This window comes from Hevea brasiliensis, chromosome 4 (genome assembly GCF_030052815.1).
Source record: "Hevea brasiliensis isolate MT/VB/25A 57/8 chromosome 4, ASM3005281v1, whole genome shotgun sequence".
NCBI classification, from domain to species: Eukaryota; Viridiplantae; Streptophyta; class Magnoliopsida; order Malpighiales; family Euphorbiaceae; genus Hevea; species Hevea brasiliensis.
Window position 1 is genome coordinate 83,815,827 of NC_079496.1, and position 144,179 is coordinate 83,960,005.

The window sequence follows — 144,179 nt, forward strand, 5'->3', positions numbered from 1 at the left end:
AGCTACCTCTTTTCCTTTATTGCTCGGCATATTCTTTTGGGCAATAACCAGCATGTTAAGTAAACCAGCTAAGGTGCATTTCTGTTTAGTCATATGGAAATTTGTCACAAAATTCCCAAAAGACTCAGGAAGGGACTGAAGGATCAAATCCATCTGTAGTTGGAAATCCACGTTGAAGTCAAGATGTTCCAACTGCTCAATCAGCCGAATCATCTTATGGACATGATCCCCAACATTCTGTCCCTCAAACATCCTCATGCGGAACAGCTGCCTAGATATCTCATACCTAGCATTCCTACTGTGTTCACCATACAACTCTTGTAGGTGAAGGAGGATCTCACTCGCACTCTGCATGTTCTCATGCTGCTTCTGTAACTCATTACTCATGGAAGCAAGCATGTAACACTTAGCTCTCATATCATGCTCCTTCCACTTGTCCAAAGTTTCATGTTCCTCTTGAGTGGCCTCTGGATGTAAGGGACCAGGAATATTTGAATCTAGAACATATCCTATATGTTCAAGGTTCAAGACAAGTTTCAAATTTCTTAGCCAATCAGAGAGATTAGGTCTTGTCAACCTATTGCGATCAAGTATGCTTGCAAGGATATTGGATGGCAGTGGTTTTTCTGTGCTCATTATTATCAGAAAATTAACTGCAGAAAATAACCAGATTAATTAGTAAATGTATCAAGTAATTAACCAAAATAATTATGGTCTTTTAATCAAATTGGTCCTCCCACTAACTTAGTGAATCCTACACTCCCAAAGTAGAAAACGGAAATCCTAGTTGGATGGATTTTTAGCCCATCACATCTCATGTGAGGTTCAATCCTTTACCTAGCCCCTAATGCTCAAAATCTCAAGTACATCCATTATTGACTTATCTTGCATTAGTTAAGTTGATCCCATTGAGCCAGTAATTATGCAAATAATTTTAATGTCCTCAGGTACATCCAATATTAGCCACCAAACGATTTACATATTTACAACATCTCATGCTTAACAATTATTCTTAAGAAAATCCCTTAAATTAATTGCATCTTATGCAACTATTTAAAATTTCTTAAAATAATTGCCCCAATGGAGGGCCCATGTTATAATTACGTTAATTATAGCATTTCCAACTTAATCATTTGTTTGGAAGATTTTATAGCCATCCTAATTACTATTAAGGTCTCACTTTGCACATTATCCATTTAGCATGCATATATCATATAATTGCATACATTCCCATACATCTCATGCATTCATGGATAAGTAGTAAATATGGTATGATCATAGACTTTCTAAGGGATTCAATTCTGAGCCACCAAGAATTGAATCAGCGCATTCCTAGGTGCATTTCATTCATTCATTTTACAAGAGTTGCTGAAGTAGTACATAATCAACACTTGATCCTGAATTCCTCCCACTGGTGCCACCAATGCTCTTGACCTCCTTGAACTTCTTGCAATCCAATTACATAGTAATCCTTGGCATACTAAGGCGAATTTACAAGAACATAAATAAATGAAATTACAACAAAAAATTATTACAAACTTAATAATACATGCCCAAAATAAATTAAAATTAATTAATTAATTTACAATCCCAAAGAAACATAAAAGAAATAAATCTAATCACATTGGTCTTTTATAGTCCATGATCATCCATCATGCATATCACTATTTAACAATTAAATAAAACAAACATTGAATATCTCATATTCAACATAAAAAATCCAGATTTGAATATGATTTAAATAAATTTAAAAATTCAGATTTGAATCTCATTCAAACATATTTAAAAATTCAGATTTGAATCACATTCAAACAACCTTAAAAATTCATATTTGAATCACATTCAAACAATTTTTTTAAAAATCAGATTTAAATCACATTCAAACAAATTTTAAAAATTCATATCTAAATATTATTCAAACAACTTTAAAAAAGCAGATTTAAATATGATTCAAACAACTTTAAAAATTGAGATTTGAATCACATTCAAACAACTTTTAAAATTCAAATTTGAATCACATTCAAACAATTTTTAAAATTCTGATTTGAATCATAATTTAATTGTGTAATTAAAATTCTAATTAAACAATTTAATTAGACATAGGATGAGCTTTTAAATCATACAACAATTATAAATTAAAAAGCAAACCTTGCGGAACCTTGAAGAACCTTTGTTGTCGCCACCTATAGTGGCTTCACCATGTGTGTCGCCACACATCCATTGCAACCAGCAATGGATCAATCATCTCATGATCAAATCACACAATTAAATCATATAATCAACAATCTAAATGGCAAATATAGTGGCTCTGATACCAATTGAAGGAACGAAAGCATGAAAAACAGAAGTTTATGAAGTAACGGAAGCGTGAAAAACACAAGTTTATACCATTGAATTCAAAAATTTTCACCTAGGGTCACATGCATCATGCAAGATTTATTTTTATCTATTTGATTTCAATGATAAACAACATATTAAAACTCTTTTAATATGTTTTTGGATCTGTATTTGCCATTTAAGATTTTAAAATTAATCAGATTAATTTTAGAACCCTAGATTAAATAAAAAACGATTACACTAACCTCTTGATGCACTGCAGCATGTCTGCGCCTTTGAGATTCATCTTCAGGATACCAGATGTTGTCCCTCAAGCTTGTCCACACCAAGAACACCTATGGCAGCCCTTGAATAGCTTCTAAAGCTTTTTCTATTAATTAGAAAATCAAGTTCTGCCTTTTAAGAGATTAAAGATGTAAACAGGACACTAGAAACAATTTCTAGTGTTCTTAATTCAAGAGATTGATGGCTAATCTCTTTAAATTGATAAGAGATGAAGAAGAAGAGATGAAAACCCTCAAAGTGGCGTGACAAAGGAGTGTGGCTGCTGGTTGTATTTTATTTTCTCATAACAACACTTAAATAGCTAGGTTAACACATTAAACCCTTGCCACATGTCACCCTTTGATTAGCTCTAGGTTTAAGTGACCCAATCACATTGTGCCAAGCGTCAAACCTATATTTAATCTTGATTTTAATCATCTTACATGATTAAAAAACATTTGGCAAGCTTATGTGTTATGCCATGTGTCACCATCTCATGGTGCCACGTGTTACACTGCAAAATGACCAAAATGCCCCTGTGTCTTAATTTTGAGTTCTCAACCCAAAATAATTATTTTTCTTCTTCTAATTAATTTATATCAAATATAAATTAATTAATTAATCTCTATTAATTAATTTCCCATTAATTAAATTCATATTTAAACACTTTAAATATAAATTTAACTTATATTATACATCTAATAATCTAGATTTGGTTTCAAGTCATGCTAGGGACTTTGCAAAGTAATTGCAAACCAAACCTATTTAATTAATCAATTAAACTCTTTAATTAATTAATTAAATCATATTTAATTAGGCGATAACTTGTGTATGTGTGTGACTTACTAGGCTCATCACTAATTGGCAATGAGACATGATATCAACTCTTAATATCATCAGAACTCTTTCTTACCATAAATGATTTCTCTAAATCATTTTATGAATCTCATAGACCATGGTTAACACCTAGCATAGCATGCCATGGCCACCCAATTAGTAATAAGGTTTACCTTAAATGAACCTATAATCATATGTTACCATGCACTAAAATCTCTCTGTTACAAAATCCCAACTCAAGCTGGAGTCATGGTTTATGTCAAACTCCATTTGCTATGAATATTATGTTTTCTTTTAATTCCAGTTCTTGATTAAAAAGATTTTCTCATCAGAAACTCTTTTCTGAATAAATCTATCTGTCCTGGCCAGGAACTTGAAACATCAAGAACAATTAAATGAACATGGGATTTTATCTCTATTTACTTAGAGGAACAGATTCCATCTTGATCAACACCTACCTCCATATATAACTAGTAGGAGCCAACAGATGCCCATATACCCATACACAGTACAAGTATGAAAGCAGTATCAAACTCAAACTACCTATATACAAGATAACTGTGTTATCTCGTGTCTAAAGATTATATGCATCGATATGATTTATGACAAAACATTGACAAGAGTAAACTCCATGTGCTTGTCATAAGTGTCACTGGTTCGGCCTACTTATCATTTATAAGTGCCTATCATGTTTGTTATATGGCATGAGACTCACCATTCCATCTTATTTATATCTCATATAAATAACTTGGGAACAAACATGAATGCAATCTTTCTGGATAAGTCATGTCCTTATTATGAAGTATCCTTGATTGTGAACCTATTTATGATACTTTGTGCTAGAAATATTGTCACTCATATTCTTAACAACTTAAGAATAATATTTCTAACAAAATATCAATGGACCTTTTCTATTACACATAAATATATTATGTAAACGGAAAAGTGGTAATGCCTTTTATTAATAAAATATGTACAAGATACATACTAAATGATATGCTCTAGGGCGTACTACTAACAATCTCCCACTAGCACTAGAGCCATTCATTACAATATCTTAGACCTATCTTCTCAAAATGTCGGTCTAACTGAGCTTGTGACAAAGGCTTAGTGCATGGATCAGCTGAATTTTTTCAGCTGATGTTATTTTTCTGCATGGCTATATCGCCTTTGCCCAACTATATGTCTGATAATGTGGTAGTGCCTTTCTATGTGTTTGGATTTTGGGTGAGACCTTAGTTCCTTAGCCTGTATGACTGCTCCATTGTTGTCACAATGTAGTGGAACTGCTGACTCAATGGAAGGAACTACTGTAAGTTCTGTCACGAACTTCTTTATCCAAACAGCTTCCTTTGCAGCATCTGATGCAGCAATATACTCAGCCTCTGTAGTGGAATCTGCAGTCGTGCTCTGTTTGGAACTCTTCCCACTGACTGCACCTCCATTACCAATGAACACATATCTAGAGGTAGACTTTCTATCATCAATATCTAATTGGAAATCAGAATCAGTATAACCATCCAATTGCAAGTCTCCACCTCCATAAATCAAGAATAAATCCTTAGTTCTTCTCAAGTACTTAAGGATATTCTTGACAGCTATCCAGTGTTCCAAACCTGGATTGGATTGATACCTGATAGTCAAACTAACAACATATGCGATATCCGGCCTAGTACACAACATTGCATACATTAAGCTTCCAATAGCCGAAGCATATGGAATCCTGGCCATCTTATCTCTTTCTTCAGGTGTCTTTGGAGACATCTCTTTAGAAAGATGGATACCATGTCTCACTGGTAACAATCCTCTCTTGGAATCAAGCATGTTAAACCTCTTTAACACCTTTTCCAAGTATAGACTTTGGGATAAACCAATTATTCTTTTCGCTTTATCTCTATAGATGTGAATCCCAAGAATATAGGTTGCCTCCCCTAAGTCTTTCATGGAGAATGTATTTGACAACCATACCTTTATAGTTGTCAACATACCTGTGTCATTACCCATCAATAGTATGTCATTCACATATAAGACAAGGAAAGTGATAGCACTGTCACTAACCTTCTTATATACACATGGCTCATCCTCATTTTTTATAAAACCAAAGGATTTAATGGCTTCATCAAAACGGATGTTCCAACTCCTTGAAGCTTGTTTCAACCCATAAATGGATCGCTTTTGCTTGCATACCTTGGAACCATCTTGGGATTCAAATCCCTTAGGTTGTTCCATGAAAATGTTTTCTTCAATGTATCCATTGAAAAAAAACTGTTTTGACATCCATCTGCCAAATCTCATAATCATAGTATGTAGCTATTGCTAGTAAAATCCTAATTGATTTAAGCATGGCAACAGGCGAGAAAATCTCCTCATAGTCGATTCCTTGCCTTTGGCAAAACCCTTTCGCTACTAGCCTTGCCTTATAGGTCTCTACCTTTTCATCAGAACCAATTTTCTTCTTGAAAACCCATTTGTTCCTTATAGGTATAATACCTTCAGGTGGGTCAACAAGATCCCAAACTTGATTCTTATACATGGAATCAATCTCGGATTTCATAACATCAATCCATTTTGAAGAGTCTATATCTGATATAGCTTCTTCATAGGTAAGTGGATCATCTCCATGATCTACTTCTTCATGAGTAGACAACTCTTGTTCTTCTTCATGAAGAAAACCATATCTCACTGGTGGGTGAGATACCCTGGTTGTTCTACGAGGTACAGCTGTAGATGTTTCATCAACGGGTATTGGTTGACTAGATGGATCTATATCCATCTGATCTGTTGGTTGGTCAGAATTCTCCAATTCTAACTCTATTTTCCTTCCTTTGCCTCCTTCTTGAACAAACTGTTGTTCAAGAAATGTGGCATCTCTACTTATCACAACCTTTTGTGAAGTAGGCAAATAAAAATAATATCCAAAACTATCTTTTGGATATTCAACAAATCGACCTTTTTTTGATCTGGTCTCCAATTTATCAGTGTTCAGCTTTTTGATATAAGCTGGACAACCCCAAATCTTAACATGCTTAAGACTTGGTTTTCTTCCATGCCATATCTCATAAGGTGTGGAAGAAACTGATTTTGATGGAATCCTATTCAGAATATACAAAGCTGATTTTAATGCAAATCCCCAAAAGAAGATTGGCATATCAGTATAGCTCATCATACTACGTACCATATCCAATAGGGTACGATTTCTCCTTTCAGATACACCATTCACCGTATGCGTTCCTGGAGGAGTCAGCTGAGAAACAATGCAATGCTCTCTCAAGTATTCATCAAATTCAATACTCAAATATTCACCTCCACGATCTGATCGAAGAGCTTTAATATTCTTTCCTGTTTGATTTTCTACTTCAGATTTAAATTCTTTGAACTTTTCAAAAGATTCATGTTTGTATTTCATCAAATACAAATACCCAAACCTTGATTTATCATCAGTAAAGGTAATAAAATAATGAAAACCCCCTTTAGCCATTTCTTTAAATGGACCACATACATCACTATGTATTAGCTCCAAAATATTTTCAGCTCTTAGCCCTTGTCCAACAAAGGGTGATCTAGTCATTTTACCCTGAAGGCAAGATTCACAAGTTGGAGTAGGCTCAGAGTCCAATAAGGATAGAATCCCCATTTTCTCCAATTTTGTAATCCTATCTTCTGCAACATGACATAACCTTAAGTGCCAAATATATTTTGAACTTGAGTTGGTTTTCACCACGACATTGCTTTCATTTAGATTGCTATACTCTGGCCAGTGGAAACACTTTCTTATTGGCAATGGAAACACTTTCCTGTTGGCAGTGGAAACACTTTCCTTTGCTTTCATCAGCTTTAGTCTTCCTTTTCTGTTTAGCTATTTTCTTAGAAGGACTAGGAATCTGAGGTTTCTTTTTCTTATTGCCCTTCTTCTTGTTGGACTTTCCAGCAGAAGAAGATGCAACCAAAGCTACCTCTTTTCCTTTATTGCCTGGCATATTCTTTTGGGCAATAACCAGCATGTTGAGTAAACCAGCTAAGGTGCATTCCTGTTGAGTCATATGGAAATTTGTCACAAAATTTCCCAAAAGACCCAGGAAGGGACTGAAGGATCAAATCCGTCTGTAGTTGGAAATCCATGTTGAAGTCAAGATATTCCAACTGCTCAATCAGCCGAATCATCTTGTGGACATGATCCCCAACATTCTGTCCCTCAGACATCCTCATGTGAAACAGCTGCCTAGATATCTCATACCTAGCATTCCTGCTGTGCTCACCATACAACTCTTGTAGGTGAAGGAGGATCTCACTCGCACTCTGCATGTTCTCATGTTGCTTCTGTAACTCATTACTCATGGAAGCAAGCATGTAACACTTAGCTCTCATATCATGCTCCTTCCACTTGTCCAAAGTTTCATGTTCCTCTTAAGTGGCCTCTGGAGGTAAGGGACCAGGAACATTTGAATCTAGAACATATCCCATATGTTCAAGGTTCAAGACAAGTTTCAAATTTCTTAGCCAATCAGACAGATTAGGTCCTGTCAACCTATTGCGATCAAGTATGCTTGCAAGGATATTGGATGGTGGTGGTTGTTCTGTGCTCATTATTATCAGAAAATTAATTGCAGAAATAACCAGATTAATTAGTAAATGTATCATGTAATTAACCAAATATGATTATGGTCTTTTAATCAAATTGGTCCTCCCACTAACTTAGCGAATCCTAAACTTCCAAAGTAGAAAACGGAAATCCTAGTTGGATGGATTTCTAGTGGGTGATTGAATTCTTATAATTCTATTGATCATCCTCAGGTACATCCATTATTGGAATTACAATAAACTATAAGTGAGCAACTCCTTGCCCATCACATCTCATGTGAGGTTCAATCCTTTACCTAGCCCCTAATGCTCAAAATCTCAGGTACATCCATTATTGACTTATCTTACATTAGTTAAGTTGATCCCATTGAGCCAGTAATTATGCAAATAATTTTAATGTCCTCAGGTACATCCAATATTGGCCACTAAACCATTTACATATTTACAACATCTCATGCTTTAACAATTATTCTTAAGAAAATCTCTTAAATTAATTGCATCTCATGTAACTATTTAAAATTTCTTAAAATAATTGCCCCAATGGAGGGCCTATGTTATAATTACTTTAATTATAGCATTTCCAACTTAATCATTTGTTTGGAAGATTTTATGGTCATTCTATTTACTATTAAGGTCTCACTTTGCACATTATCCATTTAGCATGCATATATCATATAATTGCATACATTCCCATACATCTCATGCATTCATGGATAAGCAGTAAATATGGTATGATCATGGACTTTCTAAGGGATTCAATTCTGAGCCACTAAGAATTAAATCAGGGCATTCCTAGGTGCATTTCATTCATTCATTCATTTTACAAGAGTTGCTGAAGGAGTACATAATCAACACTTGATCTTGAATTCCTCCCACTGGTCCCACCAATGCTCTTGACCTCCTTGAACTTCTTGCAATCCAATATTACATAGTAATCCTTGGCATACCAAGGCGAATTTACAAGAACTTAAATAAATGAAATTACAACCCAAAAATTATTACAAACTTAATAATACATGCCCAAAATAAATTAAAATAAATTAATTAATTTACAATCCCAAAGAAACATAAAAGAAATAAATCCAATCACATTGGTCTTTTATAGTCCATGATCATCCATCATGCATATCACTATTTAAAAATTAAATAAAACATACATACTTAAATTAAATTGAATATCTCATATTCAACTTAAAAATTCAGATTTGAATATGATTCAAATAAATTTAAAAATTCAGATTTGAATCTCATTCGAACAGATTTAAAAATTCAGATTTGAATCACATTCAAACAACTTTAAAAATTCAGATTTGAATCACATTCAAACATTTTTTAAAAAATCAGATTTGAATCACATTCAAATATTTTTTAAAAAATCAGATCTGAATTTTATTCAATCAATTTTAAAAAATCAGATTTAAATATGATTCAAACAACTTTAAAAATTCAGATTTGAATCACATTCAAACAACTTTTAAAATTCAGATTTGAATCACATTCAAACAATTTTTAAAATTCTGATTTGAATCATAATTTAATTGTGTGATAAAAATTCTAATTAAACAATTTAATTAGACATAAAATGGATCTTAAATCATACAACAATTGCACATTCACCATCCATTTACCTTTGCACACCATTGTGATGCATCAACCATGCACACCATGGTGTTCATCATTTGTGCCGCCACTTTGACTTTGCAACCAGCAATAAACTCTTGATCTCATGATCAAAAACACAATTAAATCATATAAACATCAATCTAAATGGCAAATATAGTGGCTCTGATATCAATTGAAGGAATGGAAGCGTGAAAAACACAAGTTTATACCATTGAATTCAAAAATTTTCACCTAGGGTCACATGCATCATACAAGATTTATTTTTATCTATTTGATTTCAATGATAAACAACATATTAAAACTCTTTTAATATGTTTTTGGATCTGTATTTTCCATTTAAGATTTTAAAATTAATCAGATTAATTTTAGAACCCTAGATTAAATCAAAAACGATTACACTAACCTCTTGATGCACTGCAGCGTGTCTGCGCCTTTGAGATTCATCTTCAGGACACCAGATGTTGTCCCTCTAGCTTGTCCACACCAAGAACACCTATGGCAGCCCTTGAATAGCTTCTAAAGCTTTTTCTATTAATTAGAAAATCAAGTTCTGCCTTTTAAGAGATTAAAGATGTAAACAGGACACTAGAAACAATTTCTAGTGTTCTTAATTCAAGAGATTGATGGCTAATCTCTTTAAATTGATAAGAGATGAAGAAGAAGAGATGAAAACCCTCAAAGTGGCGTGACAAAGGAGTGTGGCTGCTGGTTGTATTCTATTTTCTCATAACAACACTTAAATAGCTAGGTTAACACATTAAACCCTTGCCACATGTCACCCTTTGATTAGCTCTAGGTTTAAGTGACCCAATCACATTGTGCCAAGTGTCAAACCTATATTTAATCTTGATTTTAATCATCTTACATGATTAAAAAACATTTGGCAAGCTTATGTGTTATGCCATGTGTCACCATCTCATGGTGCCACGTGTTACACTGCAAAATGACCAAAATGCCCCTGTGTCTTAATTTTGAGTTCTCAACCCAAAACAATTATTTTTCTTCTTCTAATTAATTTATATCAAATATAAATTAATTAATTAATCTCTATTAATTAATTTCTCATTAATTAAATTCATATTTAAACACTTTAAATATAAATTTAACTTATATTATACATCCAATAATCTAGATTTGGTTTCAAGTCATGCTAGGGACTTTGCAATCTAATTGCAAACCAAACCTATTTAACTAATCAATTAAACTCTTTAATTGATTAATTAAATCATATTTAATTAGGTGATAACTTGTGTATGTGTGTGACTTACTAGGCTCATCACTAATTGGCAATGAGACATGATATCAACTCTTAATATCATCAGAACTCTTTCTTACCATAAATGATTTCTCTAAATCATTTTATGAATCTCATAGACCATGGTTAACACCTAGCATAGCATGCCATGGCCACCCAATTAGTAATAAGGTTTACCTTAAATGAACCTATAATCATATGTTATCATGTACTAAAATCTCTCTGTTACAAAATCCCAACTCAAGCTGGAGTCATGGTTTATGTCAAACTCCATTTGCTATGAATATTATTTTTTCTTTTAATTCCAGTTCTTGATTAAAAAGATTTTCTCATCAGAAACTCTTTTCTGAATAAATCTATCTGTCCTAGCCAGGAACTTGAAACATCAAGAACAATTAAATGAACATAGGATTTTATCTCTATTTACTTAGAGGAACAAATTCCATCTTAATCAACACCTACCTCCATATATAACTAGTAGGAGCCAACAGATGCCCATATACCCATACACAGTACAAGTATGAAAGCAGTATCAAACTCAAACTACCTATATATAAGATAACTGTGTTATCTCAGGTCTAAAGATTATATGCACTGATATGATTTGTGACAAAACATTGACAAGAGTGTCACTGGTTCGGCCTACTTATCATTTATAAGTGCCTATCATGTTTGTTATATGGCATGAGACTCACCATTCCATCTTATTTATATCTCATATAAATAACTTGGGAACAAACATGAATGCAATCTTTCTGGATAAGTCATGTCCTTATTATGAAGTATCCTTGATTGTGAACCTATTTATGATACTTTGTGCTAGAAATATTGTCACTCATATTCTTAACAACTTAAGAATAATATTTCTAACAAAATATCAATGGACCTTTTCTATTACACATAAATATATTATGTAAACGGAAAAGTGGTAATGCCTTTTATTAATAAAATATGTACAAGATACATACTAAATGATATGCTCTAGGGCGTACTACTAACAGTTTATACCATTGAATTTAAAAATTTTCACCTAGGGTCACATGCTTCATGCAAGATTTATTTTTATCTATTTGATTTCAATGATAAACAACATATTAAAACTCTTTTAATATGTTTTTGGATCTGTATTTGCCATTTAAGATTTTAAAATTAATCAGTTTAATTTTAGAACCCTAGATTAAATCAAGAACGATCACACTAACCTCTTGATGCGCTGCAGCGTATTTGCGCCTTTGAGATTCGTCTTCAGGACACCAAATGTTGTCCCTCTAGCTTGTCCACACTAAGAACATCTATGGCAGCCCTTGAACAGTTTCTAAAGCTTTTTCTATTAATTAGAAAAACAAGTTCTGCCTTTTAAGAGATTAAAGATATAAACAGGACACTAGAAACGATTTCTAGTATTTTTAATTCAAGAGATTGATGGCTAATCTCTTTGAATTAATGAGAGATGAAGAAGAAGAGATGGAAAGCCTCAAAATGGCGTGAAAAAGGAGGAGTGGCTGCTGGTTGTGTTTTATTTTTCTCATAACAACACTTATATAGCTAGGTTAACACATTAAACCCTTGCCACATGTCACCCTTTGATTAGCTCTAGGTTTAAGTGACCCAATCACATTGTGCCAAGTGTCAAACCTATACTTAATCTTAATTTTAATCATCTTACATGATTAAAAGACATTTGGCAAGCTTATGTGTAATGCAATATGTCACCATCTCATGGTGTCACGTGTTACACTGCGAAATGACCAAAATGCCCCTATGCCTTAATTTTGAGTTCTTAACCCAAAATAATTATTTCTCTTCTTATATTTAGTTTATATCAAATATAAATAAATTAATTAATCTCTATTAATTAATTTCTCATTAATTAAATTCATATTTAAACACTTTAAATATAAATTTAACTTATACTATACATCCAATAATCTAGATTTGGTTTCAAGTCATGCTAGGAACTTTGCAATCTAATTGCAAACCAAGCCTATTTAATTAATTAATTAAACTCTTTAATTAATTAATTAAATTATATTTAATTTGGTGATAACTTGTGTATCTGTGTGACTTACTAGGCTCATCACTAATTGGCAATGAGATATGATATCAACTCTTATTACCATCAGAACTCTTTCTTACCATAAATGATTTCTCTAAATCATTTTATGCACCTCATAGACCATGATTAACACCTAGCATAGCATGCCATGGACACCCAATTAGTAATAAGGTTTACTATAAATGAACCTATAATCATATGTTACCATGCACTGGAATCTCTCTGTTACAAAATCCCAACTCAAGCTGGAGTTATGGTTTATGTCAAACTCCATTTACTATGAATATTATGTTCTCTTTTAATTCCAGTTCTTGATTAAAAAGATTTTCTCATCAGAAACTCTTTTCTGATTAAATCTATCTGTCCTGGCTAGGAACTTGAAACATCAAGAACAATTAAATGAACATAGGATTTTATCTCTATTTACTTAGAGGAACATATTCCATCTTGATCAACACCTACCTCCATATATAACTAGTAGAAGCCAACACATGCTCATATACCCATACATAGTACAAGTATGAAAGTAGTATCAAACTCAAACTACCTATATACAAGATAACTGTGCTATCTCAGGTCTAAAGATTATATGCGCTGATATGATTTATGACAAAACATTGACAAGAGTAAACTCCATGTGCTTGTCATAAGTGTCATTGGTTCGGCGTACTTATCATTTATAAGTGCCTATCATGTTTGTCATATGGCATGAGACTCACCATTCCATCTTATTTATATCTCATATAAATAACTTGCGAACAAACATGAATACAATCTTTCTGGATAAGTCATGTTCTTATTATAAAGTATCCTCGATTGTGAACCTATTTATGATACTTTGTACTAGAAATACTATCACTCATATTCTTAACAACTTAAGAATAGAATTTCTAACAAAATATCAATGGACCTTTTCTATTACACATAAATATATTATATAAATGGAAAAGTGGAAATGCCTTTTATTAATAAAAATATGTATAAGATACATATTAAATGATATGCTCTAGAGCATACTACTAACAGCTATATCTCTGCTGTAAGACGATGCTTACCAATGGTGGGATACAGTGTCAGTGAAGTGCAGCCACAACAAATAACTTGGGATTTCTTCCTCTCAAAATTCAAAAAGAAGTATGTGGGTAATGTATACCTAGAATAGAGATGAAGAGAGTTCATTAACTTGAGGTAGAGACAGCTGACAATGGCAAAGTATGAAAAAGAATCTGTCAGACTGAGCCGTTATGGAAGGGAGATAGTCCCTAATGAGGCTGAAAGGTGTAAAAGATTTGAAGAGGGACTAAATGACAACATAAAGATAATGATCACTGCCTTGGGAATCGCAGACTTCACCAAGTTAGTGGAAGCTGCAGTAAAAGTTAAGAAAGTTAGAATAAGTGAGCAGACTAGAAGAGAGAGACAGCAGAAGAGGGGTATGGGTCAGTCTAGCTCATCTCCTGCTCCAGGAAAGAAGTTCAAAGGTCCACCTGCACAGAGTTTAGGTTAACCTCAAGGTCAAGGCCACAATTCACCCCTAGGAGAGGTCAGTCCACACCATCAGTGGGCAGCTCTCCAGGGACGGGGTTTAGGGGACCAACCCCAGCATCTTCTGCATGTCCGCATTGCCTGAAGTTGCATAAGGGGGCGTGTTGGAGAGTGACAGGTGCCTGCTTAAGGTATGGGTCAACAGAGCATCAGTTAAGGAATTGTCCACGCAGAACTGCTATAGCTGCTCCAACATAAGCAGATAGACCTGCTTCTGCACCTCAAAGGGGTAGGAAATTTGGCAAATCTGAGGCAGTGGGACCATCACAGAGACCTACATCTGAGCCAACAGAGAGGCCTGAGGTCAGAGCACCTGCCAAAACTTATGCCATAAGAGCTCAGGAGGAACAAGATGCCCCGGACGTCCTCAGGGGTACGTTCTCCCTCTACAATACATCTGTGCATGCATTGGTGGATCCAGGATCCACTCATTCATACATCTGCATCAACTTGCCCATAGAAAGGGGAATACTAGTAGGGGAGAGTGAACAAGACATTCTGGTCACTAATCCATTGGGCCACAGTATAGTAGTGAACAAAGTGTACAAGGGTTGCTCGTTAAGGATTCAAGGGTATGAATCCTTGGCAAACCTAATTAAATTGCCTTTCCATGAGTTTGACGTGATTTTGGGAATGGACTGGTTGTCACGTCATCAAGCAATGGTTGATTGTAAACTGAAGAGGATTTCCTTGAAAACACCTGAGGGTAATGAGATCACAATTGTAGGGGAAAGGATAGATTTCTTATCCAATGTCATCTCAGCCACAGTCGCAAGAAAACTGATGAGAAAAGGCTGTGAAGCCTACCTAGCACATGTGGTGGATACTAGGCAGGCTAAGCTATATCTGTGTGACATACCAATAGTAAGAGACTTCCCAGATGTGTTCCCTGAAGAATTACCAAGCTTGCCACCAGAAAGAGAAGTCGAATTTGTTATTGAAGTACTACCAGGTACAGCACCAATCTCTATTGTTCCTTATAGGATGGCAACCATAGAATTGAAGGAACTAGAAATCCAGCTACAAGAGTTGCTGGATAAGGGGTTCATATGCCCCAGTGTGTCACCATGGGGAGCTCCTGTGCTGTTTATGAAAAAGAAGGATGAGACTTTGAGGTTATGCATCGATTACTGACAGTTGAATAAAGTGACTATGAAGAACAAATATCCGTTGCCTAGAATTGATGATCTGTTTGATCAGCTGAAGGGAGCAGGAGTATTTTCTAAAATTAATCTCAGATCTGGGTATCATCAGTTGAGAGTGAAGGATGCAGATGTGCCAAACACTGCATTCAGGACCCGGTATGGGCATTATGAGTTCCTGTTGATGCCCTTTGGCCTAACAAATGCACCAGCAGCATTCATGGACCTTATGAACCATATCTTCCATCCATACCTAGATCAGTTCGTAGTGGTCTTTATTGATGATATTTTGGTGTATTCGAAGACCAGGGAAAAACATGATGAGTATTTAAGGATTGTTCTGCAAACCTTGAGAGAAAAGAAGCTGTATGCTAAGTTGTCCAAGTGTGACTTTTGGTTGAATGAGATTGCATTCCTTGGACACATGTGTCAGCTGATGGGATTAGAGTGGATCCCAAGAAAATAGAAGCAGTGATGGAATGTGTAACACCCCTAAGTTTGGTGGTGCGTTCTGCTGCTCCGGTGACCAGTGTTGTCCGGACAGCTAGGATGCCTAGAATTACACTTCGATATGAGTGAGAAGACATAAAATAATGAAATACAACAAAAGAAAATACAAGAAAAACAAAGGAAAAATAATAGCAAAGAAATGTGATCAAGTTAAGCGAGCCGGGAACCCTAACGATGGGTGACCGCACCGGGAAGTCACGGCGTGGACCGTTGACTAGCCCTGGACTGCGGGGAACCCTGGAAAACATTTTTAGGACTTAAATAGACCCTTATTGAAGAATAAATATCATTAGAAAGATCAAAGAAAAATTAAATAATTAGTACAAAGAAAAGTGAGAAATCGAAAAACAGACAAAACCCGGTGTTATCGAAAAATCGGGAATGCAACCCGAACAGGGGCATTATGGTCATTTGACACCCCGAATTGTCTTTTGACCTAAATGTACATAAAAATAAATGATATTACACTTAGAAAATAAAATGAAAAATTAATTTGGTGGTACCTAAAGTAAATAGTGAGAATTAAGGGTTTAATGTGGAATAAGTGAAAATTAAGCTTATTATATGATTTAGATTTTGTGAGTGGACCACTAGGGATTTAATTAAACACTAAATGGCAGCTGTAATTCCATTATCCAAGCTGAAACTCCATCTTCTCCAAGTGCTCTCAACCTAGCCGAATTGAAGAAGGATAAACCTCTATTGCCGTTTTCTTTAAGCTTCACCTAACCTCTCCATTTCACCTCCAATCACTTTCAATTCTTCATTAAAGATTGTCTACTCATCATAAGAAAGAGCTTGAAACCAAAATCAAGAAGTTTAATCAAGGTTTGGCAAGTCCCAACCATAGGTAAGTTTACATTTTTGAATATTGCTTTGTTAAACTTTGTGTACATGTTATGGGTGTTGGATTTGTGAAGAAAATTTTCAAGTTCGAGAAGTTATTGATATGTTCATTTTGGGACAGCCATGGAGTTATGTATTTAAGGAAATATTTATACATATATTTGATGAGAAATGATGTTGATTAGGGTGATTTAATATCCTAGTAAATTATTCCACATGTATATGGTGATTGTGCACTTGGAATGGAAATTGATGAATTGTAGGACACTTTGGCATGGTGAAGATTTTCGGCAGCCTTGGGACTTTTGGATAAATGTATGTGTTTATGAAGGTATTGGCAGAATATTGACATTGAGGATTGATGGATATGTATATAGAGTGATTGTGTAAAGTGTATGTAAGAATTAGTAATGTTTAGGTTTATATGTGATTGTACTTAGACTTTGTAAATTTGAGTTTTAATTGGTGTATTGAGGATAATTGTAATCTGCCCAAAGTGACTTTAAAGTGAAGTGGTATATGGTTTTGGTAATGTACCAAAACAGAATTGGTAAGGGAAGTGGACATATAGTAAGATAAATGTGTCATTGATGTATGTTTAAGCAAGGTAATTAAGGGCAGTATGCATTTTAGCCTATAACTTTAAATGTGTAACCTCAATTGGTATGAGACCAATTGGAGGTGAAACTAGGCACAAAATGTGTCAACTTTCATTGAGAAAGCATACCAAAATTCTGCTTGCAAGGTGACATGAAAAATGACCAATTCGGATTAAGTGCAAGTGAGGCCTGAAAACTGACCATTTGGGCAGCAGTTAGTGTTTAGGCCATAACTCACTCAAAACAGGTCCAATTGACCTACAATTTTAACCATGAATAGTTAAGACCCATACCTACAAGTCTTATGAAGACACCAAAACCCATAAATGAACATAAGCAAGTCAAACAGCTTGCACAATTTCGGGTCCAAAAACTGGCCGAACCAAAGTTGACCAAATTGACCTAAAATTGACCTAATTTGATGCCATTTGACCAGCAATAGTATAATGACCATAACTTGGTCTACTTAACTCAGAATGACCTAAAATTTTGCCCCGCGTTCCATAAGACATAGATCTACAAGTTTGTAGTTTTAACCGAAACCCGAAAACAGAGGGAACTAGGTCGTCCGGCTAGGTCAAATTAGTATCCTGGAATCCAGCAAGTTGCATTAAAAGGCACTAAACAAGGAAATAAGTTTGGTAAAACGTACCAACCTTAAAACCCTATCAAATGTGACATATTAATGACACTAAAACCTAATTTACCTAAAACGCATCGAGGGTCGGTATATTAGGTGATTGAGCAAATAATAGCCTTCAGTGAATTAATTAACGAACATTATCGTTAGAGACAATTTAATATAGTACTGAAACACTTCAAATTGTGTTTCTCAGTTACCAAAAACTCAGGAAAAGGGAAGGAAACACTGAGTCCAGACCAGGAGACAATTATCAGAGGTTTGTGCACAACTAGTTTTCAACTGATTTTGCTCTGAATAATATTTCATATGATTAATTGTATGTTATTGTTTTAAATTGTGTTTGTGCACAACAGTTATTTCTTTTGAATTTTTCAATTGAAATAAATTATGACTATTTGAATATTATTATTTTCAACTATGGAAATGTGTTTGAATGGATACTTATTTCTTGAAAAGCATTGTAAATAGTTTGAAATTGTGAAAAATTGTTTGAATGACATTGATGGATACTTATTGCTTGAAAAGCATTGTAAATGATTTGAAACTGTGGAAAAACTGATTTAGTGTGATTTGTGAAAATTTAAGTTAATTATGAATTGTGTTGCCATTTTGTGAATGAAATTATGACTTTGGAAATTTATTGGATTCTCACGAATCATTTGAATAAAATGTTTGGAATTGATTTTGTGTTCACACTTAGCATGACAGTATCATACCATTCCTTCTCCATTTATGGGGTTGTGATCGTTTATTTTCCTTCTCCATTTATGGAGTCGTGATCGTTTATTTTTCTCCCACCCAGGTTTAACCCGTGAGGTGATCGGATGAGTACTCATTATATAGCTAGCTCCCTTCCTCATTGATTTCGATTAGTGGGGTTGTGATTGCTTTGTCGTGGTGTACAACGCGGCATTGATCGGAAATTTGTGTCATGGCTTAAGTTGTGAATGAATTGGCAACACTGTATTCTTAACTTATTCGACTAAATTGTGTTGTTATGCGATTTGATAATTTGTGAAATGAAGTTTAAATTCTTATTAACATTTACTGTCTTTCGAATTTAATTATGTTTTGATTATTAAGATTTATTGTGATATTGTGTTAAATTCCTTATGACAGTATTGTCTTGAATTTAACTATGGTTTTTAAGTATCCACTATTTATTTGAATTATGAATTGTGATTTAAATTTGTATTTAGTTAATGTTGTGCACCACTGAGATATTGTCTCAGCGATAGCTTTTTATTGTCATGCAGTAGACAGACATGCAAAGCAGACTAGGCTGCTAGTACCTCTAGCGAGAGACTACCGGGTATAATGAGTATACCAATATTTTGTATTTTGTAATGTAATGTATGTTCACTGTAGGTACATATGGTTGTTGGTTTTGAGCAGTTGTAAATAAAAATTGTACATTGAAGTTACAAAATAATTATGAGTTATTTTGGCTTGTAAAAATTGTATTATATTTCTTTTACCTCAGTCTTTGAAAAATCACTGTGAATTTGAGTTGAGAAATGTGTTGTGTTGAGAAATATGTTGGAGTTGAGATTTGGAAATCTATTGAAGTGCTTTTTACAGGTTTTCTGAAGAACTGTTTTATCCAAAATACAGATGGCACTCTGCCAAAATTTTTACAGAAACTCCAAATAATTCAAATGTGTTAGTTCTATCACTTCAGTTCAAAAAGGTTTTTAACACCTGTAAATAGTGCTCACCACTGTAAAAGAAGTAAGAAAAGTTTATAAAATCCCTTGTAGTGTATTTAATGGATTATCAGTAGACGGAGTTGGTAATTCATTAGGTATACTACGGGATCTTGTTATGCCTTACAGAGGGGTAGGGTGTGACATGTTTTAGTGGTATCAGAGCCAGGTTTTTAAATTCTGTTTTCACCTGTTATTTGAATATTTTTTCTTCATAGTACAACTGCTCAATATCATTGTTTGATACATACAGTACATTACATTATAAATACGCACTAACGGGAGGAAATCTCCTTGTGTTATTTGTTCAGGAGATCTAAAATCTTCGCATTGACTATGGAAGAGGGTGATCATTCAGTCGATCAATCTATTGAGGCTGAGGTGCAAGGGAATGCCCCAGGCCTACATAATGTAAGTGGTTCAGTAGCACCACCGCAGCATCAGCTTCGCTCAGTTCGCTCAGCAGATGGCTGCAATGTTCCAACAAATGGCTGGTAATGTGCCTACTTAAGTCTCAATACAGACACCAGTGGTACAACCACAGTCTCCTACTAGGCAGTATGGCAAATTGATGAAGTATGGGGCTACAGAGTTTAAGGGGACAGTAGATCCTTTAGAAGCTGAACAATGGTTAGAGAGGATGGACAGGGTATTCAAGAAATTGCATTGCACGGAAGAGCTCAGATTTGAATACTTAGTGTCTTTGCTACAGGGGGATGCTTATGACTGGTGGAAAACCATTCCCCACAGTCTGGTAGAACCTGCATTGTTAACATGGAATGACTTCCTCAGGGAATTCAGACAGAAATATGTCCCTGATGCTTATGTAGACCAGAAGCTGCAAGAGTTCCTAAGTCTGAAACAGGGGGGCAGATCAGTGGCTGAGTATGAAAGGGAATTTTCCCGCCTTAGTCATTATGCAGTGAGTTTACTTTCTACCAGCAGGGAGAGATGCAAGAGGTTTGAAACTGGCTTGAAGCCCAGTATCAGATTACAAGTAGTCGGCTTCAAACACACTAACTTCTCTGAACTTGTTTCTCAAGCCCTAGAGTTGGAAAGAATTGAGTTTGAAGCCGCTCCTGAGAAAAAGAGATCAGAGAAGACAGAGAAAGAGGGAAAATCTGTAGAACAGAGTTCCAGTGGTCCCACTAGAAAGAGGAAGAACTATGAGGGACATAGCAGAGGTGGCAAGAAGTCTGGTAGGGGAAGACATTCAGGACAGAAACCTCCTCTATCTGGTCAGCAGAGTACCGGAGGTTCCTACCATTCCCGCCAATGTGAAAATTGTGGAAGATATCATGGTGGGATATGCTATAAGGCTATTGGAGCCTGTTATAACTGTGGAGGCACAGGACATTTTGCCAAGGACTGCACCAGTAGTCGCAGAGTTGGACCACCTCCTACTACTGCAGAAGGGTCAGTTCAGAGCCCTGTCACCAGAAGCTCACAACCACCTAACAGAGGTAGAGGCAGGGGTAGAGGTAGCCCAGCAGGCAGCCAAGGCACGGTAAAACATTCAGAGCAAGCAATGACACAGAGGGAAGAGGCCGAGACATCTGACATTGTGGCTGGTACCTTCTCAACTTTTAACCAAGATGTGTTTGTGTTATTTGATCCGGGTTCTACCCATTCTTATGTGAGTGCTAGCATCATTGATTGCATTGCTGTTCCATGTACAAAAATGGACTTTGAGGTGCTAGTAACAAGTCCGCTAGGATAGGAGGTCAGGGAAATAAATTTTGATACATTAGTGATTAGTCCTTTAGGATAGGGATTGTGATAATAAGTGAAATTAGTTTTGGAAGAGTTTATCGGCGAAAAGTATTTCCTGACACACCATAAATTATAAAGCTAATTGGCGAGCCTATTTAATGTAAAGCAAGAGGACGTAAAAGTAAGTTACAGTAATAGAATTGCTCTAGATGAAGGCAGAGATGTTACTGTTAGTAATTGTTAATGGATATTGTAATAAGAATAAGTTCGGATATCAGTGAATTCGAAAAGGACAAAGGATAGGAAAGTTTGATCTATTGGGATGTATTGTAGTAACTATGCAATGTTCTTGATTGTTTATACTGTAAACTGCGAATTACAGTACTAACTTGAGATTATTGTGTAGAGCTACATACTATCTGATAGTACACCTAGATGAGGATAGTTGCCAACGGCATCTGTTTTTGTATAGTTATGCCAGGACATAATTTAATTGTTAGAAATAAGTTTGAAAATCCTACTTAGGGATCTAAAACTCAAAAGTTAGAATATCGAAAGGTTATAGTTCGGTACAAAAGAAAGTAAGTTATAAAATATTGACAGATAAAAAGAGTTATGGAAGTAGAGATTTGAACAGTTGATTCATATATAACAAAGAAATATTACTAATGTGAGGAAGACTATGGACCAGAATGGTCAGAGGACCAATGACTGATGAATGATTCTAACATGACCTTAAGGGTCATTCAAGAAGCAACGTGAACCGAAATATTAGACAGCATAATAGTAAGAGGAGATTGGTGTTATCCAAACAAATTAAACATTGTATTAGATTGTTAAAAGTCTTATACAAATTTGAAAAAAAAAAAAAAAAAGAGATTATACGATCATATAGAAAGGAGAAAATAAACGTATGACTATTGTAAGATGGCTATTGGGTAAAATTTCGTGGACGAAATTTATTTAAGGGGGGGAGAATTGTAACACCCCTAAGTTCTAGAGTGCTCACGCCTCCGGTGACCAGTGTTGTCCGGACAGCTAGGATGCCTAGAATTACACTTCGATATGAGTGAGAAGACATAAAATAATGAAATACATGAAAAGAAAATACAAGAAAAACAAAGGAAAAATAATAGCAAAGAAATATGATCAAGTTAAGCGAGCCGGGAACCCTAACGATGGGTGACCGCACTGGGAAGTCACGGCGTGGATCGTTTACTAGCCCTGGACTGCGGGGAACCCTGGAAAACATTTTTAGGACTTAAATAGACCCTTATTGAAGAATAAATATCATTAGAAAGATCAAAGAAAAATTAAATAATTAGTACAAAGAAAAGTGAGAAATCGAAAAACAGATAAAACCCGGTGTTACCGAAAAATCGGGAATGCAACCCGAACAGGGGCATTATGGTCATTTGACACCCCGAATTGTCTTTTGACCTAAATGTCCATTAAAAATAAATGATATTACACTTAGAAAATAAAATGAAAAATTAATTTGGTGGTACCTAAAGTAAATAGTGAGAATTAAGGGTTTAATGTGAATAAGTGAAAATTAAGCTTATTATATGATTTAAATTTTGTGAGTGGACCACTAGGGACTTAATTAAACACTAAATGGCAGCTATAATTCCATTATCCAAGCTGAAACTCCATCTTCTCCAAGTGCTCTCAACCTAGCCGAATTGAAGAAGGATAAACCTTCATTGCCGTTTTCTTTAAACTTCACCTAACCTCTCCATTTCACCTCCAATCACTTTGAATTCTTCATTAAAGATTGTCTACACATCATAAGGAAGAGCTTGATACCAAAATCAAGAAGTTTAATCAAGGTTTGGCAAGTCCCAACCATAGGTAAGTTTACATTTTTGAATATTGCTCATGTTATGGGTGTTGGATTTGTGAAGAAAATTTTCAAGTTCGAGAAGTTACTGATATGTTCATTTTGGGACAGCCATGGAGTTATGTATTTAAGGAAATATTTATACATATATTTGATGAGAAATGATGTTGATTAGGGTGATTTAATATCCTAGTAAATTATTCCACATGTATATGGTGATTGTGCACTTGGAATGGAAATTGATGAATTGTAGGACACTTTGGCATGGTGAAGATTTTCGGCAGCCTTGGGACTTTTGGATAAATGTATGTGTTTATGAAGGTATTGGCAGAATATTGACATTGAGGATTGATGGATATGTATATAGAGTGATTGTGTAAAGTGTATGTAAGAATTAGTAATGTTTAGGTTTATATGTGATTGTACTTAGACTTTGTAAATTTGAGTTTTAATTGGTGTATTGAGGATAATTGTAATCTGCCCAAAGTGACTTTAAAGTGAAGTGGTATATGGTTTTGGTAATGTACCAAAACAGAATTGGTAAGGGAAGTGGACATATAGTAAGATAAATGTGTCATTGATGTATGTTTAAGCAAGGTAATTAAGGGCAGTATGCATTTTAGCCTATAACTTTAAATGTGTAACCTCAATTGGTATGAGACCAATTGGAGGTGAAACTAGGCACAAAATGTGTCAACTTTTATTGAGAAAGCATACCAAAATTCTGCTTGCAAGGTGACATGAAAAATGACCAATTCGGATTAAGTGCAAGTGAGGCCTGAAAACTGACCATTTGGGCAGCAGTTAGTGTTTAGGCCATAACTCACTCAAAACAGGTCCAATTGACCTGAAATTTTAACCATGAATATTTAAGACCCATACCTACAAGTCTTATGAAGACACCAAAACCCAGAAATGACCATAAGCAAGTCAAACAGCTTGCACAAGTTCGGGTCCAAAAACTGGCCGAACCAAAGTTGACCAAATTGACCTAAAATTGACCTAATTTGATGCCATTTGACCAGCAATAGTATAATGACCATAACTTGGTCTACTTAACTCAGAATGACCTAAAATTTTGCCCTGCGTTCCATAAGACATAGGTCTACAAGTTTGTAGTTTTAACCGAAACCCGAAAACAGAGGGAACTAGGTCGTCCGGCTAGGTCAAACTAGTATCCCGGAATTCAGCAAGTTGCATTAAAATGCACTAAACACGGAAATAAGTTTGGTAAAATGTACCAACCCTAAAACCCTTTCGAATGTGACATATTAATGACACTAAAACCTAATTTACCTAAAACGCATCGAGGGTCGGTATATTAGGTGATTGAGCAAATAATAGCCTTCAGTGAATTAATTATCAAACATTATCGTTAGAGACAATTTAATTTAGTACTAAAACACTTCAAATTGTGTTTCTCAGTTACCAAAGACTCAGGAAAAGGGAAGGAAACACTGAGTCCAAACCAGGGGACAATTATCAGAGGTTTGTGCACAACTAGTTTTCAACTGATTTTGCTCTGAATAATATTTCATATGATTAATTGTATGTGATTGTTTTAAATTGTGTTTGTGCACAACAGTTATTTCTTTTGAATTTTTCAATTGAAATAAATTATGACTATTTGAATATTATTATTTTCAATTATGGAAATGTGTTTGAATGGATACTTATTTCTTGAAAAGTATTGTAAATAGTTTGAAATTGTGAAAAATTGTTTGAATGACTTTGATGGATACTTATTGCTTGAAAAGCATTGTAAATGATTTGAAACTGTGGAAAAACTGATTTAGTATGATTTATGAAAATTGAAGTTAATTATGAATTGTGTTGCCATTTTGTGAATGAAATTATGACTTTGGAAATTTATTGGATTCTCACGAATCATTTGAATAAAATGTTTGGAATTGATTTTGTGTTCACACTTAGCATGACAGTATCATATCATTCCTTCTCCATTTATGGGGTTGTGATCGTTTATTTTCCTTCTCCATTTATGGAGCCGTGATCGTTTATTTTTCTCCCTCTCCGTTTACCGATTGAGGTGATCGGATGAGTACTCATTATATAGCTAGCTCCTTCCTCATTGATTTCGATTAGTGGGGTTGTGATTGCTTTGTCGTGGTGTACAACGCGGCATTGATCGGAAATTTGTGTCATGGCTTAAGTTGTGAATGAATTGGCAACACTGTATTCTTAACTTATTCGACTAAATTGTGTTGTTATGCGATTTGATAATTTGTGAAATGAAGTTTAAATTCTTATTGACATTTATTGTCTTTCGAATTTAACTATATTTTGATTATTGAGATTTATTGTGATATTGTGTTAAATTCCTTATGACAGTATTGTCTTGAATTTAACTATGGTTTTTAAGTATCCACTATTTATTTGAATTATGAATTGTGATTTAAATTTGTATTTAGTTAATGTTGTGCACCATCGAGACATTGTCTCAATGATAGCTTTATTTATTGTCGCAGGTGACAGACAAACAAGGTCTGAGACTAGGTCGCTAGTACCTCCAAATGAGAGACTACGGGTATAATGAGTATATCAATATTTTGTATTTTGTAATGTAATGTATGTTCCTTTGTATGTACATATGGTTGTTGGTTTTGAGCAGTTGTAAATAAAAATTGTACATTGAAGTTGCAAAATAATTATGAGTTATTTTGGCTTGTAAAAATTGTATTATATTTCTTTTACCTCAGTCTTTGAAAAATCACTGTGGTTTTGAGTTGAGAAATGTGTTGTGTTGAGAAATATGTTGGAGTTGAGATTTGGAAATCTATTGAAGTGCTTTTTATAGGTTTTCTGAAGAACTGTTTTATCCAAAATACAGATGGCACTCTGCCAAAATTTTTACAGAAACTCCAAATAATTCAAATGTGTTAGTTCTATCACTTCAGTTCAAAAAGGTTTTTAACACCTGTAAATAGTGCTCACCACTGTAAAAGAAGTAAGAAAAGTTTATAAAATCCCTTGTAGTGTATTTAATGGATTATCAGTAGATGGAGTTGGTAATTCATTAGGTATACTACGGGATCATGTTATGCCTTACAGAGGGGTAGGGTGTGACAGAATGGAAGACTCCCAGGAATACAACTGAGGTCAAAAGTTTCTTGGGGCTAGCTGGGTATTACAGAAGATTTATGAAGGGATTTTCTTTAATAGCTGCTCCAATGACCAAGATGTTACACAAGAATATCAGATTTAACTGGAATGACAAGTGTCAGGCTAGTTTTGAGAAGTTGAAGGCTATGTTGATAGAGGCACCAGTGTTAACACAGCCAGTATCGGGAAAGGACTTTGTGGTCTACAGTGATGCCTCTCATAATGGGTTAGGGTGTGTATTGATACAAGAGGGGAAGGTGGTCGCCTATGTTTCTAGGCAGCTAAGGCTACATGAATAGAATTACCCTACCCATGATCTAGAACTTGCAGCAATTATCTTCACACTGAGGATATGGAGGTACTACTTGTATGGTGAAAAGTGCTACATTTACACAGATCACAAAAGTCTGAAATACTTGCCAACCTAGAAGGACTCAACCTAAGACAGAGGCGATGGATTGAGTTCTTGAAGGACTATGATTGTGTAATTGATTACCATCCTGGGAAGCAAATGTAGTTGCAGATGCTTTGAGCAGAAAATCTATCACAGCTTTGAGACATTGAATGCTCATCTATCCTTAGCTCGAGATGGAGCTATTTTGGCTGAGTTGCAAGTGAGGCCAAACCTACTACAATAGATTTTAGATGGGCAGAAGGCAGATGAAAAGTTAATGACTACTATGAGTAAAATCTCAGAAGGGAAGGCAACTAACTATGAGGTGAAAGTAGATGGGTGTCTGTATTACAAAGGAAGAGTATGTGTACCAGATGATAGGGAATTGAAGGCTAGTATTCTGAAAGAGGCACACACCAGTGTTTATGCTATGCACCTAGGAAGTACAAAAATATATCATGACTTGAAGCTTCATTATTGGTGGTCTGGTGTCACACCCTACCCCTCTGTAAGGTATAACATGATCCCGTAGTATACCTAATGAATTACCAACTTCGTCTACTGATAACCCATTAAATATACTACAAGGGATTTTAAAACTTTTCTTACTTCTTTTTACAGTGGTGAGCACTATTTACAGGTGTTAAAAACTTTTTTTTGAACTGAAGTGAAACAGCTAACACATTTGAAATATTAGCAATTTCTGTAAAAATTTTGGCAGAGTGCCATCTGTATTTTGAATAAAACAGTTCTTCAAAAACCTGTAAAAAGCACTTCAAATATATTTCTCAATCTCAAACTCCAACATTTAATTAACACAACATGGTTCTCAATATTTGTCAACTCAAATCCACAATAATTTTTCAGTGTTTTCAAAGGCTGAGATAAAAGAAATACATCACAATATTTACAAACCAAATAATTCACAATTTATTTTATAACTTCAATGTACAATTTTAATTTACAACTGCTCAAAACTAAGAACACTATATACATACAGTGAACATACATCACAATACAAACTGCAGAATATGGTATACTCAATATACCCGATGATCTCTTACTGAAGCACTAGCAGCCTAGTCTGCTGGCCTGTCGGTCTGTCTACCTGCCACAGTAATGAAAAGCTATCGTTGAGACAATGTCTTAGTGGTGCACAACATTAACCAAATACAACTTTAAATCACAAATCATAAGTCATATAAAGAGTGGATACTTAAAACCATAAATAAATTCAAAGACAATGAATGTCAAAAAGAATTTAAACTCCATTTCATAATATCACAATGAATCTGAATAAATCAAAACATAATTAAATTCAAAAGACAGTGAATGTCAATAAGAATTTAAACTCCATTTCACAATCTCACAATACATATCAATAAATCACACACAGCTTAATCATGTTCCAAAGTTCAATTCGTCCCAAAAGCCGATGGCTAATGAAGAATTCAATTCGTCCCAAAAGCAGATGGCTAATGAGGAATAACATAGCTAGCTAGCAAAATATGAATACTCATTCAATTCGTCCTCAACAGGCACACAACTCAACGCTTTAGCCAGAGAGGGAATTTAATTCGTCCCACTAGACAAGCTAGCGAGGAATTCAATCAATATACATGATAGCTATGGTTTCAAACCATTTACAATGCTTTTTAATCAATAAGTATCCATCAAATATCAATCAAACAATTTTTCACAATTTCAAACCATTTACAATGCTTTTCAAGCAATAAGTATCTATTCAAACACATTTCCACAATTTAAAACAATAATATACAAATAGTCATAATTTATTTCAATTTAAAAATTCAAAAGAATAATTGTTGTGCACAAACCTCTGATAACTGTCTCTTGGCTCTGACTCAGTGTTTCCTTCCCTTTCCCTGAGTCTTTGCTAACTGAGAAACACAATTTGAAGTATTTCAGTGCTCATTTAAACTGTCTCTAAGGATCAAGCTTAATAATTAATTTATTGAATTCTATTATTTCTTTAGTCAACCTAAGATGTCGACCCTCGATGCATTCTAGGTGAATTAGGTTTTAATGTTGCCAATATGTCACATTTGTAGCCTTTTAGTATTGGTCCATGTTACCAAATTCATTTCCATGTATATTGCATTTTATTGCAATTTACCGGATTTCGGTATACTAATTTTACCTAGCCAGATGACCTAGTTCCTTCAATTTTTGGGTTTCGGTAAAAACTACAAACTTGTAGATCTATGTCTTATTACATGCGGGGCAAAATTTCAGGTCATTCTGAGTTTATGTAGACCAAGTTATGGTCATTTTACTATTGCTGGTCAGGATGTACTAAAATGGTCATTTTAGGTCATTTTTAGGTCACTTTTGGTTCGGCCAGTTTTTGGACCCAAACTTGTGTAAGCTATTTGACTTGCTTATTATCATTTATGGGCTTTTGTGTCTTCATAAGACTTGTAGATATATGTCTAAACTATTCATGGTAAAAATTTCAGGTCAATTGGACCTGTTTTGAGTGAGTTATGGCCAAAACGTTAACTACTGCCCAAATGGTCAATTTTCAGGCCTTAAATGCACTAATCCGGATTTGGTCATTTTTCAAGTTACCTTCCAAGCAGAATTTTGGTAAGCTTCCTGCATGAAAGTTGGCACTTTTTGTGCTTAGTTTCATCTCAAATTGGTCTCATACCAATTGGAGCCACGCACTTAAGGTTCTAAGCCAAAATACACACTGCCTTATTGCACATTGTTCATCACTCATCATAGGACACATTTAACATTACCAAGTTACACATTCATGCCAATTCTGGTTTGTACCATAACCTAAACACATTTTACTTCACATTGTTGGTCATTTTGGTAGCTTATAATCACACTCAATATGCACCTTATAGTACAGAATTTACTAAGTTCAAATTACAAACAATTTAATCACATAACCTAGCTTATTTACATGTCCAAACTCAAACTCTTATGCACATATACATGCTGCCATAACAAGTACCGTAATTCAATAATAATATTCCATAAACCAAACCATAAAGTAACATATTTTGGTCCACACTTCACATTGCCGAATTGTAATCTTCTTCAATTAGCTTTCCAAGCTTCCAAAGTCAAGTGTACATTCACATATACATTTAGTACACATCACCCAATTTATTCCTACACACATAAACACTTCATCAACACTTTAATCTACCATTTACATGCAAAGATAAACTATTCTTATGGAGTTTCCATGGCTGCCAAAAATATACATCTCCCTTAAAACATCAAACTCCAAAAATCTTTCCACAATTCAACTACCCATAACATCCACACAAACTTTAATGAAGCAAGAATCAAAAATACCTACTTACCACTTTGGAAACTCTTCAAAACCTTGACTAAACTTTATCTTCTTGCTGCCTATCTACTACCCAAGTTGTGTAGAACAATTTTAGTGAAGGAAAAGGTAAGAAAATTGGCTTCGAGATGGGAGAATGGAGCTTGCATGGAGCTTGGAAAGGTTTTGGCTATGGAGGTTTCTCTCACTTTAATTTCGGCTAGTTTTTGCAATGTTGAAGAAGATGAGTTTCTGCTGTCCACATGGTGATTAAGTGTCCACTTTATGGAGTTAGTGGACCACTAAGTGAAGATGTAATATTTGTTTATTCTTAAATTTCTAAATTCTCACATTAAGCTCCTATCTTTTGCTATTTAAACTATGTACCACCAATTTAATTTTTCATGATATTTTCCAAGTGTAATATCATTTATTTTTAATGGAAATTTAGGTCAAAAGACAAGTCGGGGTGTCAAATGACCACAATGCCCCTGTTTTAGTTGCATTCCTGATTTTTTGGTAACACCGAGTATTGTCCATTTTTCGATTTCTCACTTTTTCTTTGTACTAATTAACTAGTTTTTCTTTGATATTTCTAATGGTATTTCTACTTTAATAGACATTTATTTAAGTCCTAAAAATATGTTCTAGGGTTCCCCGAAGTCCAGGGCTAGTAAACGGTTCATGCCGCAACTTCCCGGTGCGGTCACCCATCGCTAGGGTTTTTGGCTTGTTTAACTTGGTTTTATTTCATTGCTATTATTTTTCCTTTGTTTTTCTTGTATTTTCTATTCTTGTATTTCATTATTTTATGTCTCCTCATTCATATCTAAGTGTAGTTCTAGGCATCCTAGCTATCCGGACAACACTGGTCACCAGAACAGTAGAACGCACTACCGAACATAGGGGTGTTACAATTCTCCCCCCCTTAAAATAAATTTCGTCTTGAAATTTTACCTGGCATCAGTCTCTGAACAGCTGTGGGTGTTGTCTCCTCATATCCTCTTCACGTTCCCAAGTAGCTTCCTGGCCTGAATGATGGTTCCACAGCACTTTAACCAGGTGTATCTATTTACTCCTCAGTTGCTTCACCTCATATGCTAGAATTTCTATGGGTTCTTCCTCATATGAGAGGTCTGGATTTACCTCAATTTCTTCCACTGATAGTACATGAGATGAGTCAGATCTGTACCTCCTTAACATGGACACATGGAAGACACTGTGTATCCTTTCTAGCTCTTGAGGTAATGCCAATCGATATGCCAAAGGACCCACTCTTTCCAGAACCTCATATAGTCCGATAAAGTGAGGACTCAGTTTCCCCTTTCTGCAAAATCTCATAATCCTCTTCCAAGGAGAAACTTTAAGGAATACTTTATCACCCACTGCATATTCAATGTCTCTTCTCTTCAGATCAACATAGGACTTCTGACGGTCTGATGCAGCCTTGAGTCAATCTCTGATCAATCTGATCTTTTCCTCTGTCTGCTGAATAATTTCTGGCCCAATCATTTTCCTTTCACCAACTTCATCCCAACATAGGGGAGTTCTACACTTCTTGCCATACAAAGCTTCATATGGAGGCATCCCAATGCTTGATTGGTAGCTGTTTTTATAAGCAAACTCAATCAAAGGCAAGTGTGTATCCCAACTACCTTCAAACTCAATCACACAAGCTTGTAGCATATCCTCCAATATCTGAATTACCTTTCAGATTGGCCATCTGTTTGTGGGTGGAATGCCGTGCTGAAGTTCAATCTAATTCCTAGGGCTCTCTGAAGACTACCCTAGAATCTATAAGTGAACCTAGGATCTCTGTCAGATACAATCAATACTGGCACTCCATGTAGTTTTACAATTTCATATATGTACAATCTGGCCAATCTTTCCAGGCTATAATCCATCCGAACTGGCAAAAAGTAAGCAGACTTAATTAGTCTATCAACTATAACCCATACTGCATCATGACTATTCTGTGTCCTCGGAAGTCCCGTAACAAAATCCATAGTTATCTGTTCCCATTTCCACTTTGGTATTGGCAATGGATGTAACAAACCAGCTGGAACTTGATGTTATGCCTTCACTTGCTGACAAGTTAGTCATTTGGAAACAAAGTCTGCTATATCCCTCTTTATACCCATCCACCAGTAATGCTCTTTCAGTCCTCTGTACATTTTAGTTCCACCAGGGTGCATAGCAAAAGGAGACTCATGTGCTTCCTTCATAATGATCCGTCTCAAGTCAGCATCATTAGGAACTCACATTCTGCCCTAATGTAGCAATAAACCATCATCTCTCATAGAGAATTTAGGTTTCCTACCTTGCTGGACTTCTTTCAGTAGCTTCTGATATTTATCATCCTTCTGAGCAGCCATTCTAATCTGATTAATCAACACTGGCTGTACATGCCATGTAACTACTATCTGTCCCTCATCATCAATCTCTAAACTGGCATGCTGTGCCTTCAATTCATATACCATGGACAAAGGAGAAACTCTGCGACTTGTCATAGTCTTGCGACTTAAGGTGTCAGCCACCACATTTGCTTTCCCTGGCTGATAGTCTATTAAACAATCATAGTCTTTAATCAGTTCTAACCATCTCCTCTGCCTCAAATTCAATTCTTTCTGGGTGCCCAAGTACTTCAAGCTCTTGTGATCTGTGTAAATGTAACATTTCTCCCCATACAAATAGTGTCTCCAGATCTTTAGAGTAAAAACAATAGCTGATAGCTCCAAATTATGTGTTGGGTAGTTCCTCTCATGCGGTTTTTACTGGCGTGATGCATAAGCAATGACATTCTGATCTTGCATCAGTACACAGCCTAACCCATTGTGAGAAGCATCACTATAAACTGTGTATTCTTTACCCGGAGTAGGTAAAGTAAGGACTGGAGCTTCAGTCAAACACCTCTTCAACTCATCAAAACTCTGCTGGCATTTATCAGTCCACTGAAATTTTACATCTTTCCGAAGCAGCTTGCTCAGTGGAGAAGATAACGTAGAAAACCCTTTCACAAATCGATGGTAATATCTAGCTATCCCAGAAAACTGTGAATTTCTGTGATATTCCTGGGCAGCTTCCAATTAAGGATAGCTTCTACCTTGCTGGAATCTACCTTGATCCCTTCAGCTGACAAAACATATCCTAAGAAGGAGATTTCTTTCAGCCAAAATTCACATTTTGACAATTTGGCGTATAGCTGTTTCTCCCTTAAGGTCTGCAGTACAATTCGCAGATGTCTGTCATGCTCCTCTGCGTTCCTCGAGTATATCAAAATATCATCAATAAACACCACCACAAATTGGTCGAAATATGTCTGAAGATAGTGTTCATCAGATCCATAAAAGCAGCTAGAGCATTTCTTAACCCGAATGGCATTACTAAAAACTCATAGTGGCCATACCAAGTTCTAAAAGCAGTTTTTGGAATACTCTGCTCTTGCACCTTCAACTGATAATAACCAAATCGCAAATCAATTTTGGAGAATACAGCTACACCCTTCAACTGATCAAAGAGATCATCAATATGAGGCAATGGATATATGTTCTTTATTGTCACCTTATTCAATTGCCGGTAGTCGATACATAAGCGAAGAGTGCCATCCTTCTTCTTAACAAATAATACTGGCGCTCCCCAAGGTGACACACTAGGGCGAATGAAGCCCTTTTTAAGTAGTTCTTGCAATTGTACCTTCAACTCCTTCAACTCTGCTGGTGCCATTTTATATGATGTAATGGAGATTGGATCCACACCAGGCAGAATATTAATTTCAAACTGCACCTCTCTTTCTGGAGGTAATCTTGGCAATTCATCAGGAAACACATCTGGAAAGTCATATACTGTAGGGATGTCCCTCAATGCTGGACTCCCCACTTGGGTGTCTACTACATGTGCCAAGTATGCTTCACACCCCTTTCTGATCATTTTTTTGGCTAGTACAGCCGAAATGATGTTTGATGGCAATAGCTGCCTCTTCCCATGTATTACCACATCACTGTACTGAGGAAGACCAAAAGTGACTGTCTTCAATCTACAGTCAATCATGGCGTGATGCCTGGCTAACCAATCCATGCCCAAGATGATATCATAATCTCTGAAGGGCATTTCATTGAGATCAAACAGAAAAGTATGTCATTGGATCACCAAAGGACAATCCCTATACATTCTATTAACCCTAACCTCTTGTCCTAGCGGACTTGTTACTAGCACCTCAAAGTCCATTTTTGTGTATGGAACAACAATGCAATCAATGATGCTAGCACTCACATAAGAATGGGTAGAACCCAGATCAAATAACACAAACACATCTTGATTAAAAGTTGAGAAGGTACCAGCCACAATATCAGATGTCTCGGCCTCTTCTCTCTGTCTCATTGCATAGACTCTGACTGGAGCACTGCCTTGCTTTGATTGATTCACTGTGCCTTGGCTGCCTGCTGGGTTACCTCTACCCTACCTCTACCTCTACTGGGTGGTTGTGAACCTCTGGTGACAGGGCTCTTAACTGACCCTTCTGCAGTATTAGGAGGTGGTCCAACTCTACGAGTACTGGTGCAGTCCTTGGCAAAGTTGTAACACCCCTAAGTTCGGTAGTGCGTTCTGCTGCTCCGGTGACCAGTGTTGTCCGGACAGCTAGGATGCCTAGATCTACACTTTGACATGAGGGAGGAAACATAAAATAATGAAATACAAGAAAAGAAAATACAAGAAAAACAAAGGAAAAATAATAGCAAAGAAATGTGATCAAGTTAAGCGAGCCGGGAAACCTAACGATGGGTGACCGCACCGGGAAGTCACGGCGTGGACCGTTGACTAGCCCTGGACTGCGGGGAACCCTAGAAAACATTTTTAGGACTTAAATAGACCCTTATTGAAGAATAAATATCATTAGAAAGATCAAAGAAAAATTAAATAATTAGTACAAAGAAAAGTGAGAAATCGAAAAACAGACAAAACCCGGTATTACCGAAAAATTGGGAATGCAACCCGAACAGGGGCATTATGGTCATTTGACATCCCGAATTGTCTTTTGACCTAAATTTCCATTAAAAATAAATAATATTACACTTAGAAAATAAAATAAAAAAATTAGTTTAGTGGTACCTAAAGTAAAAAGCAAAAATGAAGGGTTTAATGTGGAATAAGTGGAAATTCAACATATTATATGATTTAAAGTAAGTAAGTGGACCACTAAGAATCATAAAATGAATTAAAAATAAGCATAAGTGGGCAGATTGCTCCACTAAAAGATCATCTTCAACATTGAAACCTCCATTTGCCGTGAATGAAAAACTCCCCAAAATCCTCCATGGCCATTTTTCAATCAAGCTCCATGCACTCCTCCATTTCAACTCCAATCACCTAGGGTTCTTCATTAAAGTTTGTCTACACATCACAAGGAAGAGTTTGATACCAAATTTAAGAAGTTTAAGCAAGGTTTAACAAGCTCCAACCATAAGGTAAGTTAGCATTTTTGAAGATTTCTTTGATAAACTTTGTATACATGTTATGGGTGTTGGTTTTGTGAAGGAAATTTTTAAGTTTGAAGAGTATTGAGATATCCATTTCTGGGCAGCCATGTAATCATGTATTGATGAAGTAATTGTATATATATTTGATGAGAATTATGTTAGTTATGATGATTTAATAAACCTAGTGAATTACTTCATATTTATATGGTGATTTTTGGCACTTGGATGGGAATTGATGAATTGTAGGACAATTTGGTGTTGAAGAAGATTTTTGGCAGCTTGGGGACACTTGAATAAATGTATGTATTCATGGAAGTGTTGGCAGAATATTGACATAGAAGGATTGATGGATATGTATATGAACTTGTTGTGTAAAGAGTATGTAAAAACTAGTAATGTTATGTGTATGTGTAATTGTGTTTGGACTTTGGGAATTAGAGTTATATTTGGTGTATTGAAGATAATTGTAATCTTCCAAAGTGATGATAATGTAAAGTGGGATGTGGTTTTGGTAATGTTCCAAAACAGATTTGGTAGGGAAGTAAACATATTGCAAGGTAAATGTGTGTAATTGATGTGTGTTAAGCAAAGTAACCAAGGGCAGTGTACATTTTAGCCAATAAGTTTAAATGTGTAACCTCAATTGGTATGAGACCAATTGGAGGTGAAACTAGGCACAAAATGTGCCAACTTTCATTGAGAAAACATACCAAAATTCTGCTTGCAAGGTGACCTAAGAAAATGACCAATTCGGATTAGGTGCAATTAGGACCTGAAAAATGACCAATTGGGCAGCAATGAGTGTTTAGGCCATAACTCACTCAAAACAGGTCCAATTGACCTGAAATTTTAACCATGAATAGTTAAGACCCATACCTACAAGTCTTATGAAGACACCAAAGCCCAGAAATGACCATAAACAAGTCAAACAGCTTGCACAAGTTCGGGTCCAAAAACTGGCCGAACCAAAGTTGACCAAATTGACCTAAAAATGACCTAATTTGATACCATTTGACCAGCAATAGTATAATGACCATAACTTGGTGTACTTAACTCGGAATGACGTAAAATTTTACACCGCGGTCCATAAGACATAGATCTACAAGTTTGTAGTTTTGACCGAAACCCGAAAACCGAGGGAACTAGGTCGTCCGGCTAGGTCAAACTAGTATTCCGGAATCCAGCAAGTTGCATTAAAATGCACTAAACAAGGAAACGAGTTTGGCAAAACGTACCAAACCTAAAACCCTATCGAGTGTGACATATTAATGACACTAAAACCTAATTTACCTAGAAAACATCGAGGGTCGGTATATTAGGTGATTTAGCAAATAAAGGTATTCAGTGAATTGTTTAGCGAACATTATCGTTAGAGGCAAATTAATTTAGCACTGAAACACTTTAAATTGTGTTTCTCAGTTAACAAGGACTCAGCAAAAGGGAAAGAAATACTGAGTCAGGACCAGGAGATAAATATCAGAGGTTTGTGCACAACTAGTTTTCAACTGATTTTACTCTGAATAAGATTTCATATGATTAATTGTATGTTATTGATTTAAATTGTGTTTGTGCACAACAACTATTTCTCTTGAATTATTTTCAATTGAAATAAATATTGACTATTTGTATATTATTGTTTTAAATTGTGGAAATGTATTTGAATGGATATTTATTGCTTGAAAAGCATTGTAAATGATTTGAAACTGTGAGAAATTGTTTGAATGATATTGATGGATACTTATCGCTTAAAAAGCATTGTTAATGGTTTGAAATTGTGGAAAAATTGGTTTAGTAGGATTTGTAAAATTCGAAGTTAATTATGAATTGTGTTGCCATTTTGTGAATGAAATTATGACTTTGAAAATTTATTGGATTCTCACAAATCATTTGAATAAAATATTTGGAATTGATTTTGTGTTCACACTTAGCATGACAGTATCGTATCATTCCTTCTCCATTTATGGGGTTGTGATCGTTTATTTTCCTTCTCCATTTATGGAGTCGTGATCGTTTATTTTTCTCCCTCTCTGGTTTACCAGTTGAGGTGATCGAATGAGTACTCATTATATAGCTAGCTCCCTTCCTCATTGATTTCGATTAGTGGGGTTGTGATTGCTTTGTCGTGGTGTACAACGCGACATTGATCGGAAAATTGTGTCATGGCTTAAGTTGTGAATGAATTGGCAACACTGTATTCTTAACTTATTCGACTAAATTGTGTTGTTATGCGATTTAATAATTTGTGAAATGAAGTTAAATTCTTATTGACATTTACTGTCTTTCGAATTTAACTGTGTTCTGATTATTGAGATTTATTGTGAGATTATGAAATGAATTTAAACTCTTATGGACATATACTGTCTTCTGAATTCAACCATGATCTGACTTACTAAAATTTATTGTGATATTGAGAAATGGAGTTTAAATTCTGGTTGACAATTATTGTCTTGAAATTAACTATGGTTTTAAATATCCACTATTTATATGATTTATGAATTGTGATTTAAATTGTATTTGGTTAATGTTGTGCACCATTGAGACATTGTCTCAGCGATAGCTTTTTATTCTTTATCGCAGTAGAGAGACAGAGCAGGCGTGAGACTAGGTCGCTAGTACCTCCAAGAGAGACTACCGGGTATAATGAGTATACCAATATTTTGTATTTTGTAATGTAATGTATGTTCACTGTATGTACATATGGTTGTTGGTTTTGAGCAGTTGTAAATAAAAATTGTATATTGAAGCTGTAAAATAATTATGAGTTATTTTAACTTGTAAAAAAATTGTATTATATTTCCTTTATCTCAGTCTTTGAAAAATTACTATGGATTTGAGTTGAGAAAATGTTGGAGTTGAGATTTAGAAATATATTGAAGTGCTTTTTACAGGTTTTCTGAAGAACTTTTTTATCCAAAATATAGATGGCACTCTGCCAAAATTTTTACAGAAACTCCAAATAACTCAAATGTGTTAGTTCTATCACTTCAGTTCATAAAAGTTTTTAACACCTGTAAATAGTGCTCACCACTGTAAAAGAAGTAAGAAAAGTTTTTAAAATCCCTTGTAGTATATTTAATGGGTTATCAGTAGACGGAGTTGGTAATTCATTAGGTATACTACGGGATCATGTTGTGCCTTACATAAGGGTAGGGTGTGACAAAAGTGCCCTATGCCTCCACAATTATAACAGGCTCCTATGGCCTTGTAGCACACCCCACTATGATTTCTTCCACAAGTTTCACATTGGCGGGGAGGGTAGGAACCTCTGGTACTTTGCTGACTAGATAGAGGAGGTTTCTGTCCTGAATATCTTCCCCTACTAAACTTCTTACCACCTCTGCTGTGTCCCCCATGGTTCTTCCTCTTTCCAGTAGGACCACTGGAACTTTGTTCTACTGACTTTCCCTCTTTTTCTGACTTCTCTGATTTCTTTTTCTCAGGGGCTACTTCAGATTCAATTCTTTCTAACTCTAGTGCTTGAGAAATAAGTTTAGAGAAGTTAGTATGTTTGAATCTGACCACTTGTAATCTGATACTCGTTCAAGCCAGTTTCAAACCTCTTACATCTCTCTCTGCTGGTAGAAAGTAGACTTACTGCATAATCGCTTAGGCGGGAAAATTCCCTTTCATATTCAGCCACTGATCTACTCCCCCGTTTCAGACTTAGGAACTCTTGCAGCTTCTGGTCCACATAAGCATCAGGGACATATTTTTGTTTGAACTCCTATAGAAAATCATTCCATGTTAGCACTGAAGGTTCTACCAAACTGTGGGGAATAGTTTTCCACCAGTCATATGCATCCCCCTGTAGCAGAGATACTGAATATTCAAACCTGAGCTCCTCTGTACAATGTAGCTTCTTGAACACCCTATCCATTCTTTCTAACCACTGTTCTGCCTCTAGAGGATCTACTGTCCCCTTGAACTCAGTAGCCCCATATTTCATTAATTTGTCATACTACCTAGCAGAAGACTGTAGTTGTACCACTGGTATCTGTTGTAGGACTTGAGTAGGCATATTACCAGCCATCTGTTGAAACATTACAGTCATCTGCTGAGCAAACTGAGTAGGAAACTGCGGTACTAAGGGGGTTGGTGCTGCTGACCTACTGACATTGTATAGGGCTGGGGCATCCCTTTACACCTCAGCCTCTATAGATTGATCTACTAAATGATCACCCTCTTCCATAGTCAATTCGAAGATCTTAAACCTCCTTAACAAATAACATAAGGAGATTTCCTCCTGTTAGTGCATATTTATAATGTAATGTATTGTACAGGTGAAAACAGAATTTAAAAACTTGCTCTGATACCACTTAAAAATGTCACACCCTACCCCTCTGTAAGGCATAACATCATCCCATAGTATACCTAATTAATTACCAAGTTCGTCTACTGATAACCCATTAAATACACTACAAGGGATTTTAAAACTTTTCTTACTTCTTTTTACAGTGGTGAGCACTATTTTTTTTTTTAACTGAAGTGAAACAGCTAACACATTTGAATTATTAGCAATTTCTGTAAAAATTTTGGCGGAGTGCCATTTGTATTTTGAATAAAACAGTTCTTCAAAAACATGTAAAAAGCACTTCAAATATATTTCTCAATCTCAAAATCCAACATTTAATCAACACAATATGGTTCTCAATATTTGTCAACTCAAATCCACAATAATTTTTCAGTGTTTTCAAAGACTGAGATAAAAGAAATACATCACAATATTTACAAACCAAATAATTGACAATTTATTTTACAACTTCAATGTACAATTTTAATTTACAACTGCTCAAAACCAAGAACACTATATACATACAGTGAACAAACATTAAAATACAAAATGTAGAATATGGTATACTCAATATACCCGATGATCTCTCACTGAAGCACTAGCAGCCTAGTCTGCTGCCCTGTCGGTTTGTCTACCTGCGACAGCAATGAAAAGCTATCGCTGAGACAATGTCTTAGTGGTGCATAACATTAACCAAATACAACTTCAAATCACAAATCATAAGTCATATAAAGAGTGGATACTTAAAACCATACTTAAATTCAAAGACAATGAATGTCATAAAGAATTTAAACTCCATTTCATAATATCACAATAAATCTCAATAAATCAAAACATAGTTAAATTCAAAAGACAGTGAATGTCAATAAGAATTTAAACTCCATTTCACAATCTCACAATACATATCAATAAATCACACAGCTTAATCATGTTCCAAAGTTCAATTCGTCCCAAAAGCCGATGGCTAATGAGGAATAACATAGCTAGCTAGCAAAAGTATGAGTACTCATTCAATTCATCCTCAACAGGCACACACCTCAATACTTCAGCTAGAGAGGGAATTCAAATCGTCCCACTAGACAAGCTGACGAGGAATTCAATCAATATACATGATAGCTGTGGTTTTAAACCATTTACAATGCTTTTCAATCAATAAGTATCCATCAAATATCAATCAAACAATTTTTCACAGTTTCAAACCATTTACAATGCTTTTCAAGCAATAAGTATCCATCAAACACATTTCCACAATTTAAAACAATAATATATAAATAGTCATAATTTATTTCAATTGAAAAATTCAAAAGAATAACTGTTGTGCACAAATCTCTGATAACTGTCTCTTGGCTCTAACTCATTGTTTCCTTCCCTTTCCCTGAGTCTTTGCTAACTGAGAAACACAATTTGAAGTGTTTCAGTGCTCATTTAAACTGTCTCTAAGGATAAAACTTAATAATTAATTTATTGAATTCTATTATTTCCTTAGTCAACCTAAGATGTCGACCCTCGATGCATTCTAGGTAAATTAGGTTTTAATGTTGTCAATATGTCACATTTGTAGCCTTTTAGTATTGGTACATGTTACCAAATTCATTTCTATGTATATTGCATTTTATTGCAATTTGCCGGATTTCGGTATACTAATTTGACCTAGCCGGATGACCTAGTTCCCTCGGTTTTCGGGTTTCGATCAAAACTACAACTTTGTAGATCTATGTCTTATTGCACGCGGGGCAAAATTTCAGGTCATTCTAAGTTTATGTAGACCAAGTTATGGTCATTTTGCTATTGCTAGTCATAATGTACCAAAATGGTCATTTTAGGTCATTTTTAGGCCACTTTTGGTTCGGCCAGTTTTTGGACCCAAGCTTGTGCAAGATATTTGACTTGCTTATTGTCATTTCTGGGCTTTGGTGTCTTCATAAGACTTGTAGATATATGTCTCAAATATTCATGGTAAAAATTTCAGGCCAATTGGACCTATTTTGAGTGAGTTATTGCCAAAAATTAACTGCTGCCCAAATGATCAATTTTCAGGCCTTAAATGCACTAATCTGGATTTGGTCATTTTTCAAGTTACCTTCCAAGCAGAATTTTGGTAAGCTTCCTTCATGAAAGTTGGCACTTTTTGTGCCTAGTTTCACCTCCAATTGGTCTCATGCCAATTGGAGCCACACACTTAAGCTTCTAAGCCAAAATACACACTGCCCTATTGCACATTGTTCATCACTCATCAAAGGACACATTTAACATTACCAAGTTACATATTCATGTCAATTCTGATTTGTACCATAACCTAAACACATTTTACTTCACATTGTTGGTCATTTTTACAACTTATGATCACACTCAATATGCACCTTATAGTACAGAATTTACTAAGTTCAAATTACAAATAATTTAATTACATAACCTAGCTTATTTACATATCCAAACTCAAACTCTTATACACATATACATGCTGCCATAACAAGCACCATAATTCAACAACAATATTCCATAAACCAAACCATAAAGGAACATATTTTGGTCCACACTTCACATTGCCGAATTGTAATCTTCTTCAATTAGCTTTCCAAGATTCCAAAGTCAAGTGTACATTCACATATACATTTAGTATACATCACCCAATTTATTCCTACACACATAAACACTTCATCAACACTTTAATCTACCATTTACATAAAAAGATAAATTGTTCTTATGGAGTTTCCATGGCTGCCAAAAATATATATCTCCCTTAAAACATTAAACTCCAAAAATCTTTCCACAATTCAACTACCCATAACATCCACACAAACTTTAATGAAGCAAGCATCAAAAATATCTACTTACCACTTTGGAAACTCTTCAAAACCTTGACTAAACTTGTTCTTCTTGCTACCTATCTACTGCCCAAGTTGTGTAGAACCATTTTAGTGAAGGAAAAGGTAAGAAAATTGGCTTCGAGATGGGAGAATGGAGCTTGCATGGAGCTTGGAAAGGTTTTGGCTATGGAGGTTTCTCTCACTTTAATTTCGGCTGGTTTTTGCAATGTTAAAGAAGATGAGTTTCTGCTGTCCACATGGTGATTAAGTGTCCACTTTATGGAGTTAGTGGACCACTAAGTGAAGATGTAATATTTGTTTATTCTTAAATTTCCAAATTCTCACATTAAGCTCCTATCTTTTGCTATTTAAACTATGTACCACCAATTTAATTTTTCATGACATTTTCCAAGTATAATATCATTTATTTTTAATAGACATTTAGGTTAAAAGACAACTCGGGGTGTCAAATGACAACAATGCCCCTGTTCGGGTTACATTCTCGATTTTTCGGTAACACCGAGTTTTGTCCGTTTTTCGATTTCTCACTTTTTCTTTGTACTAATTAACTAATTTTTCTTTGATATTTCTAATGGTATTTATACTTCAATAGATATTTATTTAAGTCCTAAAAATATTTTCCAAGGTTCCCCGCGGTCCAAGGCTAGTCAACGGTTCACGCCGCAACTTCTCGGTGCGGTCACCCATTGCTAGGGTTCTCGGCTAGTTTAACTTGGTGCCATTTCATTGCTATTATTTTTCCTTTGTTTTTCTTGTATTTTCTATTCTTTTATTTCATTATTTTATGTCTCCTCATTCATATCTAAGTGTAGTTCTAGGCATCCTAGCTGTCTGGACAACACTGATCACTAGAATAGTAGAACACACTACCAAACATAGGGTTATTACACCTGGTATGAAGAAGGACATAGCTGAGTATGTGACTAAATGCTTAACATGTCAGCAAGTCAAGGCAAAACATCAAGTTCTATCGGGTTTGCTATAGCCTATACGCATACCTGAATGGAAATGGGATCAGGTCACCATGGATTTTGTAAGTGGTTTACCTCTCACCCAGAAGAAGCATGATGCAGTATGGGTGATAGTAGATAGATTGACGAAGTCAGCATACTTTCTACTAGTTAGGACTGACTACTCACTAGAGAAGTTAGTAGAATTGTATATTAGTGAGATAGTTAAACTGTATGGAATTCCACTTTCCTTCATATATGATCGAGACCCAAGGTTTACATCGAGATTTTGGAAGAAGTTGCCTGAATCCTTGGGTACACAACTCTACTTCAGCACAACTTTCCATCCTTAGACGGATGGGCAATCAGAAATAGTAATCCAAGTAAACAATTGAAACCAATTGAATTAATACAAATATTGAACTGAAATGATAATAATAACATGAAATATATGTCAGGTCCTTGAGGATATGCTGAGGAGTTGTGTGATTGAGTTTGAGGGAAGTTGGGATAGATAATTCCCACTGGTAGAATTTGCATACAATAATAGCTACCAAGCTAGCATCCAAATGGCCCCGTATGAAGCACTGTATGGGAGGAAATGTCAAACTCCAGTGTGCTGGACTGAATTAGGCGAAGAGAAATTGGTAGGGCCAGACCTAGTGAAACAGACTGAGGAAAAAGTAAAACTAATCAAAGCCAATCTGAAGGTTGCCTCAAACAAACAAAAATCCTATGCCGACCTGAAGAGAAAAGAAATAGAATATGCAGTGAGCGACAAAGTGTTTCTCAAAGTGTCACCATGGAAGAAGGTACTGAGGTTTGGAAGAAAAGGTAAGTTAAGCCCTAGGTTCATTGGCCCATATGAAGTCATTGAAAGTGTGGGTCCAGTGGCCTACAGGCTAGCTTTACCACTAAAGCTGGACAAGATCCACAATGTGTTTCGCATATCTATGCAAGGAAGATACCGCTCAGATCCTTCGCATGTCATCTCCATGAAAGAAATTGAAGTACAATCGGATTTGACATATGAAGAAGAACCCATACGGATCCTGGCTCGGAAAATAAAAGAGTTGAGGAATAAGCAGATTCTACTAGTGAAAGTGCAACTTGGGAAAGTGAAGAGATAATGAGGCAACAGTTCCCTCAATTGTTTGCATCAGGTAAATTTTGAGGATGAAATTTAAATTAGAGGGGAAGAGTTGTAACACCCTCACTGTAGCAATTCCGTGCATTCTACTGTTTCGGTGACCGGTGTCAGTCCGGACAGCTAGAACGTCTGAAAAAATATTTAAACTAAAGTGAGGAACCATAATTAACTCAAATATTAACAAGAAAAATTTAGGAAAAAAATTTTATAAATAAAATACAACCAAGTTAAATGAGCCGATGCCCTAGCGATGGGTAACCTAGTGGGAAGTTGCGGTTCTCGTAACTAGGAGCCCTAGACCTAGGAGAAAATTCATAAAATAATTTTTGGGACTCCAGAGAAGGGTCATTGAGGTTTCTAAGGCATTAGAATGCCAAGAAAATGCTTAGAAAAAATTTTTCAATCGGTACAGACAATTTTAGTCTATTAAGCCAAACGGAGGGCATTTTTATCATTTCGCCTTCAGAGGTGATTTTTGGCCAACTTGTCCAGTTAAGTAAATAATTATTATGATATAAAATGTGAATAAATATTGCTAAAAATTAAATTGAAAATGAGTAGAGAAGAAAGGAAAAGAAAATAAAAAAAAAATGCTAATTATGACATCATATGATGTCATTAAACACTTACCCACCAATCCCATTAAATCACCACTTAAGTAATAAAAGAAGATAAATGATACAAAAAAATTAAAAAGGCAATTTGCTTCTCCCTCATCAAACCAGCCGAAACCTCTCCCATAACCAAACCTCCATTAAAAAGCTTTCCAAGCTTCACACCACACTAAATCTCACCATAAAACCACTCAAGCTCTTCACTAAACTTGATCCTCACACCTTAAATCACCACTAGGCAGCAAAAAGAGGAAGGAAAAAGGAAGTTTTGTTAGCTTGAAATTCTGTTCCAAGTGGTTAGTGTAACACCCCTATTTGCATAGCCTGATATATTTCACTATTCCGGTGACCAGTGTCGGTCCAGATAATTAAGGGGATTAGAACCATGTCTAAGACAACTAGATAAGCCCTAAACACAAATAACTAGTAATTGTCAATTAGTTAAGTATAAATAAGAAAAACAGAACATAAGAGGTTAAATGAGCCGAGAGTCACAGCGATGGGTGACCTCCTCAGGAAGGACTGCGAGGTCGATTTAAACTTGAATTTCAAACTGTAAAATGTGACACCACAGTCCTTAGGACTATTGCGAACACAATGGAAAAGAGAAAATTAGAAAAAGAATTGTTAAGCCGGTAAAATAATTAGGTCAGGGATTCAAAAGAAATATTGAATTATTTGCAAACCGGGTTGAACCGGCGAGGGGCAATTTGGTCAATTGACTCCTAGAGCTAACTCCTGAGCTAACTGTCAAATAAAATTAGAGAAAAGAAAATTTTGAGATCAAGAATTAAATTAAAGAACTAAAGAAAAATAAATAAAAAAGGAAAAAGAAAAAAAAGTTGAAAAAGTGAAAAAGTTTATTACATCATGATGAAATCATGCATGATGCAATAAACCTAATAATTAAAAATTTAATTGTTAGGATATTTTTGTCTTACTAAAGATTTAAAAAGTCATAAAAGAAAAGAAAAAAAAAATAAACTTCACCCTTCTTCTTCCTTTTGTTGTAACCCATTCTCACATCTCTCTTTCTCTCACATAACTCTATTAAAGCTCATATTGAGCTTGATCAAAACCTAAATCCCACCATAGAAACTTTAGGTTCCATCATTAAACCTTGTTAACTTCACTTGAAAAGAAGTTTGATCAAGAAAAAAAGAAGAAAAGAAGAGGAAAATTAAAGATTGAACATCAAAGTGAGGTTAGTTCTTTTAATTGAAATTTTAGTTCAATACATGTGTTCTTAGTTTAAATAACCTAGAAATTAACTTACAATCAAAACAAAACAATTGTTGGGGGACCAAAGGGAAATTCGGCCAGCCTATTTGGGGGTATGATTTGCATGAGTTTGATTGAATTAAAGGTGAACATGAGCTTGAATGAGTTGAGTGAATATGTTTATATGCTTTGATTTAGTAAAATGTAACAATTTGTGAGTTAGGGTTTTGGACCTAGGGTTTAGGAGATAAAATTTTGAGAACTGGTCAAATGGTGTGTTTGACCTTGTTTGAGCTAAAAAATGGTCATGTATGACCAATTGTGGTGTGTTGGAAGTGTTGGAACCAAATGGAAATTTAGATTGGTTATGGACATTCTGCAGGTAGCATGACCAAGGTCCCTTTCAGGGACCAAAACTGAAAATTTACCAACCCAATTGGTGTGAGGCTAATTGGGAATGAAACTAGACAAAAAATGGCACATTTTTCATTTAGGAATCATGCCCAGAAAGTGACCATTTTATAGTGAACAAATTGGCCAAATCTGGATTAGGCAATCTGACCTGTACAAAAATGACCAAATGAACAATGTTCATTCATTTGGCCATAACTTGGTCTAGGCAGGTCCAAATGACCTGAAATTTACCAGTAAAAAGTTGAGACATAGCCCTACAACTTTTATGAAGAACACAAGTGCAAATTATGCCCTTAACCAAGTCATTTATCCACCCAAATTTAGTGACCTAAAACTGCCAGAACCAAGTTGGTGCCCAAAAAATCTGTGTTAGGCCAATCCAGCAAGTCATGTTCAAATGACTATAACTTGAGCTACAAAACTCCAAACGGAGTGATTCAAAAATAAAAATAAAGTTAAGACAATAGGGAACAATTTCTATGAAGAAAACTTAGCCAAATTCTAACAACAACATGACTAATGCAATAGTGCAATACAGGACACCAAAACTGAAATTTTACAATTTTGCCTAAAAGACTTAAAATTTGAGAAAACAACCAAAACCAACAAATTAGGTAACCAAAATGTGCTATGTGAGTGAAATTGGAATTTTCATACCTATTAAGCATTAGAAAGTCAACAAATTGACTTGAATAGTATCGTGAATAGTAACCCCAAAATACAAATTTTAAAGAATGTCAAGTTTAGTATATTAAAGCTAGGTATAAGTAGATTTGAATTTATTTTTAGAGTTATGATAAATTGTGATACTGAAACACTGTGAAACTGTGTGTTTCAGTGGAAAGGAATACCGAGAAAGAACCCGAGGCATCGAGTTAAGGCTAAGAGGCGACTCATATAAGGTTTGTGCACTACATAGAATTTCTATAAATTTTCTTCTGCAAATTATTTTTGAATGAATTGAGATATTAAATTGTAACGCAATTGGATTGAAATGTTTATTATGCTTTTGATTTAAATCGTTGAAAGATTAATTGTTTGTGTTTGAAATGGCAAAAAATGTTTAGTAAATTGTTAAGATAGTTTTGAAACCACAGTGTCATGACTATATATTTGAATACCTCACTAGCATGACTAGTGGGGGAAATCAGTTTCAAATTTTGATTCCTTCTGTGGCTAAAGTATTGAGGTGTGTGGCAGTAAAAGAAGAAAAAGAATTGGTTCTCATATATTTGAGTTAGCTAGCCTTGTGATGTGACTTCTCATAAGCCTCTAGCTATTGAGATTATTATTGTTTCGAATGACACGATATAACTGTGTTTTTATGAAATTTGTTTTGAGACTTTCGAAATGAAATTGTTTGGATTAAAATTTTATAAGTCATGTTTTGAATTTATATCTCATATTCAGTTTAATTTTTGTGCATAAATATTATTTTAGTATGTTGTGCACCACTGAGTCATAGTACTCAGCGATGGCTGTTATTGCTGTCGCAGATATAGAGACTAGAGGAGCAGCAGAGTGAGCTGCTAAGGATTGTGGAGCCACCTTCCTTGAAGTTTTATCGGGTATATTTTATACCCTGATTGTAAAAATTATGTTGATGTATGTAAATGTATGTAAATGTAGAAAATGGTCATGAGCAGTTGTATAAAGTTTGTAATAATATTAGTTTGGATTTTTCTAATGTAAATTTTGGATGAATGTAATTTGTTTTAATTTTAATGAGGTATGAATGAAAGTATTTTGTTTTAATTTGAATGAAATTACTTAGTATTATTTTGGATGTTATTTGAATTGGGAATTACTGATTTGAATTTTTAGAATTTGAGAAATGATATTGAAATTGGTTGTGATGGAGGTTGATTTGATGAAGTTGATGAGATAAATCATTATAAGTGCTTTTCACAGGTATTTGAAGAACTGTTTTATCAAAATATAGATGGTGCTCTGCTAAAATTTTTCTAAAATTTGTGAAAAAATAAAAAGGGATAAAAATTTTAACTAGTTTGCAAGCTTTAATTAAATGTTTTAATACCTATTAAAAAATGCTCACCACTTCAAAAAGTAAGAAAATTATTTTAAAATCCCTGGTAGGGTACTTAATGAGTTATGGGTAGGTGAAGTTCGGTAGTTTATTAGGTATTCTACGGGATCATGTTATGCCTTACAAAGGGGTAAGGTGTGACATGTTTTAGTGGTATCAGAGCAAACTTTTGAAGTATGTTTTAACTTGTGAATTTGTGTCTTTTCTTTGCTAAGTACAACTGCTCAATGTCCTTATTTGTTATATACAGTGCATTACATTATAAATATGAACTAATGGAGGGAAATCTCCTTGCGTTATTTGTTCAGGAGATATCCTACTCCAGACTGTTATGGAAGAAGGGGATCGCTCAGTTGAGCAATCTGTTGAAGCTGAGGCACAAGGGGATGCCCCAGCTCTACAGAATGTCAGTGGGTCAGTAGTACCAGCCCTACAAATGCTGTAGTTTCCTGCACAGTTTGCACAGCAGATGGCGGCAATGTTTCAATAAATGGCTGGGGGTATGCCTACTCAAGCTCAACCCCAGACTACTGTGGTGCAACCTCAAGCTCTAGATAGACAGTATGACAAGCTATTGAAGTATGGAGCTACAGATTTTAAGGGTATAGTAGACCCACTAGAGGCAGAGCAATGGCTGGAAATAATGGACAGAGTGTTCAAGAAGATGCACTGCCAAGATGAACTAAAATTCGAGTACTCAGTATCACTACTACAAGGGGATGGATATGATTGGTGGAAGACCATCCCCCACAGCTTGGCTGAACCACCAGTACTGACTTGGGATGACTTCATCAGAGAGTTTAGACAGAAATACGTCTCAGATGCATATGTGGATCAGAAACTGCAAGAATTTTTGGGTTTGAAGCAAGGTAACAGAACAATGGCAGAATATGAGAGGGAGTTCTCCCGCTTAAGCTACTATGCTGGGAGTCTCCTTTCTACCAGTAAGGAAAGGTGCAAGAGATTTCAGACGGGTTTGAAGCCCAGCCTACGAATGCAAGTAGTGGGATTCAGACACAGTAATTTCTCAGAGCTCATCTCTCAGGCACTTGAGTTGGAAAGAATTAAATTAGAAGCGACCCTATCAAAAGAAAAATCAGAAAAGACTGAGAAATTAGAGAAATATAAAGGGGAAAAATCAGTTGAATGAAGTCCTAGTGGTACCTCTAGAAAGAAGATGAAATTTGGGGAACCTAACAGAGGTCGAGGTGGAAGGTTTGAAAGGGGTAGATTCTTCGGACAGAGACCCCTTAGATCTGGTTAGCAGTCGATAAGGGGTTCATATCCTACCCGCCCCTGTGAGACTTGTGGCAAGATTCATGGGGGAGAATGCTATTGGGCAATAGGAGCCTGCTTTAACTATGGAGTCAAGGGCCATCTTGCTAAGGACTGCACCAGTGCCCCTAGATTTGGGCCAGCTCCTACAACTGCAGAAGGGTTTGTTCAGAGTCCTGCTATCAGAGGTTCACAACCAGTTAGCAGAGGAAGAGGCAGAGGCCGAGGCAATGCTTCGGGCAGTTAGGGTACTATTAGTTAGTCAGCACAAGGAAGTGCTTCAGCCAGGGTTTATACGATGAGACATTGAGAAGAGGCTGGGAATTCTGACATTATGGCCAGTACATTCTCTATTTCTGATCAAGAAGTATTTGTGTTGTTTGATTCGAGTTCAACCCACTCATATGTTAGTGCTAGCATAGTCAGTTCACTTGTTATTCCGTGTGTTAAAATGGATTTTGAAATGCTAGTAATTAGTCCATTAGGATAAGAGGTTCGGGTCAACAGAATCTATAGAGACTGTCCTTTGGTAATCCAAGGACATGTTTTTCTATCAAATTTGATTGAAATGCTCTTCAGAGATTATGATATTATTTTGGGCATGGATTGGTTAGCCAGGCATCACGCCATGATTGACTGTAGATTGAAGATAGTCACTTTTGGTCTCCCTCTATATGGTGGTGTGGTAATACATGGGGAGAGGCATTTACTGCCATCAAACATCATTTTCGCTGCACTAGCCAGAAGGATGATCAGAAAGGGGTGTGAAGCATGCTTGGCACATGTGATAGACACCCAAGTGGGGAGTCCGACACTAAGCGACATCCCTACTGTATGTGACTTTCCGGATGTGTTTCCTGATGAATTGCTAGGATTACCTCCATAAAGAGAGGTGCAATTTGAGATTGATGTTATGCCTGGTGTGGACCCAATCTCCATAACACCATATAGAATGGCACCTGCAGAATTGAAAGAGTTGAAGGTGCAGTTGCAAGAGCTGCTTGACAAGGGCTTTATCTGCCCTAGTGTGTCACCTTGGGGAGCGCCAGTGTTAATTGTTAAGAAGAAAGATGGCACTCTCCGTTTATGTATTGACTATAGGCAGTTGAATAAGGTGACAATAAAGAATAGATATCCATTACCTCGCATTGATGACTTATTTGATCAGTTGAGGGGTGCAACTGTGTTCTCCAAAATTGACCTGAGATCAGTTATTATCAGCTGAAAGTACAAGAGCAGAGTATTCCTAAAACTACCTTTAGAACCCGCTATGGCCATTATGAGTTCTTGGTCATGCCATTCGGGTTGACTAATGCTCTGGCTGCTTTTATGGATTTGATGAACACTATCTTCAGACCATACCACGACCAGTTTGTTTTGGTATTCATAGATGATATATTGGTCTATTCGAGGAGTGCAGAAGAGCATGATAGACATCTGCGGATTGTACTGCAGACTTTGAGGGAGAAACAACTATACGCTAAATTGTCAAAGTGTGAATTTTGCCTGAAGCAAATATCTTTCTTGGGGCATGTAGTATCGGTAGAGGGCATCATGGTAGATCCAAGTAAGATAGAAGCTGTCCTTAATTGGAGGCCACCCAGAAATATCACGAAGATTTGCAGTTTTCTGGGTTTAGCTGGGTACTACCGTCGATTTGTGAAGGGATTTTCTATGTTGGCATCTCCATTGACTAAATTACTTCGAAAAGATGTGAAATTTTAGTGGATGGATAAATGTCATTGGAGTTTTGATGAATTAAAGAGATGTTTGACTGAGGCTTCAGTCCTGACTTTACCTACTGCGGGTAAAGAATGCACAGTTTACAGTGATGCTTCTCACAATGGGTTAGGCTGTGTATTGATGCAAGATCAAAATGTCATTGCCTATGCATTACGCCAGCTGAAACTGTATGAGAGGAATTATCCAACACATGACTTGGAGCTTGCAGCTATTGTGTTCGCTCTTAAGATTTGGAGACACTATTTGTATGGGGACAAGTGCTGCATCTATATAGATCATAAGAGTTTGAAGTATATGGGCACTCAGAAGGAGTTGAATTTGAGACAAAGGAGATGGTTAGAGTTTATAAAAGACTATGATTGTATAATAGACTATTAGCCAGGGAAAGCTAATGTGGTGGCTGACGCCTTAAGTCGCAAGACTATGGTAAGTCTATGGGTTACTCTTTTGTCTATGGTAGATGAATTGAGATCACTACATGCTAGCTTAGAGATTAATGATGAGGGGCAAATAGCAGTTGCATGGTATGTACAGTCAGTGTTGATTGATCAGATCAGAATGGCTGCTCAGAATGATCAGAAGTATTAGAAGCTGTTGGAAGAAGTCCAACAGGGCAAGAAGCCAGAATTCTCAATTAGAGATGATGGTCTACTTGTAACACCCCTATGTTTGGTAGTAAATTGTTAAGATAGTTTTGAAACCACAGTGTCATGACCATATATTTGAATACCTCACTAGCATGATTAGTGGGAGAAATCAGTTTCGAATTTTGATTCCTTCTCTGGCTGAAGTGTTGAGGTGTGTGCCAGTAAAAGAAGAAAAAGAATGGCTTCCCATATGTTTGAGCTAGCTAGCCTTGTGATGTGACTTCTCATAAGCCTCTGGCTATTGAGATGATTATTGTTTCGAATGGCACGATATAACTGTGTGTTTTTATAAAATTTGTTTTGAGACTTTCGAAATGAAATTGTTTGGATTAAAATTTTATAAGTCATGTTTTTAATTTATATCTCATGTTCAGTTTAATTTTTAAATAAATATGATTTAAATTATGCATAAATATTATTTTAGTATGTTGTGCACCACTGAGTCATAGTACTCAGTGATGACTGTTATTGCTGTCGCAGATATAGAGACTAGAGGAGCAGTAGAGTGAGCTGCTAAGGATTGTGGAGCCACCTTCCCTGAAGTTTTATCGAGTATATTTTATACCCTGATTGTAAAAATTATGTTAATGTATGTAAATGTAGAAAATGGTCATGAGCAGTTGTATAAAGTTTTTAATAATATTAGTTTGGATTTTTCTAATGTAAATTTTGGATGAATGTAATTTGTTTTAATTTTAATGAAGTATGAGTGAAAGTATTTTCTTTTAATTTGAATGAAATTACTTAGTATTATTTTGGATGTTATTTGAATTGGGAATTGCTGATTTGAATTTTTGGAATTTGAGAAATGATGTTGAAATTTTGGTTGTGATGCAGGTTGATTTGATGAAGTTGATGAGATAAATCATTGGAAGTGGTTTTCATAGGTATTTAAAGAACTGTTTTATCAAAATACAGACGACACTCTGCCAAAATTTTTCTAAAATTTATGAAAAAATAAAAGGAACAAAAATTTTAACTAGTTTACAAACTTTAATTAAATGTTTTAATACCCATTAGAAAATGCTTACCACTTCAAAAAGTAAGAAAATTGTTTTAAAATCCCTGGTAGGGTACTTAATGAGTTATCGATAAGTGAAGTTCGGTGGTTCATTAGGTATTCTACGGGATCATGTTATGCCTTGCAGAGGGGTAAGGTGTGACAGTTAGTGTCCAAACTCTTACTACTTTTGATTTAATTCAAGTTTAATGGCATGAAATAAGTAGAAAATATAAGAAAATAAAATAAAAATGTGTGTGTTCACCCCTATAATTTCGGCAGCTTAGGGTTGGTTAGGGTTTGATGATTTTTCTTGATAGCAAAGTGGTTATGAGCTGCCCTTCGTATGAGATGAGTGATTGAATATGTTTGTGTAAGTGAAATGCAAGTGGAATGCATGAAAGAACTTGAAAAAAAATGTGGACACTTGAACAACATTAGGGTTTGCTCATGTAATGGTATGTTAACCTTGTAATAGTCAATTATTGACCATTTGAATGTGTGTGAGGAGGAATTGAAGTGAGTAAGGACATTGGAGTTGAGCATAGGCATGCTGCCTTTGGTAGCCTGCAGGACTGGGTGGGAGTCTAGCAGGTTTGGGCAGCCATAAATGGAGTTTTATAGGTTCCATTGGTGCAAGGCCAGTTGTACATGAAACTAGACACATAATGGCACAATTTTGGTGAAGAAACTCTGCTCAGAAAACCAAACCAAGTTAACTTAAAAATTGCCCTAATCTGAGTGACTTGCATTATATCTGGGCAAAATGATCAAATGAACAGTGTTTATTCATTTGGTCATAACTCAGTGTAGAATGTTCCAATTGACCTGAAATTTTACCAGCAGATTGAGACATAGACCTACAACTTTCATGAAGAAACCAAGCCCAAATTTTGATCATAACATGTTCAAAAACTGACTTGCAGTCAGCATACAAAACACTGTAGATTTAGTTCTGTCTAGAAAATCTGAAAAATTTGCAATCTAGCCAGTTATGGTATTTGGGCCATAACTTGAGCTACAAAACTCCAAATAGAATGATTCAAAAAAGGAAATGTAACTAGACACAATAAGGAACAACTTTCATGAAGACAAATTTGCCAAATTCCTATTGTACAAATGACCAATGGAACAGTAAACTTAGTGCTTGAAATCTAAAAATTGTGAATAACTAACACTAAGTTTTAAAATGGTATTGGCAACCAATACTAACAACTTTAGAATGCAAAATGTGGTATGTTGGGAATATTAGAACTAATGTACCTATTGTCTATGCAAAAGTCAACATTTTAGTTGACTAATTAAATGAACAGTAACACTTAAGCTTCAAATTCAAGAATTCTAAAACTTAAAAGTGTAACATGCCCTAGTGCACCTAGTAAGATTGGTTAGTATAGGTTGGCATGCCAATAGGGTTCAGTTAGCAGTACTTGTCACACCCTACTTCTCGTAAGATGTAACATGCTCTGTAATACACCTAATGAATTATCGTACTTCGCCTATCGGTAACCCATTAAATATACTACAAGGGATTTTGAAACAATTTTTGTTCATTTTTAAATTGGTGGGTAAATTTTTTTTTTTCAGATATTAAAAACCTTTATTTAAAGTTCAACATAAATCTAATTTTTAGATAAATAAAATCTGTGTAATTTTTATAAAAATTTCGGCAGAGTGCCGTCTATATTTTGAGAAAACAGTTCTTCAAAACCTGAAAATAAAGACACTACCAATACTTTTCTCAATAACTTCTTCAAAATCCATGACATACAAAAATCATTATTTTCATTTATGCAATTTATTCATTTGAATAACATTTTGATTAATTAATAACTATTTATTTACATTTCGTTTAAATTTCGAAACAATACAAAAATATTTTGAATCACTGATAAATCATTTATTTCAACCACAATTTATCAAATTATGCATAATTTAAAAGACGTTACCAACAATTCACATAGTTGATCTCATGACCCAAAATTCAAATGGATGCCATGTTGTACACTACGACATTTCGCATTCTCCCAATAACCGAATCTAAAAGGGAGAGACAAAGACTAGCTAGTATATATGAGTACTCATTCAAATTCTGCCCCAACTGGCAAGCTAGAGAGAAAGATACTCGCCCCATCTAATGGAGGAGATATCTCACTAGACAAGCTAATGAGAATTCATAACAAATTTTGCCATGTCAACTGTGGTTTCAAATCATATTCAAAACAATTTCTATTTACAAAGTGTTTACAAATCATCAACATATTTAATCATCATAAATTCATGCTCAAGGTTGGCAACACATCAAACTTAAAATTTACAATCCTCAAAACAATGCAATAAATCCTTAAATTCATAAGAAAATTTACATTCAAATTGTACAATTTCATTCCATAAGTTAAAATTCTCAACACAACAAAAATCATAAATCATACCATAAATTTATTTCAAATCAATTTGGAATTGAAAAATAACAAAAGGGTTAGTTGTGCACAAACCTTAAGCGAGTCGCCTCTTGGCCTTGACTTAATTCCTTGGGTTCTTTCCCGATATTCTTTTCCACTAAAACACATAATTTCACAGTGTTTTAGTACTGTAACTTAGCATAAATCTAAAAAAAAATTTAACTTCACTTTTACCAAGCTCTAATGTGCTAAACTTGGCGTTCTTTAATTTTTGTGTTTCGTGTTACTATTCAGTATACCATTCAAGTCAATTTATTGACTTTCTAATGCTTAATAGGTGTGGGAATTCCAAGTTCACCCACATACCATATTTTGATCACTAAATTTGTTGGTTTTGGTTGTTTTCTCAAATTCTAAGTCTTTTAGGCAAATTTGCAAATTTTCAATTTTGGTGTCCTAAGTTGCACTATTCCATTGGTCACTTTACTATTAGAATTTGGCACAACTTTCTTCATAGAAAATGTTCCCTATTGTTTTAACTTTATTCTCCTTTTTGAATCACTCCAATTGGAGTTTTTTAGCTCAAGTTATAGCCATTTGAACCATGGCTGCCAGATTGGAACTAACTTAGATTCTCTGGGCAATTTTTGTTCTGGTAGTTTTAGGTCACCAAATTTGGGTGGCCAAGTGACTTGGTTAATGGCATAATTTGGATTTGTCTTCCTCATGAAAGTTTTAGGTCTATATCTCAACTGTCCACTGGTAAAATTTCAGGTCATTTAGACTTGCCTAGCTAAAGTTATGGCCAAATGAACAAATGTTCATTTGGTCAGTTTGTACAGGGCAGACTGTGATTTTCCAAGTTTGGTCAATTTGTTCACTAGGTTTTGGTCACTTTTTAGGCATTCTTCCTAAATGAAAATTGTGTCATTTAGTGTCTATTTTGATTCTCAATTGGTCTCATACCAATTGGACTTGTAAAATTTCATTTTTGGTCCCTCAAAGTTAACTTGCAGCATGACCACACTCAATCCGAATTGGCTATTGATTCAAACACTCCTAACACACCTCATTAGGTCACAATTGACCATTTCTTTCCTTAAACTAGGTCCAAGATATCATTTACCAATTTTTCACTTTTTTGGTCTCTGAACCCTAAGTGTCCTACCTAGTTCATAATTTCTTTGTATTTAGCTAATTCAATGCTTTTAATTATAATCATTCAACTAATTAAGGTTCATATACCCATTCAAACCAATCAAACCATGCAATAAAACTCCCACACACATGCTGGCTGAATTTCAGTCATGGTCCCTCAACAAATTTTTCTTTTCATTTTAAGTTTATTTCTTAGTTAATTAGGCTATAAACACAACTAATAAATCTCAAATTTTCAAATTAGGGTGCTTACCTCCACTAGGACTTGAATTCTCTAATTTCCTTCTTCTTTTCTTCCTTATTTGGTGATCAATCCTCTTCTCAAGTGACTAAAACAAGCTCTAATGAGGTTTTTATGGAAGCTATTAAGGTTTAGTGAAGAATTTCAAGCTTGAGTACAAGCTTTAATGGAGGCTTAACAATAGAGATGTGAGGGAAAGAGTGAGGGCGGCAAGGGATAAGGAAGAAGGCCAAATAATTTTTTTTTTCTTTCCTTTTCTTTTAAGTATTTTGTCTGATGGAAGACCAAAAAAAATCACTTTACTTAATTTATTAATTATAGGATTTATGGCATCATGCCTGATGTCATGCATGATGTCACCCCTTTTCACTTTTTCATTTTCTTTCTTTTTTTTTTAAATTTTTCTACTAGTTCTTTAATTTAATTCTCGATTCCGAAATTTTCTTTTCTCTGACATTATTTGACAGTTGGGTCAGGAGTCAGCTCTCGGGGTCAATTGACCAAATTGCCACTCGCCGGTTCAACCCGGTTTGTAATTAATTCAATATTTCTTCCAGCTTCCTAACCTAATTATTTGACTGACTTAACAATTCTTTTTCATGATTTTCTCCTTTCCACTTTGTTCATTATGGTCCTAAAGAGAGCGACATCATATTTTACGGTTCGAAATTTGAGTTTAAATCGACTTCGTAGTCATTCTCGAGAAGATCACCCATCGCTGTGACTCTCGGTTCATTTAACTTCTTATGTTCTGTTTTTCTTATTTATACTTAACTAATTGATAATTACTAATTATTTGTGTTTATGGCTTATCTAGTTGTCTTAGATGTGGTTCTAATCTCCTTAATTATCCGGACCGACACCGGTCACCGTAATAATGAAATATACCAGGCTATACAAATAGGGGTGTTACAATTCTCCCCCCCTTAAAATAATTTCATCCTTGAAATTTTACCAGGTATCAGTCTCTGAACAGTTGTGGGTGTTGTCTCCTCATGTCCTATTCACGCTCCTAAGTAGCTTCCTAGCCTGAATGATAGTTCCTTAGCACTTTAACCTATACTATTTACTCATCGATTGCTTACCTCGTGTGCCAAGATTCTTATGAGCTTCTGTCATAAGTTAGATTTAAATTCATTTCAAGTTTAGAGGTAAGCAAATCTGTGTGCTAGTGGATCCACTCTTTCTAGGACCTCGTATGGTCCTTTGGGCGAAAACTTAGTTTTACTCTTTTCTTATCAAATCTCTTGATCATTTGATGCAACCTTCAGTTTAGTTTAGAATATTTTAGTCTTTTCTTATTGTTGTTTTAGCAATTATTTTCCTTTGTAGTCTCTTTTTTTTTTTAAATGACCTTGTTGGTCATATATGAACTGCTTATCTCTTTTTTGGCCATAGGTCCATAACCATTATCTTACCATCTCCATTTATGACCAAGGCCTATGTGCCATATCTTGTTTGCTTTTGTTTAACTTATTTTGTTCTTGATAAAATAGTTTGGGATATCATTACGCGTCTTAAGTAGGTTGTTTGCCTTGGTGACAATTCCTCATTTAGTGTTTTTCTCATTTCTTACTGTTTTATTTGTTTCCTTCTTTCATTCCACAACTTAACTTTAATTATTTTATTCCTCAATCTTATCTCCTTCCTTAACTTGACTGTCGAGTCATGATTTAGCACCTCTTATCATCCCTAATAAATCCACTATACTTCAATATTACTTTGATTTGGTCCTCTGAACATTCTAGTCAACACTTTAACTAATATTCACAACGTTTCTTTATTACATTCTCACCAACTATTCTAACTTTTACTTCCACAACTCTTTTATCTATCAATATTCTATAGCTTATTTTCCGCTGGTTTGCGATCATTACCCTCTTTTTTTTTATACCATAAACAATTTTGTAATCTTAAGAAGGGTGTCTACCGGACTTTCCTGTTTCCTATGCTATTCAAAACTTTCGCTTTAATTCTAATCTAATCCTTATGATCTGCACAATAAAATTGTGCTCTTCCTAAAGAATACCTGAGCAACTAGTTCCTATCGAATTACTGTTATCAGTAGAATATCATTTCTTAATTGTTTTATAAGTTATAATTGTCTTATAAGTTATAATTGTCATCCATAGCATCCTGTCTCTTCTTGGGGAACAAAATTATATTTTGTGTCTTACTGCTACACAAATAGAAAACTGTTCCTTACTAAACTTTGAGCAAAAGATCCATTGCAATACCATAACAACTATAAACCCCATATCGGAGACTGGATGACTTAGCCCTATAGGTATTATTTTTAAATTTTTACCATGCTAAAATCTCTAGTCCCATAACAATTATTGATGTATTGTAATTCATGCTAGGGTAACGGAATCTTTAACTCTCACTACCTTGCAACCATGATCTTTTGATATTCTAATTATAGAGTTTTAAATCCCGAATTAGGATTTTCAAACTCAGTTCTAGTAATAAAACTCTATTCTGGTATATTTGTACCAGAGTAAAAGCCATTTGTAACTATTCTTATCCTTATGTCCTATTGGGTAGTATGTAGCTCTACACAACAAATCTCAAGTTAGTACTGTAATCTGCAGCTTACAGCACAAACATTAAGAATATTGCATAGTTACTACGATACAACCCAATAGATCAAACTTCCTTATGTTTTATTTCTTTCAAATCCACTAATATCTTAAACTTAATTTGATTATGGTACTTACTGACATCTATCAACAGTAATACCTTTATTTCCATCTAGGGCAGATATATTGCTATAACTTACTTTTTGATCCTCTTGCCTTACCTAATTAGGCTTAATAATTAACTTTATAATTTATCGTAGTTTAGGAGATGTCTCTCACTAGAAACTTTTTCAAGATTAATTCCAATCACGCTTATTATCGCAATTCTTATCCTAAAAGACTAATTACTAACACACTAAAATTTATCTCAATGCAAGGGAATAACAATAGAACATATAATTTTACATTAGCATATAAATAAGTAGAGCCGGAATCAAATAGTATATAATTATTCCTTTCACAAGTTAAGAACATACCGGCGACTACATCTGAAGTCTTTGCTTTTTCCCCTCGATGCATGGCATTCCCTCTTTCTAATATATGCCCCTACTCGAGTTGGTCCATTGTGCGAGGATTACCCGAAGTATTGTCTCTACTTCTACCTCTGCCCCTACTAACTATTAATGAGCCTCTAAAATCAAAACCTTGGACTGATTCCTTCGGTGTAGTATGTGACAGAAATCAAAATGCGCTAGTACAGTCTCGGGCAAAATGTCCAATTCCACCACAATTGAAGCAGGCTTCAGTGACCCTATGGCATATACCCCCGTGTAATTTTCCGCAAACGTCACAGATACGGATAGAGTAGGAACTTCTGGATCTTTGATGAGTGCTTCTTGATTGCTTCTGCCCTGAAGATCTGCTTCTGTCATACTTAGGAGCTCGGGGTCCCTCAAAATCTTATCTCTTTCCCAAATTACTAATCAAACTTTGACCGATGGGTTTCCCGCTTTTCTCTTTTTCATGCTGCTCTTGAGGGGGTTGGACTTGTACTTGGGCCTGGGCTGATAGATTATCAGCCATTTGCTAAAAGAATATGGCCATCTGCTGGGCCATTTGCGCAGTAATTTGTATAGGAGGGACTAGTGCAGTTGGACCTCCAACGCTCATGGCCCAGGGCCTCTCCTTGTCGTTAGCCGTATGTCATCGCTCTACCGTTTTATCCCCCTTGTCCATATCTATTCACAGGATTTTTTTTTTCTGTACAACCAACACAAGGAGATTTCTCCCTGTTAGTTCATATTTATGAGGTAAATGTACTATATGTATGAAACATTTGAGCAATTGTACTTATCGAAAAATATTTCAAATTCACAGTTCAAAATTTACTTAAAAACCATTGCTCTGATACCACTAAAACATGTGACACCCTACTCCTCATAAGATGTAACATGCTCCCGTAGTACACCTAATGAATTAGCGTACTTCGCCTACCGGTAACCCATTAAATATACTACATATTTTGAAACAATTTTCGTTCATTTTTTAAATTGGTGGGTAAATTTTTTTTTCTTCAGATATTAAAAACCTTTATTTAAAGTCCAACATAAATCTAATTTTTAGATAAATAAAATCTTCGCAATTTTTACAAAAATTTCGACAGAGTGCCATCTATAGTTTGAGAAAACAGTTCTTCAAAACCTGAAAATAAAGACACTCCCAATACTTTTCTCAACAACTTCTTCAAAATCCATGACATACAAAAATCATTATTTTCATTCATGCAATTTATTCATTTGAATAACATTTTGATCAATTAATAACTATTTATTTACATTTCTTTTAAATTCGAAACAATACATAAATATTTTGAATCGCTGACAAATCATTTATTTCAACCACAATTTATCAAATTATGCATAATTTAAAGGGCGTTGCCAACAATTCACATAGTTGATCCCATGACCCAAAATTCAAATGGATGCTATGTTGTACACCACGACATTTCACATTCGCCCAATAACCAAGGCTAAAAGGGAGAAACAAAGACTAACTAGTATATATGAGTACTCATTCAAATTCTTCCCCAACTAGCAAGCAAGAGAGGAAGATACTCACCCCACCTAGTGGAGGAGATATCTCACTCGACAAGCTAATGAGAATTCATAACAAATTTTGCCATGTCAACTGTGGTTTCAAATCATATTCAAAACAATTTCTATTTACAAAGTGTTTACAAATCATCAACATATTTAATCATCATAAATTCATGCTCAAGGTTGGCAACACATCAAACTTAAAATTTACAATCCTCAAAACAATGCAATAAATCCTTAAATTCATAAGAAAATTTACATTCAAATTGTACAATTTCATTCTATAAGTTAAAATTCTCAACATAACAAAAATCATAAAATATACCATAAATTTATTTCAAATCAATTTGGAATTGAAAAATAACAAAATGGTTAGTTGTGCACAAACCTTAAGCGAGTCGCCTCTTGGCCTTGACTCGTTTCCTCGGGTTCTTTCCCGGTATTCTTTTCCACTGAAATACACAATTTCGCAGTGTTTCAGTACCATAACTTAACATAAATCCAAAAATAAATTTAACTTCACTTTTACCTAACTCTAATATGCTAAACTTGACGTTCTTTAATGTTTATGTTTCGGGTTACTATTCACTACATTATTCAAGTCAATTTGTTGACTTTCTAATGCTTAATAGGTGTGGGAATTCTAACTTCACCCACATACCCCATTTTGGTCACTAAATTTGTTGGTTTTGGTTGTTTTCTCAAATTCTAAGTCTTTTAGGCAAATTTGCAAATTTTCAATTTTGGTGTCATAAGTTACACTATTCCATTAGTCACTTCATTGTTATAATTTGGCACAACTTTCTTCATAGAAAATGTTCCCTATTGTCTTAACTTTATTCTCCTTTTTGAATCACTCCAATTGGAGTTTTGTAGCTCAAGTTATAGCCATTTGAACCATGGCTGCCGGATTAGACCTAACCCAGATTTTCTGGGCAATTTTGGTTCTGGCAGTTTTAGGTCACCAAATTTAGGTGGCCAAATGACTTGGTTAGTGGCATAATTTGGGTTTGTGTTCTTCATAAAAGTTTTAGGTCTATATCTCAACTATCCACTAGTAAACGTTCAGGTCATTTAGACCTACCTAGCTAAAGTTATGGCCAAATGAACAAACAGTGTTCATTTGGTCAATATGTACAGGGCAGACTGTGATTTTCCAAGTTTGGTCAATTTGTTCACTAGGTTTTGGTCACTTTTTGAGCATGCTTCCTAAATGAAAATTGTGTCATTTAGTATCTATTTTCATTCCCAATTGGTCTCATACCAATTGGACTTGTAAAATTTCATTTTTGGTCTCTTAAAGTTAACTCGCAGCATGACCACACTCAATCCGAATTGGCTTTTGATTCAAACACTCCTAACACACCTCATCAGGTCAAAATTGACCATTTCTTTCCTTAAACTAGGTCTAAGACATCATTTACCAATTTTTCACTTTTTTGGTCCTTAAACCCTAAGTGTCCAACCTAGTTCATAATTTCCTTGTATTTAGCTAATTCAATGCTTTTAATTATAATCATTCAACTAATTAAGGTTCATATACCCATTCAAACCAATCAAACCATGCAGTAAAACTCCCATACACATGCTGGCCGAATTTCAGTCATGGTCCCTCAACAAATTTTTCTTTTCATTTTAAGTTTATTTCTTATTTAATTAGGCTATAAACACAACTAATAAATCTCAAATTTTCAAATTAGGGTGCTTACTTCCACTAGGACTTGAATTCTCTAATTTCCTTCTTCTTTTCTTCCTTATTTGGTGATCAATCCTCTTCTCAAGTGACAAAAACAAGCTCTAATGAGGTTTTTATGGAAGCTATTAAGGTTTAATGAAGAATTTCAAGCTTGAGTGCAAGCTTTAATAGAGTCTTAGCACTGGAGATGTGAGGGAGAGAGTGGGGGCGGCAAGGGAAAAGGAAGAAGGCCAAATAAATTTTTTTTTCTTTCCTTTTCTTTTAAGTATTTTTTCTTATGGAAGACCAAAAAAAATCACTTTAGTTAATTTATTAATTATAGGATTTATGGCATCATGCATGATGTCATGCATGATGTCACCTCGTTTCACTTTTTCATTTTTTTTTTATTTTTCTACTAGTTCTTTAATTTAATTCTCGGTTCCAAAATTTTCTTTTCTCTGACTTAATTTGACAGTTGGGTCAGGAGTCAACTCTCAGGGTCAATTGACCAAATTGCCCCTTGCCGGTTTAACCAGGTTTGCAATTAATTCAATATTTCTTCCGGCTCCCTGACCTAATTATTTGACTGACTTAACAATTCTATTTCGTGATTTTCTCTTTTCCACTGTGTTCGTAATGGCCCTAAGGATCGCGGCATCACATTTTACAGTTCGAAATTTGAGTCTAAATCGACTTCGCAGTCATTCCCGAGAAGGTCACCCATCGCTATGACTCTCGACTCATTTAACTTCTTATGTTCTGTTTTTCTTATTTATACTTAACCAATTGACAATTACTAATTATTTGTGTTTATGGCTTATCTAGTTGTCTTAGATGTGGTTCTAATCTCCTTAATTATCCGGACCGACACCGGTCACCGGAATAGTGAAATATACCAGGCTATACAAATAGGGGTGTTACAATTCTCCCCCCCTTAAAATAATTTTGTCCTCGAAATTTTACCTAGTATCAGTCTCTGAATAGTTGTGGGTGCTGTCTCCTCATGTCCTATTCATGCTCCTAAGTAGCTTCCTAGCCTGAATGATGGTTCCTTAGCACTTTAACCTATACTATTTACTCTTCGATTGCTCACCTCATGTGCCAAGTTTCTTATGAGCTTCTGTCATAAGTTAGATTCAAATTCATTTCAAGTTTAGAGGTAAGCAAATCTGTGTGCGAGTGGATCTACTCTTTCTACAACCTTGTATGATCCTATGGGTGAAAACTTAGTTTTACTCTTTTCTTATCAAATCTCTTGATCATTTGATGCTACCTTCAGTTTAGTTTAGAATATTTTAGTCTTTTCTTGTTGTTTTAGCAATTATTTTCCTTTTGTAGTCTTTTTTTCTTTTTTAAATGACCTTGTTGGTCATATATGAACTGCTTATCTCTTTCTTAGCCATAGGTCCATTACCATTATCTTACCATCTCCATTTATGACCAAGGCCTATGTGCCATATCTTGTTTGCTTTTGTTTAACTTATTTCCTTCTTGATAAAATAGTTCGGGATATCGTTACGCATCTTAAGTAGGTTGTTTACCCTAGTGACAATTCCTCATTTAGTATTTTTCTCATTTCTTACTGTTTTATTTGTTTCCTTCTTTCATTCCATAACTTAACTTTAATTATTTTATTCCTCAATCTTATCTTCTCCCTTAACTTGACTGTCGAGTCATGATTTAACACCTCTTATCATCCCTAATAAATCCACTATACTTCAATATTACTTTGATTTGGTCTTCTGACCATTCTAGTCAACACTTTAACTAATATTCATAACGTTTCTTTATTACATTCGCACTAACTATTCTAATTTTTACTTCCATAACTCTTTTATCTATCAATATTCTATAGCTTATTTTTCGCTGGTTTGTGATCATTACCCTTTTTTTTTAACCATAAACAATTTTATAATTGTAAGAAGGGAGTCTACCGGACTCTCTTGTTTCCTATGCTATTCAAAAGTTTCGCTTTAATTCTAATCTAATCCTTATGATCCGCGCAATAAAATTGTGCTCTTCCTAAAGAATACCTGAGCAACTAGTTCCTATCGAATTACTATTATCAGTAGAACATCATTTCTTAATTGTTTTATAAGTTATAATTATCATCCATAGCATCCTGTCTCTTCCAGGGAAACAAAATTATATTTTGTGTCTTGCTGCTACACAAATAGAATACTGTTCGTTACTAAACTTTGAGCAAAAGATCCATTGCAATACCAGAACAACTATAAACCCCCATATCGGAGACTGGATGACTTAGCCCTATAGGTGTTATTTTAAATTTTTACCATGCTAAAATCTCTAGTCCCATAACAATTCTTGATGTATTGTAATTCATGCTAGGGTAACGGAGTCTTTAACTCTCACTACCTTGCAACCATGATCTTTTGATATTCTAATTATAGAGTTTTAAATCCCGAATTAGGATTTTCAAACTCAGTTCTAGTAATAAAACTCTATTCTGTTATATTTGTACCAGAGTGAAAGCCATTTGTAACTATTCTTATCCTTATGAACTATTGGGTAGTACGTAGCTCTGCACAATAAATCTCAAGTCAGTACTGTAATCTGCAGCTTACAGCACAAATATCAAGAATATTGCATAGTTACTACGATACATCCCAATAGATCAAACTTCCCTATGTTTTATTTCTTTCAAATCCACTAATATCTTAAACTTAATTAGATTATGGTACGTACTGACATCTATCAACAGTAATACCTTTATTTCCATCTAGGGCAGATATATTGCTATAACTTACTTTTTGGTCCTCTTGCCTTACCTAATTGGGCTTACTAATTAACTTTATAATTTATCGTAGTCTAAGAGATGTCTCTCACTAGAAACTTTTTCAAAATTAATTCCAATCATGCTTATTATCGCAATTCTTATCCTAAAAGACTAATTAATAACACACTAAAATTTATCTCCATGCAAGGGAATAGAAATAGAACATATAATTTTATATTAGCATATAAATAAGTAGAGTCGGAATCAAATAGTACATAATTATTCCTTTCACAAGTTAAAAACATACCGGCAACTACATCTGAAGTCTCTGCTTCTTCCCCTCAATGCATGGCGTTCCTTTTTTCAAATGTATGCCCCTGCTCGAGTTGGTCCATTGTGCGAGGATTACCCGAAGTATTGTCTCTACATCTACCTCTGCCTCTACTAACTATTAATGAGCCTCTAAAATCAGAACCTTGGACTGATTCCTTTGGTGTAGTATGTGACATAAATCGATGAGCGCTAGTACAGTCTCGGGTGAAATGTCCAATTCCACCACAATTGAAGCAGGCTCCAACGATCCTATGGCATATACCCCCGTGTAATTTTCCACAAACGTCACAGATATGGATAGAGTAGGAACTTCTGGTTCTTTGACGAATGGTTCTTGATTACTTCCACCTTGAAGATACACCTCTGTCATACTTAGGAGCTCGGGGTCCCTCAAAATCTTTTCTCTTTCCCAAATTACTACTCTAATTTTGACCAATGGGTTTCCCACTTTTCTCTTTTTCATGCTACTTTTGAGGGGGTTGGGTTTGTACTTGGGCCTGGGCCGACAGATTATCAACCATTTGCTAAATGAACATAGCCATTTGCTGGGTCATTTGTGTAGTAATTTGTATAGGAGGCACTGGTGCAGTTGGACCTCCAACGCTCTGCAAAACTGGGGCCTCTCCTTATACATTAGCTATATCAGACTGCGCTGCCATTTTATCCCCCTTGTCCATATCTATTCACAGGATTTTGTTTTTCTGTACAACCAACACAAGGAGATTTCTCCCCGTTAGTTCATATTTATGATGTAAAAGTGCTATATGTATGAAACATTTGAGCAGTTGTACTTATTGAAAAAAATTTCAAATTCTCAGTTCAAAATTTACTTTAAAACCTTTGCTCTTATACCACTAAAACATGTCACACCCTACTCCTCGTAAGATGTAACATGCTCCCGTAGTACACCAAATGAATTACCGTACTTCGCCTAACGGTAACCCATTAAATATACTACAAGGGATTTTGAAACAATTTTCGTTCATTTTAAATTTGGTGGGTAAAATTTTTTTTTCAGATATTAAAAACCTTTATTTAAAGTCCAACATAAATCTAATTTTTAGATAAATAAAATCTACGCAATTTTTACAAAAATTTCGGCAGAGTGCCGTCTATATTTTGAGAAAATAGTTCTTTAAAACCTGAAAATAAAGACACTCCCAATAGTTTTCTCAACAACTTCTTCAAATCTATGACATACAAAAATCATTATTTTCATTCATACAATTTATTCATTTGAATAACATTTTGATCAATTAAAAACTACTTATTTACATTTCTTTTAAATTCTGAAACAATACAAAAATATTTTGAATCACTGACAAATCATTTATTTCAACCACAATTTATCAAATTATGCATAATTTAAAGGGCGTTGCCAACAATTCACACAGTTGATCTCATGACCCAAAATTCAAATGGATGTCGTGTTGTACACCATGACATTTCACATTCTCCCAATAACCGAGGCTAAAAAGGAGAAACAAAGACTAGCTAGTATATATGAGTACTCATTCAAATTCTTCCCCAACTGGCAAGCCAAAGAGGAAGATACTCGCCCCATCTAATGGAGGAGATATCTCACTAGACAAGCTAATGAGAATTCATAACAAATTTTGCCATGTCAACTGTGGTTTCAAATCATATTCAAAACAATTTCTATTTACAAAGTATTTACAAATCATCAACATATTTAATCATCATAAATTCATGCTCAAGGTTGGCAAAACATCAAACTTAAAATTTACAATCCTCAAAACAATGCAATAAATCCTTAAATGCATAAGAAAATTTATATTCAAATTGTATAATTTCATTCCATAAGTTAAAATTCTCAACACAACAAAAATCATAAATCATACCATAAATTTATTTCAAATCAATTTGGAATTGATAAATAACAAAAGGGTTAGTTGTGCACAAACCTTAAGCGAATCGCCTCTTGGCCTTGACTTGATTCCTCAGGTTCTTTCTCGGTATTCTTTTCCACTGAAACACACAATTTCACAGAGTTTCAGTACCATAACTTAGCATAAATCCAAAAATCAATTTAACTTCACTTTTACCTAGCTCTAATGTGCTAAAATTATTGTTCTTTAATTTTTGTGTTTCGGGTTACTATTCACTACACTATTCAAGTCAATTTGTTGACTTTCTAATTAAATAGGTGTGGGAATTCCAACTTCACCCACAAACCACATTTTGGTTGTTTTCTCAAATTCTAAGTCTTTTAGGCAAATTTGCAAATTTTCAGTTTTTGTGTCCTAAGTTGCACTGCTCCATTGGTCACTTTACTGTTAGAATTTGGCACAACTTTCTTCATAGAACTTATTGTCTTAACTTTATTCTCGTTTTTGAATCACTCCAACTGGAGTTTTGCAGCTCAAGTTATAGCAATTTGAACCATGGCTGCCGGATTGGACCTAGCCCAGATTTTCTGGGCAATTTTGGTTCTGGCAGTTTTAGGTCACCAAATTTGTGTGGCCAAATGACTTAGTTAATGGAATAATTTTGGTTTGTGTTCTTCATGAAAGTTTTAGGTCTATACCTCGAATGTCCACTGATAAAATTTCAGGTCATTTAGATCTGCCTAGCTCAAGTTATGGCCAAATGATCATTTGATCAGTTTGTACAGGGCAGACTGTGATTTTCCAAGTTTGGTCAATTTGTTCACTAGGTTTTTGTCACTTTTTGGGCATGCTTCCTAAATGAAAATTGTGTCATTGAGTGTCTATTTTCATTCTCAATTGGTCTCATACTAATTGGACTTGTAAAATTTCATTTTTGGTCCTTAATGGTAACTTGGTACTCAATCTAAATTGGCTTTTGATTCAAACACTCCTAACACACCTCATTAGGTCACAATTGACCATTTGTTTCCTTAAACTAGGACCAAGACATCATTTACCAATTTTTCATTTTTTTGGTCTCTAAACTCTAAGTGTCCAACCTAGTTCATAATTTCCTTGTATTTAGCTAATTCAATGCTTTTAATTATAATCATTCAACTAATTAAGGTTCATATACCCATTCAAACCAATCAAACCATGCAATAAAACTCCCATACACATGCTGGCCGAATTTCAGTCATGGTCCCTCAATAAATTTTTCTTTTCATTTTAAGTTTATTTCTTAGTTAATTAGGCTATAAACACAACTAATAAATCTCAAATTTTCAAATTAGGGTGCTTACCTCCACTAGGACTTGAATTCTCTAATTTCCTTCTTCTTTTCTTCTCTCTTTGGTGATCAATCCTCTTCTCAAGTGACTAAAACAAGCTCTAATGAGGTTTTTATGGAAGCTATTAAGGTTTAATGAAGAATTTCAAGCTTGAGTGCAAGCTTTAATGGAGGCTTAACAATGGAGATGTGAGGGAGAGAGTGAGGGCGGCAAGGGATAAGGAAGAAGGCCAAATAAAATTTTTTTTCTTTCCTTTTCTTTTAAGTATTTTGTCTTATGGAAGACCAAAAAAAATCACTTTAGTTAATTTATTAATTATAGAATTTATGGCATAATGCATGATGTCATGCATGATGTCACCTCTTTTCACTTTTTCATTTTCTTTCTTTTTTTTTAATTTTTCTACTAGTTCTTTAATTTCATTCTCGATTCTGTAATTTTTTTTCTCTGATTTTATTTGACACTGTGGTCAGGAGTCAGCTCTCGGGGTCAATTGACCAAATTGCCCCTCGCTGGTTCAACCCAGTTTGCAATTAATTCAATATTTCTTCCAACTCCCTGACCTAATTATTTGACAGACTTAACAATTCTTTTTTGTGATTTTCTCTTTTCCACTGTGTTCATAATGGTCCTAAGGACCGCGGCATCACATTTTACGGTTCGAAATTTGAGTTTAAATCGACTTCGCAGTCATTCCCGAGAAGGTCACCCATCGCTGTGACTCTCAGCTCATTTAACTTCTTATGTTCTGTTTTTCTTATTTATACTTAACTAATTGACAATTACTAATCATTTGTGTTTATGGCTTATCTAGTTGCCTTATATGTGATTCTAATCTCCTTAATTATCCGAACTGACACCGGTCACCGGAATAGTGAAATATACCAGGCTATACAAATAGGGGTGTTACAGTACTGCAGATGGCATTATGCCATTTTGTGATTTTATGGCTTTTAGCCATTTTTATAACACCCCATGGCCGTCTACAGTATAGCCAAGCAAGGCGTGCTACACGGCGTGCCGGAGCACCTAGTCTGTAATCAACTCATTTCCTAAACTCAATTTGATTTTAAAAAGTCTTTTATGTAATATTCATATCATACTGATACTATTTTCATACTTTAATAAATCAGTGTTTCAAAAATAGTAATAAAAATTTGGCAAGATGCCGTCTGTATTTTGGACAAACTGTCCTTTTAAACCTGTTAAAAACAGTTTAATATGATAATATCAAAATCTCAACTATTTCACAGTCTCGATTTCTCAGTAAAGTCAATAAACTTTTACAGTCATTAAACAGTTCCATTATACAGTCCATAATAATTTAAATATATCCAAAAAATCTCCATATTATTTAATATGTACAAAATATTACAAATTTTAGAGCTTTCATAATATTACAAAATATAGGGCCAAATTTCAAAATATACAACAGAAGTACAAAATACAAGATATCCTAAGTCCTACCATGTATGCAATGCAGTGTAGATGACTCTGGACTCCTGTGCAGACCTGATGCCTCACCTGGTCGTAGGTTTGCTGGACTCCCCAGCTGTGTCTCCAATACCTACACGTTACAAAAGCAACGCGCTAAGCAATTTTGCTTAGTGATGCCAAATATAAAGAAATATACACTAAAATAAAGTAAATGAATTATTTATGAATTTATAACATTGATATACTTGCAATTGTTGATTCTACTTTTATTTGCTAACATTTCAATATTTGCTAATTTTTTGTAGTGCTACATGTCAGTAGACTGGATTTAGCTATTTGAATTTAATAATACTTGAATTACTGCCCATGTAGCCTATCTACTGACCAGACTGGATAAACGGATATACTGGCACTGGGTACCTTGTACCTTGGCACGTCACACCATCGGTCACAAAGCGTCTCCCGGTGTGCAACAGTGTGGCTAAAAAGCCATATAGTCAATCTGGCAATAAGCCAAGTATAAATACATAATATGTATAGCCGTAGGCTATTAAAGTCACAATGCGGCATAATATGCCGTAAAAACACAGTATGGCACAAAAGCCATTTACAGAACAGCTGTCAGAATCCTATTGGCATGCCAACCTTTTCAAACTAGTCAACTAGGCAAACTAGGGCACATTATAAATTAATTGTTTAGTTCTTCAATTTTTAGAGTTTACTAGCTATTATGTAATTCATAAGTCAATGCATAAGTTGACCTCTTTAAGTACTATGGATAAGTTATTTTTAGCATCAACATGTCACAAATTATCATTCAATGTGCTGCCAATATAGTGCAATTTACCATTTTTACATGTTGGCATTCATTACCAAATTGCTTCAAGCATCATTGTATGTAAATGTCAAATTCCCAATTTTTGTGTGCTAGATTGGTCTAGCTTAAAGTCCTATTTCTCTTGGTTTTTAGCTTCAGGTCAAAGAAGAAAAATTGTAGCTCTATGTCTTATTGCACTCGGGGCAAAATTTTAGGTAATTCTGAGTTTTATAGACCAAGATATGGTCAATTTACTAAAGCTGGATAGATTGCACCTTTAGTGTAAATTTTGGTCAATTTTAGGTCAATTTTAGTTCTGGCAGTTTTGGTACCCGAACTTGTGCAAGCTATTTGACTTGGTTTTGGCCTTTTCTGGGCTTTGGTGTCTTCATAAGAATTGTAGCTCTATATCTAAGCTATCCATGGTAAAAAATTTCTAGTCAATTGGACCTATTTGAGTGAGTTATGGTCATCCTAATGATCACTATTCATATGGTAAAAAATCTAGGAAGAATTCTGGCAATATTTGTACGTGAAAGTTGGCCTATTTGGTGTCTAGTTTCGCTCCCCATTGGCCTGATACCAATTAGGTTCACAGTTTGGCACTTATGACCTAATTTAAGTACTGCTAACAATACACAACCTGCACAAGACACTTACACTTCCAAATTGACATTCCTTCTCCTCCTCATTACTTCATTATTCATGCATAGCACTTCTACAATATTAAACACAATTCCAGCAAGCAATTTTGGGCAGAACACTTAAGTGCTCAATGCACACAATACACCATTCAAGTTCAACTTTCACTTCCCCTAAAATTCAACATATCTCAATATCAATATTACACATACACTTCCATATACTCATACCTCAATATCAATTATACACGCTGGCCACAATTTAACACTATCATATTTCATTAATAAACTTCATATTTACACACACAAATTCATGATATTATAGGCTACCGAACATGGCAATTTGCCAAAGCATCAAGGTCCCATTTCAAACCCTTAATTCAAGCACTAACATGAACTTACTTGGACATTAACTTACTACATCTTCCATTTGAGTTAATCAACCTTAATTCCCATCCATTAGAGGTAAGAAAAACTCAAATACAAAAAATCTTCATGGCTACCAAAAATGGACAATTACATATCTCACTATTTTCTTCATTTCTCTTCACCAAAATACTTACCTCAACCTAATCACAAGGTTTACTATAGCAAGGGGGAGGATTTGGGCACTTACCACTTTTGGAGCTTGTTAAAACTTCACCAAATCTCTTCCTTTATGTTCCCTATAATCTGCCCAAGAGGTGTGGACCAACTTTAGTGAAGGAGCTTGAGAAAACTATGGCTTATTCATTGTGGATGTGAAGCTTTTGCTTGGGACGTTAATGGTGGTTTTGGGAGGAAATGGAATTCGGCCAAAGTGAGTCATGATGAAGAAGAAGAAGATGTTATGGGATTACACATGTCCATTTAGGTGTTTAAAATACTCCCCTAGTGGTCCACTAACTTATAATATATATTAATATAATTAAACTTTTAATTGTCCTAAGTTTACTCACCATTTCTTTCACTATTCTTATAATGTATCACAATTTAATTTTTTATGATATTTTTCTAAGTGCAATATCATTTATTTTTAATGGACATTGAGGTCAAAAGGCAACTTTAGGTGTCAAATGACCAAAATGCCCCACTTCGGGTTATATTCCCGACTTTTCGGTAACACCGATTTTTGTCTGTTTCTCGATTTTTCATTTTTCTTTGTACTAATTTATTATTTTTTCTTTGATAATTCTAGTGTCAATTATATTTCAATAAACCTTTACTTATATCTCAAAATTTAATTCCGAGGGTTCCCCGCGGTCCTGGGGTCGACAACGGCCTTCTCAATGCGGTCACCCATCGCTGCGGTGCCGACTCGTTTAACTTAGCTTCATTTTCTCTCTTTCATTTTTCTTTGATTTTTCTTGTATTTTCTTTTTATTTATTTAATCATTATATATCTGTTCACTATCACCGAAGTGTAGTTCCAAGCATCCTGACTTGCTTGGACTGATATTTGGCCACTGGAGCAACAGAACGTACAGAATATGTACAGGGAGGATGTTACAACTCTTCCCCTTCAAATAAAAATTTCATCTTCGAAATTTACCTGATGTGAAGAGCTGAGGGAACTGTTGCCTCGTTGTCTCCTTGCTCTCCATGTTGCCTCTTCCATGTTGTGGTGTCTCCATAGGATTTTTACTAGTGGAATTGTCTTGTTTCTGAGCTCTTTTACCTCTCGTGCCAAGATTTTAATCGATTCTTCTTCATATGTCAGGTCAGGTTATACAGCAATTTCTTCTGCTGAGATGACATGTGAAGGATTTGATCTGTATCTTCTGAGCATCTAGACATGGAACACATTATGTATCTTGTCCAACTCAGGTGGTAAGGCTAATATGTAGGCTATTGGTCCCACACGTTCAATAACTTCATATGGCCCAATAAACCTAAGGCTTAATTTTTCCTTTTTCCCGAATCTCAACGCTTTCTTGCACGGTGATACTTTGAGAAATACCTTCTCGCCAACTTCATACTCAATGTCTTTTTTTTTTTTAAAGTCAGCATAAGATTTCTGTCGGTCTGAGGCAACTTTCAAATTAGCCTTTATCAGTTTCATCTTTTCCTCTATCTGTTTTATCAGGTCTGGCCCCACTAGCTTATCTTCACCCAATTCAGTTCAACATACAGGTGTTCTGCATTTTCTCTCATACAGTGCTTCATAGGGTGCCATTTGTATGCTAGCTTGATAGCTATTGTTGTATGCAAATTCTGCCAGTGGAAGATATCTGTCCCAACTTCCTTCAAACTCAATAACACAACTTCTCAGCTTATCCTTGAGGACCTATCACATATGTTCGGTTATTATTATCAATTCAATTTATTGTTTACAATAACTCAATGAGTTTCAAAATTTACCTGGATTATTCTTTCTAACTGTCCATCCGTCTGAGGATGAAAAGCCGTACTAAAATGGAGTTGTGTGCCCAAGGATTCTTGTAATTTCTTCCAAATCTAGATGTAAACCTCGGATCTCTATAAGATATAATGGAAAGTGGAATTCCATGTAGTCTAACTATCTCACTGATGTACAATTCTGCTAGCTTTTCCAGTGAGTTGTCTGTTCTGACTGGCAAAAAATGTGCTAATTTGGTCAACCTATCCACAATCACCCATACTGCATCATGCTTCTTCTGAGTGAGAGGTAGACCACTGACAAAGTCCATAGTGACTTGGTCCCATTTCCATTCAAGTATGTTTATGGGCTGTAACAAATCTTATGGAACTTGATGTTTTGCCTTGACTTACTGACATGTCAAGCATTTAGTTACATAGTCAGCTATGTCCTTCTTCATACCTGGCCACCAGTATTTAAGTTTCAGGTCATGTTACATTTTTGTGCTTCCTGAGTGCATAGCATACACACTGTTATGTGCTTCTTTCAAAATACTGATTTTCAACTCTTTATCATTTGGTGCACATACTCTTTCTTTATAGTACAGGCACCCATTTTCTTTCACTTCATATTTAGTTTCCTTCCCCTTAGTGATTTTGCCCAAAATAGCCATTAATTTCTCATCTGTCTTCTGCCCATCCTGTATCTGTTGTAACAGATTCAGCTTCACTTGCAACTCAGCCAAAATAACTCCATCATGAGTTAAGGATAGTTGAGCATTCAGAGATCTTAATACTACAATAGATTTTATGCTTAAAGCATCAACGACTACATTTGCCTTCCCAGGGTGATAGTCAATCAGACAATTATAATCTTTCAGGAATTCAATCCATCGCCTCTGTCTCAAATTAAGTTCCTTCTGGGTTGGCAGATACTTCAGACTCTTATGGTCTGTGTATATATAGCATTTTTCTCTATATAAGTAATGCCTCCATATCTTCAATGCAAAGATAATTGCTGCTAACTCCAAATCATGAGTCGGGTATTTCTTTTCATGTGGCCTTAACTACCTGGAAGCATATGCGACCACTTTCCCTTCTTGCATGAGTGCACACCCTAACCCATTACGTGAGGCATCACTGTAGACTACAAAGTCTTTTCTTGACATTGGCTGTGTTAACATTGGTGCCTCTGTCAACATGGCCTTTAGCCTCTCAAAACTGGTTTGACACTTGTCATTCCAGTCAAATTTCATATTCTTGTGTAGTAATTTGGTCATTGGAGCAGCTATCAGAGAAAATCCCTTTATAAATCTTCTATAATATCCAGCTAACCCCAAGAAACTTCTGATCTCAGTTGTATTTCTAGGAGGCTTCCATTCCATCACTGCTTCAATCTTCTTGGGATCCACTCTAATCCCTTCAGCTGATACTACATGTCCAAGGAATGCAATCTCATTCAACTAGAACTCACACTTGGACAATTTGGCATACAGTTTCTTCTCTTTCAGAGTCTGCAGAATAATTCTCAAATGTTCATCATGTTCTGCGTTATCCTTGGAATACACCAGGATGTCATCAATGAAGTCCACTACGAATCGATCTAAGTATGGATAGAAGATACGATTCATAAGGTCCATGAATGCTGTTAGAGCATTTGTTAACCCAAATGGCATCACTAGGAATTCATAATGCCCATACTAGGTTTTGAATGTAGTCTTAGGCACATCTGCATCCTTAACCCTTAGCTGATGATACCCTGATCTAAGATCAATCTTAGAAAACATACCGGCTCCCTTCAACTGATCAAACAGATCATCAATTCTAGGCAACGGATACTTGTTCTTTACTATTACTTTGTTTAACTATCAATAGTCAACACATAACCTCAGTGTCCCATCTTTCTTCTTTACAAATAGTACCGGAGCTCCCCACAGTGACACACTGGGGTGTATGAACCCCTTGTCTAGTAATTCTTGCAGCTAGATTTTTAACTCTTTCAATTCAGCAGGTGCCATCTTATACGGAGCAATTGAAATTGGAGCTATACCCAGCATAATCTCAATAGCAAATTCAACTTCCCTTTCTGGTGGCAAACTAAGCAATTCCTTAGGAAATACCTTAGAGAAATCCCTTACTGTGGGTATGTCAGATAAGTTAAGTTTACCCTGCCTAGTGTCAACCACGTGTGCCAGATAGGCTTCACACCCTTTTCTCAACCATCTCCTTGCAACTGTAGCTGAGATGACATTTTACAAGAAATTTGTCCTTTCACCCACAACTATTATTTCTTCGTTCTCAGCAGTTTTCAGAGAGATTCTCTTCAATTTACAATCCACTATTTCCTGATGATGGGATAACCAGTCCATTCCCAAAATCACATCAAATTCATGAAAAGGCAGTTCGATTAAGTTTGCTGAGAACACTTTCCGTTGAATCTTCAATGGACAGCCCTTATACACCTTGTTTACTACCACACTATGGCCAAGCAGATTTGTGACCAGGACGTCTTGGTCACTTTCCTCTACTGGTATTCCCTTTTCTACGGGCAGCTTGATACAAATATATGAATGAGTAGATCCAGAATCCACTAATGCATGCACAGAAGTATTATAGAGGAGGAACGTACCCTTAATGACATCTGGAGCATCCTGTTGCTCCTGTGCCCTTATAGCATAGGCTCTGGCTGGTTTTCTGCCTTCTGCTCTCTCCACAGACTCTGACATAGGTTTCTGTGAAGTACTGGCTGCCTCAGCCTTACCCGGTTTTCTACCCCTTGGAGTTGGAGGGGCAGGCCTAACAGTTGGTACTGGAGTGGATGTAACAGTTCTGCGAGAACAATATCGGACTAAGTGGTCTGTAGATCCACACCATAAACAAGCACCTATCATCCTCCAACATTCGCCCTTATGCCATTTTTGGCAATGTGGGCAAGCAACAGATACTGTTGGGGCTGGTCCCCTGAACCCTGTCCCTAGAGAGCTAGCCATTGAAAGGGTGAAGTGGCCTCTCCTTGGTGCAAATTAAGATTTGGGCCTCTGTGACTAACCCTGACTTGGTGCTCTACTGAAACCCTGAGTAGGTGAACCTCTGAATTTCTTACTAGGGGCAGAAGATGTACTAGTCTGACCCTGACCTCTTTTCTGTTGTCTATCCCTTTTGTTCTGCTCATTCATTCTAACTTTTTCAACCTTCAGTGCGGCTTCCACTAACTTGGCAAACTCTATAATCCCTAAGGCTATGATCATTACTTTAATGTTATCATTGAGTCCTTCATCAAATCTCTTGCATCTCTCTGCCTCATTAGGGACTATTTCCCGCCTATAGTGGCTCAGTCTGACAAATTGTCTTTCATATTCAGCCACTGTTAGCTATCTCTGGTGTACGGTAATAAATTCCCTTCTTTTCTCTTCCAGGTATACACTGCCCACATACTTCTTTCTAAACTCAGTGAGAAAGAAATCCCAAGCTGTTTGTTCTGGTGGCACCTCACTAGTTACTGTATCCCACCATTGGTATGCATCATCTTACAGTAGTGATACAGCAGCTTCCAAATTCTGCTCTAGAGTACAATGAAGTTGTTTCAAAACTCTTCCAGTTCTGTCCAACTAGTTTTCAGCTGTGACAGAATCATCTTCCCTTTTTCCAGAAAATCCACTGCTCCAAACTTCCTGAGTCTCTCCATATGAGATTTTTGATGTGGAGGTGGTGGTGGTGGCATAACTCCTGCCATCTATCTAAAGAACTCAACGATTTACTGAAATGTGACTGGTGCATTTGGTACTAGTGGAGCAGGTTCCCTCCTGTCTCCTGGTTCAGTCATAGTTGGAGCATGACTTTCCACTTCCTCATCCACCGCTCTCTGTGATGTGGAGTCCATATTCTGATCAAAATAATAAATCAAATCAAAAGATCTACATTAGAGTCATCTTAACACTTATAATGCAATGCATGATATGCAATCTATCTGGGTCCAGAAATGCCTAAACCACGCTCTGATACCACTAAATGTAACACCCCATGCCCGTCTACAATATAGCCGAGCAAGGCGTGCTGGAGCACCTAGTCTGTAATCAACTCATTTCCTAAACTCAATTTGATTTTAAGAAGTCTTTTATGTAATATTCATATCATGCTGATACTATTTTCATACTTTAATAAAATCAGTGTTTCAAAAATGGTAATAAAAATTTGGGAAGGTGCCATCTATATTTCGGACAAACTGTCCTTTCAAACCTATTAAAAACAGTTCAATATGATAATATCAAAATCTCAACTATTTCACAGTCTCGATTTCTCAGTAAAGTCAATAGACTTTTATAGTCATTAAACAGTTCCATAATACAGTCTATAATAATTTAAATATATCTAAAAAATCTCCATGTTATTTAATATGTACAAAATATTACAAACTTTAGAGCTTTCATAATATTACAAAATACAGGGCTAAATTTCAAAATATACAACAGAAATACAAAATACAAGATATCCTAAGTCCTACCATGAATGCAATGCAGTGCAGATAACTCTAGACTCCTGTGCAGATCTGATGTCTCACCCGGTCGTAGGTCTGCTGGGCTCCCCAGCTGTGTCTCCAATACCTACGCGTTACAAAAGAAACGCGCTAAGCAATTTTGCTTAGTGGTGCCAAATATAAAGAAATATACACTAAAATAAAGTAAATGAATTGTTTACGAATTTATAACATTGATATACTTGCAGCTGCTGATTCTACTTTTATTTGCTAACATTTCAATATTTGCTAATTTTTGGTAGTGCTGTATGTCAGTAGCCTGGATTTAGCTATTTTAATTTAATAATACTTGAATTATTGCCGGTGTAGCCTATATATTGACCAGATTGGATAAACGGATATACTGGCACTGGGTACCTTGTACCTCTGCCCATCGCACCATCGATCACAAAGTGTCTCCCGGTGTGCAAAAGTGTGGCTAAAAAGCCATATAGTCAATCTGGCGATAAGCCAAGTATAAATACATAATATGTATAGCCGTAGGATATTAAAGTCACAATGCGGCATAATATGTCGTAAAAATACAGTATGGCATAAAGCCATTTATTTATATCTCATAGAAATAACTTGGAAACAAACATGAATACAATCTTTTTGAATAAGTCATGTCCTTATTATGAAGTATCCTCGATTGTGAACCTATTTATGATACTTTGAGCTAGAAATACTATCACTTGTATTCTTAACAACTTAAGAATAGAATTTCTAACAAAATATCAATTGACCTTTTTTATCACACATAAATATATTATGTAAACGGAAAAGTGGAAATGCCTTTTATTAATAAAACATGTACAAGATACATACTAAATGATATGCTCTAGGGCATACTACTAACACTAGACGCATCCCGTAGGCACCAAACACACTACAGTGCATCAAAAAGGTTAGTGCACTTGTTCTTGATCTAATTTAGGGTTCTAAAGAATTAATCTGTTAATTCTAAAATCCTAAATGGCAAATATAGATCCAAAAATATATTAAAAGAGTTTAAATATGCTGTTGATCATTGAAATCAAATAGATAAAAATGAATCTTGCATGATGCATGTGACCCTAGATAAAAAATTTTGAATTTCAATGATCTTAACTTGTGTTTTTCATGCTTTCGCTCCTTCATATGCATCTTAGTCAAAATTGTTAGAAGGAAATTAAGGCCATAAATTTGAAATCTATGAAATGTTCATGGGTTGCTTGAAACATGAAAAGTAAGTCATCTAATTGATGTGAATAGGTAGTTAGGGCTTATATGCCCATCACAAATAGAATTCATAAAATATTAATAATTCAACTTGAAATATAAAATTTATAATTACATAAGTAGATTTTCGAATGTATAAATGAGAAAGGAAAAATGTTTTGAATACAATGGTACATGAGAACTATTGTCTTGAATTGTGATCATTATGGATAACATAATGAATATATAAATTATGATGAATGCATAAATTATGTAAATATTAAACTTAGAGATTTATGTTTCTATTATGAAAATGATTAAAATGCTAGAAATTATAATTAGAACTTATAATAAAATAATAAAACTTATGAACATTTAATGGTACTATGCGCCCATGTATTGCCTAGACACGTATATCAGATTAGATAGATTGACATGCCAATAGGGTATTGTTTTAGTAGTACTGCGAAAGGCTTTATGCCTGTATTCATGACTTTATGCCCGCACTCATGGCTTTACGCCCGTACTCATGGCTTTTATGCCCGATTATGTGTTATCATGGCTTTTTAGCCATTCTGATCGCATACGTGGTTGACGTTCCGCGTCCCATGGTATGATGACCCGAGGCACCACGGTGTCCAGTGCCAACGACCTGTTATCCAGTTTAGTCAGCCTGTCATAAGTTACTTGGGCAGTGAAATTTGTTAAGAATAATGTGAATTAAATGAATGAATAAGAAAGACACTAGAATTAGCTTTAAAATTTTATTTACTATGAAATGATTCAAACACCTAGGAAATGTTGAGTGAAAGGATAAAAAAATTAGCAAAATAGATATCATTTAAATAAATAATTACAACTGCATCTTCTGAAATAGCATAAATAGAAATGTAATATACTAATATATTTCGTATTTTGTATATCACTACAGTAAATTTAGGAAACAAGCGATTCCAAAGAATAATATAATATGACAAAAGATAATTAATATTAGGAATTTCATATGAAATGAAAATAATTCTTGATTACGCAAATTAGGTTTTATTTCCATATGTATTTTGTATATATTATTTTCTTATTATATTATTACACCACTAAGCAGCAATGCTTAGCGCGATGGATTTGTTTTCTCATGCAGGTACTGAAGGTAAAAGCCTAGTGAATATTAAACAGAGATTTTAGAGTTTTGATCTATAGAAGTGTCTGAAGTATTCAAGGTTGTCACCTCCTCAGCAATGCATGTAGATAGGGCTAATGAAATTGAGAATTTTGATATATGTAATAAGCATGAATGAATTTGTACAAATAAGTATGGATTTGAATTACATAATGATTTTCAAATGATGATATGAGTATGGATGAATTATTGTATGGAAAATATTGTTGAGATTTTTAAACAGGTAAATATTGAAATACACCAAACGAAAATAAAATAGGGAAAACTCTGCTGGTTTCTCCTTAGAAAGAAAAATAATTGATATTTAAATATAACGATAATAAAATATATAAAGGAATAAAGTAAGATAAGATTGGGTGGTCCGGCACCAAATGTAGCACACCTTGCTCAGCTACACTGTAGACGGGTGAGGGGTGTCACACACCTAGGACCCCAATTGTTGTCCCTCTAGCTTGTCCACACCAAGATCACTAATGGGCAGCCCCTAAAACAGCTTCTCAAGCCTTGCCAACCAATTGTAATTTAGGTTTTTGCCTTTAGAGAGGTTGTAGATGTATATAGGACACTAGAAACAATTTCTAGCAATTTTAATTCAAAGAAACTTGGATCATTCTCTTTGAATTGATAAGGGAAGATGAAGAGAGGAGAGAGAGCTATGGGTGGCGGCACACTTCAGAGAAAATAAAAAGAGTGGCTGATTTTTATTTTCTCATAACATCACTTTATATAATTAGGTCATCACTCAAAACCCTTGCCACATGTCATCACCTGATTGCTTCTTAATTTTAATTGACCTAATCACATTAAGCCAAGTGCCAAAGCTAGACTTAATCTTGAATTTGATCATCTTGCATGATAGGAAGACAAATGACAAACCATGATGCCATGTGTCAACATCTCATGGTGCCACATGTCACCTTGTGAAATGACCAAATTACCCTTGTGTTGTAATTTTGAGTTCTGAACCCAAAATAATTATTTCTCCTCTTTCAATCAATTTATATCAAATATAAATTAATTAATTAATCTCTATTAATTAATTTCTCATAATTAAATTCATATTTAAACACTTTAAATATAAATTTAACTTATACTATACATCCAATAACCTAGATTTGGTTTCAAGTCATGCTAGGGACTTTGCAATCTTAATGCAAACCATACCTATTTAATTAATTAATTAAACTCTTTAATTAATCAATTAAAGAACATTTAACTTGGTGATTACTTGTGTATGTGTGTGACTCACTAGGCTCATCACTAATTGGCAATGAGATATGATATCAACTCTTAATACCATCATAACTTTTTCTTGCCATAAATGATTTCTCTAAATCATTTTGGGCACCTCATAGACCATGGTTAACACTTAGCATAGCATGCCATGGCCACCTAATCAGCAATAAGGAATGCCTTAAATGAACCTATAATCATATATTACCATGCAATAAAATCTCTCGGTTACAAAATCCCCATTTGAGCTTGAGTCATGATTTATGTCAATCTCCATTTGCTATGAATATTATATTCTCTTTTAATTTCAGTTCTTGGTTAAAAAGATTTTCTCATCATAAACTCTTTTCTGATTAAATCTATCTGTCCCGGCCAGGAACTCGAAACATTAAGAACAATTAAATGAATATAGGATTTTATCCCTATTTACTTAGGGTAACAGATTCTATCTTGATCAACACCTATCTCCATATATAACTGGTAGGAGCCAACACATGCCCATATAACCATACATAGTACAAGTATAAAAGCAGTATCAAACTCAAACCACCTATATACAAGATAACTATGTTATCTCAGGTCTAAAGATTATATGCACTGATATGATTTATAACAATGCATTGACAAGAGTAAACTCCACGTGCTTGTCATAAGTGCCACTGGTTCGGCCTACTTATCATGCATAAGTGCCTATCGTGTTTGTTATATGGCATGAGACTCACCATTCCATCTTATTTACATTTCATATAAATAACTTGGGAACAAACATGATTACAATCTTTCTGGATAAGTCATGTCCTGTGTGAAGTATCCTCGATTGTGAACCAATTTATGATACTTTGTGCTAGAAATACTATCACTCATATTCTTAACAACTTAAGAATAGAATTTCTAACAAAATATCAATGGACCTTTTCTATTGCACATAAATATATTATGTAAACAGAAAAGAGAAATTTCCTTTTATTAATAAAATATGTACAAGATACATACTAAATTATATGCTCTAGGGCATACTACTAACAATCTCCCACTAGCACTAGAGCCATTCATTACAATATCTTAGACCCATCTTCTCAAGATGTCAGTCTAACTGAGCTTGTGATATAGGTTTAGTGAATGGATTAGCTGGATTTTCAGCTGATGCTATTTTCTGCATAGCTACATTGCCTTGCCCAACTATCTCTCTGATAATGTGGTAGCGCCTTTTTATGTGTTTGGATTTCTAGTGAGACTGGGGTTCCTTATCCAAACTGTATCTTTTGCAGCATCTAATGCAGCAATGTACTCGGCATCTGTAGTAGAATCAGCAGTTGTACTTTGTTTGGAACTCTTCCAACTAACTGCACTTTCATTGCAAATGAACACAAACTTAGAGGTAGACTTTCTGTCATCGATATCTGATTGGAAATCAAAATTAGTATAACCATCTAATTGCATGTCACCACCTCTATAAATCAAGAATAAATCCTTAGTTCTTCTCAAATACTTAAGGATATTCTTGATAGCTATCCAGTGTTCCAAACTTGGATTGGATTGAAACCTGCTAGTCAAACCAACAGCATATGCGATATCCGGCCTAGTACATAACATTGCATACATCAAACTTCTAATAGCCGAAGCATATGGAATCCTGGCCATTTTATCTCTTTCTTTAGGTGTCTTTGGAGACATCTCTTTAGAAAGGTGGATACCATGTCTCACTGGTAATAATCCTTTCTTGGAATCAATCATGTTACACCTCTTTAACACATTTTCCAAGTATAGACTTTGGGATAAACCAATTATTCTTTTCTCTTTATCTCTATAGATGCGAATCCCAAGAATATAGGTTGCCTCCCCTAAGTCTTTCATGGAGAATGTATTTGACAACCACACCTTTATAGTTGTCAACATACCTATGTCATTACCTATCAACAGAATGTCATCCATATATAAGACAAGAAAAGTGATAGAACTATCATTAACATAAATGGATCACTTTAGGTTGCATACTTTGGAACCATATTAGGATTCAAAACCCCTAGGTTGTTCCATGAAAATGTTTTCTTCAATGTATCCATTGAGAAAAGCTGTTTTGACATCCATCTACTAAATCTCATAATTATAGTATGCAGCTATTGCTAATAGAATCCTAATTGATTTAAGTATGGTAACAGGCAAGAAAGTCTCCTCATAGTCGATTCCTTGCCTTTGGCGAAACCCTTTTGCTACTAGCCTTGCTTCTATAGGTCTCCACCTTTCCATCAGAACTAATTTTCTTCTTGAAAACCTATTTATTCCCTATAGGTACAAGACCTTCAGGTGGGTCAACAAGATCCTAAACTTGATTCTTATACATGGAATCAATTTTAGATTTCATAGCAACAATCCATTTTGAAGAGTCTATATCTGTTATAGCTTCTTCATAGGTAAGTGGATCATTTCCATGATCTACTTCTTCATTAGTAAACAACTCTTGTTCATCTTTATGAAGAAAACCATATCTCACTGGTGGGTGAGATATCCTGGTTGATCTGGGAGGAATAGCTGTAGATGCTTCATTAATAGGTGTAGGTTGACTAGATGGATCTATATTCATCTAATCTGTTGATTGGTCAGAATTCTCCAATTCTAATTCTATTTGCCTTGCTTTGCCTCCTTCTTGAATAAACTATTGTTTAAAAAAAGTGGCATCTCTGCTTACCACAACCTTTTGTGATACAGGCAAATAAAAATAATATCCAAAACTCTCTTTTGGATATCCAACAAATCGGCCTTTTTCTGATCTGGTTTCCAGTTTATCAGTGTTCAACTTTTTGATATAAGCTAGACAACCCTAAATCTTAACATGCTTATCGACACCATATTTTAGCCGATCCCCGAAGTCAATAAACTTTGGAATCGATCCCCACTCAACATTCTTCGGTTGCAGATGACTCGTTCAGAAAATAAACCAATCCCCCATCTAGTCGATTCATTTCTGACTTCTCGTCAAAGAGATCAAACCAATATCAAGTCTCCATGCTATCCAATCTCATTTTCGATCTCTCACCAAATAAGGTCGAACTAACACCAAGTCTCCATGTCATTTGATTCATTACTGATCTCTCATCAGAGAGATCAAACCAATGTCAAGTCTCCATGTCGTTCAACCTCAGTCCCGATCTCTCAAACCAATATCAAGTCTCCATGCCATTCGGTCTCATTTCCAATCGTTTTTCACAAAATGTAGTTGAAAGTCATTTAGCTAACACTTAGATCAGGTTCCTCACTTATGTGTCTCAGACATTACTTAAAATAAACTTAAGGTCTCAGTCCGATTTAATGGTGGTTTCGATCTAATTCAAATCAAGTTTCCAATTTTAATGATCTAGAGTTCTATCCGGTGTTTGGTCTCGACTTAGGCCAATCTCATGGTTACAATATTCTTCCAACCTCTTATACTTAGATTAATAATCGCTGTTAAGTTTGATGTCCTAATACGTTCAAGCAATCAAGCATTCATGCAATTTGGATACTTTCTGAGCTCATCAAGAAATTGAACAAAAGGGATTCCATTTCATATCAAAATAAAATACAAGTCATTCGGCTGGGGGTGATCCCCCAGCCTGTTCTACATTTCGCTCAGTCTCTCTCTCTCCTTCTGTTTCCTCCTCGCTCTTCTTTTCGTCTTGAGGAGCCAGATCCACCATCCACGAGAAGTCTTCCTTGGGATAACGCCCCTTAAGCTCAGCCAGGAGATCACTGTGGGCATTCACATAGGCACTAGCTTCCCTCGTCACAGCCTCTTCTTCTTTCGCTTTGAGTTTTTCAGTGAGGCGAGCGACATCAGCAGTTCGGAGTGCCCGAGCCTCTCCGAGTTCATGAGCCTCTTAGGCTAATTTATCCTCGTAGGACTTCATCCGACCTTCGAGTTTAGCAATATAATCTTGGGCAGATAAAAGTTGAGCTTGGGCAGAGGATGCGTCCTTGATCACTTTTAGAATTTCCTGCCTCAGAAGATGAGCTTTTTCCCTGATTATATGTTGGTTCACCATGCTCTCTATGCTCAAACTCATTGTTTGGGCCAGGAGATCATTAATGCTACCTGGGGTCAGCCTATTCCAATCCTCCTGAAGGTATATGGTAGCGCTCAGAACTTTGGCCAAGCCTGGGTTCTCCCGAACGGATCGGTTCTTCTCCAGAGAATGAATGAGGACCTGGGTGCCACGGGAAAAGGTCCTCACGGTATGTTGGGAAGGTCCCCCTTCTGAACTTGCGGGAACAAGTGGAGGCAGTGGCCCTTCTTGCTGAGGGGAGAAGGAGCTACTTCTACTTCTGGGACTAGTTGTCCCGACAAGTCTCTTGGCACTTCTTCTGAATCTTGCCTCGGCGTCTGTGATACCGCGGCGATCATCATTTCCTGTACCTTTCTGGAGATCTCCCTCTTTCGCTTACGGCTCTCCTTGGAAGCCTCACTGCCTGCCATACCTGCACAAAGAGAAAGTCAGTGAATTTGCTAAGGTTCAGAGATCAGAGATGGGGAAGGTACCAGGGCCGAGGTCAGAGAGCTGGAGCTCATATCCTTCATCGGTGATCAGCTGCATCATCTAATGTTTTAGCTCAGCCATCACCGCATATAAACAAGAGAACTTCTGGGTGGCCACTTGATCCTTAAATTCCATTACCGTGGCACCCTCATCCCTACTCAGAGCAACATGCTTCGAAAGTGGTGGGACTAGATATTGCCAGCTACGAGGGAAACCCTCGAAACCATTCGGAATCTTGCTCCTCAACATGAAAAAGCAATTTTTCCAATTCTTCAGTGAAGAGGGGAGATCGATGAAAAGCCCACAGTGCGGTTTTGCCTGGAAGAACCAGTACTCGTCGTCCTTTCGGCGAGTAAGCCTATGCAACTCCGCAAAAACCTTCGCGGTAGGATCGAGCTTCTTAGCCCGGTATAAGCCTCTGAAAGCTACCAGAATTTGCCACGAGTTCGGATGTACTTGGGCTACCAAGACATGGTGAAATTTCAGGACGTCCTTGAAGAAGTCATCAAGGGGAATCAAAGCCTGGCTTTTAATTGCTCTTCGTACACCATGATCGCATCATTTTCATCGAAAAAGTGGTCGGCTTGGAGATCGCCATGGCACCTAATAAGCTCGAAGGAGTCGGTTCGAAGGTTTTATTCCTGACTAATGGATTGCAGATCGATTTCCTGAAGGACCGACGGTAACTCATCCACTGGGAGATTTTCTCTACCAGAGGAAGATGTCTGTCTTGATTGAGCTGCTCGACCACGAACTAAAGCGAAAGTCGTAGGAGGCTCAGATCACCCACTTGGTCTGACCACTTCAACTTCATCCGATGACCATGAGACATGGACGAAAGGGGGGCTCGCCGCTCTCTAACTCTCGGTGCCACTCATTTTCAAAGAAATAAAAAGGCTTAAGTAAGAGAAGGATTAAAGTCCTTACCAGAGTGTGATCGGTGCTGGAAAAACTTGAAGAAATGAGAGAAAGTTGAAATTGCGAGCAGAATGCTGAAAATGGCATAGGGGAGCAACTGAGGGAACCTCCCCCTATTTATACCCATGTGAGCATTCAATGCTTACAGAGCCCCAAGCGGTGCATCGGTAGGTGTAATTTGCCCGCTTTTCTAACGCGTCGCGGGAAGGTTCCAAAAACACAATAAATAAAATAAGAGGAGATCTGTTGGCCAAGATCGTCGGATTAAAGCGGATGTTCAGAGTTATAGATCGGCTAAGGGTGATTCAGTTAGGAACCAGATCGGATATGCACATTTGAGATCAAAAAATAACCAATGCAATAATAAAATGATAACTGTCAAATAAAATTTCATTTCATTTCTAAAATGTCAGGTTACATCATTTGGGCGATCTCTAGAGATCGGCATTACATCCTACCTAGCAGGGACCTATGTCAAAGCCTAGTCTTGTGACTGAATCAAAAGATGTGTTTGATCAGAAAGCTAGCCATAGGCATCGGATAGATGTACAGCTCAAATGGAGTGACTATGACTCTCATGATAATGAGAGGAATCATTGTCGATATCATTGACCAGAACCGAGCCGCAGTCGGGACGCCCGATGTGGCGAGGAGCCAAATGAACTTCAAACGGCAGTCAATGATGTTAAGAGGGAAATTAGCAGCCTTCTCACCCGAAATTGGTTCACCGATTATATCGGTAGATCGACCCGAGATCGGTATGATCGATATTTTTGATCTTGATCGGTAAATTAGTCCAGTTCTCTCACTGTCATCAATGTGGTTATCATGATTTTCCGATCATCGAGGTCGTAAATTTTTAGTCAGGGAGCAAAGAGAATAGTCGAAAAAAGATCAAAAGCAGTCACCATGGCCAGAATGTTATCGGAGAAACTAGAACAGAAGAAGAGAGAAATGGAAAGAGGAGAAATGGAATGTGGGAGAAATTCCCCACTGAGGCATATATATAGGGGGTCTGAGCATTTATTACTAGAGGAAATCGAAGCGGATGCATTGGTAACCGAATGATTAAATGCTTCGACTGATTCTGGAATGGGAGAGATCGGGAGAGGGGCCCGGTATGAGAGATCGGAAAAGGGTCATAATAAAGAGATCGGAAGGAATGGGAGATCGAAAAGCAAGGAGAGGATGAGACAATTTCCAATAACCCTCTTCATAATCAGAGCCGAGGTAGTTAAAGCGTTACAGGCAAGATCAAATCTTCACCGCATGCTTCATTTGCAGAATCGCCCACAATGCTGATAGACGCCAGGACAGTTATGACAGTCCTGTGCTTTTGAATCTCCACCGTTGATCTTACTCGTAAGGACAAACCCAAAGCCCTTGGATCAAAAAGTAGACGATAGGACTGGTGCCTTTTGTTCCCGGCCTTCGGATCCATCTTGACAGGAAGATCCTGAGCCGTTGGATTGGAAAAGAGAAAGGACAAATATTCTAAATAGGATCTCAACCGTCTATTCTGATTCTCTTCAATTCTCAGGCATCAGATCATGTCCTTTTAAATCCAAACCTTCTATCTCCCTAGAAGAGATCCTGACCCTTCATTAGGAGCACTCGTTCCCTATAAATACCTGCATGCAATATTGTTGAGTGACGAACGAAAAAGTGGTGGTGATTATAGTGGAAAGGCTCTGAAATTTAATTCAGTCTTGCTGCTTTGCCATTCTAAGCTTACATAAACTAGAGGAACTTCAGAAACTAATTTTCTTGAGTATCTCCATTGATAGAGTTTTCGGACCCTGAAATTCTTCATTTTTAGTTTATTCATCACTCTGTTATTGCCATCCTGTCTGATATCCACACATTATTTCTTTCTGCCTAATCTTGTTCTAACCTTGTTTTTGTCGCTTAGGCTCTACTATATCTCAACTTGACTCTTGCAATCTCAAAGTGAGCATTGGTCCCTATATCGCCTGCCTTTAACGCAACAATATTCGTGATCTCCTAAGCCAGTTTGATAGCCTTGACTTCGCACAGGAAAGTGTTTAAAATGTCACCTTGCCGAACGCTCGCGCTTTACCTTCTATGCTTTTATTCTCGTGATTTTCATTAAGTTCAGTTATCCTAAAAAGTCCCCACTTATATCTTCCAGGTCGATAGTTATTCTCTCGAGTTTTTTTTTATTCATCAGTTCACGTTATTTAATTATACTTAGCTTTTCTTTCCTTTGAATATAGGTATCCCGGTTAGGGGTAACTTATAGGTAAGTTGATAAAATGTTGGTAGCAGTATCTCAACATGAGAGTTTTCTTTGAATAAATAAAAATAACCAAAGAGTGAATAGGGAATCAGGAGAAAAGTGATGAGGTCGGGCCACTAAACAAGTATAGGAAATAGCATATTAGCGGGGATCGAGATAGGACCCCTAAGGCTGGTAACCGAGAGATCGGATGTAGCCAGCCAAAAGGTTCGGACAAGAGAGAGTATACGAGATCGATGAGAGGCTCGAAATTAAATCGAATGCTTGAAGAGGTCGGGGGAGAGTTCTTACCCGATCCTTATTCAAGTAAAAACACGGAGATCAGAGGAGAGTTCTTATTCGAAATCCTTCATTAAAAACCTTAAACCACATATTTTAATAGGTCGGGGGAGAGTTCTTATCCGATCCTCATTCAAGTAAAAACACGGAGATCGGAGGAGAGTTCTTATCCGAGATCCCTCATTAAAAACCTTAAACCACATATTTTAAGAGGTCGGGGGAGAGTTCTTACCTGACCCTCATTCAAATAAAAGGCAGAGATCGGAGGAGAGTTCTTATTCGAGATCCTTCATCAAACTTTAAGCCAAACACCCTAAGAGATCAGGGGAGAGTTCTTACCTGATTCTTGCCTAAATTGGAATAGGGAGATCGGAGGAGAGTTCTTATCCGAAGTCTTTCGCTTAAAACTCTAAAAACATACCTAGAGATCGGTGGAAAACTTCTTATCTGAGCTCCCTTAACAAAATCCAAATTAAAACAAAACAGCTCCAATACATTAAATAACTTTACTCGACACCTAATCACTAAAGGATCATCTCATGAACTTATGTTCTTGGGACAATCCAAAATAAGTGAAATATCAAATATTCCTTTATTTTGCACAAAGGACTAATATTATCACTATCCCAACCCCCCTAATTACCCTTTTTAATTTATAAAAAAGCATAATATTAAATATGTTTACCTTCATTAAGGGACGAGGCAGGGTGCCTAACACCTTCCCTGTCCGTATATGGACCCCAAACCTAGAATATCTGTTTTCGAAGTGGTTTCTTTTTAATTTATTTTCACAAATGGTTTCCTTTAATTTCCCTCAAAATTAAAGTGGCGATTCCTCACTCTTTCCCACTTCAGTGAGTGTTTGTCCTGGCGACCGTAAAATACCTTGCGACAGCTTGGCGACTTCACTGGGGACTTGTTTTTTTTAACTCATTATCGAGAGGTCCAAGAATAGATCTAGTTTTACGCTCTTAGTAATTGAAATCATAATTAGGGGGTTTTTTCATTCACAAAATTCGAAAGTCTTGATATATCAATTTGTTATTATTCTAACCATTTTTGCTCGTCTTATTCCACACAGCAACTCTCATCAAAACAAAAATGCAAAAAAAACTGTCCCCCTCGCGAAGGGAAGAGGTAAATATGTCCCTTCACACATTGAGCACTTACACAATGTCCTCACACACTTCAGCCCTATACCCGGGCTTTCTCACCTTTTAGGAAAATAGGAGGGAGTCATGTAGCGATAACCGTGGTTTTTACCCCGTTAGTATCCGTGAAGGCTCCTGCTTAGATTGAAAGTCGTTCTATTTACTGTGATACCTGTGGAACTCTCCCGTTAGTATCATGGTAATGGAATGGGGCTCTACTATTTACAGTAGAGGCAATTTTGGAACCTGTGGCTTTTAGAAAAATTAGACCTTGAGCTAAACTATCACGATAGCTGGAAGCCATAGTAAACTACCTCATAAGATAGAACTATCCAATTAGGTAGCACCTACCCAGTACTAGGACTCTCCCTATTTTAGGACAAAAGGGACATACTAGGACTCTCCCTATTTTAGGACAAAAGGGACATACTTACTTTCACCCTACTTTGTTTGTATTTTCTTACGTTTTCACCTTTAAGGGTAATTTTGGATTATACTGTTAGGAGGATCTATACATTTTCCTACTTTGATAAATGTGTAGGTATCACCTCGCCAACAGTATAATTCAAAATTACCTGAATTTATCCTGCTAACAAGTTTTCTCCACAAGCATCACTGAGTTAAGGTCTGCAAAAGAACAAACATCAATTTTAACATGGCATCCTTGAGTCAGTCAGCAGAAGAAGTTCCTAGATCAGAATAGAATGCTAAACCATGGTCCGGACTGCCTCATAGTTTAATGCCCCTGCAAAGTGATGTCTCCAGGGCAGATACTAGCCTGTTACCTCCATTGGACCTAAGCAAAGTCGAGGTCAGAATGACAGATCTCGAGGGTCTATCTAATAGTTGGAGGTCACTTCCCAATCACGTCAAGGCAAAGTTCGAGGAAAAGTATGGAAAGATCGCGACCTTGATACCGGTCAAAATCCAAGTTCCGGCACTCAAGGCCATGCTGTCAATGTGGAATCCCAGGTATGGGGTGTTCTTCTTCAACGACATCAATACGACCCCCACTATAGAAGAATATCAGGCGCTATTGGAAATTCCTTATGTGGCACAGAATCGGATCTACCTACACTTCAAGCATAGGCAAACTTGGAAACGGTTCGCACATATGTTGGGAATTCCCCCAGAGGAAGCGAAGGCAAGAGAAACTATCAAATGGAACACACACGGGTGGTATTGGACCTACCTCAAGAAGCAGTTGGACCTATACATCTGAGATGAACAATGGGAGCAAGCTTCATTAGCACTAGCTTTGGGGATCTATGGCCTGATCTTATTCCCCGGGCCTTTGGGAATTATAACCTGCAGTGTCACGGAGATATTCTGGGTAGTAGAAAAGCAGAAGGTCAACCCAATACCGACAATCCTTACAGAGACTCTGTTGACTCTTACTTACTATAGACAACAAGGCAGGGGATCCATTAAGTGCTGTTCTCAACTGTTGCACCTCTGGATCATCAGTCACATGTGCCCTATAGAAATAAAGGGATTAACTTGGTACCCAGACTAGCCTCTTATTGAGAAAATGACCGGATTAGTAATCAGCCCAAAGGATGAGCTGCAGTGGCAAAAGTGGATTCTAAGCTTCAACAGTCACAACTACTGCTGGAGGAAATTGTGGGCACCAGGTCTACATATTTTGTTCAGCACGGGGAGTAATTATTCAGTATCTTTGGTCAGAGTAACTAGATATACGAGTTACATCCCAGAATTGGTAATGAGGCAGTTTGGCTCAACCCAGTCCGTATTCAGTGTTGAAGAATACCATCAAGGTCACTTCTACCATGAGCACGGTAGTGAGGAGGAATTAAAAGTGGCCCGCAAATCCTAGGAGAGCATCACTATGATGGAAAGATCGCCTAAAGGTCCGAGTGCCACAGAAGATTATCTCAAATGGAGCACCAGCAGGGATCAAGGATGCCCAGCTGTCGAGCCAACGGAACTCGAAGGAAATGCCCCCCATCGGAACATCTTTTCAGAAGAGGCTAATGCTCATTTGGTCGATTCTCTACAAAAGGCGGATACCAAGAACCAGTAATTACAAGAACAGATAAGGCAGTTAGAGGATCAACAGCACATCCTCAGAAGAGAGGTAAAAAGGCTGAGGGAAGAAGCAATGACCGAAAGGCAGAGTTTGAGGAGCAAGAAACGCAGTGGGAAAAGGAAAAGATCTCCCTCAAAGCTACAATAAAAGAGGCAGAAGTTCAGAATGGCAAGCTCCAAGAGAAAATGGTATACCAGGAGATGCTCATGGAAGAGTATAAACAGAGGGTAAAAAGAAGAAGCTTGAACTGAAGGAGCAAGCATAGCTTATCAATGATATCCTGAAAGAATGTGCTAAAGAAAGAAAGGAAAAGGAAAGACAAGCTACTCTCCATCAAGAGCTAAGAGAAAATGTTGACCAGCTGGAGAGAATGATAGCATGAGGGAAACAAGAGCTCTTGCCATAATCCAAATATGCTCAAAAAATGTTCAACCCTGCCAGATAAGAAGAAAGACTTTATGAATATCTCAAAAGATGTCATTACATTATAAAGAGTCTCCTTGAGAGTAGGCCAATGTAAAGAATGCTATGTATGAACTATTTGATCAATAAAATAGCTTTGGGTCATGGTTTAGCAAAATTGTGAATGAATAGTATGACTCCCGTAGGAACTACCCTCGCTAGGGTTATGCGAAAAGTTGAATGTGCCATATGAACAAGTATCATAGACACGCATTCAATCTAGTCATTCACCATCGGACTATCAAGCGATGCCATGATAAAATTGATGCAATTATTCTTCTGCAGATCCCATTCCTGGCCTTTAGATGCCACCGTATCCTTTGTCCAAATCAGGACCTTTAGATTTCAGCAAAATTCGAAATTCATTAAAAAACCTTTTTTTTCTCTCATAAGAAATCAACATTGCTTCAAGCAAAGCAAGCCTGACCAAACAAGCAGTTCAACCAAGACGAGTGTACTTAAGAAGGTCCCGAACAAAGAAACTAATGGAAGATCAGGAACAAGTCCAGAACCTCCAAGGACAAGTTTTTGAATTAAGAGACCAAGTCTCAGAGCTCATGAAACTAATGAGGGAGATGTCCCAAAATAAGCCTGCATCAGAGCCAAACTTGCCACTACCTCCCCCACCTCTTATGACGGTTGATTCTCACCAAGCTTCAACCTCTTTTACTTTTCAACCACCTATTCCGGATCTGACAATCACTGTTAATTTGACTCCCTTGAATAATGACCTACCTTTCCCCTACTACCCAGCTGTCCCAAATGCCGAGCCACACCCCTCGATCCCAATCCCTCCGGTTCATCCTGCCCCTCATTTCCCAACTGGGGGAATAGCTCATGTAGTAGGAGGAGAAAGTAAAATGAGAGAAAATGAGAAGTTATCCGCCCTTGAAGAAAGATTAAGGGCAATAGAGGGCCTGAACATGTATGGTTCAGTAGATGTATCATCACTGAGACTGGTACCAGATGTGGTAGTACCACCCAAGTTCAAAGTCCCAGACTTCGACAAATACATCGGGAACTCAGACCCTCGCATTCACTTAGCTACGTACATTGCTAAGATGTCTGCCTTGACAGAAGATGATAGACTCCTGGTCCACTTCTTCCACGAGAGTCTCTCTGGGGCAGCCCTGAGATGGTGCATTCAGTTAGACAGGAGCAAGTTGCGCTCTTGGAAGGATTTGGCCGACGCCTTCTTAAAACAGTATAAATTCAACTGTGACGTCGCCCCCATAAGGAGAGACCTCCAAAATCTGGTGCAGAGAGATAGGGAAAGTTTCAAGGAGTATGCCCAGAGGTGGAGAGAAAAGGTAGTAAAGGTGTATCCTCCAGTTACTGATAATGAACTCTGCTCCTTATTCATTGAAACGTTGAAAGCTCCATATTTGAATTTGGTGATTGGAAACACCTCCAATAGCTTCTCAAACATCATTCAAACTGGTGAGAGAATCGAAGATAACCTCAAGTTAGGACGATTGCATGAGGTGACTGCGAATCCTGCCAAGAAGACTGCCAGTTTTGGCAAAAAGAAAGAAGGTAATGTGCACTCCATCACCCGACAAAACCAATCTCCGTTCCCTCAGAATAATTACCGGCCATATCTTCCTCCTCATGGCCTAACAATTTCCAACATTCCACCCCCTTTTCCAAAAGTTCTTTCCAGGCTCTAGAATTGCAAGAAACTATCCTGAGGGATGAAGGGGCTACAGCCATGGTTGTAAAAGTGATGCTGAAGAATGGATATGAGATAGGCAAGGGATTGGGTGCCACATTACAGGGAATCGTCGAACCCATACCAGCCATTCTGAAGAACGATCGCTTCAGCTTGGGTTATGTGGAAGACGCCCTCATGGATGGGCGATTCTGGATGAGAAATATGCTCCAGGATCAGAGGTTTGACCAGAGAGTCGGAAAAACGAGAGTCTTCCCAAAGATCACAGACATCTTCACCAAGTCGGTCATTGAAAATCCAGTGGAAGCTAAAGAATCTCCCAATGAACCATCCATTGATGTCATACAACTAGACTCCCTATATGAAGCCCTAATCTCGCCAATCGCTGAGGGCCAAGAACTAGACAACTGGGAAGCAGAGGACCTTCTTGTGCTTAATCTCGAGTAAAGTATATTTTGTTATCCACACTTAATCATTTCGTCCATGGTGACAAGTGCAATACTGTAAATGGACCCTTTTATTATGATACAAATATTAATGAATTAATAGTGCATTTTGCATCCAATTATCTTTTCCTTGAAATCCATTCTTATAATATATTCCACTTTCATTTCATCAGGACCATTCATCAATTAACGCCTAATAATTTAATAGACTCAGAAATTACTCTTGTTAATTTTGAAATTCCCATAACTGCCATTACTTCAAGTGATTCTGAAGAAGAACTTGCAGAAGAAAGGGGTGAAAGAGATGAACCTTCCCTGGTGCCTTGTGAGGACGAAATACACACCATAAATCTAGGCACAGAAGAAATAAAGAGGGAACTTAAGGTTATGGCGAGTGGAGAATTAGAAGATATGGTCAGTTTGCTCAAAGAGTTCTTGGATATATTTTCATGGAGCTATGACGATATGACCGGCTTAGACCCTCACATAGTGACGCACAAAATTCCCCTAGTTCTCAGGACAATTTCGGTTAAGCAAAAGTTAAGAAGAATGAATCCCGACACCTTACTCAAGGTTAGGGATGAAGTTAAAAAGCAGTATGAAACCGGATTTTTGGAAGTGGTCAAGTACCCTCAGTGGATAGTCAATGTTGTCTCGGTAATGAAAAAGGACGGGAGAGTCAGGGTGTGTGTTGATTATAAGGACCTCAATATTTAAAGGATGATTTCCGTCTCCCACACATAGACATGCTAGTAGACAATGCTACAGGATTGGGTAGATGTTCATGTATTGATGGGGCATCGAGTTACAATCAAATCCCCATGGATGAAGAAGACAAAGAGAAAACCGCTTTCATCACTCAGTGGGGGTAATTTATTATCGGGTTATGCCATTTGGGTTAAAGAATGCTGGGGCTACCTACCAATGTGCTATGGTCATGTTATTCCACGATATGATGCACAAAGAAGTGGAGGTGTACGTAGATGACATGATCATCAAATCCAGGGAGGAAGAAAGCCATGTACAGGTGCTGAGGAAAGTATTCGAAAGGCTCAGAAAGTATCAGTTGAAGTTGAACCCAGCCAAATGTGTGTTTGGAGCTAGATCTGGAAAGCTGTTGGGATTCATAGTGAGTGAGAAGGGAGTAGAAGTGGATCCAGACAAAGTTCGAGCCATTCAAGAAATGCCATACCCAAAAACAAAGAGGGAGGTGCACAGTTTTCTGGGGAAGCTGAACTACATTTCAAGATTTATCTCTAACCTCACTGCTAAAGCTAAGCCCATCTTTAGACTACTCAGAAAGAACAACACCTCTTAATGGGATTCAGTTTGTTAAGAGGCTTTCGAGAAAATTAAGCAGTACCTGTCAAACCCGCCGATATTAGTCCCTCCGATAACGGGAAGACCATTGATTCTGTACATGGCAGTCCAACATAATTCAATGGGATGTGTTTTGGGGCAGCATGATGATACAGGACGAAAGGAGAAGGCCATTTATTACCTAAGCAAGAAATTCAATGATTGCGAGTCAAGGTACTCTTTCCTAGAGAATAGTTGTTGCGCTTTGTCCTGGACGGCAAATCGGCTTAAACACTATATGTTGAATCATAAGACATGGCTCATCTCTAGGATGGATCCTATCAAGTATGTATTCGAAAGCCCATTTGTGCCAGGGAGGATAGCCAAATAACAGGTCATACTCTCTCAATATGACTTGTCTATACGACCCGGAAAGCAGTAAAAAGTAGTGTAATCACTAATCTCCTAGCAGAAAACCCTATCCAAGATTATGAAGCCTTGGATTTTGAATTCCCTAATGAGCATGTTAACGAAGTCGACGGCTAGGAAAAAGAGCCAGCTGATGTATGGGAAATGTATTTTGACGGAGCGATCAATTTGTCTAGTAATGGAATCGGAGCCGTACTGGTATCCCCTGACGGAAAACACTTCCCAATAGCTATCAAGTTAAGGTTTGACTGCACCAACAATGTCACAGAATACGAAGCCTATGTGATGGGTTTGCAAGCTACCATCGAAATGAAAGTCAGGAAGTTGGAGGTATATGGAGATTCGGCCTTGATCATTTATCAAGTCAAGGGGGAATGGCAAACCAAGGACTTGAAGCTGATCCCATATCAAAAGTACCTGCTGGAATTAATCAAAAAATTTGAAGAGATTTCTTTCACTCACCTCAGTCGGGACAAGAATCAATTCGCAGATGCCTTAGCCACCCTGGTTGTCATGGCTCAAATGGAAGAGGGGCAAACGACTTAGGTATTGCAAATCAAAGCAAGGGGTGAGCCAGCTTATAGTTTCATGGCTGAGGAAGAAATTGATGGCAAACCATGGTACCATGATATCCAAGTCTACGTTAAAACCAGGGACTATCCTCCACGGGCAAGCAGAAACGAAAGGAGAATAATCAGGGGACTAGCTTTGGGATACTTCCCCAGTGGTGAAATTCTGTACAAAAGGAGCTCCAATGGCAAACTGTTGAGATGCGTGGATGCAAAAGAAGCAAAAAGGATCCTTTTTGAGACTCATGAAGGGAATTGTGCAACCCATGCTAATGGACATATGATGGCCAAGCAAATCATGAGACGAGGATACTGCTGGACTACTATGGAGAAAGATTGCATCGAGTACTTTTGGAAATGCCATAAATGCCAAATCTATACAGATCCGATAAATATTCTGCCTCACCAATTGTTCAACCTCGTCTCGCCATGGCCTTTTGCAATGTGGGGAATCGACGTGATTGGTCCCATTAACCCCAAGGCATCCAATGGGCATAGGTTTATCCTAGTAGCTATTGACTATTTTTCAAAATGGGTCGAAGCGACGTCATATGCCCACATCACGCATAACACATTCCTCACATTTCTCTGAAATAATGTCATCTGCCGACACGGCCTCCCCAGCGAAATCATCACTGACAACGCCAAGAATTTGAATGCTCCGAAGGTCTAAAGTTTATGTGACAAATACAAGATCCGAAATCTCAATTCTTCGCCATACCGTCCTCAGATGAATGGAGCAGTGGAAGCTGCTAACAAAAATCTCAAGAGAATCATCCGAAAAATGACAGTTACCTATAGAGACTGGCATGATATGCTTCCCTACGCCCTACATGCATATCGGACCTCCGTAAAGACATCAACTGGGGCAACTCCATACTCGCTGGTTTATGGAATGGAAGTGTTTTGCCTATTGAAGTAGAAATTCCTTCCCTGAGAATTCTCAAAGAATCAGGAATTGATGAGGCAGAATGGATCCAATCAAGGTTGGACCAATTGAATTTGCTGGACGAGAAAAGACTAGCAGCAGCGTGTCATGGGCAACTATACCAGAGGAGAATGGCTAGGGCATTCAACAAAGGCGTTCGCCTGTGCGAATTTCAATCAGGAGATCTGGTCCTGAAAAAGGTGCTCTCGAATCAAAACGATGCCCGGGGTAAATGGTCGCCAACTTATGAAGGACCCTATGTGGTTAAAAAGGCATTTTCTGGTGGGGCCCTGATCTTGACCCATATGGATAGCGAAAAATGTCCAAGACCCGTGAATGCCGACACTGTCAAAAGGTATTATGCCTGAAAAAAAAAAAAAAAAAAAACTGGAGGTGAAAACTTGAAAGGGCGCCTTTAAAACCAGAAAATGGAGAAATAAGGAGGGATACTGGACCGGAGAAGGAAATAAACCGCCACGGTATGAATGTTCGTCAATAAAGTACTTGAAATAATGGCAGTTAAGGGACTTCAAAGTCAACTACACGGAATCTGTGAGATCCATTCTTGTACCCCTTTTTCTTTGAAACTGTAACTTTTTCTCTCAAGCCATAATAAAGTCATCCTTTCACTTCAATCTATCTTCTTCACACATTTGCATTTTAATTTATTGTTTTGCTTACACTCAGATTTATCTTTCTCGTATACTCACACTCTAATGCAGTCTTTTGCGCGCTGTTAATCTGTTAAAATTTTGTCATAAGATTAGGGTTTGGATATTGATAATCTCATGTACTTTGCTAAAAGATTTGCAGGGACTGATCATGAAAAAGAAAACTAGGGGTGAAAACCCAGAAGGGCGCTTTCCGCAAAATAGGAAGAAAGTCGAGAACAGGAAGGGTAGCCAGGGAAGTGAGTAAGTAAGAGGAAGTTGTAGGTCAGGTCTTGTGACTCGTGCTCCATTAATCGTTTATCTTCAGGATCCTGTTAAGTACACTTCGTCGCAGAAGAACTTCTCATGTCAGGTTAGGATTGCTTTGTCAGCACTTTAATTTCTCGCATTTTAATTGCCTGCTATCAACCTCTGGTTCCTTGATCCAAATTGATTTCAATTTCCAGCATTTAAATTTCATGTTGTCAACCTCTGGTTCCTTGATCTAAGTTGACTTTAATTTCTTACATTTTAATTGCCTACTATCAACCTCTGGTTCCTTGATCCAAGTTGATTTCAATTTCCAGTATTTAAATTTCATGTTATCAACCTCTGGTTCCTTGATCCAAGTTGACTTTAATTTCTTGCATTTTAATTGCCTGCTATCAACCTCTGGTTCCTTAATCCAAGTTGATTTCAATTTCCAGCATTTAAATTTCATGTTATCAACCTCTGGTTCCTTGATCCAAGTTGATTTTAATTTTCAGCATTTAAATTTCCTGTTATCAACCTCTGGTTCCTTGATCCAAGTTGATTTCAATTTCAAGCATTTAAATTTCATGTTATCAACCTCTGGTTCCTTGATCCAAGTTGATTTTAATTTTCAGCATTTAAATTTCCTGTTATCAACCTCTGGTTCCTTGATCTAAGTTGATTTTAATTTTTTCGCATTTAAATTTCTGCTATCAACCTCTGGTTCCTTGATCTAAGTTGATTTTAAATTTCTGCTATCAACCTCTGGTTCCTTGATATAAGTTAATTTAAAATTTTCAGCGTTTAAATTTCTGCTATCAACCTCTGGTTCGTTGATCTAAGTTGATTTTAATTTTTCAGTATTTAAATTTCTGTCATCAACCTCTAGTTCCTTGATCTAAGTTGATTTTAATTTTTTAGTATTTAAATTTTTGTTATCAACTTCTGGTTCCCTGATCTAAGTTGATTCTAATTTTTTAGCATTTAAATTTCTGTCATCAACCTCTGGTTCCTTAATCTAAGTTGGTTTTAGTTCCCAACTCTAACTTTCAAGCCAAATTTTTGCTTCTCAACCCACTCGTCCAAAATATGGGTCTGAATCTTTACATAATTCCTATTCGGAAAAAATCATTCCCTTCAATAGAAATTATGTAAAGAGGGGCAGCTATCGACACCATATTTTGGCCGATCCTCGAAGTCAATGAACTTTGGAATCGATCCCCACCCGACATTCTTCGGTTGCAAATGACTCGATCAGAAAATAAACCAATCCCCCATCTAGTCGATTCATTTCTAACCTCTCGTCAAAGAGATCAAACCAATATCAAGTCTCCATGCCATTCGGTCTCATTTCCGATCTTTTTTTACAAAATGTAATTGAAAGTCTAACACTTAGATCAGGTTCCTCACTTGTGCGTCTTAGACATTACTTAAAATAAAGTTAAGGTCTCAGTCCGATTTAATGGTGGTTCCGATCTAATTCAAATCAAGTTTCCAATTTTAATGATCTAAAGTTCTATCTGGTGTTTGGTCTCGGCTTAGGCTGATCTCATGGTTACAATGTTCTTCTAACCTCTTATACTTAGATTAATAATCGCTGTTAAGTTTGATGTCCTAATACGTTCAAGCAATCAAGCATTCATGCAATTTGGATACTTTCTGAGCTCATCAAGAAATCGAACAAAAGGGATTCCATTTCATATCAAAATAAAATACAAGTCATTCGGCTGGGAGATCACCCCCAGCCTGTTCTACATTTCACTCAGTCTCTCTCTTTCCTTCGGTTTCCTTCTCGCTCTCCACTTTGTCTTGAGGAGCCAGATCCACCATCCACGAGAAGTCTTCCCTGGGATAACGCCTCTTAAGCTCATCCAGGAGATCACTGTGGGCATTCACATAGGCACCAGCTTCCCTTGTCACAGCCTCTTCTTCTTTCGCTTTAAGTTCTTCGGTGAGGCGAGCGACATCAGCGGTTCTGAGCGCACGAGCATCTTTGAGTTCATGAGCCTATTCGGCTAATTTATCCTTATAGGACTTCATCCGACCTTCGAGTTCAGCAATATAATCTTGGGCGGATGAAAGTTGAGCTTGGGCAGAGGATGCGTCCTTGACCGCTTTTATAATTTTCTGCCTCAGAAGATGAGCTTTTTCCCTGATTATATATTGGCTCACCAAGGTCTCTACGCTCAAACTCATTATCTAGGCCAGGAGATCGTCAATGCTGCCCAGGGTCAGCCTATTCCGATCCTCCTAAAGGCATATGGTAGCGCCCAGAACTTTGGCCAAGCCTGGGTTCTCCCGAACGGATTGGTTCTTCTCCAGAGAGTGAATGAGGACCTGGGCGCCACGGGAAAGGGTCCTCACGGTATGTTGGGAGGGTCCTCACGGTATGTTGGGAAGGTCCCCCTTCCGCACTTGCGAGAACAGGTGGAGCCAGTGGCCCTTCTTATCGAGGGGGAGAAGGAGCTACTTCTACTTCCGGGACCGGTTGTCCCAAAGGTCGGGACGAGTCTCCGGGCACTTCTTCTGAATCTTGCCTCGGTGTCTATGATACCACGGCGATCTTCATTTCCCTTACCTTTCTGGAGATCTCCCTCTTTCATTTACAGCTCTCCTCGAAAGCCTCGCCACCTGCCACACCTACACAAAGAGAAAGTCAGTCAGTTCGCTAAGGTTCAGAGATCAGAGATGGGGAAGGTACCAGGGCTGAGGTTAGAGAGCTGGAGCTTGTATCCTTCATCGGTGATCAGCAACATCATCCAATGTTTCAGCTCGGCCATCACCGCATATAAACAAGAGAACTTCTGGGTGGCCACCTGATCCTTAAGTTCCATTACCATGGCACCCTCATCCCTACTCAGGGCGACATGCTTCGGAAGTGGCAGGACCAGATATTGCCAGCTACGGGGGAAACCCTCAAAACCATTCGAAATCTTGCTCCTCAGCATGAAGAAGCGATTTTTCCAATTCTTCAGTGAAGAGGGGAGATCGATGAAAAGCCCACAGTGCGGTTTTCCTTGGAAGAACCATTATTCGTCGTCCTTTCGGTGAGTAAGCCTATGCAGCTCGACAAAAGCCTTCGCGGTAGGATCGAGCTTCTTAGCCTGGCATAAGCCTCTGAAAGCTACCAGAATTCTCCACGAGTTCAGATGTACTTGGGCTACTGAGACATGGTGAAATTTCACGATGTCCTTGAAGAAGTCATCAAGGGGAAATCGAAGCACGGCTTTTAATTGCTGTTCGTACACCATGATCGCATTATTTTCATTGAAAAAGTGGTCGGCTCGGAGATTGCCATTGCATCTAATAAGCTCAAAGTAGTCAGTTCGAAGGTTGTATTCCTGACTAATGGATTACAAATCGGTTTCCTGAAGGACCGACGGTAACTCATCCACCGGGAGATTTTCTCTACCAGAGGAAGATGTCTGTCTTGATTGAGCTGCTCGACCAAGAACTAAAGCAGAAGTCATAGGAGGCTCAGATCTCCCACTTGGTCCGACCGCTTCAACTTCATCCGATGACCACGAGCCATGGACCGAAGGGGGCCTCGCCGCTCTCTGACCCTCGGCACCACTCATTTTTAAAGAAATAAAAAGGCTTAAGTAAGAGAAGGATTAAAGTCTTTACCGGAGTGTGTTCAGTGTTGGTAAAACTTGAAGAAATGAGAGAAAGTTGAAATTGTGAGCAGAATGCTGAAAATGGCATAGGGGAGTAACTGAGGGAACCTCCCCCTATTTATACCCGTGTGAGCATTCAATACTCACAGAGCCCTAAGCGGTGCATCGGTAGGTGTAATTTGCCTACTTTTCTAACGCGTCGTGGGAAGGTTCCAGAAACACAATAAATAAAATAAGAGGAGATCGGCTGGCCAAGATCATCGGATTAAGGCAGATGTTCAGAGTTACAGATCGACTAAGGGTGATTCAGTTAGGAACCAGATCGGATATGCACATTAGAGATTGGAAATAACTAATGCAATAATTAAATGATAACTGTCAAATAAAATTTCATTTCATTTCCAAAAGGTCAGGTTACATCATTTGGGCGATCTCTAGAGATCGGCATTACATCCTACCTAGCAGGGACCTATGTCCAAGCCTAGTCTTGTGGCTGAATCAAAAGATGTGTTTGATCAGAAAGCCAGCCATAGGCATCAAATAGATGTACAGCTCAGATGGAGTGACTATGACTCTCATGATAATGAGAGGAATCATCGTCGATGTCATCGACCAGAACCGAGCCACTGTTGGGACGCCCGATGTGGTGAGGAGCCAAATGATCTTCAAAAGGCAGTCACCGATGTTAAGAGGGAAATTAGCAGTCTTCTCACCCGAAATCGATTCACCGATTATATCAGTAGATCGACCCGAGATCGGTATGATCGATATTTTCGATCTTGATCGGTAAATTAGTCTGGTTCTCTCACTATCATCAAATGTGGTTATCATGATTTTTCGATCACCGGGGTCATAAATTTTCAGTCGGGGAGCAAAGAGAATAGTCAAAAAAAGATCAAAAGCAGTCACCATGGCCAGAATGTTATCGGAGAAACTAGAACAGAAGAAGAGAGAAATGGAAAGAGGAGAAATGGAATGTGGGAGAAATTCCCCGCTAAGGCATATATATAGGGGGTCTGAGCATTTATTACTAGCTAAAATTGAAGCGGACGCATTGGTAACCAAAGCTTTAAATGCTTCGACTGATTCTGGAATGGGAGAGATCGGGAGAGGGGCCCAGTATGAGAGATCAGAAAAGGGTCATAATAGAGAGATCGGAAGGAATGGGAGATCGGAAAGCAAGGAGAGGATGAGACAATTTCCAATAATCCTCTTCATAATCAGAGCCGAGGTAGTTAAAGCGTTGCAGGCAAGATCAAATCTTCACCGCACGCTTCATTTGCAGAATTGCCCACAATGATGATAGACGCCAGGACAGTTATAACAGTCCTGTGCTTCTGAATCTCCACCGTTGATCTTACTTGTAAGGACAAACCCAGAGCCCTTGGATCAAAAAGTAGATGACAGGATCGGCGCCTTTTATTCCCGGCCTTCGGATCCATCTTGACAGGAAGATTCTGAGCCGTTAGATTGGAAAATAGAAAGGACAAATATTTTGAATAGGATCTCAGCCGTCCATTCTGATTCTCTTCAATTCTCAGGCATCAGATCATGTCCTTTTAAATCCAAACCTTCCATCTCCCCAGAAGAGATCCTGACCCTTCATTAGGAGCACCCGTTCCCTATAAATACCTGCATGCAATACTGTTGAGGGATGGACGAAAAAGTGGTGGTGATTATAGTGGAAAGGCTCTAAAATTTAATTCCGTCTTGCTGCTTTGCCATTCCAAGGTTACATAAAATAGAGGAACTTCAGAAACTAGTTTTCTTGAGTATCTCCATTGATAGAGTTTTCGGACCCTGAAATTCTTCATTTTCAGTTTGTTCATCACTCTTTTATTGCCATCCTGTCTGATATCAACACATTATTTCTTTCTGCCTAATCTTGTTCTAACTCGGTTTTTGTCGCTTAGGCTCTACTGTATCTCAACTTGACTCTTGCAATCTCAAAGTGAGCAATGGTCCCTATATCGCCTGCCTTCAACGCAACAATATTCGTGATCACCTGAGTCAGTTTGATAGCCTTGACTTCGCACAGGTTAGTGTTTAGAATGTCACCTTGTCGAACATTCATGCTTTACCTTCTATGCTTTTATTCTCGTGATTTTTATTAACTTCAGTTATCCTAAAAAGTCCCCTCGTATATCTTTCAGGTCGATAGTTATTCTCTCAAGTTTTTTTTTTATTCATCAGTTCACGTTATTTAATTATACTTAGCTTTTCTTTCCTTCGAATATAGGTATCCCGGTTAGGGGTAACTTATAGGTAAGTTGATAAAATGTTGGTAGCAGTATCTCAACATGAGAGTTTTCTTTAAATAAATAAAAATAACCAAAGAGTGAATAAGGAATCAGGAGAAAAGTGATGAGGTTGGGCCACTAAACAAGTATAGGAAATAGCATATTAGCGGGGATCGAGATAGGACCCCAAAGACTGGTAACCGAGAGATCAAATGTAGCTAGCCAAAAGTTTCGGACAAGAGAGAGTATACGAGATCGGTGAGAGGCTCGATATTAAATCGAATACTTTAAAAGGTCAAGGGAGAGTTCTTACCCGATCCTCATTCAAGTAAAAACATGAAGATCGAAGGAAAGTTCTTATCCGAAATCCTTCATTAAAAACCTTAAACCACATATTTTAAAAGGTCGGGGGAGAGTTCTTACTCGATCGTCATTCAAATAAAAACACAGAGATCGAAGGAGAGTTTTTATCCAAGATCCCTCATTAAAAACCTTAAACCACATATTTTAAGAGGTCAGGGGAGAGTTCTTACCCGACCCTCATTCAAATAAAAGGCAGAGATCGGAGGAGAGTTCTTATCCGAGATCCTTCATCAAACTTTAAGCCAAACACCCTAAGAGATCAGGGGAGAGTTCTTACCTAATTCTCGCCTAAATTGGACCAGGGAGACCGGAGGAGAGTTCTTAACCGAAGTCTTCCGCTTAAAACTCTAAAAACATACCTAGAGATCAGTGGAAAACTTCTTATCCGAGCTCCTTTAACAAAATCCAATTGAAAACAAAATAGCTCCAATACATTAAATAACTTTACTCGACACCTAATCACTAAAGGATCATCTCATGAACTTGTGTTCTTGGGACAATCCAAAATAAGTGAAATATCAAATATTCCTTTATTTTACACAAAGGACTAACATTATCACTATCCCAACCCCCCTAATTACCCTTTTTAATTTATAAAAGAGCATAATGTTAAATTTGTTTACCTTCATTGAGGGACGAGGTGGGGTGCCTAACACCTTCCCCACCCGTATATGGACCCAAACCTAGAATATCTGTTTTTGAAGTGGTTTATTTTTAATTTATTTTCACAAATGGTTTCCTTTAATTTCCCTCAAAATTAAAGTGGCGACTCCTCACTCTTTCCCACTTCGGAGAGTGTTCGTCCAGGCAACGGCAAAATACCTTGCGACAATGCTTAAGATTTGGTTTTCTTCCATGCCATATCTCATAAGGTGTGGAAGAAACTGATTTTGATGGAATCTTATTCAGAATATGCAAAGCTGATTCTAATGCAAATCCCCAAAAGGAGATTGGCATATCAATATAGCACATTATACTACGTACCATGTCTAATAAGGTATGATTTCTGCTTTTAGATACACCATTCAGCTGTGGCATACTTAGAGGAGTTAGCTTGGAAATAATGCCATGCTCTTTCAAGTATTCTTCAAATTCAGTACTCAAGTATTCACCTCCACGATCTGATCGAAGAGCTTTAATACTTTTTCCTATTTGATTTTCTACTTCAGATTTAAATTCTTTGAACTTTTCAAAGGATTCATGTTTGTATTTCATCAAATACAAATACCCAAACCTTGATTTATCATCAGTAAAGGTAATAAAGTAATGAAAACCACCTTTAGCCATTTTCTTAAATGGACCATATACATCACTATGTATTAGCTCCAAAATATTTTCAGTCCTTAGTCCTTGTCTAACAAAGGGTGATTTAGTCATTTTTCCCTAAAGGCAGGATTCACAAGTTGGAGTAGGCTCAGAACCCAATGAGGATAAAATCCCCATTTTCTCTAGTTTTGCAATCCTATCTTCTGCAACATGACCTAATCTTAAGTGCCAAATATATTTTGAACTTGAGTTGATTTTCACCATGGCATTGCATTCTTTTAGATTGCTTGCATTCATTTTGTGTTTATCATTATTATCTAAATAATAAAGGCCATCATGCATATAACCTGAGCCAACATATTTATTTCTAAAATAAATATTGCAAACATCATTTATGAACTGAAATTCATAACTATCTCTAGTCAAACTAGATACAGAAATGATATTTTTAAAAGCATTGGGTACATGCAAAACCTTATTTAAATACAAAACATGTCTACACATGTATAAAGATTTAGATTGTAACACCCCTATTTGTGTAGCTTGGTATATTTCACTATTTCGATGACCGGTGTCAGTCCAGATAATTAAGGGGATTAGAAGCACACTTAAAACAACTAGATAAGCCCTGAACACAAATAATTAGTAATTGCCAATTAGTTAAGTATAAATAAGAAAAACAGAACATAAGAAGTTAAACGAGCCGAGAGTCAAAGCGATGGGTGACCTTCTCGGGAATGACTGCAAGGTCAATTTAAACTCAAATTTCAAAACGTAAAATGTGACGCCGCGGTCCTTAGGACTAATACGAACACAGTGGAAAAGAGAAAATCACAAAAAAAGAATTGTTAAGCCAGTCAAATAATTAGGTCAGAGATCCGGAAGAAATATTGAATTATTTGCAAACCGGGTTGAACCGATGAGGGGCAATTTGGTCGATTGACCCCTGGAGCTGAATCCTAAGCTGACTATCAAACAAAATCAAAGAAAAGAAAATTTTGGAATCAAGAATTAAATTAAAGAACTAATGAAAAAGAAAAAAAATGTGAAAAAAGTTATTACTTTATGCATGACATCATGCATGATGCAATAAACTTGATAATAAAAAAATTTTTGAAAATTCATTGGATAATTGTGGATTAAAAACACAAAAAAGAAAAGAAAAAAAAATAATAATTCTTCATCTTCTTCCATATGTCGTCTCCCATTTCTCTCTTGGCTCTCTCTCAACAATCCTCCATAACCAAGCTTGCTCAAGCTTTCAAACTCCTAACCTCACCCTAAAATTACATAAATTATCCACTAAACACCCTTAATTAGACTTTGGTGAGAAGCTTGGAACAAGAATGAAGGGGAGAAAGTGAAAGAAATAGAGGATTGGAAATTCAAGAAGAGGTTAGTAATCTAAACATTCAATTTCTAGTTTAATTATTGTATTTATAGTTGCATTAACCTAGAAATATACTTAAAATTAAAAGAAAATTATCCTTGAGGGACCATATGTGAATTCGGCCAATAGTAAATTTAGGTTGAAATGAGTGAATTTTATGTATTTAAATGGTTGTTTAAATTGAATATTGAAGATAAACTATGGATTGGTGTTTGTATTGAATTGCATGAAAGTTCTGGTTTGCACCTAGGGTTTACAAGACAAAAGTGTTAAAATGTGTTAAATGGTGTGTTTGACTTTGTTTGAGGTTAGAAATGGTCATTTGTGACCAATTGGTGTATATTGGAAGTGTTAGAACCAATTGGAAATTCAGACTAGTTATGGGCAGTATGCAGGCAGTATGACCAAGGTCCCTTTCAGGGACCAAAACTGAAAATTTATAAGCCCAATTGGTGTGAGGCCAATTGGGAATGAAACTAGACACAAAATGACACATTTTTCATTTAGGAATCATGCCCAAAAAGTGACTATAACCTAGTGAACAAATTGGCCAAATCCAGACTTAGGCAATCTGACCTATACAAAAATGACCAAATCAACAGTGTTTGTTCATTTGGCCATAACTTGGGCTAGGCAGGTCTAAATGACCTGAAATTTTACCAGTGAAAAGCTGAGACATAGGCCTAAAACTTTTATGAAGAACACAAACCCAAATTATGCCCGTAACTAAGTCATTTGGCCACCCAAATTTGGTGACCTAAAACTGCTAGAACCAGTTTGGTGCCCAGAAATCTTGGTTAAGTCCAATCCAGCAGCCATGATTCAAATGGCTATAACTTGAGCTACAAACTCCAAATGGAGTGATTCAAAAAGGCAAATAAATTTAAGACAATAAGGAATAATTTCTATGAAGAAAACTTAGCCAAATTCTAACAGCAACATGACCAATGGAACAGTGTAACCTAAGACACCAAAACTGAAAATTTGCAATTTTGCTTAAAAGACCTAAGTTTTGAGAAAACAGCCAAAACCAACAAAATTGGTGACCAAAATGTGGTATGTGAAGATAGTTGAAGTTCCCATGCCTTTTAAGTATAAGAAAGTCAATATTTTGACTTGAATAGTATCATGAATAGTAACCTTAACATGAAAATTTGCAAGAATGTAAATTTAGACATATTGGAATTAGTTATTGGAATTGTTATGAAGTAAAGATACTGAGACACTATAAATTTTTTGTTTTAGCTGAAAAAGACTCGGAAGGTCTAAGAGGCTGAGTCAAGGCCTAGAGGCGACTCACGTCAAGTTTGTGCACAATAAACCTTATTTGAGCATTTTGTCATTGAAAAATTGATTTGGTATGATTTATGAAAATTTGGTGTTAATCATAAATTGTGTTGCCACTTTGTGAATGAAACTATGGCTTTGGAAATTTATCGGATTTCTCATGAATTATTTGAATAAAATGTTTGAAATATACTTTTTAGTCACACTTAGCATGACAGTGCCTTATTATTCCTTCTCCATTTATGGGGTGAGATAGATTATTTTTCCTCCCTCTCTGGTTTACCAGTTGAGGTTATAGATCGGATGAGTACTCATTAGCTAGCTAGCCACCTCCCTTATTGATTTTGATTAGTGGGATTGTAGATCGCTTTGTGGTGGTGTACAACACGGCATTGATCGGAAATTTTGTGTCATGGCTTAACTTGTGTATGAATTGGCAACACTATGTTTATTAAATTGTTTGACCAAAATTGTGCTATAATGAGTTTTGATAATTTGTGAAATGTAATTGTGAAATATTTAAATTGTGATTTATCAATGAATGTTTTATGTACTGCATTTCAAATTTTTATTGTACACCACTAAGTATTTTTATACTCAGCGATAGCCTATTTTGCTGTCGCAGATAGGAGCAATGAAAAAGCAGCAAAGTAAGCTGCTGAACTGGAAAACCCTTCACTGATTTTGTATGGGTATTATTTTATACCCAATGCAATTTATTTTGATGTAAATAAATATTATTCATATGTATTAATGTAAAGTTGAGCAGTTGCATTTATAAATTGTAATAATATTATTTTTGGATTTTATATCTATAAATTAAACTTGTGAATGTAAATTAGTTTTATTGAATGCAATGTTGATGGAATTATTTTGAAATGGTTTGATTTGAGAAATTTGAGTTGATTTGGGTTGGGAATTGTGGAAAAATTTATTGGAAGTGTTTTTCTCAGGTATTTGAAGAACTGTTTTCTCAAAATATAGACGGCACTCTGCCGAAATTTTTATAAAATTTGTGGAAAAATAAAATGAGAACAAAATTTTAAGTAATTTTAAAACTTCGAATAAATGATTTTAATTCCTACCAACGTGCTTACCACTTCCAAAATGTAAGAAAATGGTTTTAAAATCTCTTGTAGGATACTTAATGAGTTATCAGTAGGTGAAGTTTGGTAGTTCATTAGGTACTCTATGGGATCATGTCATGCCTTATAGAGGGGTGAGGTGTGACATAGATCCTATGGCTAAGGCTTCAACAGTTGAGCCATTGCCAACCCGGAGTCTAATATCTCGTTACTGCAAACTGCTGCTACTTGCTATACTCTGGGCAGTTCCTATTTCAGTGCCCATCCTTCTGGCATTGGAAACACTTTCCCTTGCCTTTGTCAGCTTTTGGCCTTTGTTTTCTGTTTGGCTATCTTCTTGGTAGGCCCTGGAACTTGAGATTTCTTTTTCTTATTGTCCTTCTTCTTGTTGGACTTTCCAGTAGAAAAAGATGCGATCAAAGCTATCTCTTTTCCTTTATTGCCCAGCATATTCTTTTGGGCAATAACCAGTATGTTAAGTAAACCAGCCAAGGTGTATTCCTGCTTAGTCATATGGAAATTTGTTACGAAATTCCCAAATGACTCAAGTAGGGACTAAAGGATCCAATTCGTCTGCAGTTGGAAATCCATGTGAAAGTCAAGATGTTTCAGCTACTCAATCAGCCGAATCATCTTGTGGACATGATCCCTAACATTTTGTCCCTCAGACATCCTTATGCAAAATAGCTGTCTAGATATCTCATACCTAACATTCCTGCTGTGCTCACCATACAACTCTTGTAGATGAAGGAGGATCTCACTTACACTTTGCATATTTTCATATTGTTTCTGTAACTCATTACTCATAAAAGCAAGCATAAAACACTTGGCTCTCATATCATGCTCCTTCCACTTGTCCAAAGTGTCATGTTCCTCTTGAGTGGCCTCTAGAGGTAAGGGACCAGGAACCTTTGAGTCTAAAACATATGCAATACATTCTAAGTTTATGACAAGTTTTAAATTTCTTAGCCAATCTGAAAGATTAGGTCCTGTTAACCTATTGTGATCAAGTATACTCGCAAGGATATTGGATGGTGGTGGTTGTTGTGTGCTCATTATTATCAGAAAATTAACCGCAGAAATAATCAGATTAATTAGTAAATGTATCATGTAATTAACCAAAATGATTATGGTCTTTTAATCAAGTTGGTCCTCCCACTAACTTATCGAATCCTACACTTCCAAAGTAGGAAACAGAAATCCTAGTTGGATGGATTTCTAGTGGGTGATTGAATTCTTATAGTCTTATTGATCATCCTCAGGCACATCCATTATTGGAATTACAATAAACTATAAGTGAGCAACTCCTTGCCCATCACATCTCATGTGAGGTTCAATCCTTTTACCTAGCCCCTAATGCTCAAAATCTCAGGCTCATCCATTATTGACTTATCTTGCATTAGTTAAGTTGATCCCATTGAGCTAGTAAACATGCAAATAATTTTAATGTCCCTAGTCACATCCAGTATTGGCCACCAAGCCATTTACATATTTATAACATCTCATGCTTAACAATTATTCTTAAGAAAATCTCTTAAATTAATTGCATCATATATAAGAATTTAAAATTTCTTAAAATAATTGTCTCAATAGAGGGCCCATGATATAATTACTTTAATTATACCATTTCCAACTTAATCATTTGTTTGGAAGATTTAGTGGTCGGCTTAATTACTATTATGGTCTCACTTTGCACATTATCCAATTAGCATGTATATATTATATACTTGCATACAATCCCATACATGTCATGCATACATGGATAAACAATAAATATGGTATGATCATGGACTTTCTAAGGGATTCAATTCTAAGTTACCAAGAATTGAATCAGGGCATTCCTAGGTGCATTCCATTCATTCATTTTACAAAAGTTGCTGAAGGAGTACATAATCAACAATTCATCTTGAATTCCTCCCACTGGTCCCACCAATGCTCTTGACCTCCTTGATCTTCTTGCAATCCATTACATTGTAATCCTTGGCATACCAAGGTGAATTTATAAGAACATGGACTTTAAAGTCCTCAAATAAATGAAATTACAACCCAAAATTATTACAACCTTTATAATGTATTCCACCAAAATAAATTAATTAATTTACAACCCAAAAAAAAAAAAAGAAATAAATCCAATCACATTGGTCTTTTATTGTCCATGATCATCCATCATGCATATCACCATTAAATAATTAAATATAACTTACATACTAAAATTAAATTGAATATCTCATATTCAGCTAAAAATTCATATTTGAGTCTTATTCAAACAAATTTAAAAATTCAAATTTGAATTTGATTCAATCAAATTTAAAAATTCAAATTTGAATCACATTCAATCAAATTTAAAAATTCATATTTGAATCACATTTAAACAAATGAATTAAAATTTAATTGTGTGATTAAAACTCCTAATTAAACATTTTAATTAGTCATGGGCCTAATTATGGGCTTTGAAACCAAGCCCACACTCAAGCCCAAAAACCATGCGCGTGTTTGAATGAATCAAACCATGTGCACCAATGGTGCTCATCATCATGCCGCCACCTTTGTTGGTCCAACTAGCAATGAATCAATCAACTTTTGATCAAATCACATAATTAAATTAGATATTAAACAATCTAAATGCAAATATAGTGGCTCTGATATCAATTGAAGGAGTGGAAGCATGAAAATTGTTAGATTAGAACATTGAATTCAAAAATTTTCTTCTAGGGTCTCATGCATCATGTAACATTCATTATGTACCTAATTGATTACAATGTTCAATTGCATATTAAAACACTTTTAATATGTATTAGGATCTACATTTGCCATTTAAGTTTTTTGAATTAATAAATTAATTTATTAGAACCCTAGATTAAACGAATAACATGTGCACTAACCTTTTGATGCACTGTAGATGTAATTGGAACCTTTGGGAAGCACCTAGAACCTTAATTGTTGTACCTTTAGCTTGTCCGCACTAAGATCACGAATGGGCAGCCCCTAAACTAGGATTTTATCCTTATTTACTTAGGGTAACAGATTCCATCTTGATCAACACCTATCTCCATATATAACTGGTAAGAGCTAACACATGCCCATATACCCATACATAGTATAAGTATGAAAGCAGTATCAAACTCAAACCACCTATATACAAGATAACTATGTTATCTTAGGTCTAAATATTATATGCACTGATATGATTTATGACAATGCATTGACAATAGTAAACTCCACGTGCTTGTCATAAATGTCACTGGTTCGGCATACTTATCATGCATATGTGCTTATTATGTTTGTTATATGGCATGAGACTCACCATTCCATCTTTTTTGCATCTCATATAAATAACTTGGGAACAAACATGATTATAATATTTCTGGATAAGTCATCTCCTGTGTGAAGTATCCTCGATTGTGAACCAATTTATGATACTTTGTGCTAGAAATACCGTCACTCATATTCTTAGCAACTTAATAATAGAATTTTTAATAAAATATCAATGGACCTTTTCTATTGCACATAAATATATTATGTAAATGGAAAAGTGAAATTGCCTTTTATTAATAAAATATGTACAAGATACATACTGAATGATATGCTCTAGGGTATACTATTAATGGGGAAAACCATATCGGACACTCGGTGCCTGCCCATGGTATCCTGGCATTGAAGCCATGCGCAGTACTGCTAATCTCATCCCTTTCTGGCATGCCAATCTATCCAACCCTTACACTACCGTCTAGGTATCCTTGGGCTTATTTATTATCATTAGCATTTCAATGTTCACATTGTTTCATCATTCATCATCATTCTTTCATCATGGCATTATCATCTCAATCATAGTGGGAACATAGGTCCCAATCACATATTCACATGTCATATATGTTCATCAAGCAATTGGCATTAAGTACAATTTACATTTCAAGCCATTTTATGAATATTTCATAATTTCCAGATTTGGTACTTTAACTTCTCTAATAGATTTGGCCAAGATGCAGTAACAATTTGGCCATACTTTCTCCATACAATTTGTAGGTTTATGTCTTATATTTATTTTGGCTTTAGAATCATTCAATTTGCATATGTGTAACTCAAGTTATAGCCATTTTACCAAAACTGGTCCAGTGTCCAATTTCAGATTCAGGACATTCTAGAATAGGGCAGATTTTTGTAACTATTTTATCAAGCCATTTTGGGTAGGTTACAATCATAATTTGACTTCATGTCCTTCATATGAATTGTTCCCCTGTGTCTCAGGGTTACACAGGTTCAAGAATTATTCAATTTAGGGTTTTGTAGAGTGAGTTATGGTTAAATTTCCAATCCTTGTTCACAAATACATTATCCTGTGATTTCCAGGTTTCTAGGTTTTTGGGTCAATTTTACACTCAACATTTAAGTGTCTTACACCCAGAATTTGGACAAAGTCTCTAAAGCAAAGTTATAGGTCTATGTATTACGTTTCTAGATCATTTTAAATCATCTCAATTGGATTTATACAATGAAAGTTATGCCCTCATTACTAGACAGGGTCACCGGGCATTTTGCTAGAATCGCAGGGAAATCTAGTTTGAACCATATAGATTTACTCTAGGAATTTGACCTATTTACAATTAGAACTAGGCAGTTTGTTCTTCATAAACGTTGTTCTATTATGTATTATCTTTCCAACAAAATTAAAATCACCTCATTTGGAGTTTCCTAGTACAAGTTATGCACATTTTGGTGTGCACTATTCATTTGGTAATTTTCCAGGATTCTAGATTTTCATTTTCGGATTCAACTCCGAATTCAAGTGACTTTTAGTCAGTTCAAGTCAAGTGTTCTTCATGAAACATTTAGTATTTTGTCTTATCTTTAATTGGGCTTTGGTTTCACGTCATTTAGAGTTGTTTAGCTCAAGTTATTAGTATTTGAACTCACTAGACTCAGGCTGTCCAGGAGCAGTCCGAATCTAGCACTTCATATTCACTTAATTGTTTTGGCATACCATCAACATTTTCACAACAATTGCACACCAAATGGTCTTAATTTAGGCATAAACACATCAAATAGGGCATAAGAATTGAAAACCCTAATTTGTACAAACCTTAATTCCATTTATAGAAACATTCAAAATTCATGGAAATCTTAGCACTAACCTTAATCACAAGCTTCAATCAACTCCCAATCAACCTTCAAACCGACCAAACTCTGTCTTCCACTTGAACTCCCCCTTGACCAAAAACCCTAATTCAATTTCACCCATGATTCACATCAATTTCATGGAAGTTTCCACATCTAAACTTGAATATCATCAATTTCATAACCAAAAAACTTAGAACTTAGCTTACCTCAATTAGGTAGAATTTCACATCACCAATTTCTTCCAAATTTCTTGAGTTTCTTGTGAGCTTCCTTCAAATCAAGCCTCAATTTAGTGTTTTCTATTGATTTCCTAAAGAAATTGAAGAAGAATTTAGGGTTTGGAAAGTTTGGAGAGTGTGTAACAATGGTGGAAATAAGAAATAATTGAGAGCATGAGAGAGAGAGTGAGTGTCGACCACTTTAGGAAGAAGATAACTTTTTTTATTGGTATTTATCTCTTTATTTATTATTTATATTAATTAAATTATGCAATTTTATAAATAATAAGAATAGCAAAGTTGTAATTTAGTTGAAATCTAAAATCATTACAATTTGACTTTCACTAATTACGTTTAATTTTTCTTAATCTTGATTAGTTTAATTAATCTAGCTTCATTAACTTAATTCATCTCTTTTTTTGTCAATTTTGAACTCTTAAATTTGATTGACCAAATTTTTCTCTTACCGAATTTCTGTCCTTCTTTTCCATAATACCCGATAAGTTCTTATCTTCCTTTTTCACCTTAGCTTTTAATCTACTTATTTGTGCTTATTCCTTTTTATTTCTTTGCCTTTTCTAATTCATAATAATACATCAATTAAGTCTTCATTAAGGGTCTTACTGGGCTCTACATGAATTTGGAGTAGTAATCGGAACTATAGTCACTTCCTAGTGAGGTTACTCATCATCGAGACTTGTGCTCATTTAACCGATTTGTACTCCACTTATTTTAATTTTCTTCAACCTTAATTGATCTTTATTTAATTTATTTGTAACTTACTCTAGTTTAAGTATAGTTCTAGACATTCTAGCTATCCGAACAGACCTTAGTCACCAGAACAATAGAACATACGAAACTGCCTATAGTGAGAATGTTACACATTAGCCCTTTATTCTACCATTAAAATTACTAACCTATATACAAGTTGAAGATGAAGTCAATAGCATTGGATTACTAAACAAGTTAAATAAAATTATTATGTGGATTTATGTCATAAATGGAATAATTGATTTATAGCAATTTTTAGGATGTTAACTTCTTGCAAACTTTTCGATGCTTACAAAATACATTTATTTAATGCATGAATTAGAAGAATTTATTCAATAAAATTATTGTATATATAATGAATATATTTTAATAATTAATTATTGTGAAACCCACATGAAAATTTTGAAAACGGTTGTAATAATGCTTAAGCTAAAAGTAGAGACTGTAAGATAAAGCTAAAATTAATCACAACATAAATAAAAGAATAAGTAGGCTTTCCTATTTAGTTGGAGCTTTCTTTAAAAGTACCTTAGTGCTAATCCTCCCTTTTCATGTTAGGTCTAAGAGAGATTGCAGCAGCTAGCTCTTAAGTTTGTAAACAATATGGCTGCCTACATCACCTCAATGATATTAATTAACCCAAGCGATAATAAGTGGTGAAAAAAAATCTCTATATGCCAATCTCATGAACATATATAACCCATTTCATAACCTCTTAACTTAATTTTGGGTGAGCTTTTGCTTCAATTATGGCACAGGTCATGTGTCCACCTTATGCATTTGTCTGCAAGTATCCACTTCAATTGTATTTTTTTGTTCTTTTCCACACAATAGAATGGTTTCGAATAACCCCGTTGCTTGCTCTTCTTGAATTCCCTTCACATGCATATTTAGTGTTTGTTATAAACCTATTAGTACTATTACTAAAACATAGTTGTTTGGCTATGAGTGGAAACTAAGGCTAACTGCTATGGGGTATTTTAATAAATTGGGTTTTTAATGCTTTAATTAATCAAATAATTCTTATTGGGAACTTTGGGTTATCTTGGTTAATTGAAAGTTTAATTGTAACGCCCTCCCTTTAGCTAGTCCGTATACTCTACTGTTCCGATGACCATTGTCTGTCCGGATAGCCAGAATGTGTGAAACTATATTTAGACTAAAGTGAGGAGTCATAAATAACCCAAATAATGATAAGAAAAATTAATAAAAAATTTAAGAAATGAAATGCAATAAGGCTAAATGAGCCTAAGCTGCAGCGATGGGTAACCCTAACGGAAAGCGATTGTGAAGATAGTTAGCAACCCTAGATCGTTGGGAAACCCTGTGAAATAATTTTTAGGACTCCAGTAAAGAATTATTAAGGCTTAGATAGCAATAGATTACTAAGAAAACACAAGGAAAATTAAATCAATCAGTATAGACAATTTTAGCTCAATAAGCAAAACGAAAGGCATTTTGGTCATTTCACCTTTCAGAGATGATTTTTGACTAACTTGTCCATTTAAGAAAGTGAGGCATATGACATAAAATGTGAATAAATATTGATGACAATTTAATTAAAAATGATTAGAGAAGATAGAAAAAGAAAATGAAATTAAAATCCCAAATTATGACGTCATGGTGACTTAAGCATGACACAATAAAAAGCCACCATCAAATGAAAATTTGACAACTCATTTTATTTTCTTATTTTGAGGCAAATAGTCTTCTTCTTCTTCTTAAGCATTACTGTCACTCTCTCTTTTCATTTTCTCTCAAAAAATTTCTTCATTTCTTCCATTGATACACTAAACCTAAGCTTCCAAACATCTACCTTTTTCACCAAAATTATTGCAAACCTTCAGAGAACTTCAGATCTAGCCCTAAAGCAAAGAAAAACACACTAAATTCTAAGAGGGAAATCTGGCCAGAAGTGGAAGATAAGAGGGAAGTGGTGTTTGATTGAAGAAAAGGGTGTTTGAAGGGTGATTGAAGCTAGCACACAAGATTAGTGCTATTAGATCTTTTGGATTTTGAAATTTTAGCAAATTGAGTTAGGGTTTCTGAATTTGGGGATCTGAATTATTATGATTTAATTGATGTATTTAAGCCTAAATTAAGATTATTTGGCATGTGTTTGTTGATATATATTGATGAGATAACAAAACAATTAAAGGTATGTAAGGTTGTGCAATGAAACTGATTTTGGACAGCTTGTGTCCAGAGTGTTCAATTGGCCATAACTTGAACTATGTTGCTTCAATTGGGGGTAAAGCTAATTGGAGATGTAATTTAAGACCCAAAGCCACATTTTTTATGAAGAGACCCTACCCAGAAAACCAACTTAAAGTGACCTAGAATCTGCCTAAATTCGGGTAACTAAAATTCTGGACCTGGAAATTGACCATATGAACAGTGTTTGTTCAAATGGTCATAACTTTGTGTAGAGAGGTCCAAATGACCTGATTTTTGTGGCTATGGAAAGACTATACATTGTAGAAGAACTTTCATGAAGAACAGAAACCCAAATTCTGACCATAACCTATTCAAATTGCTAGCCAAAGTTAGGACACTAAAACTGCCAAAATCAAATTCTGCACATAATTATGGAATTGGACCAATCCAGCCAGTTATGGTAAAAAGGCCATAACTTGAGCTACACAACTCCAAATGGAGTGATTCAAAGAGAGAATTAAAGAAGACACATTAAGGAACAACTTTGATGATGAGAGTTTAGACAAATTTTCACTGTAGAAAGGTCCAACAGAACAGTAATCCTAAGTGACCAAAACTGAAAATTTGAAATAACTTCTTTGAATTGAATTTGGCAACTAATGCCAACACATATAACATCCAAAATGTGGTATGTTGGTGTAATTAGAATTATCATACCTATTATTTAAGTAAAAGTCAATATTTTTGCTTGAATAATAAGGTGAATAGTAACCTCTAAGCATCAAATACAAAGAATTAAACCATTAACTTTGTTAACATGCCCTAGTATGCCTAGTATGATTGGTTTGGATAGGTTGGCATGCCAATAGGGTTCCAATAGCAGTACTACATATGGCTTTATGCCATTTTCGTGATTCATGGCTTTAGTGCCATTTAGTGATGTTATGGCTTTTGGCCATTTTGATACTTTTGAAATATTTGGCTTTTCGCTCGATGATTACTATAGCTTGTTAGTGGTTCTGTTGCACACCTAGAGACACTTTGTGAATGATGGTGTGACGGCCCGAGGTACTTGATACTCAGTACTAGTTTGGCCGTTTATCCAGTTCAGTCAACAGGTATAGGTTACTTAGGCAATGAAAATAAGTCTTAAAGAATTGTAACCATGAAATGAACATAAAAGTCATAAAATTAACGATATTACAAACAGTTATAAAAAATTTTAGTTTAGATAAATTAATAGTATAATTTCTTGTATTTATTTATTTAGTTTATTTTTATTTTATATTGGTATCACTAAGCTTTATGCTTAGCATGTCGTTGTTTGCCACGCGTAGGTACTGGAGATTTAGACAAAGAGCCCAATAAACCATAGACTAGGAGTTAGAAGTTTTTTATCTACATTTGGGTCCCAAGTGTCACCTCCTCAGCAGTGCATATTTTGGTAGAGTCTAACAGCTTGTATTTTATTTTTGATCTTTGTAATAAAATTTTGGACATGTAATGTAAATTTTATATTTTTGTACATTAAAAGTGCACATGATGTAAATTAATAAAGTTTAAAATTTCATATTTGAATTATGTATGTATGGAAATGATCTGGAATTTCATATGTATTTATATGAGTGAGATTAAATTGATGATTTGAACGAGAATATGAGAATATTTATAAAATTATTTTTCAATCAAGTGGGAACACGTCAAAATATTAATAAATTAAGGAAAACTCCGTCAGTTTCTCCGGTAAATGAATTGACCCAAATTAATAAAAAAATGTGAATAATAAGAAATATAATAAGTTAAGACGCTTCGGCATCGAGTGTGATATGCCTTACTCGGCTACACTGTTGACGGGTGAGGGGTGTCACATTAATAATGCCTGGGAAGGAATATTACATATTTTTGTGTTATTACCCTTGCTAAGATAGTTAAATTGAATATATGAGAAAATTAAGTAAAATTGCATAATTGGTCAAGTGAAGTCAAAATCTCTAGCCTTCTTTTAATTGATTTTAAACTCTTATCTTTATTTCTTTTGTTAGTTAATTTTCAATTGAGTTAATTTTAGTTTAATTGTAGTTAATATTAGCTTTAAGTTGTTTTAAATTATTTCATTCAAATTAATTCAATCGTCTAAATATTTGTAAAATTAACATACATTTTGGTAATTAAAGACAATCCTCATTAGAATAATATCTTACTCATTCTATATTACTTGTGCGATTCCGTACACTTATGGATTAGCAATAGGTCACAAAATAGGGGTCTATAAGTGTTGAGTCTTGAACCTATAAACATCGCATTTTCTTTCTTATTCATTTCATTTCACATTTACTAGCGAGCTCACTTTAAGCGGCCTTTGTTGCATTTTGGACCCTTTCATCATTTCACATTTTACCTTTTCTTTTCTTTCCATTTTTCATTTTTGACTCAAGTTTTATATCTCAAACACCAACATGTGATTTCCTCTAGGGTCACTTAGTCCAAGTCCCATACCCAAGGGCTAAGTGACTTGATAGACAATGACATGAATCAAGGTATACCTATTAACCAATTAGACAACTACAAGACTGAAGGTACACTTATTAACCAATTAGACTTTGCTCTCACTAGAAGGGAAAAAGTTGTTAAACTTATAGTCAGCATAATAAAATGCTACCAAAATTAGTAAACATGTATCCAAAATTACTATGCTTGCCTTTTTAGAAAATAAATTTTACTTTTATGTAGTGGGCTATACTCTCTTTCTACTTTTCTTTCTTATAAATAGGTCCAATCTCATAACCCAGTGCTCTAACACCAACTTCGTAATAGCCCAAATTTGGATTGTTGCCAGCACTAGAGCATTGGAAGGCATAAGGCAACTAGAACCCATAGCAAGCCTTAACTTTTCCTAAGATCTCATTTAAAGCTCATATTATGCATATAAAGGGAGGAGGGAGGGACTATTGAGGGATCTATGAGCAAAAGCATACTTTAGGGAAAGAAAACATATAATAAAACATTTATAGTCTAGCACATGTAAATGTAGTTATCACATGATGTTATAGAACATAAATAAGCCACACCAAGTAGTTCATGTTACTAGTGGCTCCTTAGTCATATCATAATCATCATAATTCCAATGTGCTTGGCCTATTAAAGAAGCTTCTCAAGGATTTCTCTTAACATACACATAATGGATACTAGGAACATGGAAGTCATGACTTACTTGAGATATATTCTGAAATCCCTGCATCCAAAAGTCAAAGACACATAATTGCCTTAACCGACATCCCTTTACTATAATAAGTGAGCTCATTTGCATGCATGCCTTCCTTTTACTTGTCATTTTCTTTCCCAATGGTAACCAATGGGTCATCCATGAACTGTAACACCCCTTACCCTTCTACAGTGTAGCTGAACAAGGCATGCCACACTCGATGTCTGAGTGTCTTATCTTATCTAGTTACATTCCTAGTAATTAAATTTAATTTTGTTAATTTAAGTTCACTCATTCAATTGGAGAAAATCGATGGAGTTTCCCCTAATTATTTAACAATTTGATGATTTTCACTTGTTTAGAAAGCTCAACAATAATTTTAAACATATAAATTTTTCATAATCTCAACATCTTCTCATATTTTCTAACAATTATTTCATTTCAATTCTCAATCCAAATCTATACTCATTCATAAACAATCCATAAAGGAAAATTTCCAAATATTATTAATTCACATCATGTATAAAATTAATGTACAAATTTGTAATTTACATTACAATCAGAATTTTAATTACAAAGTCCAAAAATAAAATACAAGGCTAGTGGAGTCTACCAAAATATGCACTGCTGTTGATGAGGTGACACCTGGGACCCAAATGCAGATCAAAATCCCTAACTCCCAATCTAAGGCCTACTGGGCTTTCTCTCCTGGTCTCTAGTACCTACGCGTAGCAAAAAGCGACGTGCTAAGCATAATTCTTAGTGGTGCAAATATAATATAAAAATAAACTAAAATAATTAAAAATAAGGAAATTACACTATTATGCCACACCAGATGTATTTTTGATAATTATTTAATTTAATGATTTTGTATTCATTAGTTGTTAATAAATTTTTAGATGTTATTTTAATTGCCAAGTAACCTATACAAATTGACTGGACTGGATAAATTGGCAAACTAGCATTGGGTATCAAGTGTCTTGGCCTGTAACATCATCAGTCACGTAGTGTCTGCCAGGTGTGCAACAGAAAGGCTAAAAAGTCATAATATCAGTCAGGCATAAAGCCACATATATCAAGAATAATGAAATGATTAAAAGCCATAAGTCACAAAATAGCAATAAAGGCCATAAATCACAGAATGGCACAGAGCCATAAGCAGTACTGCAAGTCAGAACCCTTTTGGCTTGCCAATCTATCCAAACTAATCATAACTAGGCATACATGGGCATATTGCATCTTAGGTATTGGTTCTTTGCATTTTGTATTATTGTGGTTACTATTCACAATACTATTCATAATAAATTTTGATCATTCCATAAATAATAGGAACATAAGTTCCAAATTTATGTTCATACCATATTTTGGTTTATAAAGTTGTTGGCATTGATTGCCAACCATAATTCATGTCCTTCTAGGAGTATTTCAAGAATTTCAAATTTTGTAACATAAGTTTACTATTCTATTAGGCTAATCTACAATGGAATTTTAGCCAACCTTTCTGCATCAAAGTTATTCCTTAATATCTTAACTTTAATTTCCTTTTTGAATCACTCCATTTAGAGTTTTGTAGCTCAAGTTATGGTATTTCTACCATAAATGGCTGGATTGGTCAATGTCCAGAATTTTCTGGGCAATTTTGGTTTTAGTAGTTTTCATGAGCTAAATTTGGTTAGCAATTTGATTAGGTTTTAATCAGAATTAGAGTTTCTATTCTTCATGAAACATTTTCTACTATGTCTAAGCTTTCCATGGGTTTAAGAATCAGGTCATTTTGACCTCTCTACAAAGAGTTATGCCCATTTGAACAATCACTGTTCATATGGTCATCTTCCAGGTCCAGATTTTGGTTACCCGGATTCAAGAAAATTTTAGGTCACTTTGTGTTGGTTTTCTGGGCAGGATATCTTCATGAAAAATGTGGCATTATGTCCCTAGTTTCACCTCCATTTTTCCTTACACAATTGAAGCTATATATCTCTACTTGTGGCTGCCCAAACCTACTGGACTCAAAGTCCAGATTTCCAGCACAAAGGAGCTCTTCTCCTTTGAGCATTTCAATTCCACAACCAAGTCCATTTTGAGGTCAAACCACATCAAATGGTCATTAATTGACCTTAATAACACCAATTCAATAATAATTTGATAAACCCCCAATCTTGGTTCAAAATTCTAACTTCCAATGTCTCAATTTCATACCACAAATAGAAATTGAATTTTTAATCTATATATACTTATCAAAGACTATCACTAAACAATTTTAATTCAAACAAAATCATCAAACACTCCCCTTCCTCATGGCTGCCAAATTTTATGCTTGGTCCTACATACATGTTTTATTCCATTTTTCAACAAACTTTAACTCAAATCAACTTCCTAACAAAGATTAAAGAGAGAAGGGATTGAGTATTTGCACTAACCTTGATTAAGAGATTTTTAAGCTCCCTATTCTTCACTTGCTTCTCTTCTACTTGCTACTAATCTTCTTCTCAAAGTGAAATAAATAGTTTTTGTGTTTGGAGAATGGAGAAAAATGGTAGAAAATGGTGGCAATTTGAAGCTTGAAGAAGCTTTAATGAAAGGTGGCTTAGGGTGAGGGTTCGACCAACATATGGGAATGAGGAAGATGATCAATTTTGGTCTCCTTTAAATTTTCTTTTATCCCTTTTATTTATGTTTGTCAAATTTTAATTGGTTGGGAAATTTTAATTACATCATCATTACATAATACATATGTCATAATTAAATTTTAAATTTCATTTTGTTTTATTTTCTTTCCTTCTCTTCTCTACTCATTTCTAATTAAACTTTTATCAATATTTATTCATATTTTATTACATAATTCTCATTTAATTAAATGGACATGTTGGTCAAAAATCAACTCTGAGGGTGAAATGACCAAAATGCCCTTCTTAGTACTCTTTACACCTTAATTGCCTTTACCGATTGGCTTTACAGTTCCTTACATTATCTTAATATTTTATTGTCATTAAACCATAGTAATCCTTCACTGAAGTCCCAAATAATTATTTTACAGGTTTCCCTACAGGTCTGGGGTTGCCAACTGTATTCACAGTCGCTTTCCATTAAGGTTACCCATCGCTGAAGCTTCGGCTCCTTTAACCTCTTTGCATTTTGTTTCTTTAATTTCTCCTTAATTTTTATTAGTCATTATTTAGGTTATTTACGACTCCTCACTCTAGTTTAAGTCTAGTTCTAGATATTCTAACTGTCTGAATAGACATTAGTCACCGGAAGAGTAGAATGTATAGACAATCTAAAGTGAGGGCGTTACAATTCTTCCCCTTTAACAAAAATTTCCTCCTCAAAATTTACCTTATGCAAACAATTTAGGGAACTGTTGCCTCATCGTCTCTTCACTTTCCCAAGTTGCCTCTTCGGTATTGTGGTGCCTCCAAAGCATTTTCACCAGTGGAATCCATTTGTTTCGTAGTTCTTTCACTTCTCAAGCTAGGATCTTTATTGGTTTCTCTTCATATGTCAAATCTAGTTGCATTTCAATTTCTTCCATTAATATGACATGTGAAGGGTCTGATCGATATCTCCTTAGCATTGAGACACAAAATATATTATGGATCTTATTCAGCTCTAGTGGTAAAGCTAGCTTGTAGGCTACTAGGCCCAGACGCTCAATGACTTCATATGGGCCAATAAACCTAGGGCTTAACTTACCCTTTCTCCCAAACCTTAATACTTTCTTCCTTGGTGATACTTTGACACCTTGTCACCAACCTCATATTCTATGTCTTTTCTCTTCAAGTCAGCATATGACTTCTGTCTATCTGAGGTAGTTTTCAAATTGGCTTTGATCAATTTCACTTTTTCCTCAATCTGTTTCACCAGGTCTGATCTCACAACCTTGTCCTCACCAAGTTCTATCCAACATATCAGCGTTCTGCACTTCCTCCCATATAAAGCTTCATAAGGAGCCATCTGAATACTAGCTTGGTAGCTATTGTTGTAAGCAAATTCTGCTAGTGATAGGTATCCATCCCAACTCCTTTCAAATTCTATGACACAACTCCTTAGCATATCCTCAAGGACCTATCACATACTATATGTTATTACTATCATTTCAGTTTAATATTTATAATAATTCAACGAGTTTTAAGGTTTACCTAAATCACTCATTCTGACTATCCATCCGTTTGAGGATGAAAAGCCATGCTAAAATGGAGTTGTGTACCCAAGGCTTCTTGCAACTTCTTCCAAAATCTAGATGTGAACCTCGGGTCTCTATCAGAGATAATGGAAAGTGGGATTCCATGTAGTCTAACTATCTTACTGATATACAACTCTGCTAGTTTTTCTAGTGAATAGTTAGTTTGACTGGCAAAAAATGTGCTAATTTGGTCAATCTATCTACTATCACCCATACTGCATCATGTTTCTTCTGGGTGAGAGGTAGACCACTAACAAAATCTATGGTGACCGGATCCCATTTCCATTCAGGTATGCTTATGAGCTACAACAAACCTGATGGAACTTGGTGCTCTACCTTAACCTGCTGACATGTCAAGCATCTTGTCACATAGTGAGCTATATCCTTCTTTATACCAAGCCACTGGTAATGAGGCTTCAAATTATGGTACATTTTAGTATTCCCTGGATGCATAGCATAAACACTGTTGTGTGCCTCTTTCAAAACGTTTTTCTTCAATGTTTCATCATCTGGCACACACATTCTTCCTTAGTAGTACAAACACCCATCTTTTTTCAGCTCATATTTAGTCTCCTTCCCCTCTGTGATTCTGCCCATAATAATCATTAACTTCTCATCCATCTTCTGTCCCTCCTGTATCTGCTGTAGCAGATTTGGCTTCACTTGCAACTCAGCCAAAATAGCTCCATCTTGAAACAAAGATAAGCGGGCATTTAAGGATCTCAAAGCTGTAATAGACTTCTTACTCAAAGCATCAACAACTATATTTGCTTTCTCAGGATGATAATCTATCACATATTCATAATCCTTTAGGAACTCAATCCAACACCTCTATCTAAGGTTGAGCTCCTTCTGGGTTGGCAAGTACTTCAGAATTTTGTTGTCCATGTATATGTAGCATTTTTCACCATACAAGTAATGCCTTCATATCTTCAATGTAAATATAATCGCTGCTAACTCCAGATCATGACTAGGGTAGTTCTTCTCATGTGGCCTTAGCTGTCTGGAAGCATAGGCGATCACTTTCCCTTATTGCATTAAACACAACCTAGCCCATTGTGAGAAGCATCACTATAAACCACAAAAGTCTTTCCTAGATACTGGTTATGTTAACATTGGTGTATCTATCAACATAGCCTTTAAATTTTCAAAACTGGCTTGACACTTGTTATTCCAGTCAAATTTTGCATTTTTATATAGCAACTTGGTCAATGGAGTAGCTATCAAAGAAAACCCCTTCACAAACTTTCCGTAATACCTAGTTAGCCCCAAGAAACTTCTGACTTCAATTACATTTTCTATTACAGCTTCAATCATCTTGGGATCCACTCTAATCCCATCAGTTGATACTAAGTGTCCAAGGAAGGCAATCTCATTCAGCCAAAATTCAAACTTGGACAGCTTAGCATACAGCTTCTTCTCTCTTAGGGTCTGCAGAACAATTCTTAAATGCTCATCATGCTCCTTTCTATTCTTGGAATATACTAGAATGTCATCCATAAAGACCACTACAAACCGATCTAAGTATGGATGGAAGATACGGTTCATAAGGTCCATGAAAGCCACTGGTGCATTCGTTAACCCAAATGGCATCACTAGAAATTCATAGTGCCTATACTGTGTCCTAAATGCAGTCTTAGGCACATCTGCATCATTTACTCTTAGCTGATGATACCCTGATTTGAGATCAATCTTAGAAAATGCACCTACTCCCTTCAGTTGATCAAACAGATCATCAATTCTGGGCAATGGGTACTTATTCTTCACAGTCACTTTATTCAACTGCCTGTAATCTATGCACAATCTCAGTATCTCGTCCTTCTTCATAAACAGTATCGGAGCTCTCCTTGATGACACATTGGGGCATATAAACCCCTTATCCAGTAACTCCTATAACTAGATTTTCAACTCCTTCAATTCAGTAGGTGCCATCTTATAAGGAGCGATTGAGATCGGTGTTGTACTCGGCATTACCTCAATAGCAAATTCTACTTTCCTTTCTAGTTGCAAACCAGGCAAATCTTCAGGAAAGACATTAGCGAAGTTACATACAGTGGGAATGTCATGAAGATTAGACCCAGCCTTTCTGGTATCAACAACATACGCCAAATAGGCTTCAAAACCCTTCTTAATTAATCTCCTTACAGCCATCGCTAAAATAACATTGGATTGGAAATCTGTCCTTTCACCCACAACTATGATCTCTTCATTCTCAGGAGTTTTCAAAGTGATTTTCTTCAATTTACAATCAACTGCCTGATAATGTGATAGTCAATCCATCCCAAGGATGACATCAAACTCATGGAAGGGTAATTCAATTAGGTCTGCTGAGAACTCATACTCCTAAATCCTCAATGCGCAACCTCTGTACACTTTATTTACCACCACACTGTGGCCTAGTAGTTTAGTAACTAGGATATCTTTGTCATTTTCCTCTACTTGAATTCCCTTTTCCATGGGCAACTTAATGCAAATATACGAATGAGTAGATCTTGGATCCACCAATGCATGCACAGGCATATCATAAAATAGAGACGTACCCTTGGTGACATCCGGAGCATCCTGCTCCTCTTGTGCCCTCATAGCATATACTCTGGCTGGTGAAGGAATGGAAGCGTGAAAAACACAAGTTTATACCATTGAATTCAAAAATTTTCACCTAGGGTCACATGCATCATGCAAGATTTATTTTTATCTATTTGATTTCAATGATAAACAACATATTAAAACTCTTTTAATATGTTTTTGGATCTGTATTTGCCATTTAAGATTTTAAAATTAATCAGATTAATTTTAGAACCCTAGATTAAATCAAGAACGATTACACTAACCTCTTGATGCAATCGCAGTGTGTCTGCGCTTTGAGATTCGTCTTCAGGACACCAGATGTTGTCCCTCTAGCTTGTCCACACCAAGAACACCTATGGCAGCCCTTGAACAGCTTCTAAAGCCTTTTCTATTAATTAGAAATTCAAGTTCTGCCTTTTAAGAGATTAGAGATGTAAACAGGACACTAAAAACAATTTCTAGTGTTCTTAATTCAAGAGATTGATGGCTAATCTCTTTGAATTGATGAGAGATGAAGAGAAATAGCTGGAGAGGCTCAAAGTGGCGTGACAATTGGGAGGAGAGGCTGCTGGTTATGTTTTCTTTTCATAACCACACTTAAATAGCTAGGTTAACACATTAAACCCTAGCCACATGTCACCTTTTGATTAGCTCTAGGTTTAAGTGACCCAATCACATTGTGCCAAGTGTCAAACCTATATTTAATCTTGATTTTAATCATCTTACATGATTAAAAAACATGTGTCACCATCTCATGGTGCCACGTGTCACACTGTGAAATGACCAAAATGCCCCTGTGTCTTAATTTTGAGTTCTTAACCCAAAATAATTATTTTCTTCTTCTAATTAATTTATATCAAATATAAATTAATTAATTAATCTCTATTAATTAATTTCTCATCAATTAAATTCATATTTAAACACTTTAAATATAAATTTAATTTATACTACACATCCAATAATCTAGATTTGGTTTCAAGTCATGCTAGGGACTTTGCAATTTAATTGCAAACCAAATCTATTTAATTAATCAATTAAACTCTTTAATTAATTAATTAAATCATATTTAAATAGGTGATAACTTGTGTATGTGTGTGACTTACTAGGCTCATTACTAATTGGCAATGAGACATGATATCAACTCTTAATATCATCAGAACTCTTTCTTACCATAAATGATTTCTCTAAATCATTTTATGAACCTCATAGACCATGGTTAACACCTAGCATAGCATGCCATGGCCACCCAATTAGTAATAAGGTTTACCTTAAATGAACCTATAATCATATGTTACCATGCACTAGAATCTCTCTGTTACAAAATCCCAACTCAAGCTGGAGTCATGGTTTATGTCAAACTCCATTTGCTATGAATATTATGTTCTCTTTTAATTCCAGTTCTTGATTAAAAGATTTTTCATCGTAAACTCTTTCTCGAATAAATCTATCTGTCTCTGCCAGAACTTGAAACATCAAGAACAATTAAATGAACATAGGATTTTAACTCTATTTACTTAAAGGAACAAATTCCATCTTGATCAACACCTACCTCCATATATAACTAGCAGGAGCCAACACATGCCCATATACCCATACATAGTACAAGTATGAAAGCGATCAAACTCAAACTACCTATATACAAGATAACTGTGCTATCTCGTGTCTAAAGATTATATGCACTGATATGATTTATGACAAAACATTGACAAGAGTAAACTCCATGTGCTTGTCATAAGTGTCACTGGTTCGGCCTACTTATCATTTATAAGTGCCTATCATGTTTGTTATATGGCATGAGACTCACCATTCCATCTTATTTATATCTCATATAAATAACTTGGGAACAAACATGAATACAATCTTTCTGGATAAGTCATGTCCTTATTATGAAGTATCCTCGATTGTGAACCTATTTATGATACTTTGTGCTAGAAATATTGTCACTCATATTCTTAACAACTTAAGAATAATATTTCTAACAAAATATCAATGGACCTTTTCTATTACACATAAATATATTATGTAAACGGAAAAGTGGAAATGCCTTTTATTAATAAAATATGTACAAGATACATACTAAATGATATGCTCTAGGGCATACTACTAACAATCTCCCACTAGCACTAGAGCCATTCATTACAATACCTTAGACCTATCTTCTCAAGATGTCGGTCTAACTGAACTTGTGACAAAAGCTTAGTGAATGGATCAGCTGAATTTTTTAGCTGATGTTATTTTTCTGCATGGCTATATCGCCTTGCCCAACTATATCTCTGATAATGTGGTAGTGCCTTTCTATGTGTTTGGATTTTGGGTGAGACCTTAGTTCCTTAGCCTGTATGACTGCTCCATTGTTGTCACAGTGTAGTGGAACTGCTGACTCAATGGAAGGAACTACTGTAAGTTCTGTCACGAACTTCTTTATCCAAACAACTTCTTTGCGATCTCGATGCGAGAATATACTCGACCTCGAGTGGAATCTGCAATGCGTGCTCGCTTGGAACTCTTCCAACTGACTGCACCTCCATTACAAATGAACACATATCCAGAGGTAGACTTTCTATCATCGATATCTTATTGGAAATCAGAATCAGTATAACCATTCAATTGCAAGTCTCCACCTCCATAAATCAAGAATAAATCCTTAGTTCTTCTCAAATACTTAAGGATATTCTTGTGACTATCGATGTTCCAAACCTGGATTGGATTGATACCTGCTAGTCAAACTAACAGCATATGCGATATCCGGCCTAGTACACAACATTGCATACATTAAACTTCCAATAGCTGAAGCTTATGGAATCCTAGCCATCTTATCTCTTTCTTCAGGTGTCTTTGGAGACATCTCTTTAGAAAGGTGGATACCATGTCTCACTGGTAACAATCCTCTCTTGGAATTAAGCATGTTAAACCTCTTTAACACCTTTTCCAAGTATAGACTTTGGGATAAACCAATTATTCTTTTCGCTCTATCTCTATAGATGCGAATCCCAAGAATATAGGTTGCCTCCCCTAAGTCTTTCATGGAGAATGTATTTGACAACCATACCTTTATAATTGTCAACATACCTGTGTCATTACCTATCAATAGTATGTCATCCACATATAAGACAAGGAAAGTGATAGCACTGTCACTAACCTTCTTATATACACATGGCTCATCCTCATTTTTGATAAAACCAAAGGATTTAATGGCTTCATCAAAACGGATGTTCCAACTCCTCGAAGCTTGTTTCAACCCATAAATGGATCGCTTTAGCTTGCATACCTTGGAACCATCTTGGGATTCAAATCCCTTAGGTTGTTCCATGAAAATGTTTTCTTCAATGTATCCATTGAGAAAAGTTGTTTTGACATCCATCTGCCAAATCTCATAATCATAGTATGCAGCTATTGCTAATAAAATCCTAATTGATTTAAGCATGGCAACAAAGCAGAAAGTCTCCTCATAGTCTATTCCTTGCCTTTGGCGAAACCCTTTCGCTACTAGCCTTGCCTTATAGGTCTCTACCTTTCCATCAGAACCAATTTTCTTCTTGAAAACCCATTTGTTCCCTATAGGTACAATACCTTCAGGTGGGTCAATAAGATCCCAAACTTGATTCTTATACATGGAATCAATCTCGGATTTCATAAAATCAATCCATTTTGAAGAGTCTATATCTGATATAGCTTCTTCATAGGTAAGTGGATCATCCCCATGATCTACTTCTTCATGAGTAGACAACTCTTGTTCTTCTTCATGAAGAAAACCATATCTCACTGGTGGGTGAGATACCCTGATTGTTCTACGAGGAACAGCTGTAGATGTTTCATCAATGGGTATAGGTTGACTAGATGGATCTATATCCATCTGATCTGTTGGTTGATCAGAATTCTCCAATTCTAACTCTATTTGCCTTCCTTTGCCTCCTTCTTGAACAAACTGTTGTTCAAGAAATGTGGCATCTCTACTTATCACAACCTTTTGTGAAGTAGGCAAATAAAAATAATATCCAAAACTATCTTTTGGATATCCAACAAATCGACCTCTTTACGATCCGTATCCAATTTATCGGTGTTCACTTTTGATATAAGCTGGACAACCCCAAATCTTAACATGCTTAAGACTTGGTTTTCTTCCATGCCATATCTCATAAGGTGTGGAAGAAACTGATTTTGATGGAATCCTATTCAGAATATATAAAGCTGATTCGAATGCAAATCCCCAAAAGGAGGTTGGCATATCAGTATAGCTCATCATACTACGTACCATATCCAATAGGGTACGATTTCTCCTTTCAGATACACCATTCAGCTGTGGCGTTCCTGGAGGAGTCAGCTGAGAAATAATGCCATGCTCTCTCAAGTATTCATCAAATTCAGTACTCAAATATTCACCTCCACGATCTGATCGAAGAGCTTTAATACTCTTTCCTGTTTGATTTTCTACTTCAGATTTAAATTCTTTGAACTTTTCAAAGGATTCATGTTTGTATTTCATCAAATACAAATACCCAAATCTTGATTTATCATCAGTAAAGGTAATAAAATAATGAAAGCCCCTTCTAGCCATTTCTTTAAATGGACCACATACATCACTATGTATTAGCTCTAAAATATTTTCAGCTCTTAGCCCTTGTCCAACAAAGGGTGATCTAGTCATTTTGCCCTGAAGGCAAGATTCACAAGTTGGAGTAGGCTCAGAACCCAATGAGGATAAAATTCCCATTTTCTCCAATTTTGTAATCCTATCTTCTACAACATGACATAACCTTAAGTGCCAAATATATTTTGAACTTGAGTTTGTTTTCACCATGGCATTGCATTCATTTAGATTGCTATACTCTGGCTAGTGGAAACACTTTCTTACTGGCAATGGAAACACTTTCCTGTTGGCAGTGGAAACACTTTCCTTTGCCTTTGTCAGCTTTGGTCTTCCCTTTCTGTTTAGCTATTTTCTTGGAAGGACCAGGAATCTGAAGTTTCTTTTTCTTATTGCCCTTCTTCTTGTTGGACTTTCCAGCAGAAGAAGATGCAACCAAAGCTACCTCTTTTCCTTTATTGCCTGGCATATTCTTTTGGGCAATAACCAGCATGTTGAGTAATTCAGCTAAGGTGCATTCCTGTTTAGTCATATGGAAATTTGTCACAAAATTCCCAAAAGACTCAGGAAGGGACTGAAGGATCAAATCCGTTTGTAGTTGGAAATCCATATTGAAGTCAAGATGTTCCAACTACTCAATCAGCCGAATCATCTTGTGGACATGATCCCCAATATTCTGTCCCTCAAACATCCTCATACGGAATAGCTGTCTAGATATCTCATACCTAGCATTCCTGCTGTGCTCACCATACAACTCTTGTAGGTGAAGGAGGATCTCACTCGCACTCTGCATGTTCTCATGTTGCTTCTGTAACTCATTACTCATAGAAGCAAGCATGTAACACTTAGCTCTCAAATCATGCTCCTTCCACTTGTCCAAAGTTTCATGTTCCTCTTGTGTGGCCTCTGGAGGTAAGGGACCAGGAACATTTGAATCTAGAACATATCCTATATGTTCAAGGTTCAGGACAAGTTTCAAATTTCTTAGCCAATCGCATGATTAGGTCCTGTCAACCTGTTGTGATCAAGTATGCTTGCAAGGATATTGGATGGTGGTGGTTGTTTTGTGCTCATTTTTATCAGAAAATTAACTGCAGAAAATAACCAGATTAATTAGTAAATGTATCATGTAATTAACCAAAATGATTATGGTCTTTTAATCAAATTGGTTCTCCCACTAACTTAGCGAATCCTACACTTCCAAAGTAGAAAGCAAATCCTAGTTGGATGGATTTCTAGTGGGTGATTGAATTCTTATAATTCTATTGATCATCCTCAGGTACATCCATTATTGGAATTACAATAAACTATAAGTGAGCAACTCCTTGCCCATCACATCTCATGTGAGGTTCAATCCTTTACCTAGCCCCTAATGCTCAAAATCTCAGGTACATCCATTATTGACTTATCTTGCATTAGTTAAGTTGATCCCATTGAGCCAGTAATTATGCAAATAATTTTAATGTCCTCAGGTACATCCAATATTGGCCACTAAACCATTTACATATTTACAACATCTCATGCTTAACAATTATTCTTAAGAAAATCTCTTAAATTAATTGCATCTCATGCAACTATTTAAAATTTCTTAAAATAATTGCCCCAATGGAGGGCTTATGTTATAATTACTTTAATTATACCATTTCCAACTTAATCATTTGTTTGGAAGATTTTATAGCCATCCTAATTACTATTAAGGTCTCACTTTGCACATTATCCATTTAGCATGCATATATCATATAATTGCATACATTCCCATACATCTCATGCATTCATGGATAAGCAGTAAATATGGTATGATCATGGACTTTCTAAGGGATTCAATTCTGAGCCACCAAGAATTGAATCAGGGCATTCCTAGGTGCATTTCATTCATTCATTATACAAGAGTTGCTGAAGGAGTACATAATCAACACTTGATATTGAATTCCTCCCACTGGTCCCACCAATGCTCTTGACCTCCTTGAACTTCTTGCAATCCAATATTACATAGTAATCCTTGGCATACCAAGGCGAATTTACAAGAACTTAAATAAATGAAATTACAACCCAAAAAATATTACAAACTTAATAATACATGCCCAAAGTAAATTAAAATAAATTAATTAATTTACAATCCCAAAGAAACATAAAAGAAATAAATCCAATCACATTGGTCTTTTATAGTCCATGATCATCCATCATGCATATCACTATTTAACAATTAAATAAAACATACATACTTAAATTAAATTGAATATCTCATATTCAACTTAAAAATCCAGATTTGAATATGATTCAAATAAATTTAAAAATTCAGATTTGAATCTCATTCAAACAAATTTAAAAATTCAGATTTGAATCACATTCAAACAACTTCAAAAATTCAGATTTGAATCACATTCAAACATTTTTAAAAATCATATTTGAATCACATTCAAATATTTTTAAAAATCAGATCTGAATTTTATTGAATCAATTTTAAAAAATCAGATTTAAATATGATTCAAACAACTTTAAAAATTCAGATTTGAATCACATTCAAACAACTTTTAAAATTCAGATTTGAATCACATTCAAACAATTTTTAAAATTCTGAATTGAATCATAATTTAATTGTGTGATTAAAACAACTAATTAAACACTTTAATTAGTCAAAGAATAGGCCTTAGATCATACAACAATTGCAGAATTAAAAGCCAAACCTTGAACCACCCAAGGAACCATTGTTGCCGCCACCAATGGTGGCTTCACCATGTGTGACGCCACATCTCATGATCCAACCAGCAATGAATCTCTTGATCTCATGATCAAACACACAATTAAATTATATAATCAACAATCTAAATGGCAAATATAGTGGCTCTGATACCAATTGAAGGAACGGAAGCGTGAAAAACACAAGTTTATACCATTGAATTCAAAAATTTTCACCTAGGGTCACATGCATCATGCAAGATTTATTTTTATCTATTTGATTTCAATGATAAACAACATATTAAAACTCTTTTAATATGTTTTTGGATCTGTATTTGCCATTTAAGATTTTAAAATTAATCAGATTAATTTTAGAACCCTAGATTAAATCAAGAACGATTACACTAACCTCTTGATGCACTGCAGCGTGTCTGCGCCTTTGATATTCGTCTTCAGGACACCAGATGTTGTCCCTCTACCTTGTCCACACCACGAACACCTATGGCAGCCCTTGAACAGCTTCTAAAGCCTTTTCTATTAATTAGAAATTCAAGTTCTGCCTTTTAAGAGATTAGAGATGTAAACAGGACACTAAAAACAATTTCTAGTGTTCCTAATTCAAGAGATTGATGGCTAATCTCTTTGAATTGATGAGAGATGAAGAGAAATAGCTGGAGAGACTCAAAGTGGCGTGACAATTGAGAGGAGAGGCTGCTGGTTATGTTTTCTTTTCATAACCACACTTAAATAGCTAGGTTAACACATTAAACCCTAGCCACATGTCACCTTTTGATTAGCTCTAGGTTTAAGTGACCCAATCACATTGTGCCAAGTGTCAAACCTATATTTAATCTTGATTTTAATCATCTTACATGATTAAAAAACATTTTGCAAATTTATGTGTTATGCCATGTGTCACCATCTCATGGTGCCACGTGTCACACTGTGAAATGACCAAAATGCCCCTGTGTCTTAATTTTGAGTTCTTAACCCAAAATAATTATTTCCTTCTTCTAATTAATTTATATCAAATATAAATTAATTAATTAATCTCTATTAATTAATTTCTCATCAATTAAATTCATATTTAAACACTTTAAATATAAATTTAATTTATACTACACATCCAATAATCTAGATTTGGTTTCAAGTCATGCTAGGGACTTTGCAATTTAATTGCAAACCAAATCTATTTAATTAATCAATTAAACTCTTTAATTAATTAATTAAATCATATTTAAATAGGTGATAACTTGTGTATGTGTGTGACTTACTAGGCTCATCACTAATTGGCAATGAGACATGATATCAACTCTTAATATCATCAGAACTCTTTCTTACCATAAATGATTTCTCTAAATCATTTTATGAACCTCATAGACCATGGTTAACACCTAGCATAGCATGCCATGGCCACCCAATTAGTAATAAGGTTTACCTTAAATGAACCTATAATCATATGTTACCATGCACTAGAATCTCTCTGTTACAAAATCCCAACTCAAGCTGAAGTCATGGTTTATGTCAAACTCCATTTGCTATGAATATTATGTTCTCTTTTAATTCCAGTTCGTTATTAAAATATTTTTCTCATAAGAAACTCATTTGTGTATAAAAATATCTGTCCTGGCCAGGAACTTGAAACATCAAGAACAATTAAATGAACATAGGATTTTAGCTCTATTTACTTAAAGGAACAGATTCCATCTTGATCAACACCTACCTCCATATATAACTAGTAGGAGCCAACACATGCCCATATACCCATACATAGTACAAGTATGAAAGCAGATCAAACTCAAACTACCTATATACAAGATAAGCTGTGCTATCTCGTGTCTAAAGATTATATGCACCGATATGATTTATGACAAAACATTGACAAGAGTAAACTCCATGTGCTTTTCATAAGTGTCACCGGTTGACCTACTTATCATTTATAAGTGCCTATCATGTTTGTTATATGGCATGAGACTCACCATTCCATCTTATTTATATCTCATATAAATAACTTGGGAACAAACATGAATACAATCTTTCTGGATAAGTCATGTCCTTATTATGAAGTATCCTCGATTGTGAACCTCTTTATGATACTTTGTGCTAGAAATATTGTCACTCATATTCTTAACAACTTAAGAATAATATTTCTAACAAAATATCAATGGACCTTTTCTATTACACATAAATATATTATGTAAACGGAAAAGTGGAAATGCCTTTTATTAATAAAATATGTACAAGATACATACTAAATGATATGCTCTAGGGCATACTACTAACAGCTGGTACCCTTGGCTCAAGCCTCTCAACTATTTCTTATGCAGGCCTTTGTGAACTCTCGACTGCCTCTGTCCTACCATGCTTCCTACTACTCTAAGCTACAAGGGCGGATCTATCTGCTTGTGCTGGAGCAGCTGCAACATTCCTTCATGGGCAATAATCTCTCACTTGATGCTTAGTAGACCCATACTGAAAACATCCCCCAGTGAGTCGCCTATGTGCCACTTATGATAGTGTGGGCACGCTGCAGAAACTGCTAGGGTTGGTCCCCTAAACACCGTCCTTAGAGAGCTACCCACTGATGGAGTGAACTGGCCTCTCCTAGGTGTAAACTGAGATCTGGGCCTCTGTGACTGGCCCTGACTCTATGTCTGGCTTTGGGCTTGAGCTTGGGGACCTTTGAATTTCTTACTAGGTGCAGAGGAGGAACTAGCTTGATCCTGATCCCTCTTTTACTGCCTGTCTCTTCTGCTCTGCTCATTAATTCTAACCCTTTCAACCTTCAATGCAGCCTCAATCAACTGTGCAAAGTCTATGATCCTCAAGGCTATGATAAGCAGTTTAATGTTGTCATTCAGCTCCTCTTCAAATCTCCTACATCGGTCTACTTCAGTAGGGACTATAACTCTTTCATATCTACTTAATCTCATGAATTCCCATTCATATTCTGACACTAACAACTATCTTTGTCTCAAACTAAAGAATTCTCTCCTTCTTTCCTCCAGACACACTTTACTGATGTATTTCTTCCTGAACTCAGCAAGGAAGAAATCCCATGTTATTTGAACCAGTTGTACCTCCCTCGATACTGTGTCCCACCACTGATAAGCATCCTCCTGAAGTAGGGATACAACACCCTCCAAATTCTGCTCTAGAGCGTAGTGGAGCTGCTGAAGGACCCCTTTCTATTCTTTCTAGCCAATGTTCAGCTGGTGTAGGGTCATTTTTTTTCTTACCCATAAAATCCACAGCCCCATATTTTCAAAGTTTCTCCAAATGGGACTTTTGGGGTGGCTGCTGAGGTTGTGGAATAGCCCCAGTCATTTGTCTAAAGAATTCTGTCATTTGCTGAAATAAGGCCTGCTGAGGCTGTACAGGTACCTCTTGCACTAGTGGAGCAGGTGCCCTCCTACTTCCATCTTTAGCCAGGGTGGAGTATGACTCTACACCTCTTCCTCAATGGCTCTCTACAATGCCAGATCCATATCCTAACCAAAAATAACAAAAAACAAACAGATCTGCATTAGTGCCACCTTAACTCTTACAAATGCAATGCATGGTATGCACTCTATCTAGGTCCAGAAACGCCTAAACCGTGCTCTAATACCACTAATTGTAACAGCCCTTACCCGTCAATAGTGTAGCTAAGCATGGCATGTCACACTCGGTGTCTAAGCTCCTTATCTTATCTTGTTACATTCCTGGTGATTAAATTTAATTTTTTTAATTTAAGTTCACTCATTCAATCAGAGAAAACCAATGGAGTTTTCCCTAATTATTTAACAATTTGATGATTTTTCACCTGTTTAAAAATCTCAACAATAATTTCAAACATATAAAATTTTCACAATCTCAACATCATCTCATATTTTCTAACAATTATTTCATCTCAATTCTCAATCCAAATCTATACTCATTCATAAACAATCCATAAATGAAAATTTACAACTATTATTAATTTACATCGTGTATAAAATTAATGTGCAAATTTTTAATTTATATTACATATCCAAAATTTAATTACAAAGTCCAAAAATAAAATACAAGGCTAGTGGAGTCTACCAAAATGTGCACTGCTGCTGATGAGGTGACACCTGGGACCCAAATGCAGATAAAAATCTCTAACTCCCAGTCTAAAACCTACTGAGCTCTCTCTCCTGGTCTCTAGTACCTACGCGTGGCAAAAAGTGACGTGCTAAGCATAATGCTTAGTGGTGCAAATATAATATAAAAATAAATTAAAATAATTAAAAATAAAGAAATTACACTATTATGCCACACCGGATGTATTTTTTATAATTATTTAATTTAATGAATTTCTATTCATTACTTGATAGTAAATTTTTAGAACTTATTTTAATTGCCCAAGTAACCTATACAAATTGACTGGACTGGATAAATGGGTAAACTGACACTGGGTATCAAGTACCTTGAGCCGTCACACTGTCAGTCACGTAGTGTCTGCTAGGTGTGCAACAGAATGGCTAAAAATCCATAATATCAGTCGGGCATAAAGCCACTTATATCAAGAATAACAAAATGACTAAAAGCCATAAGTCACAAAATGGCAATAATAGCCATAAATTACAGAATGGCACGGAGCCATAAGTAGTACTGCAAGTCAAAACCCTATTGGCATGCCAACCTATCCAAACCAATCATAACTAGGCATACATGGGCATATTGCATCTTAGGTATTGGTTCTTTGCATTTTGTATTATTGTGATTACTATTCACAATACTATTCATACTAAATTTTTATTATTCCATAAATAATAGGAACGTAAGTTCCAAATTCATGTTCATACCACATTTTAGTTTATAAAGTTGTTGGCATTGATTGCCAACCCTAATTCAAGTCCTTCTAGGAGTATTTCAAGAATTTCAAATTTTGTAACCTAAGTTCACTGTTTTATTAGGCCAATCTACAGTGACATTTTGGCCAACCTTTCTTCATCAAAGTTATTTCTTAATTTCTTAAATTTAATTTGCTTTTTGAATCACTCCATTTGGAGTTTTGTAGCTTAAATTATGATATTTTTACTATAACTAGCCGGATTGGTCAAAATTCAGAATTTTCTGGGCAGTTTTGGTTCTGGCAGTTTTGATGGGCTAAATTTGGTTAGCAATTTGATTAGGTTATGATCAGAATTAGGGTTTCTGTTCTTCATGAAAAATGTTCTACTATGTCCAAGCGCTCCATGGGTTCAAGAATCAGGTCATTTGGGCCTCTCTACAAAGAGTTATGCCTATTTGAATAATCACTATTCATATGATCATTTTTCCAGGTCCATATTTTGGTAGCCCAGATTCAAGCAAATTTTAAGTCACTTTCTGTTGGTTTTCTGGGCAAGGTCTCTACATGAAAAATGCATCGTTATATCCCTAGTTTCACCTCCAATTGTCCTTGCACCAATTGAAGCTATATATCTCTACTTATGGCTGCCCAAACCTACTAGACTCAAAGTCCAGATTTCTAGCACAAAGGAGCTCTTCTCCTTTTAGCATTTCAATTCCACAACCAAGTCCATTTTGAGGTTAAACCACATCAAATAGTCATTAATTGACCTTAATAATACCAATTTAACAACAATTTGATAAAACCCCAATCTTGGTTCAAAACCCTAACTTCTAATGTCTCAATTTCATACCACACATAGAAATTGAAGTTCTAATCTATATATACTTATGAAAGACTATTACTAAACAATTTTAATTCAAACAAAATCATCAGACACTCCCCTTACTCATGGCTATGAAATTTTATGCTTGGTCCTACATACATGTTTTATTCCATTTTTCAATAAATTTTAACTCAAATCAACTTCCTAACAAAGATTAAAAAGAGAGGGGAGTGAGTATTTGCACTAACCTTAATTAAGAGATTTCCAAGTTCCCTATTCTTCACTTTCTTCTC